Raw genomic sequence first — 144179 nt, forward strand, 5'->3', positions numbered from 1 at the left:
CTTTGTTGAAAGTGGTAGTTGAACTGAGTTGAACAGGCTGTCAAGAATTGAAATTATTTATGTCTGAATAGTGAGTTTAAGGGGAAGGTGCAGAATAGACTTATAGTATTATGCAGAAGTCGTTATTATCACTTGAACAGCACACAATGTAATGCATCTTATTAAATTAACATTAATAATTTATAAACTTAGACTTTCAAGTTTGTGCATTGCTCTGCTAGACTAAGACGTACGTAGTATTGTGGCAAATGGTAAACATTTGTATGTGTCTAATGTTTGCATTGCTAGAGTGAGTGTTTCTGTATTAGGAATTCGAAAGTTTCTCAGACCAAGTCACAAGCAATTATTTGGCAGTTTAATAGGAGACGAAGATGGTTTAGAAGGTTTGCTTTTACTCTACATCTTTTAACTTATACACATACGGATAAGAGAAATGAGATGTGTCGTTATGCCCCTCCATAATGGGCAAGTGGGGTCTTTGCCCCCATCTGGGCGCCCACCAACCCGGCAGGTGAGCCCAGCTGGGTACATGTTTCCGTGTAGTCCATACGGCGATCAATGACTAGCCAATTCGATATAGATTGCAGGCATTACGGTGACCGCGTACTCGATACAGCACGCCTAGTGGATATCAACGACCACCAGGAAAGCACTGGACGTCATCGTCAACAGACCGTTCGCCAGACCACAGAAACTCCCCAACGACTGAAACGAGTCATAGTCTCATGGATAAAGCTAGAGAAACATGAGAAAGAAAGACAGACAAGTTTCACAATTTACTGTCGTCACTGGGGTTTGAACCCTCAAACCATGGAGTGGTAGCCATTGTCGCTAACCACTAAGCCTATTATTATTATTATTATTATTATTATTATTATAATTATTGTAATCATTTAACACGTGTATGTCATTTCTTTTCAAACTGCACGAAGAATGTTGTCAGTGCGGACGTCTCTCATATTTATATTTTCTGTTGTATCTTTGCTTAAGAGAAGTTTTTTTTATTAATAAATGAAATCATTTGTTCATGACGGTATGTTTAATTAACGTCTCTTTTCTGCTATTACTAGCCAAGCTTTCGGCTGACGATATCTGCTCGCGTGCTCCTGTTGCTGGTGCATCCGCTGCTGTTACTGAAGTCATTGACACAGAAACTGGCGAACATAACATGAATGGTGATGGGCGAGGGACCATAGCAGCAAGAGATGGTGAAGTCGAGATGTGTAAATCGACAGATTCAGCAGAGCCTGTTTGTAGCCTGTCTCCTGTGATATCTGTCGGTTCCAGCCATTGCAGTGTTGCTCCTGCAATTCCTGCACGCATGCAAACACAGAGAGGTATGTCTGCCACGTTACATTTTACATCTAAAATGTCTGTGCTTCTCCCAGTATATGAGATTAGTCGTATGTTATGTGTCTCAGCCCGTTGCAGACAGACTAGTAGTACCGGCCGGTGTATAAATATTCTAGTCTGAGCAAACTAGACTGCCAACTAACTCATTCAGCGCACTTAATTAAGTTAAGAAAGATGTGCATGATAGTAGTATATAGAGTACCGGTTTTGGACCACTTTGATCTCTCCAATACAAATTTCTATTTTTCGTGGTCTAGTATTTCACTAGTATCTCTCCAATACAAATTCCTATTTTTCGTGTTCTAGTATTTCACTAGTATCTCTCCAATACAAATAACTTTTCCTACCCCATCTCTTTCACTCCTCCACCGACTGTCTCCCGTCCGTGAGTCTAAGGTATGGATTACATTGGTATCTAGTTTCTTCCCTCGTCGGGGGGGAGGCGCACCCCCACTCGGCGCTCGAGACGCAAACTCCTATTAGACATAATATTGTGTGCTCGATGGTATATACACACTGGTGTATCTATGGAAGTCATTTGTCTAATAGGGCGATCATCTGCTATACCAGCTATATCTATGGAAGTCATTTGTCTAATAGGGCGCACGTATGCTATAACATGATATACACCGGAAATTACACCTGAAGTCAAAGCTTTGTTACCAGACGTAAACAGGAAGTTTACCGGGAATATACCAAAGTATACCAAAATCTTAGGACGTCATAGTAATCCAGTCAAAACCTGTTAAGTTCTGTCAAAAGCGGTTAGATCCGGTCAAAATCGGTCATGGGGAAATCCCGGAGAACCTGGGGAAAACTGAGGGAATTCTGGAGGAATATGGGCAAAACTGGAGGAATCTGGGGAAAACTGCGGGAAATTCCACGTGCTCATTACGTGCAAGGTTCAACTATAAAAGCATTGCACCACGTAGATAGCGTCATTCTATCCTAGGTGATAGAAGTGTGAGCTCTAAGCACGTTTGTGTGATATTCTCTGTCAGGACCGCTAACAAATTGTACTCTATTAGACAACTAGTATAACCTATATATAAGCACGTTCGTGTGGCAGTCTCTTGAAGTGTCAAGAAATTCCGCCCCGTTAGAGAAATGAGTTCTACAGTATACAAGGATGGAAGCGTTGATGAAACGATTGAACTCTTTTCTAGCTCTTGAGTTGTATAGTGAGAGTATTAATGTCATTTGAGTTATTTATGACACAACGATCTGAGGGTCAAGCTGGTTTACCAACTCCACTTGCTACTCCACGTGTGAAGCTCACCCCAGATCAACCAGTGGTTGTAACCACTCCACGTGTGAAGCCAGCTCCATATCCACGTGTGAAACCCAGCTCCATATCCACGGGTGAAGCCAACTTCAGCTGCACGTGTGAAACCCACTCACTCTCTCTCCACGTGTGTAGCCCATTCCAGCTCTACGTGTGAAACCCACCCCGCTCCACGTAGGAAGCCCATTTCAGCTCCACGTGTGAAACCCACTCTGACTCCTGCTCCACGTGTGAGACTTACTCCGCGTGTGAATCACACACCAACTGTGTGGAAACGCTTGCCTCACGTTGTAGGTAATTTCCTCCGAGGTTGTCCGATGAATGTGCCAGAAGATCAACACGATCCGCAAGCCTTTCTGGCAAATGCGCGTTCACAAATTCATCACAATCTCGTCGAAGAGAACCCTATCACTGAACGGTGTGAAATTCCGACTGCTTCTTGAAGTTCGCCTTTACAGACAGACAACCGAAGGACTCGACAAATGGAATGAACTCACACTTAGAAGTAAAATGGAACCTCTTCTTACAACCGACGAGATCTCAAAATCGTTGGACAGAAGATTGCAACGCATGGAAACACTGGAACGGTTCACCAGCGAAGGAAGTGGATGGCATCACACGATTTCAACGCCACGTTGCACGATACTAACCGATCCACGGCGGCTCCTATCCCCCACTTCCAAAAGAAGTGCAAAACGAAAGGCCGTCGTCAACGTTAAAAATAAAGACGACAGCTGTTTACGATGGGCTCTGCGTTCGGCATTCTTTCCCGCACGCGACCGCACCGATCCACCCAGCAAATAGATGATGGACTGTGTTGGAATGGTATTCAAGAACCGACTCCCATCAAACAGATCGATCTCATGGAGAAGCAAACCCCAAACTCGCTGTGAACGTTTTCGGATAGGACAAAGGTGGCTATCCACTCAGGTTATCAAAGTCTTAATCACCCATCAGGATCAACCTTCTTATTGGCAAAGGACTCAAACAACACTACACCTGGATCAAAAACTTCAACCGCTTACTCAACGATTAAAGCAAAGATACTCGCCGTATGTTCTATTGCGAACGCTGTCTACACCGATACACGCGACAAGACCTCGTACAACACAAACCCGACTGCCAAGGTATTGGACGACGAGCTATCCGAGTGGAGATGCCTGAAAAAGGTAAAATCATACTCACATTTTAGAACTACCAAAACCAACTCAAAGTCCTTTACGTCAATAACTGGTTACTGTAACTACAATAACTAGTTACTGTACTTGTCACAGCAAGACGGCAACTTCTGCTAGATTCGTGTCTTGACGCACTAGATCCGAGAGGATGTAACGGGTGCTTTATGCCTCAACGCGCTTTGTAGCTAGCATGTACTCACGGCTAAAGCTGCACATGTAAGCAAGATTAGAGAGGATATGTACTGTAGAACTTAGCAGAATTATCGACCACGTTAGTCAAACACACGCTGATAAAGTACGTGTTACGTGTACAGTACTAAAATTAGATAGTTGTAGATTCTCCAGCTCGATCGCTAGGCGATTGTGAATTTGTTTCAGATTCTGAGAATCGGATAACGACGCGAAGCCGAGAGCGTCGGTGGTGCAGTGGTCTTTTGGTCTCGAGTCAATGAGGTCGATGCGAAAGAAAGACGGCAGAGCTGTTCGGTTGTGGCGCTGCAGCTGGATCACATTCACGTGTGTAATAGCTTGTCCTAGCGTTTCCCACGATGCTATCAATCTGGATCAGAGAGAATTTTGACTGTGACCCAAAGCACTGAACAACTTCCCAGCGACGCAAGATGAGAGTCTCATTTGCGAGTACAGTTGAGATCGGATAATTGGTTGCCTCAATCGGATAATTGATTGGCTGAGTCGGATAATTGGTTGCCCCGACCGGATAATTGGTTGACTTAGTCGGATGAGTGGTTGCTCCAACCGGATAATTGCGCGGGAAATACTGTAGATACTGTAACTACAATTGTTACTGTCACTACATTTTATGTAACCCTATAGTATAGTATGGCATTTGCGCAAGTAAAGAGCATGCACGATCGTAAAGCGTTGATCGAGAAATTTCTCAAGAAAGGGAGATTCTCAAGAAGCGCATCAACAACCAAAAAATCGGCAAACAGCGTTTTCAGGAAGATGTGGTTCAACCTTTACAACGACCCGTCAAAGCAGAGTCGGACAGACAGCAAGGTAGATTGGTAGCAAAATTACAAGAGGGGCAAAAGGCTCTGGCAACACAAGCCGGCATCGTCCATATATTCGCAATTATACCACCTCTCGCAACAATTCCGGGAGCTCCAGTGTTACCAGAGATCTTGCCAGAAGCATTACCACGGAGGCAGCCGCTATACAGCGATCGATAACTTTCGACTACTCCTTGCGAATTTCTGCTGCCCGCAACCCAACAATTAACTGATCCCTCACCTGTCCATTGACAACAGTATCTACTTTATTAGAACCGAACTCACAAAGCTCTACCTTAGATCGTAGACGGCCTATAAAGGCGGTGATAGACTCGTATTCCAATTGTCTGAGCTGTCGGAACTTGTACCTTTCAGACATCGTGTTGACTATCGGCCGAAAATGAGCGAGCACTGCATCTGTCAAACCCAATACGAATCGCCGGGATTGCCATCTTCCCGGTTTTGCGGTGCCGGATTTGCGGTGCCGGAACGACCAACCCTTCCTCCATCCGTCTCAGGTCAACCCAGCTAGATTCATGAATAGCCTCTTCTTCTCCTCCTGGTCGGTCACTTCACAGATAGCTAGATAGTAATTGACGTCTTCTAGTCACAGTTCAAATTCTTTGGCATGTTTTTCCACTTGTTTTGTTGCCATCGTCTTGCCTTTTTGTATCCTGCCGACTACGCCAATGTAGTGTCTCGTCAGACAGTTCTATTTCAGTGCCACACTACGCTAGTCTCTCGCGCATGCCCGTCTAAAAAACCCGTATCGTCATTTATGCTACCACACCAAGGACCTTCCAAACTTTTTGAACGTTGTGAATTTTTCCGACAGTAAGAGCCCTAATTTGTCATTAATTTGAAAATGCTACTCCAGACGACTTGCACGAGCAGCAGAATATGGCAAGCACTCCGACTCACCCCTGATATATAGGCCTGATTACTCTAGTAGTTGGTATTCTCAACGTTGCTGTCCGCTCTGATTACTTCTGCTGTGGGCATTAACCTTTTTATAATGCAATGGAAATTCTCAAAGCGGCGCTGTTTGTATAGGAGTTTTGCAAACGACTTTTCATGGCGCAGAATCTCGGACATCTGTGCATGTTCTCATATCATGTAATTGTTTCAAGCAAGGTTGTGGGAGAGGGGATGAAGAATAAGCTGTCTATACGTACATATCGAAGCCTGTGTAAAAATGATAAATTTATTTGACACTTAGCTACCTGCTGAAACTAGAATCGTTTGCGTACAGTATTACTATGTCATGCAGTAGTAATGCTTACCTTATGTATTTTTGCTTAATTATAAAGAACTATGTATACAACTATATAATCTCCATTTTTATGACCTTTTTCAATATGCATGCATGTTCTATTGATAAGGTAATTACACAATAATTGTGCTGGCAAGTTGTCGCAATCTCGTTTTGGCCGTCAGAGTCAGTGATCGCAGTTTTGTTGCATGATAGATCTAATTTGTTGTGTGCTTGTCATTGGTCACTGTTTTTTTTATTGAATTGTGAATTGTTTGACATATTTTTAGGCCGGTTTTGCATGATTTGTAATGGAAAATTACGTTCACCTTTTGAAAGTCCTTGTGGACATCTTTGCTGCTTTGTTTGTTGGAAAAGTTCACTGAAAGTACTTTAACTGTATTTGCATTCGTGGCCGTGATTGTTAATTAACATGCAGTTGTTGTTTGCAGGTTGCAAAGAAATGCCCAGTTTGTAAGGCACCAGTACGATCTAGGCAACTCAAGAAGAAATCTTTTTTTTAGCTGTCGTTTAATGTAGTTTCAGGACTATATACTGTGTTCTCCCGCCTTATTGAAGTAATTGATATAAAGACCGAGATTTAGACTTATTAATACGCTAACGAGTGCGCCTGTTGTAATACTGCCTCAAACTAAATAGAAGTGACTTACAGAAAAATTAGGTTAGAACGCTATTGTTATGGATGGGTATGCAGTAAGTACACACGGTCACGACCATACACGGATGAGCTGGCAGTGTTGTAGTTTCCTGAGTTGCATTCATTGTTCCATCTGCATGTAGTGAGTTCTGCATTAGTCAGTAATGCGTTGATAGCGAATATGTCGTAGTGCAGTAAAATTTAATTGCAAAAACATAACCGCATGCAGCACTGCATGCATGGTCTAATGCATGGGAAAGACTTCGAGTGAACAGTACTAGTCATAGGAATATCTTCCTTGATGACCTTTAGTACTACTAACTTCTGGATATACTCCTAACTCCCGGATATTGGGCTAAACGACTCAAAGTTCGGGATAGATTTTCGATATGTGTACGATTTCGACATTCCCGTTAGACGTCGCGTCGTCACTTCAAAGACGTTGCTGTCGTTGCACGGAACACGTGTGGCGAACGTGGTAGCTAGTGGACACATATACACACAGACAAAGAAAGTTTACGTAGCCGTATTCCAGGGACATACATGCTACCGTTATTGCAATAGTTGTAAAAAATCTGCCAAAATGCAAGGAGATCTTTTACTGACCTGAAACTTGGTCTGTAGTCTATTCAGTCGATCATTGCCATGATGAATGTTCAAACTTCATTTTTCTGCAACCACCACGTCTCCTTGGCAACGAAAACGAAGAAATTCAAAATAAAAATGACCATTCTGCGTTGACAACTAGAATTTGGGAAATTTGTAGAAACGCAAAAGACTGATGAATAGTCAGTCGGATATCTTTCCAGAGTACACACCAACGCTAGAAATGTAAAAAAAATATAGCGAAAACGCCCAAATCGTAGAAAAGGAGTCTACGGGATGCTGCTTCGATGGTTGAATTCAACTACCGGAAATAAGCGCAAATGCCGATTTTTTTGCTTGTGTTGCGTTCCATCGTCACGAATTTGAGTTTAGAAGAAGCGACGTTGACGACAACGGCCATATTGAGAACAAGGGAAGTGAAAGTTTTCCTACGGAGGCAGAGTTCTCTTGTTGCTGAGAGAAAGGAAATCGTAATTTTTTCGTGCATGGAAACCATCAGAGAAACGTGTAAGAACGTCTTCGACGGTTGACGGCAACTTTTATAATACATACTGATAACTTGACGGCGATAGTGAAGGTAAGTTGGTTCTCATCCAGAGTCATTACCCGAGGCCTGGATTTCCGGGCTCGAGTATAGTAGTCGTTCGATGACCGAACGACTGACAGTATATATAGTTGGTTAGCACAGATGCAAATAAGCTATTCCGACCAATAGACGAGAAGTGGTGTCATTACCGACGTACGTGATGTCATCATGAAGCTCCACCTCTCTTTCTTTGGTAGCTGCTAACGAGAATTCGGCCATCGGGCGTCCGTCCTGTACGTGGTGTTTATTCCTTCGCTTTAAGGGTTTAGCACATAGAAACAACGCCTATAGCTTACATTTGTACGTGTATGTTTCCCCAACAACAACCAGGAGCGAGGGTGTTGTAGCTGTACCTTACTTGTAACATTTTGCTTGTTCCACAGTGTTTCTGCAGTCTGCCAGCTTGAATTTTCGGTGTGCGTGGCTGAGCGGCCGTGGAGTTGTTGCAAAGATCACTAGTGTCGTCTTCAACAGAAATTTGGCGCTTGACGGGAATTTGCGAAGGGGAACGTGCATTGTCCATGACAGCGTCTGTTTGTCGGACGAAGCGGCTCGACTGACCTGTAAGTACGCTAGTGCGTCTCTATTCATTTCTTTTACGGTATCCAAAGTCAGAGCGAACAGACGCCTAGTAATCTACATGTGCCCGTGCATGTTTTCCCACACATTGATGTTTTGTTTTGGCTCTGGGGTCACCTCATTACTACAACCAAAATTGCGGTTAGACGGATAGCTGTGTAAATACGGTACAGTGCACAGTAGACGACGTCTAGCTAGAGAAGCGGCACAGACAACAAGACGCCTAGAGAAGCTGCACAAAGAACGAGACTTTTACATTCTTGTGAGCTGGAAAATCGGTGGTGATCTGCTTGTTTTGCTCTACATTTGTAACCTAGGTTTTCCACCAACAAACAGAACAATGATCACGCCCGTTACTTCATCACGTAAGGCGAAGATTGTCAGCCGGCCTAGCGTCGAGGCTCTTCGACTTGTAACATTTGGCTTGTTCCAGCACTTCGAAACAACTCCATTTGTAACATGCATGTTTTCCCCCATTATGACAACTACCAGACGTCTAGAGAAGCTGCAGAAACAACCAGACGTCTACATTCGTGTGAGCTGGAAAATCGGTGGTGATCTGCTTGTTTTGCTCTACATTTGTAACTTGCCCACCAACAAACAGAACAATGATCACGCGCGTTAATTTATCACGTAAGGCGCTACTCGACTTGTAACATTTGGCTTGTTCCAGTGAGTACTTCGAACAACCTGATCTACTATTGAAACGTGCATGTTTTCCCATATTACGACAACAACCAGATGTCTAGAGAAGCTTCACAAAGGTCTAGAGAAGCTATACAAACAACCAGACGTTTAGATTATTGTGAGCTGGAAAATCGGTGGCGAGCTGTTTCTTTTGTTGTACGTGAGAGTTTAGCACTTAGAAACAACGCCTAATCTAGCTACTTTTGTAACGGTCATGCTTTCCCACATCTAATTTTGTTTTGGCTTTGGTGTTACCCATGCCACGACTAAAACCGCCCATAGTGGCTCATTACGACTTCAAAAGCTGCACAAACAATCAGACGCCTAGAGCAGTTGCAGAAAGAACTAGACGTCTAAAGAGCAAAAGGGTTGTAACATTATGCTTGTTCCATCAATAGTGTCATGTTCTGAAAGCTCAAAACATTGTAGGTGCTTGAAACCGTGTTTTGTTGACCGAAAATCAGTGCTGCTTCTTTTGTACCTATCTAACTGAAAGCTGATTTTTGTATTTGCTCTAGACATTCGCTATGCGTCGCGGTTAATTGGTATTGTCTAAACCATTCTGTCATAGCGCGACTAATTAACTTCAAGGTGCGTACCGGCCGGGGGTTTGCACTTTTAGTGCTTTCCATTTTGACTGTTTTACTCGTTGTAATGTAGCTGACTGTTGAAGACGACACGTGCCCTGCTGCATAAGTCACGCCGAAAACAATAAACTATAAATCTGGGCTTAGAAAGGAAGGGCCCCATCAGAGGGACCGACCTTTCCGTGAACCTTCATTAGCGTTGGAATCGTGAGAGATTGTAGACTGTTGCGTGTACAAACAAATTATGTGTACAAGTTATGTGTACAATACAATACTAATGTGCATTCTGTTAGCCGAAATCGTTCAAGAGAATAAAATGGCAAACTCTGGATTCCAGATTTGGTGCAGTTTTTTTACGTTTCAATTTTTGAAACTTGGCATGCTTCAAGTTCAAAGACTTTGACTATTTTTTGTAGTAAAAAGAATTTTCAAAAATTTGACCATCACAGCCCTATAGTAGTGTGTAGGTCTCCTTTCATTAAGGACCCGGGTATAGCATTTAGCGAAAAATCACCTTGATTTTATCGACGTCGTTGGTAATAAGCGACTCTCTCCGTGTGTACCGTCGAGGTCAGAAATGAGCATTTTAGATTTAGTGAACATTCAATGGACCGTTCTAGAGAAATGTGAGCGTGAGAGCTAGGAGCTAAGCGGGTTCAATCAGCAAGAAATCGCCTCGTTTCCAATAATACTCTGGAGGATAACCACGTCTTCATTATCTATTGCTATTGGATCAAGAAGATTTGGTGGAGCTTCATGCGACTTGCCGTTTGGAGATATTCTTTACACATATGCACATGCAGACACACTACACACACACACACACACACACACACACACACACACACACACACACACACACACACACACACACACACACACACAACACCCATCCATGTTCTGCCTTAAGTGGTACAGGCCACATTGCTAGATCACTCACTTCTCATGACTTTATTGTCCCCAACGTAACCTCTGGACTCTGTTCGGATTTTGATTGCAGAACTTGGTATGATTTCTATGACGTTGGCTGTGTTTAAAGTTTTGGTAGCAATGACCACAAAAGAGGATCGATCTCTCGAGCAGCTGCTCCATGTTTCTGTCGTTCGTGATTGACAAGACCTGCCTTGTTTTGCGCAGTGAAAGGGCAACCATGTTGAGTACACTGTAGGTCGGTCTGATCTACCTGATACTTGCTTCCCCTCAAATGCTTTCCTCCCTCTTATCTTTTCCCCTCTTCTCCATTTCTTCAGCTTACTCATTCAACTCTAACTACATCGTCTACTATGGATCTCCACTTAGCACGATGTTGGGTAATGTGCATCCATTCTTTGTTGATCTTACATTTCTTCAAATCTCTCATCATAACATCGACCCATATCTCAGCTTCTGGCCGCTTACAGAACACTTGATCACTATTGAAAGATCTCAAACATCTAGGATTGAATCAAAAATCAAAGACAAACTCAACCTTGAAAGCAACGAATAGTTAATTAGACTAGGTTTGTTAAGACACAGAATAAGCTGGAAAGGTGGCGTCAAAATGTCGAATCAGTGTTGAACGTAAAATCAGTAATGTCTGTATGATGTCATTTCAGGCGATGTAAAAGACAGTGTAGAGGTTGATGATAGTATTGAAAGTGGTTGTGACAGAGAGGATGGTGCGATATTTATTGCCGAGCGTAGCGAGGCTTCTAATCCGGGTCGCACAATAGAAATAGGCGTGGTCCTATATGGGTCTCCATCGAGCTTTTGGTGTGTGTGTGTGTGTGTGTGTACACACAAATCTCAAATTTCTCCTCTCCACGACCACGTTTTATGATAGGACCTACCTTAAAAATCGTCTGTGTCCGACTACAGATGAGTCTAAGAATGATTCGTTTAAGTGACCAAACGACGGAGAAAATGCTCCATGATGTTGCGTCGCCCCATCCTTTTGTATTGTACCTAGGGACTATGTGTACTTGACAACCAAGAAACACCTTCAGGAGTTGAATGCCATCTGCAGTCAACTATTCACACGTCCCATACAATCAATCCATTACTACACTGTGCTGTATCTAACACTGTATTTTATGGGTTGTGTGTAATTGACAACCAAGAAACACTTTATTAGCCGAATGCCACCTACAGTCAACTATTCACACGTCTCATACTACAATCAATCCTTTACTACACCATGCTGCATCTAACACTGTTGATAGTCAATGTTTGCTGATATCAATTTCTATGTCAGTAACTACCATACCACTGTCGTTACAACGGAACTGAGTGCATACCTAGACTGTACATTTCAATTGTCTTGATCACGATCGCAAAACGACGACTACCTATACCAGGACTATATACGTAATCTAAACTACTAGAAAGTTTGCATGTTTACTTCCATGACAGCCAGGGTTTCAAAAAATACGTATTGTATAGCTAGGACTCGGCGTTTCAGTGGTCTGAATACTCCGTTGGACGTGTTACTCACGAACGAGAGGCGCCTACGGATACCGTACAACTAGTTTAGCCCTCCTACGGGGGAGGAAATTGCGGAAGCTTTCAGCCAGCTCAAGTCAAGTTGACGAGGGACACAAATGGAGCCAAAAACGATTGTGATAGGGAAACGCTACAAGTTGTACAAAAGTAACCAGAAAGAGGGAAAGACGATTAATTGCGTCGAATGTTGTAGAGCTTCGATCGCCGCCTAGCGCGGAAATGTGAGTTTAAGGATTACCTCAACACGGCCAACTCGTTTGTGGACTGTACCATTCGGCAATCCAACAAAAGATTTTAGCCGAAGCGGATTTGTCTTTAGATCTCATAATTCAAATGGCACAAGCGTATGAATCGGCTACGCAAGAAATACAAACACTCGGAGGTCAGACGCGCTAGAGCGTTAGAGGCGGGATCCTGGAGTGTCCAACTCTGTTTCCTTCATTTTTATCGCCATTAATTTGTAGAGCTCACGTTCACTTCCTCACACCATATATCGCTTAGATATTACACTACGAGGTGGAGCCATAAGATAATATCACATTCGTCTAGTGGTCCGTATGATGACACCACGTCTCGTCTAATTGTCAAAATAGCTTCATTTGCATCTGCGCCAATCGAGTATAAATACAGTACAATCGTACGTTCGTCCTGTCGTCGGCCAGAGGACTATTATCTTATACAAGCTCCAATGCCGGCTTCGCCCGGGGGACAACACATGCCAGGTGCTTCTCCTTTCCACTTCATAGCGCCGCAGTTGACACACACTTTTGTCGTAGAGCCAATACAACACGGAAGTAGAGGAGAGACAGGTCGCATTTATAAGTAGAGATTATAGCAGAAAGTATCTAAAAATGCGTTTGATGGTATCATAGGTGATGTTGGCTATGAATGATTGCAGTGAATAAAATGTCGCGTATACACTTGCAATAGTATAGCACTCCCGGATATTGCGCTGTCGGAAATGAAGTCACGTGCAGTTAGACAATCCCAGTACTCACCCGGATAATCCGTTCCTCGTATCTAACGAAGTCACGACTCGTACCGACTCTCGTCATTTCGACAGTCCCGCTGAACGTCGTCTCTTTGAAGACGTTGCTGGCGTTTCGGGGAACAGGTGCACTAGACACGGCAGCTCCGTATCTAACGAAGTTACGACTCGTACCGACTCTCGCCATTTCGACGTTTCCGCTGAACGTCGTCTCTTCGAAGACGTTGCTGGCGTTTCGGGGAACAGGTGCATCAAACACGGCAGCTCTTCGACGGTCGTAGACTGGCAAACGACTGTGGGCGTATTTTTAAGACCCGGATACCAGCAAAAATATCTTCCGTTTCCCAGCGTCGCTCGCAATGAACGACACGCTCAGCGCGTACCGTCCGACGTAGGGAACGGGCAGTCTGAATTCGGTGGAGATACGATGCGCCGTTCCGGAGATATTCGCGCGCGAGCGGAAGCGAGTGCGATCGGCGGGAAATGGCGTCGTTGTGGGAAAAGTCAGGAAGACGACTCCAGTCTCACTTTCGACCCGAATGAATTTGACTTTCGCGAGCCAAATTTGGCCGAGATCGGACTCGCCGTTTTTGAGAAACGCTCCAACAGACGGACACACAGACAGACAGACAGACAGATTGTTTTATTCTCTCCCAAACTGTAAATGTAACAGTTAATCGCAGAAGTAAAGTATCCTAAGCATTAGCAAAAACTACTGAAATGTCTGAAGTCATAGCTACAGTATTATCCTAATGAACATAATGTTGAATGCCTATATCAAAGAAAAAATCATCTATCTTACCTATGTGCACTCTACTTATCTTCTTTAATATAACTCTAGCATTACATCTCTGGATAATTATAGAAAAATGTCTACGCCATCTCGTCCTGAAGTCGGCTTCAGTACTCCTGCCTTCCGAATTCCTTGATTTCTTTGAGGGTGAGTTCAGGAAGTTATCAGTCTCCTGTCCCCAGAACCCAAAGTGCTCAAAGACCAGAGGAACTAAGTTAGGTGTTGTGCCGTCCTGAACAGACAGAGCTTCGTATTTGCTTTTCTTTCTCATCGCACGCCTCTCAGCTGCATAGCCTGCCTCTTTAGATGCCCTATTTAGAATGTCTTTGCTCCAAGGGTGAGCCATGCTCACGTCCAACTCTGTACTTGTTTCATTGTACATTAAAATATCGGGGCGATTCTCAGATTCTGTATATTGATCTCTTGGCTCCTTGCGATGGTGCAGTTGGAGCTCGTTCAAACAACTGCACCATCCTGACACTACAGAATCGTGTTGCCAGACTGGTCCTCCCCCAAACTTGCAGGTGAGAAGATGATACCCAGTTCCATCCAATTCTACTCCACATTCACATTTGTTTATGCATGACTTAAAAGGCAGTGGTAGACCGAGCCTCAGATAGAACGCTAGATGGAAATCCTTTGCGATAAGTGCGTACTTATCTGAGGATGGTAAGGCCTCTAATCAAGCCCCAGACCCCCTACCTTGAGCAGAACGTAATCTTGCAGCATCCCTTCTATGAGGTGCAGAAGACAGACAATGAGCTGCACTCAAGAGGCCAATTTCTGAGCTTAGATTGTGCTGAAGCTTACCCTTTGTAGCTGAAAGAGTTGACAATGATTGAGGCCTCGGTGTTTCATCGTCTCCTAATCTAATTGGAGGCAAGGACTTGACAGCTGAATGAATGTCGAAGCCAAGTGAAGAGGATGTGGAATCGTTTTCCACCAGATCTTGAATACGTTGTGAAAGTGAGGAAAAGCGATTAGGCAAATCTCTGACAGATTGAGCCCATGAAGAGACGTATGCCGAGCATTTACTCTTGTTTACTTCAGACAAGCCAAACCCACTCAATTTGATGTTTAATGAGGCTTGATTCCAGGTGAAATCATCAATAGAGTCTAAGCCCAATATCTGGACAAAGGTAGACCGGGTCATGGCATCATGTAGTTTTGCAGCATATTTAAAAGAATAAGGAGACACGCATCTAGCTAACTGGTTCATCCGAGTCACGTGGCAAATCTTAGCAAGAGAGTTGCACTCTGAGGACACCTCAACTTTACGAGCTCTGAGCAAAGAGCGTGACCTGAATTAGCAATCTCGGAGCATCTAGTTTGCACAAACTGGTGGCAGCCGATGGGAATCCCTAGAATCTCTGTGCCATGTGAGACCACAGGAACAGAACCAAAAGATTGTACAGAATCTGACGTATTGAAAAACTCTCTCTTTTTCTCGTTGACTAGTAAACCGACATCTTTGAGTGATGACTGAAGGTCAGATATGAATGGTTGCATACGAGCAAACTTACCAACTACAAAGAGATCATCTAGGTGGGCGAGGACGGTCAGGTTGTTATGATTCTCCTGTAGAGACTCCAAAATGGGTTGCAAAGCAGCAGAGAAGAGGAAAGGGCCGAGAGGATCTCCCTGGTGTACTTCTTCTTCTGACCTAACAGTGATGACATCACCGCCCTTGACATATATGAGAGAGCTAGCATTACTGTACATCTGGCACGTGTGACGGTAAATCTGAGGAAATTTTTCTGCTACCTCGTCGAGAAGATGTTGCCTAGAGATGCAATTGAAAGCATTGGATATATCTGTCTTCAACAAAGATAGATCCGAATTTCCATCTAATAACAAATGACATGATGTGCTAACAGCTCCCCTCCACAAGGAGTAGCTACTCCATGTTGAATTGGCTCAAAATAGGTGGAAAATGACGATCGCAGCTGGAAGGAAATGGCTTTGGCAGTCAATCTCCTTAGAGTCTCCCCAATAGCAATAGGTCTTACGTCACCATTCGATTTAGGCAATGCAATTAGGCAAGAGCATGACAACAGGGGTACGGCAGAGGGTGGTACCTTGCCTTCAGCTATAAGTGAACATAACGAAAATAGAAGGTCGCTGGTTGAGGCATTGTCTTAAAGTACTCTAAGATGTTCAAACCTCCATCCAGAAGGACCGGCTCCCGATCCTTGTGGACTCTTCCTCAATGATTCAAGAAATACAGACTTCTTCAGTTGAATAGAAGAAACTTTGTCAACACCAGAAAGATTCAAACTCATCTTCCGAGCAGGGTGTTTAGCCCTCAATCGTTGGATTGATTGCTCTGAAGGAGGCCAAGCCATGACTAGTCAAAATTCTTGCTGCTCTTGAAAGCTCATCATATTTTACGTCGCGGAGGACGGCTTTTCTCCTCTGATCTTCTCCTTTCTTGTTAGACTGTTGTGCATGGCTGTGATCACGCAACTCTATCAGCTCTTGCCAGTGAAAACCCAAGAATCGATGATAAATGGCTTTGATTTCCTTAATTCCTGATCTCCCTCCTCTAGGATGAGGTCTCATGATCATTCTAGGGAGAAGTATAAGTAACTTCCAACCTGCATCGTAACCCGGATCCTCGCTAATTTTTGACAAGAGAACAGAACAGCACTCCTGGAACAAAATTCTGAGACAATATAGCACGTGTTGAACTGTCCTCGGTGGCAAAGAACGTAGCATCTCGTCACCAGACAGTGAATCGATCGTCTCCCACGCCCGTCGTTGAACATTCAGAGACGTAATTCCATCGTCATCAGCTCGCTTTCTAAAGATTGTGGGCGTGGACAATCAGCTTCGTTTGAGGACGAAAGCAGATGAGTACACGTAGCGGAGTGTTGACGCAGACAAATGAACCACATCAAGCATTTCGGACATTGTACCAACCTGTTCTCCCTCACGAATCAGTCGGACAATCGACGGAACGGTGAGACAGCCGAAGATGCGCAAGTAATCGAACCAGATACGGGACAGGAGATGTTTGACATCAAGAACGTAGAAACAAAGAAGAACGTGGAGACCAAACCAACGGAGACAACTGCCGAGCTCAAACGCGGAGCACCCCGACGGATGATAGCGACGGCGCGGAGGCTAGCGGCCGAAGCCGAAAACGCTATCGCAGGAAAGGTTCTCCTCCTCACTATGCCTGAAGATAAACTAGCTTCTTCAAAAGTTTAGTAACTGCCAAGCTACAGACAAACAGACACCTCTCCTTTATATATAGATGCCCTTAGCCCGGATATCTGGGCCTTGGGTAACTTAGAGAACGCTGGGAGAGGGGTTAATAACATGTCCGTATTCCGGGGAATTAAGGCAAATTAATCATGTCTACATTAACATTCTACACCTTGAAGAAACTGTGTAGAGGCAGCCAGCGTAGTCGTGTGTTTTAGAATAGATCGGGCGTAACCAGCACGTGAGGGGATTTTCAATGGTGTCAAATTCATGACCGTTCGTGCATTCCTCCTGATCCTAGCTGCCTTACATACTGTACACATGTCTTAGCATGTGGTGTGCAAGTGACATTGGATCTTATGAAAATGGAATGACTGATTCAGTTTAACCACGTGACAAGATATGATTACATACACCGGCCGGAGCCGGAGGGTTTGGCACTGCAGTGCTTCTCTATTCATTTTGGTTTGCACAAATGACGGGTAAAGTGATGATGAAATACTGTACATGAAAGCTGAGTTGCTAAGAAACTTGTTAGTTCTATGATGAACAAATCCCATTTTTGTACACAAACCAGATCATAAACATTTAATCACGTCAAGTGTGTCCTTCTGTTTTCAAGTATCTAATAAACCTTTGCAGATTATTTCGAGCTATATCTACTACTGCAACTCTACTACCAAGATGCTTCTTCTCAGCACGCATCTAGAAGTGATATCAGTCCACAATATACAGACTTTCAGTGTAATCTATAGACAACACCTTACCCTCTTCTTCAATGTAGATGCTATTTGTTGCAGTATCTTCAGTAAGTTGATTTTTTCTGCTGCAATCATAGCTTCATCTCCGTCTCCAAACACGTCAAAGATGGCATCAAGAGCCTCAGCTACTACCCACAAGTCATGATCACAACTGGCTGCTGACACAAGCGCTGTGCCAATCGCCTACGATGACATGATTACTTCAATACTTATAATACAAAACACTTATATGAGTCACTAACCACTAGTCTTTCCATTCTTGAATGACATTGTGCTATCATTGTTCCAATAATGCCAAGCATCCCTACAATATTCGCTCGAACAGACGAAAATTTTGATGAATGGCAGACAGAACACAGCAATGCAATCTGTTGGGAACTGACACACTAAAACATGACAGAACTCATTGCAAACACAAAATTTTGTTGGAGCACTAAACAATTATACCTGGACTTTAGTATCTTTAAGCCTTTGAAGAACAGACCTCAAGGCTCCGGTAACGGCTTCAAGAAATTCTTCATCATCTCTCAAAGTTGCACCTGATCACAACAAGAGAATGATGTGTTTCAGGTTTCTATGTGAAGATCACATACCAGTAACTGCATCCTTTCTACAATCAGTCAGACACTACTAGTATGGACATGCACAGCTAAGCTTAAATCGTCTACAATTGGATAGAATAGATTGTAGTTCCTAGACATGTTTGAACAAAAGCTTACTCTTCACCAAGCAATGATCAGAGTTTAAGACAAACTGTACGACAACTAAGGTTGCACTAATAATTAAGGCAATCTTACCTATTTTCTGACAACCAATAATCTAGACCTATATAGGCCAATACGGACAGCCAAGCTGATATTTCATTAACATTTGTTATGTTGAAAACTTAATTAACATTCAGTCATATCTGTGTTATTGCAGATATTTGTGTGCCACCACAAGAAAGAGACTAGTCAAACATTGCAGACAGCAAATTGCGTGTCCCCTCTCAAGTGAAGGTGTTCCCAGATAGATATCTTCTTCAGCTCTGAACTCATTGCCATGTGCACCTCACATGCCAATCATACAGAAATTCTACACGTGGTCATGATTTTATCTGTATTATTTGCTGCAACAAACCAATTCCAATACATTCCAATACTGGCTTTATCAGCCGATGTCAAGGTATCCAATCCCATTATTACTGCACCCTTAAATACAATACAGTAAACTATGAAATGAGTATACATCAGAAACAATACATAAAGTACTTTCTACAAGAGAAATAACCAACCTCAACCATGCCCCTTTTCTCCAAAATTGCAACACCTATTCCTAAACTAAAGTCTGACCATTTCAGTGAAACAAAGGGTGGTAACAATCACTATATACCTTTACATGATGTTCTTGCATACATACATCAAGCTTATCCAGATGTCATGCAAATGCTCAGTTAACACTAACATCTCCTGAAATACTGGGCCAAGTATACAGTTATTGAGTAAATGTAACATTTACGAGAATAAATATTGCATGTACATTCTAGCAAAAGTCTACCAAATCATCAATGTTCATTCCAGTGAATATGTGATAGACTGAACTGATTGTGTTGACCATGTACTAGTGGTAACCTCTTGGTACAAAAGGAATGAAAAGATGCACAGCCAAATGCAACCAACTGGTCTTGCAGAATATCCTTAGCAAATGGGAATAACACCTTAAAGTAGCATGTGATCCCTCCTAGTGCCAAGTGCTAAAAGTCAATCCTGACAGCTACAAAATACCAAGTTGACACTACTCAAGATATAAGTTTGATACATTCTCAGTTTCACTAAATGCCAACACTTTTCCTGCTCGTAACCTCTATCCCACAAGACCCAGATTGTCCTGGAGTCTCATAACTACCACATCCCTTTGTTCCTTTGAACAACACAACTAAAAAAAGGAAAAACGATTTTTGATTAAACTGTTAATACTCATCACAACACCAAAACAATTTCCTTAACAGCTAAAAGTCTCTCTAGTGCCTTCCTATCTTGTTGTGATCTTTGGACTGAAGGTTGTTTTGTCTGTTGAGTTACCTCGTGTTGATAAGAGGCCCACAACATCTTTGAAGTTTGGTGTGATCATAATGTTTGTCATCTTGTCCTCTTTACACTATCTGGCTTTCAAGTGATATCATAATGTTGTTTCACAACGCAGCTGTCATGTAGTCGTCCCAAGTAAACAACACTGGTTTGTGTTGTTCCAGTACATGAGCTGGAGTTCAATAAAAGTGCAGACATATACCTTGTTCCCTAATGAATGACTGGCCTTGAGCCATGCTGTCATGGTGCTGTTTTTGCCTGGTTTGTTTCTCCAGTACTCTAGTTGCTATGTTGGGTTTCACCAGATCTAGCAGTCTTTGGCTTCCATTTCAAAAGTATCTCAGCTGGTGTTATCCCAGTTGTGACGTGTAGCACAATTTACTAAAGGGTCGTTCAAAATTCGTGACAATTTCATGAGCGCACAAAGTGCACACTTTTCTGAAGCCCCCTTCCCTAGCAAAAATAGGCAATATCGTTGATGCACAGTTCAACAACTTGACAGTGGTTCCATTGTTGATGTGTGGTCTTCAATGCTCCTGCATTGACACAGCTCTTCTTCCATTCCCGTTGACCTGCGTAAATCATGTCAGCTCAAGGCTTCCGGTCATTCCAGTGGACAGAGGCGAAAACATTTGAGAAAGTTGTGGTACAGACAGCTGGGCTCTTTATGGATGATGGCTGATGTTGATGTACGATAAAACTGGAGTAGGCCGCTCTGTGGTCATGCATGTTTGTAAATCCCATACATACGGGTGACTAGGACACAGAAACATGCATTGTTCAAACAATGCATGATCCAATTCCGGTTATGGAAAAACAGAGAAATTAGCACAACCCATTTGCTACCAATCAACATTTTATAAAGTGTACAGAGGCCACAACCCCTCCCCTAGCGTGCGGTTTGTACGCCCCTGCAATTATCCATAATTTTGAATGACTCCTAAGCCATTAGAACTGTCTGTAATCTGCCTAAAATATCCCATCCCTTCTTCAATCCACGCTTCAGGGTTTGGACCACCGTTTCCACTAATATTCCATTAGATGCGAGATGGTAGGAGGTGGACTTGAAGGGGGTAATACCAGTAGATCTGCAAAAAGACTCAATGTCTTTGCAGTGTGAAGCAAGAGCCTCTGTTCGAGAGTTCAAGACCATCATGTCTGGTGTCATGTGTTGCTATTGATGCTTGAATGCTCTCAATCATTGCTCAAAACATTGCAGAAGGGACACCGAATATGCACCCAGCTATCTGGAAAAGCATCTATGATTACCATAAACATTTTGAACATGAATGGTCCAACATAGTCTAATAAGTGTTGTGTTACCAAGGTAGGCCCTTCATACGGCTGCAATAAGGCAACAGCTGGTCTCTTTTGTCCTCCTGACAGCTAGTCCAAGACTTCACTACTCAAACCAAATTCCAAATCTACATCAATCTTTGGCCACCAGACTTAACCTCTAGCTAGAGGTTGAGAAAAGTTTCGACATTTCCATAAGCGTACAAAGCCCAAGCTTTTCAATACCCTCTCTCCTGCCTAAAGTGTATGTAATATTGCTGACACACCCTGCATTAAAGAAACATGACAATATTTATCAAAACTATACTATCATGACAGCTGTTTTACATAGAAGGTTGACATTAATAGGTACATTGCATAAACTCAATGAAATACTCACTTATACCACTGACGTTTTGGGCAGTCTCACTGAAAGACAATGCCTTCTGCAGTTGTAGAAAACCGAGATAATGTCCTGAATCTTCACTATCAAAGATAATCAGCCTTTCCATTCCAGTTGACACTCTTCAGCTAATGATATCAACTGGAAGTTTCTTGTCATGAACATTGATGAAGAGAAAAATGTTGAGAAAGTTGTCGTAGAAGTAACAGGGCATTTTAAGAATCGCTGATGTCATTCCGGAACAAATTTGTATACGATGTGAGGGGCATTACGTTGCAAGCCTCGTATGCACGAGTAGCACATGAACACTACTTGATGTGTTCCAGTGATGTAACAGAAAACTTAGATGGTGAAGACATTCTTCAGCCATTTGCGACTGATCAACATTCTATAAAGTGTGCAGACGCCATTAACCCCTTCCCCTAGTGTGCGCTTTGTATGTACACTTGGTCATATCCCTAAAGTTCCAAACACCAAACAATGTCAACACTCTTTTCTGCAAGTGTTTCAGCCCACGACATATAGAGAAAACAAAAGTAAGCTGTAAGTGTCTTCCTCATCTCTAGAAAGGCATTACTAAGTGTGCATTCAAATTTGCATACTCCCAAATTCCAAATAAAAAGAATAGTCATTCTAAACCAATCAGTTGCTCAACCCCTAAATTTGGAATACAAAGTGGGTATTGTTCTATCCTTGTGCAGTAATAACTGCACATTGCAAATAGCACAAGGGACCTAAATCTCTTTGCATTTCTTTCCTTGTCTCTATACCTATTAGAGGGCATCTTGTCAGTTTTATGTCATCTAAAATGTAGCACCAAATGTAACATACAGTGCATGCTGCTGTCTTTATGCTAGTAATTGCTTGCTGCACAAAACGGCAACAAACACAAGATGATTTTACAGGACCCCATCCACATACTGCCAACACTAATTCTTACTCCTCTCAAGTTGAACTATGAAAGAAATTCTTTTTCTTTATAGTAATGTAGCAGTATATGATAGCTTTACTAGCTACAACACTGTACCTTCAGAAGTATCTCCTGATGCAAGATGAAACAAGAGATTCCACAAATTACATAATGCTTCTCCACTGTACAGTGCTTCTGTACATAAAGATGACAACAAATTGTGTAGAGCCACCAAGGCCCGAGACTGGACTGTATTCAACCTACAGATAAGTTCATTATACTACAATTACTTTCAAGACCAACAAGGAACACCTATAAATCTCACTTGGCTATCAGATGTTGACCAGCACTATGCCCACCCAAAACTTGGTACACAGCAGGGTCAGCAAACTTGCACTTACTCAGTGCCTGCATTAAACAAAATGAATATACAACCCAACACTCATTCCTGCACTTACTTGTTTCATTCACTGTAGAATATGCATGTTGCTATATATGAAACTTTTAATTGTACTGGTGTGCCAGTATAAATCATGCCCCAGCTTTTATCCCCTCCCCCCGGATAAAATATCTTTGGATTTTTTTTATCACCGTGGCACTGATTGTGCAATTATGAGGCTTGTGTGAAACTGAGAGTAGTCAAGGCTTAAGCAAGATCTTTAGACACTTCACTTAACGCCGTGAAGCACATCAAATCGCATTCAATCCGCTTTGCAGCAGATGTCATTGCACATTCTATGCGCATTGACCCATTTCACACTAGGCAAATGCAATGTAAACATCATAAACACGCCTACTCGTGTAAAGTGCATTAGAACCTGCAGTCATCATGGCTGCCAGTGTCTTCACAAACATAGTTTTCTACCTTTTGTTACAGTACATCCATCTATGCCATAAGCACAGGATAGAGACTAAACTTAGATCACTGTTCTGTGCCTACCGACATGAACAGCTACCTACGTGAGTAGGCGTGATGCCACGTGCAGCCGCCAATGGGCATTGAATCTACTTCCATATGTGGTTTGACGGAATCAGCATTATGTGTGAAAACAGCAATATGCATTAATGCACTTGGAATGTAGGCCTTAAAAACAACCTGACGTCACTGAAGAGTCCTCTTATATCACACAGCAATGTATATGTGTATTAGGGCAATCAAATGCTGAATTCAAGTCTTTACTCTTAAATAAAGCTTAGTTGCAAAATTAAGCAGATTAAACATCTCCTTACACGATTTGAAGGCTGCCTATGTTGTAAAACTAGAGCTTTAGCAGCCAAGGAAGTCAGACTGCATGTATGGAACAGAAAATGACAGGCAAACACACAATACTACTGTAAATCAATAAAATTTCATAAGCTATTTGATTTTGTAAATTTCATGAATTGCAAGAAATTTACTAACTTAGATCCCTTACTAACTTTTGTAGCACCAAATATCCATGCGGATGCACATACATAACAACAATAGTCTGAAAGATCGTTTTCATTGTTTAGGTTGGGCAGAAACGGCTTTCTCGGCTCAGGGTAGTGTCCTGTTAACGAATTGGCTTTGCAAGCCAATAAATCAGAGACATAATATTGATAATGAAGTAGGTAGGTACGTCGGCAGACCTACCCGGATCTTGACTGAGCCTTGTCACTTCCACACACATGTTCAAGACGTACGAGGAAAGTTCAAGAACATTTTTTCTTACGAAATAGAGTTTGTGACAGTTTAAAAACACTTGCAGTTACGAACATGTATTGGTTTACAGTATAACCCTCATACTGCATGCATGCCAAGAGCAGAATGTCTTGCCAGTAACTATTAGAGACATCTGTATGAAGGCCTAAAAATCTGTGAACTTGTTATTTTGCAAGAAGAAATAGTCACCAGAACACATACAGTTAGTAAACTTCTACTCATACCAAAATTGTCAACGGCTCTTACCTTCTCAGGCAAACATTGTGTTACAACAGCAGCAGCTTTATCGGCTGAGACAAGAGGAGGGATCTGAGACATAGAATTTTGTAACAACAGTGTACATATGAAACAACAATGATAATGCATTGTGTGTACCTCATGGATAACTCCATTAGACTCAGTGACTAGCTCATCATCATTGTTTGCTTCATCATCCGTGTCTTCCCACTCTCCATCATCACTGCTGTCTACAAATATTCCAAATTTTGATTGTGAGCATTAAACATATCAGTGTGGCAAAAGTGACCTCCATCTGCGCAGCAAAAGTTGGCAAGAACCTCCAATGCCAACTGTTGGGTTGTCAACATAGTCTTTACCTCCATTACCTTTAATCAAATTTACATACATGTAGAATGTTGTGCATTGAATTGACTCAATAAGAAGATTCCATGTATAGACTGGTCACCTGCTCTGGTTCTTTATCATCTTGAATTTCCTAATATAACAACTCATATATATCAAACAAGCACTAGTGGCAGTAGTGCACATAAATGCATACCGGTTTGCACTCTGTCAAAGCTGGAACAACTGCTTTCATCTCTGCTTGTATATCCACATCCAATGCTATTGACAGCACTTGAGTTATCGCATGCATGCTGTCGACCTTAGTGGCAATAGGAAGATGACGACTGATATTGAAAAGAACACCTAATCGCCATGCTCATACTCAAAACATCAACATACTGATAAAGAATTAGAAATTGTACCTGCTGTTATAACACGTAGCAATAAATGATTTGCTGTACTACCAGAACACTGAAGAGATTCCTTTAAAACACACAATGCTTCAGCAGACTCAGCAAGCTGTCCAGAAACATGAGTGTTATCCTCACTGACTGAGTATAAACACTGAGCTAAAAATATAAACCATATGTCAAATCTGTGTGCGTGTCCATATCATATTACCATATTACTGCACACAAAAGTGCATGTGCCTATATATGAGTGTTACAAACTAGTGAGCCTATACCTCAAGGTAGTAGCGCATGCATTTGTTAATGAGGTTTATTGGCCAGCTATCTCCAAGCAGCAAAGCGGAACCAGGGTAGATGAGTGTTGTAAGCAATAGACAGAGATGCTATAGCAAAATTCTGTTATGTGTAGTATTGATGATTGCGATCAACAACAGGATACTTCTCTATTATACTCTTGATTATGTCAGATTCTAGAAGAAAAGGGTTTGGTATGTAAAGAAGATTTCAGGTCCGACGACAACAATGACAACGACAATGACAGCAACGACAAAATGTTACTAACAAAGACATGACCAATTAGCAATTACGACATTACTGTAGACAAATAGCAATCTAGAGTAGTACATTTGACATTCCGAATGCAATTCTGGTCAATACAACACTCAATGAGACAAATGTCAGTTGTTCAATTAGAGGCGTATGCACTTGTATCTCTATGACTTGTCCTATCTTTGAAAGAATCTGATTTCACATATAAGCACATGTGCTTCTATGTGCGGTAACAGTATGGAAATGTGTGCGCACGTCAACAAATGAACTCAATGACTGACAAATACAACTGAAATGCATGACATTACTTCAGTGACCTACCTGCCGGCACTACAAGAGACAGAGGATAACCTGATGGCTGCAAACAATGAAGAACCAAAGACATCAAATTTTGCTGATTAAAGATAGATACTGCCACTGGACTACCTTCCCTAATAACAATCAATACTAGAAGGTTGACAACTACAAATATCACCATATCAACATACGTCAAATTCCATAGCAAATGAAGAGCCTGCTCAACCATGCCATATGTTTGACACTTCACAGATTGCCTTGCACTGGGAGATAAATTCTGCATCTGACCAATCGACTTAACAGTCACAATACAACATAATTATCCGACAAATTACAAAAATAAGAGTCAACCTACCTGTCGAAAAAAAACCACTAATGAAGACATAACATCATCTTCAATAATGCTAGCACAAGTTTCATGACCTTCCAATGTCAAATTTCTAGAACGAGACAAAGAAAGAAATTAATAAATTCAAATATAACCCAATACACACGCACACACACAAACACACATGGACGCATGCACACATGCACACACACACACACACACACACACACACACACAGGAGCACACACGCACACATGCACGTGCACACACACAAACACACAGACACACACACAGACACAGACACACACACAGACACACACACAACACAGACACACAGACACACACACACACACACACACACACACACAGACACACACACACACACACACACACACACACACAGACACAGACAGACACAGACACAGACACAGACACAGACACAGACACACACACACACACACACACACACACACACACACACACACACACACACACAAAACCAAAACTGCTTCAATAGCTTTTGAGTGCACTACTCGTTCAGTCACATGACTTTACAAGTCCCATTTCTGATGGCACATACCTGAAACTAGTATGCATATAATTACACAGACTGTCAACTCTCTCTTACATCCTTGCTGTATCACAGGGTACGGTAGTACCCTTTATCTAGGAATTGCCCAGGTTTGGAGTGTGGATAGGTGTTTATGTAAACCGCTACAAAGGACCTAAAACAAAGGTAAATATTTCCTAAAATTGCATAATGAATAGGGTAAGGGCACATTTCTTTTGCCTCTACTGCTCTTCTGGAATAGAGGTGTCAGAAGAGATCGATCCTGCACAGTTGATCAGAAGAGCCAAACCAAAGAAACAGTCAAAAGAGGATTCAGAAGAGTTGAGCAAGCGCATTACTAGTTTGCGGTGTCTTTTAGATGTCAAATTAATTGTTTAGATAAGGCTTTAACTAGAAGAAATCAAATTTCTACTTGAAGAGGTGATCTCTGCAAGTTACCCACAGGTGTAGGAAGAGGGGGGACAAAGCCCTCAGTGTAGGAATTGAAATTTCCTGTGCCAGTGACCTTTGCAAATCTGTTTACGGTCTGGCAAGCAAAGTAGTTTTTTGCTTACTGATGATGACATCCACGGTACAACCCCTTCCCCGCTCGTGAACTTGTTCCGACGCCACACTGTTATCTTTGTTTCTGATGCCTCAAAGGGGTCCTTGGTGAACACGCGTTAGAAGCAGCCGTAGATGTAAAAATTCGATATTGTTAGTGGTATAAGACCACTTGGTACCCAAAGCAAAGGAAGCAAAATGGCTCGTCGCCTTCTAACGTTACACGGGTTTCCAATGCGCATGTCTCACAAGTCACGAGACCTCTTCTCTTCTGCCTCTTCCTTCTTCGGCCAGAAAAGCCAGAAGAGGTCTCATCACTCTTCTAGCACTTCAGAAAAAGGATGGAAGTACAAAAGAAACAACCAGAAGAGGTCGCGTGACTCTTCTGGCCTCTTCCAGAAAAGCAGAAGAAGCAAAAGAAATGTGACCTAAGACTTGATGTATTTAGTAGTACTTTCGATGTTTACAAAGCCAATCTACAAAATGAGAAAAGCATTCGGCAATATATGAGGGCATGGTTAATTTTTGTTTTCTTTCCAGTAAGGATTACCCTAGATCGACAACACATCTGACCTTGAAGTTTGGGGATAATGTGTACAATAACCTGACTTAGTTTCCTTTAACAAAAGGAAGGAGAAATATCCAAGACAAAGTAGTTCTGCCATCGTACTTAATATATGAGCCACAGACTCCATGATGTATTCATTCAGTACTTTCTTGCAATAACACGCTGTAAGATCATCTTGCTCTGCTCTCTACAAAGCACGTTTTGAGGGGTCTGTGCTTTGCAATTAATAGTTATCAAGCCAGTTAGCAGGTGCAAGCTTCGTCAATTAAAGCCGGGATCTTCTATCATGTATATTAGTAGTAGATATCCTACGTTCCATAGATGAGACAAAATGTAATAGACATAAACTACAATTTAGAAAGAAGTGCGGTTAGCTAACTAACAAAATGTCAGAAGACTGTATGTAAAGTCTTGAAGTTACTGCATGATTGGTAGACTATTCAATATAATTGCCACTCAGATCTTGTTGAAAAGCTCATTGAACATAACCTTGTTAAACATAACACAGACAGACAGACAGATAATATAGCCGATTATTACAATGACAAGTTGACTTTAGAAAACAGGAATATTATGAGCTGACCTGAAAGAGCAAGGGTGTGAAAAGCATGAGAATGAAGATAAATAGAGCACCTGCTGCAACTACAGTCTCATTAGCACTTCTTTGTGTAAACCCTATAGAAAATCTATAACCGATTGATTAATGTGCCTAATTAGCGACACACAGCATCGACACCAATTACTAAACATAATAATGCGATCGTGAGATTTGCATGCGAGTCTCTTGCAAATGTCGTTTACGCATGCGAATTGGCAAATTTTGCACGTGGAGACTAGCTTGCAATGCTTTACGCACAAGTTTTGCATGCAAAGGTGACGTGTTCGCATGAATTCCGCAACACCCTAGAAGGTTTCGCATGCGGAGGCTCTAGGTCGCAATGCATAATCATGAGTTCCGTATGTAGAGAGGCGATCCGCTGGCATGAGTTCTGCAAGTGTTGCAACACTTCCTAGACCTACGTACACCGCTTCGGATAGACTTCTAGTACGAAGACCTACGAAGTAACATCGTTACTAGACGGTCGCAGCTCAGACTGGGTTCAGATTTCTTAACTATTCGTAGTGTACTGGAGGTATGTACAAACGGATACGTTGAAGTTCAACGAAAACATGGCAGAACCGCAGGCTCCACCAAGGGCGTATTTATCGACTGTAGACTAGCAATTAGCACATTTAGAGACTAATCAACTACCACACAGAGGCTCACAAGATGTGACCGGTCTGCAACATCCGCAACTGGATTGAGGAGGATCAAAATAAACCAATCAGCGTCAAGCTCGGAAAGCAAAGCTGAACGGGAACCTTCGCTGTAGCCAATCACCATCACGCACTGTTCACCTATGCGGGCACTCAAAGACTCAACCGGCAGTTCAACGGTCTAGCTGTTTTGGCAGTGTAGCGTTGCCGGGTGCAGAAGGACTATAGCTTCACAGTCCAGCGACAGTCAAAGACGTGTCCCTACAGAAAAGGTAGTTTGTCACTCCAGCTCCAGTAGCTGTTACTATACTGCATGGTCACCTAACCCACCTCAAAACAGAAAATTCGATAGATTCTTCACGCTAGAAATAGAATGGAACTGGAACTGAGGCTTTTGGAGAAGATTCAAAAAAACTACTACGGGTACCCAGACAAGAGTCTTGTCTTTCTTGTCTGTGTTACTGCAACTGCTTTATCAGAAAACGATAAAATCTCCGCAAATATAGGCCTACTGTTAAGGTCGCTCATGATAGTGATTCATAACTTAGGCAAGAGAATCATCAGAACCCAAGTGAAAATGCAGACTAACAACCACAGCGTAAAAAGAAAGCAAGTTCTTGTGGAAAACATTTCTAGACTATGTTTTTGCTAAGGTAGAGTGCGAATGTCAAATATCAGCTCATAATTGGTTAGAAATATAATCAGAAATCAAAGAAATCACAGTCAAATGGTTCTCAATCACGTCTCTAGGCGCATGCTCCTGACCGAACCCCGTGCATGTGATTCTTGTGCATTCCGCATGCGGATATCCGTACGTTCCGCATGCAAACATCCGTGTGTTTCGCTTGCGAATATCCATACGTTCCGCATCCGAATGAGGTCCAAAGTATGTAAATGAGCTACGCATGTGTGAGTCAACCCTCATCACATGCATTTCGTATGCGAGTCGCACAAATTTTTTTATAAAGAAAGGTCAACAGGAATTCACCTCAACTAAACACCAACAAGGAGACCATGCACTTTCTAAAATTACCAGATGACATGAAAATATGTATTGTTCTGTAGCAACTTTGTGACCATCAAGATCACTAACGTCTTTAGCTAGGTCCGTGATCCCACACTATAAGTATGCTAAGGCTTTCCAATTTGGTTCTCAACCGTCAATAATTGCTGTTTTTCCCTCCCCAAACATCCCTTCCTTGTCCCAACCGTCAAAATGACGGCACTGACGGGAAAGGCGAAAACACTGCATACATCCTAATCATCTCAATCCAGACCTCCCAACTCTCATGATTTCATAATCTCACAATTTACGCCCAATTCTCACAATTGCCAGTCCTTTCTCTCGACAACCCTACTGTGAAACACTCTGACCGTCGCTTCGAGTAGCCCCATCTTTCTGGACATAGCGGATTCTTGAACTAGACTCTCATAAACGGCTCTGCTTGCTTGTATCTGAGTTATCCGAGAGGGGTATGAAGTAAAAAAGTAACATTTGGAAATTGAGGTGCACAGAAACATAAAGCATGTTGGCCAGAGCTGTATATAGAGACAGCTCTAAAGTAGGCAGTTAACCACGCCCACTTTGGACACATTCAATGGACGAGGTCTTTTACTAGAGACAGTCTCATGATTTGGTGTGAAGAAAACTTGAGAGGTCTGTCAATCTCCTACCTAACATTAATTGCTGTACCTGAGGCATCCAGCTGCTCCCAATCGTACCCTTTCACTCTCATCAACTAGCAATGATCCAAGTCGTTTTACAACACCAAGCTTTAACATTTGAGGAATCGCTCGAGAGTCTGATACCAAGTTCGCCAAACAGGCACAAGCACATTCTCTGGTGTCAGCTGATGGACTAGACAGCTAACCAGAAAAATGTAATCAAAAAGCTCAAACATTAAAACAGTGACGTCATCACTACAGATCTTAGCTGTGGCACGTGACTTACTTCTTCCAGGTGAGGCAACATGTGATCAGTAACTTCTATATCCAACTGCTCTTTCAACGCTTCAGAAGTACTCTGCAATCCTGTTGGCTTTACTCGATGCTTGCCTCGCTTCTTTGTCTTCAGTTTTCCCATTTTGTAGTTTCAAGAATGTGTTCAGCTGATGTTTATCACATTTGCGTAAAAAATAATGCAAGAATCTAAAATCAGTAAAAGAAACGACTTTAGTAATTCCTAAACCCACGTGGCAGTAACATCATCATCTCATTGATATTGTTGGTACCCACGTGACAAAACATGGCGACTGATCTGAGTAAGCTGTCAAAGGAAGAGAAAGAAAAACTTTGCAGGACATGTATGGGAGTTGTGTTGAAGTTGATACGATATCGTTATTTGTTAGGACGTTTCTGTATGTTTTGTTTGTCCGTATTAGACTTTCTAGCTGGTTTGGTTTTTCTGCCTTTCATGTGGCTTGCCAATGTTTTATGGTTCTTCAAATTGGCATTCTGTGGAAGTGAAATAAACAAGAACATCAGGAGAAGTAAGCAACAGTAATATGATATTTCTTATGTCAATTATGGAAAGTAGATGCTCTAGTGATTTATGGGTAGAGAGTGTGTCATTATAAAGAATACAATGTGATTGAATGACGAGGTTGTGAAGTTAGAACCTACTTTTGTAGACGTACTTGGTTAATAGCTCAATGGCAAGGTGTTGTCAGATGAATTGCTGGTTTTGCATAATTAGTCTAGTAATTTGCTATTGCAAGGATGAAAATGGCTACACTATTAGTAACTACCACCATCACTGTTACCGCTTATTTCAGCTATGAGCCGTAAGAAATGGGACTTCGTAAAAGTCATGAAACTTGGAGAGTAGCTCCCCAAACGAATAGGGGTGAACTGACTTCCGGTCTGTTGGCTATGTGACTACGTCTTGTCAAGCTACAGGAATGTGCCACATCTCCTGTGTGTGGCCCAATCACAGAGCAGTGTCTTCTATACGATGTTGTACACAGCAACCAACAATGGACAAACTGCCAATCAGATGAGAGAAATGTTCATGAAAAGTTTCGTAGCGGAGCAGTCTAATTCATGTTTGCAATTGCCATGTCTTGTTGGGAATAAATAAGTGATTGATTTTGCATTAGCAGATGCAAACAGGTAAGTTCTCTGGTTTAACAACCTAACGACAGAACTTACCTGTTTGCAGCTGCTAACACAAATTCAATTGCTTTCTTGGTTTATGACATTATATGGAAACCTAACGTGACGTAACAATGAGCGATATGTATGTCCCGTATGTGATACTTCTATTGCTGTACTTCAACGACTACAGACTGTTTCTTATTTATTGAACAAAAGAAAAAGTTTGTAATTCTTTGCAAGATTTCTGTTGTGGTTTTTTTGAAGGCTCATTGTTTCAATTACTAGTATAATAAGACTTTGGCTATGGGAACCTAACAGAAAATAGCTACTATACCTTACTGGTATTCATCTGTAATTGTCTTCCAATAATCTGAGGAAGAATGGGTTGTTGAATTGCTTGTCAATTTTCTTTGTAATACTTTAGCATGAAGTTTTTCTAATGCTACTAGTAGCGGATACAGGGGACCTGCGACCCTCTGCATGATGCTGAACTTGTCTCTATGCTAAGCGTACTGACTCAGCGCACACTGATATTTCAAGGAGATGCATGATGCAGACTTGTCATGCCAATATTTAAGAGCAATTCAGAAGATTATTGGAGAGTTGTTTTTAGTGAATACTTGTGCCATGTTGAAATGGAGCTTGGAATAGATTTTGTGCACTTGCATGACAAGCTTGTCAGAATCTTCAGCTGTTGCCACAGACAAATATCAATATGGATGTGGAAACGGTTGCCAAAACCCTTGTGAACAGTTTTAAAGTAGATTCAGCGAACATAGCTGGTTTTCAAAGTAACTAAAACTCAACAAATCCATCCTTTCTACTACAATTTCAGAGACACGACTGTGTTGTAGTCGCTGCGTACTCCAATATTGCTGCTGGTGCTGCCAGTAACCACAGCGACAGTCGAACATCCTAAGTCTTCTGTGAAATTTATCAAAACTAGCCTTCGTAGTACAATGACTAAAACTCGTTTGAACTCTCTTTTGTTATTGTTTATTCACCGTGACAGACCACTGAATTATGATGCCATCATTGATGCCTGTGACAAGGTCTATCCACATCGAATGCAGCTTAGCCGACTTCTTGAAGTTGAGACAAATTATGATGACGGCGAAGATGAAGAAAACATTCTGTAAAGATTGTGTTCTTCATTGCCAACCTATTAATCTTAAAGTTAAGACATGTGAAGTCCTCTTTCTACATGTTGTTTTAGCTATACTAATTTGTAGTAGATTAAACATTTACACTTTTAATTGCTAGGTTTGGTCTGACAGTGTGGCATTATATAGAGCACACACCATACATTCAATGATTGGCTAGACTAACACATTACTCAGGATATTTTGTTGGGAACATCTGGTAGTGACTTATCAGTTTTACCATTGATTTAATCTTTCAGTGGAAGGCTCTTCCAGACTCTGGATTATTCTGTGCGTCCCCCATCTAAGATTATCTCTATCCTCCACTGACTACTGTGATTGCTCTGGGTGGTAGTTATCTTGTTTCTGTTGCTAAAATTGAAATTTTCTGTCACAATGCACATGCCATGTAGTTGACTGTTACACTTGAGTCTGGAGGAGATGTTGCTATAGGTGTTTTTTGGCACCTTTATTCGTTTAGCTTATGTGTGAGCTCATTGTTGCTATCTTGAACACTGATCAAATGTAAGATGGATGAAGTTGTTTGTTGGAATAACTCCATGAAACATGTTTGTAAAGCCACATTCTTGTAATTGAAAGTTTCAAGGCAAACGTTTTCATAGAATGTTTTAGTCATAAGATGTTGAATGTTATGGCAGAGGGGAATATAATGCCCAGACACACCAGACAATGCGATCAAAACAAGTCAATGTTCGGCCTTGTATTGTGTTGACCGGGCATTGGTTACTTAAACAGTCACACTCAAATGGCATAATCCGGACGCTGATGAGTCAAACTATGTGCACTATCAGAGACTATGTTTTCTTGGGGTACATCTACTATCTCCTAAGAAGTGAGTAATGAGGTTAGAGCATGTTACACCAATTATCTTAAATGGTTCCAGTTGATGATCCCTTGCTCTCACAGGATAATTGGATAATAACCATTTCTACTTAGCTATATGTCCTTGATATGCAATAGTGTTATCTTTTGGTTTCCTTTGTAGGAAGGGCTTAATTAAATAATTTAATAAACAGATGCTAGACATCTGTTTCTGACATCTTTCCTGAATTGGTACAAACAGCGTCCCCAAGACAGGAATCAAACATCCTGATTTGTGAATGTTTCTTTTTGAGTACATGTGTCAAGATGTACGCTGTGAGGGGCGGGAAATTGTGTCAATAGTTCTGACACAGGGACTGTAGGGAGAGTGTGGGAACCTGCAAACGCGCGTGCTGCATACTAAAATTTAAGAATAGTTGTCATTGTCAAACTTGTTGAAGCCATAGCAGTGACTGCTGTTTCTTTGAAAATTCCAGTCGTTCTCAATCTGAAAAGATCCTAAACGGTTTCTTTCAACTATTCTGTCAGCTCACTAAGTAACTGTGCAGAAAAGGTGAATACGGATTTAGTATGCCTTGATAATAAATTGAAGGAGCAACTACATTGGTGTGACACCAAACTTCTTTGTCATATAATTGCCTTTCTTGACACCCAAACATGGCAAAGAAAACTTAGTGTTCAAACTTCTGAGCAAGATAGTGAAGACGAAAACGTTGATGATAATGCAGAGGTTAGAGAAGCTGTAGAAGCTCTTACTGTTCATTTTGCCAAACCACTAGAAAGCAAAGGGGTTAATTAATATTCTTGCTCTTCGTGTTGAGGAGGTAGTCCATTATACTAGAAAATATCTGTACATCAGCAAGGTGTGCTATGAGTCTGTGTGGTACATACGTCACACCTTTCCAGACTTAGTATTAGTCTTCCCATCACTACCACACATGTTGAAAAGATGTTTTTGGTGCTGAAACTGATCAAGACAGACTGGTGCACCAGCATGAGCAACACCACCTTGTCTGGCCTTATGGAAGTATACCACGAGGGACCAACACTTGAAAACTTTCACACTGACGCCGCTATTCAGCTGTGGTGGGAAGGATGCAAGACCAACCGCCGTCCTAATCAAGGTATCAGAAAGCAATACAGAGCAAGGAAACCTGGAGAGTTGGCCCAAGACGATAGCACTAGCAGCTTTAGTTTAGATGACTGGGACGTGTGGCAGAATCCTCTAAGACCTTGTCTACAAATAGTTTTCCAGAAGGGTCTGACTGAATACAATTTTGCACATCATTGTGCTAGGTTTCCCTGTTAATGTTCTGCTATTGTCTCACATAATTGTAGAGCACTTTCAAATTTGTCTTTTGAGGTTCCATAATTTTTTCCTAGACGTTATTGTAACGCAATAAATGATTGCCTTGCAGGTATGTTGTCTCAAGGTGTTTTGGTTATTGTCATGCTTTGTATAGATGTCAAATAATAAAACAAAGTGTTGTTTGCAGGGCTCAAAATTGGATAGAATGGGTGTAGTCTAAAATGGGCGGGGCTTTGGCAAAGCTGTTTGTTCAGACAAAAAAAATTCCTTATATTCTGCTCTGTATGGCAATAACAAAATTTCTTTATATACTGTTAAACCAGAGTAGCTTAATGACACTTTCATTTTGGTGTATTTGGTGGTGATGATAAATAGAATACTACTGATAGTTGTATGTACTGAAAACTTATATACCAGTAATGTAATAGTTTAATTAATGTGTGAACAGGCACATGTACCACAGAGTGGAATGTAAGGCAAAATTTTGGTTGGACATCGTGCTTTAGCAAAAGAGATTGACTGACATTTTAAACTTTGGGCATTCATTCTTATTTGATTTCGCAATCCTTCCTTGTAGTTATCGACATCAGCATTTGTTTAATTTCTTTATTTGTTGCCTCATATTCACTGCTGTATATATTTGATAACAAATATATAAACTGTTGCAGTATTACAGTATTGTCATTTATGCATGGGGATCATCAACTCTACAATTAGATTTTGCCTGCTGCTCCCATCAGTTTGTAGACGTTTGGGTCGCTCATTGATTCCCTGCCATCCATGCAGTAGCTATTATGCCTTGACCAATCATGAAGGTATGTCCGATCAAAGCAAAATTGTGGTCAGTCATGAACACCAGTTGGTCAGTCAATGACCAATGATTGACCGTTATATTCCATTCTGTACCAGTAGTCAGTAATTGCAATGTTTATTATAATAGTTCAATGGCCAATTACGAGAAATGTGAAGTTTCATTGCCCCCCCCCCCCCCCCGCAAGGAAGGTTTTTGTAGCAAATGCTAGATGAAGTACTCATTGACTAATTTCTATTTGTTGCCACTTTCAAAAGCTTCCGTTGTTGATAAATTACGACGATCTAATCGCCTTGAGTGTCCAGTGCGTGCATACGGGTCTTAACATTGCTTTTCTCTCTCCCACAGACGATAGGGACGTCTGTGGCATTTTGCAGTTGTATATTGACTAGAAGTATATATTATAAGCAGAATGGAATAGATTAGTGTCACTAAACTAGAGCTAATGGTGTCTTCCAGTCGGCGTCTAGGGTCAACATATGGGCAACTGTGAACCAGACGTGGGTTGCAGTTACATTGACGTAGGGTTTCTATCGATCTTAAATTTTAACGATTTGGCTCAAGAATGACAAATTTTGAATACTACCTTTCTAAATTTTAACAAATTCTGACAACCAACCAACGTTCCTTAATTGAACTACTTAGTACATTCTAGTACTCTTCCAGTATTATGTACTGGAACTGTAGGTAGTACACTAGTACTAGTAACCAATGGTCACTACAGATAAGTCAGTTACTGCATAACATATGTAATAGTATTGTATTGCAGCTGCTAGGACTATTCAGGAGTTAACAGATGATCCATAGAGACGAATGCCTTGAATGAACTTCTTTTGTCAGTTCATCAATTTTGGCCAGAAGCATTACGTCATCCAATGTTGTTCCACCAATCACCCACTTTAGAGTCTCGCACTTGATGATCTGTATGGTAACTTCAGAGAGAGAAAAAATTAGACACTTAGAGAGAGAGTGTCAACTGCAGCTCATTTGTTCCATGAATAGCAGCAAACTTTCTCATCTCAGCTGTAGTTGCTTCGTCAAAATGGCATCACTCTGTAGACCTTCGTTTTTGTCCCTGTTTCTTCATCTCAGTGCCTTTCTTCTCCACAGCAGCTACAACAGCTGCTGCAGCAGCATTGGAACTGTCTTGAACCAGAGAGTGAGCAGCATTTTCATATGCACTACAGCACGTACCCTCGCTGTTCAAATGGCTTATGCAGACGTCATCAATGTGTATGCTGAAAGTACACCATTTAACGAATTCTATTTTGCGACAGAGAATCACTCGTTATATTCATTAACGTTAAATGATCGTTATATATTCTGAATTTACAGTATTTCTATTTCTTACAAGACTAGAAAAGCTTAGCTAATAACTTAGTAGGTATCCCGTAGATTGTAAATTGTAGAACTTGCAAACAATTATGACAATGTACTGGGTGTATGGGGAACTATAAGGTGCCAGAGCATAAGCATATCGTAAAAGAACTTATTTTGTGGGAAGAATTATTTTGGTGATTTCGTGGTGTTCTCCAACTGCACAATTAAATTAAACACAATAGTAAGTGGTTGAGGATGAAGCAGTCTGGCATAAGTGAACAAACAAATTCCCCTCAGGTGGTTTTAATAGTTTCCCCAAGAGCTACACAATTTTAGACCCGCACAATAAGCACATTTACGGTAATTTGACATACACTGATATGGAAGTCATTGTTATCTAATGTATGTTTTTGTGGTAGATGTTGCTATGTCATTTTTTGGGTTGTGTGTGTGGATTATTGGATGGACAACTTGGATTGTGATATACCAGAATAATCGAGCCAGTTGGGGAGCTGTAGGAGACACCATATCCATCTCGACTCCAAAGGGTGAACTATAGATAATGCAAGATATTGCTTAATCAACGACAAATGATAGTATAGATGCTGTAACAAATTGCTGTTGTCATTGCATGATGTGTGTGGTAGCATTTTCCTTTGTAGAACGTTTAGTAGTTGATGTAGATGATATTGTTTGATGCTGTCACTACAGGAGCTGACAAGTTTCTTGGATGCTAGTCAAATTGATATTTATATTGTGTAATATGTATTATTGATGCCTTGTCCTGTGGTGAATTTTTCCGCGATCAGTAATGTACCAGAAATTTATACCCAGGCCAAGTTGATATAAATTACAAACATTATTGTAGACCTTAACGTAATTCCACCGACCGTAGACAGGATAGAAGTGAACCTTGGCATCTTCTTGATAGCTGTGATGTTGATTCCATGAGGATGTTCTGGAAATTAGCCTTTTTGTCAGTACTAAATAGATATGCACCTGTGAGAAAAAGAAACGACGCTTGAACTCTTTACCTTGGACAACATCTAGTATACGTCAAGAGACGTTTTTACGCAATCATCTTCATAAGCAGGCTTTGCGAGAAAACTCTACCAGCACTTGGCAAAATTACAAGACAAAACGGAATCTGGCCATCCACCAAATTCATGTTGCCAAATCTAACTACTTCAAAAACCTTCTAAATAATCCTCTATCTGCCAGGCAGTACTGGAGGGCTATGGATTGTGTGACAAAACGTAAGTCTCGGTCCTGCCCACGGTTGGCCATCAGCATTGAAGAGCTCAGAGATCATTTTGCCTCTATTGTTACATTGCAAAGTTCTGATCACTCATTAAAAAGTTCCAGTGGAGCAGAAGCATGTCTGCAGTCTACTTCGGTTTCTCACGAGTTCATTGTTCAACCTCTAGTTCGATTTGCTAATTGTTTGGAAGGGAATTGCTCAGATTGGACAGCTACAAAGCTAGTGGTCCTGATATAACCTTACCTCCAGATTCTTGAAAATTGTTGCAGACATTAGTGCGATTCCATTGTCCACTATATTTAATTAACAAGTCTATATTGAAATTGCTGCCGTCCCAAGTGATTGGAAATTCGGTAATGTTACTCCTTTATAAGGTCGGTTCAATGAAATCGGCTAATAATTACTATCCCATTGCTTTGCTTTCTATGGTATTCAAAGTGATGGAGCGTCTTGTGAAACGACAACAGTAATCCTATCTCGTTGAAAACGACCTTCTCTCGTGCTATCAAAGTGCTTTCGCCCATCTCAAAGCACCAAGGATGTTTTGGCTCATTCCATCAATGAGTGGTTATCTAACCTTGATCTAAACAAGCTATCGATAGTGGTATTTCTTGAGGTAAAGAAAGCTTTTGATTCTATGACCATACTATTCTGCTAAAGAAAATCTTGTTACTAGGAGTGGAGTCCTCTTCATCGTATATTAATGACCTACCTGATGTTCGTATTTCTTCATGCAATCTATTTGCTGACAACACGTCTATCTACGCAAGAGCTCTCTGTATAGAGGATGCAGTCCGCCAGATTAACGAGTACCTGAGTAGAGTTGACCAGTCGCGTTCATGCATAACAAACTACATCTCAATCTTACCAAGACTAAATTTCTTGCTATCAGCAAGAAGTTATCAGTCAAACCCTTTACTCAAGTCCCGTATATTACAACTTCTGCTCTCATTGCTTCCTAGCTATGCTGAGATGCAAGGTTTTATTTAATATGTAAGGACTAAATTTTTACAGTAACATATAACACCGAGTAGAGTTAGTTCAAGTAGTGTACAATGAAGAAGCTGCCATTTTCTCTAACGTCTAACAAGCGCTATTTGACGGAATTCAACAGTGACATTAATTAAAGAAAACAGTCTGAGGGCATGGTACCCATGTTAAAAAGTCTACACTAATGAAGTGATCGAGGAAATTATTCTACATTGTTCTTTTAACACCAGACTAAATTTAACAGGATACTATATTTATCATATGCTATGAAGAATTCAGTCGGTGTTATAAAACGTATTTTGTTAAAGACTTAATGCGTTAAAGAGTCTATTCAACAAATTTTTGTGTTAAAAAGACTCACTTTTAACACAGGTGACTGAATTCTTCACAACATGCTATGAGGAATTCAGTTGGTGTTAGAGTGTTTTTATATAACAGCTACTTTTAACACATGCACGTTTGGAAGGCTACTGCAGGCCTTGCGTATCTCTATGACTTGGGCGGAGCCACATTTCCATGGTATAATGTCCATGACTATAATATTTGAAGTTGAACACAACAACACAGTGATTTTGATGTTACATTCCAAGACAAAGCAGCACAACTTCATTGCTTGCAATACATGATCATAATACATAACAACTTGTGGACATTCAATTGTCCTATTGACAACAATAAGCATTACCTATCTATACATATCTATGCTGCTGCCCAGTTCTCCAATGCCGCCAGTTCCTCATCTTCGTGTGTCTTTGCCTTCACTGCTACAAACACACAACACCACGTCATCATATTCATCTCACAGGTTAACCAAAGATACCCTATACAAAGACGTGGCATAGACAAGCACGTCATTGATGTTACCCATTAATTTTGAAATTACAGAAAGGACTAGCTACTCCTAGAGCAACTATGAGTGATAGCAAATTACACATTCATAAAAATGATTAATGACAAGATGTCATTCCATAATCTATTCTCCACAATAATACACACACACACACACACACACACACACACACACACACGTGCACACACTCGCGCACACACACACACACACACACACACACACACACACACACACACACACACACACGTGCACACACTCGTGCGCACACACACACACACACACACACACACACACACACACACACACGTGAGACAACCATGTTAACTGACATGCAGCACTGCTGATGCCTCCATGCTGACATAATCGTTAAATGGGTTACATGCATTTGTGTACTGAAATTTATTCTCAGTGCCAATTCACATCAAAGTCTGGTATACATCAATTCATGAAACCAGGAGCACTACTACTGTACTCACACAGATAATCGGCCAACCATGCTAAACTAGCTTAGCATAAAAGCTAAACCAGTTCAAGAATGACTTCTCCACTATCAACATGTGCAAGTGTATCCAAGGTGTACAAGGTATCTGAACAAACCCGCGTTGCAATGGTGCAGTATCCCTAAGACTGGCTGTAATACACTGGGCTGCTCTGTTGTCAAATCAGAACCACAAGTGGTTGCCAGAGACTCCAAATTTAGTATCTACTGTAGGCGATGTTGTAATTGTTGATTTCTCTCCTTTACTTGATGACACTTTCATCTTTCGAAGCAATCCCACACCAACAAAGTAATAGTAGTACTGTCAAAACAACATCAAAGGCCACCCTTAAGCACACATGCTAGACAGTTAACCTTACTAAACACTTGCTAACCCTACTACAACAAAACAGGTTTAAGAAAAGCGGTTATTTAAAGAGGAATTCTCACCAAATACTAAAACTTGCTGAAAGAAAGATACAAGGCCTAGCACCGTATTTCTGCGCAATTAGCTGCATGTCGGTATAACCAGAAACTTGCTTGTCGGACTCTGGTAACGATACCAGCATGCCGGTATAGCACAAGGGAGCAACTACACATGCATGGTAATTCTCCTGCACACACACCGTAATTCGATTCGTTGACATAGAGAATGCAGCTTCCCCTGAAGTCCAGCTAGAAAGAGAAAGTCGAACAGCCAGAAGGTATCAAGAATGGATCTTCGCAGTGTGGCAGAAGATCATACACAATCGAAAAAGCTAGCGGTACTACAAACATACGACGAGCTCAGTGGAAACAAATCGAAAGTCACCAGGGAATGTAGAGTGTCTCGTCAGTGCTTACAGCATTAGGTTTAAACAAGCAGAAGAACACACAGGGCTAACAGATAAGGAAGAGAGGAAGACGATGAAGAGGAGGATGAAGACAGAGACAATCAAACATAGGATTGATTATATACTACATGTAGATGAAAGAGTATAAGTCTTAGTGTCTATTTATGCAAGTTCAATCAATATCTAAGAACGGATGCAGCATAGATCTATGGGTCCAGTCTATAGAGAGATTGGTCAAATCACCTCTCTTTCTCCAGCATGCCGGTACCCCGAGGTATACCGGCACCCTGGTAATGCAGCTAAATGCACGGAAATACAGTATCTTCCTGCAGAAAGCTTACGTTCCAGCCAGCTACAGAAGCAGAGAATGGGCCACGAGTTGTTCAAACGATTCCCCTTATAAGGTAACTCTCTGTCACATTTGGAAGTAAATGCTTTAGGTATAACCATACCAAGGCCGTGTTTCCACTAGCTGCACCTTGACCTAGTTTAGCTTAAACGAGTTTAAAAACTAAAACCAGTTCAAGAAAGCGACTGTTTCCACTAGGAACTTGCACATCCGGGATGTGCAAAACAAACCGTCTAGGAAGATCTTATTGTGAAAGTATTGGACTGCTCTGTCACCAAGTCAGAGCAACCGTTGGTCTTCACTGATTCAGCATCTGCTAGTAGGAATTTGTATGAAAATGACCAAGAACACTGTCTCCCCTCTCTCCATAGCTGTTGATTTCTTTCTTCTAGTTAACGACCCTTACATCTTCTAAGGCAATCCTATTGCTGCAAATAGTCAATATCATTAAAACGGCGTTATCAGAAGCCATCTAAACAAGCGTGTTACTGTCATGTGACAGTTAAACCTAACCGCTTTGCTAAACCTACTTTATTAAACCTACTTAAGTAGGTTTAAGAAAGCAATTTAGGTTTAAAATATAACTGGTTTAGTGCAGGTGGAAACAGGTCATTTCTTAAACCAATTTAGCTTAAAACCACTTGTTAAACCGGTTTAGGCGCTAGTGGAAACGCACCCCAAGTGCTCCTAACGTACCCAAAATGCGTCTAGACATGATCTATCAACTAATCTAAGAAGGGTCTCCTTTTGAGGCTCCACGGTTGTATTGACACAGTCAATACTTGCGTGATGAGTTTGAGGTCCCAGTTTGTGTTAGTCAATAAATCACAACTTGACACCATATGCCTCACAATCCTTACCTAAAAAAGTGCACAGGTATCAGTCTTCCTTGCTAAGCAACCAGTGTTACTCATACGGGTACTAAACACGCCCACAGGTAGCTTTAATACTTTATATTTCTCAGTTACGGTAAATGACTGCAGTAAACAGTTGCAAAGAGTTGTGTAAAGAAGTGACAGCTTTCATTTTGAGAGGTTGTTGATTTTGGCAAGAATCCTCCTTTAAATTTAGAAAATAAAAAGGTTAGTGCAAGTGGAAGCAAGTCAATCATTAAACCAGTTATAGATGAAGCGCTAATGGAAATACGACCTAACATTTGATCAAGTCTGACTGGTAGGGGTGAGCTTCATCAAACATTTGTAACAAGAGCTGCACACAACCAATGAACCATAGTTATATTAAGGTTTGCCCCGAGTTTTCCCTAAATTTCCAAATTCATAAATCAATTCATACAGGGCCTTAAAGGAAACGTGGCGTAAACCCCACCGAACAGTGGAGATGTCACACTATCACGGCAGACAGTGGTAGCTAGTAACAGAACTGCAGCATGTTTGAAAGATAACCAAACCCCAAACCTTAAAGACCATGTTACGCCCCTGATTCATGTGGTCAACATGTTCAAGTGCAGTACATGCCACAGCTTAGGGTTCGTTCAAAATTATCAACAATTTCACAAGCGTACAAAGCACACTTTCTGGATGCCCCTCCCCCAAACATACAATGCTTCTGCATTGATACAGTTCTTCTTCCATTTCAGTTGACTCGCTCAAATTAAGTCAGCTTGAGGTTTCCGGTCATCCAAGTGGACAAAGACGAAAACATTGAGAAAGTCATGGTACAGATAGCTGGGCTCTTTTATGAATAACTGATGCTGCTCTAGAAAAAAACCGGAACAGGCTGACACGGCCGTACATGTTTGCAAATCACGTACATACAGGTGACTAGCAACGGGAACCATGCATGATGCAATTCCAGCCATGGAAAACAGAGAAATTAGCACAACCCATTTGCTACCAATCAACATTTTATAAAGCGTACAAAGGCCAAAACCCCTAGCGTGCGCTTTGTATGCTTGTGAAATTGTCAATAATTTTGAATGATCCCTTATCTAAATGTAGTGAGCACTGTGTCAAAGTATCTTTAAGTAAAGGAACACTTCACCGATTTTGACGCATGTGCAGTAGATGTTAACGTACGTTAAGACCTTGGGCTGCAGACCGAACGCTTGCTGTGTTGCGCAGCATGTTGTTTGGGTCTTGCTTTCCGAGGCTAACTACGAGAGCACACAAGAGACAGGTCTAGATGCTTCAGACGACTCTAACAGCGAAAGAGAACAAGTTACAGTTCATAAGCAACTCAGTCGTTCGTACGTTGTTGACTCCACATGATCATCTTGAGCGAGTTGCAATCGCTCGGTCTTTCCCACTTTTCTCCATGTTTCTTTCTACGAATGGAGGCCATACTACAGTTCAAAAGGGCTTGAGTGATGTGAAAAACACACGGAAAAGTGCGTCACCGCAAATAATCAAGTGACACCAAATACCTTCGTTCTACAGCCAAACCATCGCTGTATGTGTGCTTTTCGCCGTAGATTGAAGGTGAGTCAGTAATGCGAAAGCACATTTTACTTTCGCCTAAGCAAATATCAAAGTCTACATGAAGAGGTAAAACAAAACCTACACCTATTGAACGTTATTTGCAAAAACTGCCATGTACTATTTTGTTATTAGCCTTATCACAATGCTCAGCTATTCTCAACTTGAAGACTTCTAGAAACGATTAGTGGCCGAAGGCGAAGTCAGACCAGTGAAGTGCTCCTTTAATTAATGTCATTAGACTAATATTACAAAAATACGTGCATATAATACTAAAGTATCATACGTTTTGATTTGGCAGCTGCAGCTGGAGGTGCACTTTCAGGTACTTCTGGCAATTCCAACTCAGATCTTTCTACATCTAGCAACTTCTCATCCAGATCACGCTGTTCCATCTCTTCCAGTTCAGCAAGCAAATCATCCTACATACGAGTTCATCCGTTACAATATTAATAATACAATATCGATTCTCTTTTTTTGTCTACAAAAACCTCACATCATCAAAGTCTGACTGGGCACCGATTCCTTGGGTAAGAGCCTGAGTAATCTCATCAGCTAACTCATTTTGTTCCTGAATGTCGTCCATTAGATCATGTACATCGTCAACATCACTGAAAGACACATCTTTGCACATGAAGATCACTACAAGTGACAAGTGGCTTACAGCTGTTTGTGGGCTGCCTTCAGAGCCTTGGCAGCCACGCCCATATTCTTTAGAACCTCCGCGTTTGTGTTCGCATTCTCCAATGCTTCTCTCTGAAATTCTATCGTTGATAGTGTACCGTCAATCTGAGCTAGTTGTTTTTCGTAACGCTTCTTTCGTTTCAACGCCATTAGCGCAGCTAGAAACAATTAATTGCAACTTGTGTACTATAAGGGGCCCCTATCCTCAAGACCTCGTTTGTTCTTCGTTCCGTGTTTCTTGGCATTAACAAGCTCTGCTTGGATCTTCTTCTCTAAGTAGTCCGTCTTCTTTTCTAACATCTCTTCCGTTTGCCGAAGTCTCTGGATAGCCTCTTGTGGTGTTGGAGGAGCATCACCTTGTTTCTTGCTCCCTCCGAAAAGCCGTTTCAAAGAGGCCATACTGATTCTTAGAACGAGACGACGCTGACTCAGCCGCAGCCTCCAATACGCGTGCGCAGTCAATCGTGACATCGTCATCCGGTAACATCGTCGTCTTTTGATCACTTGCACGAATCATTCCTTGACGGAAACAATTTTTTGAAGTAGGTCTTAGAATGAAACGGTGAGGTTCGTGTGTACACACACCTTGAACCTTGAAAGCAATCGGCCGTCCTAGCATGGCGATACCGTCTCATCATACTGACGAGATTAGAAGCGTTTAATTAATTAAGCTCTCCTGGAACTGTACACACGTGCGCGCACACACAGTGACACGCACGCACGCCCTACCACGCCCATGACCACGACCACACACGCACACACACACACACACACACACACACACACACACAGTCACACACACACACACACACACACACACACACACACACACACACACACACTAGAGCTTCCATAGGACCACGCCCCTTCTGTTTTGCGACCCGGATTAGGAAGCCTCGCTACGCTCGGCAATAAATCGGTGAACGTACATGTACTGCACTGTATACTGCCGCGAAAGTTGGTAGACTTATGTCGTATCCAGGTGAATCAGTTAGCCATGACATGAATGCATTTCGTGACATCCTCAAGCGTTCCAGCAACATCGTTGTCCTTTCTGGTGCTGGGATCAGTGCAGAAAGCGGCGTACCAACATTTCGTGGCGCAGGGGGCCTATGGAGGCGTTGGCAGGCACAGGAACTTGCCACTCCCGAATCGTTCAGCAAGAATCCATCACTTGTTTGGGAATTCTACAACTACAGACGAGATGTAATGCGGACGAAACATCCGAACAAAGCACATGAAGCGATTTCTCAGTTGGAGAGAGACTTTGAAAAGGAAGGAAAGGGAAGAAAAGTCACCATCATCACTCAGAATATTGATAGGCTTCACCATAGAGCAAATTCTAAATGCGTTCTGGAGCTCCATGGTAAGATTGATTTCTGTGCATTCCAATGGTCATGCATGTGTGTACAGGGACTATTTGGTCGCGTGGACTATTTGGTTTCGCATTTATTGCGCCTCGAATCGGCACTCTCCAACTCTTGCAGCTGTACGAGACGGACGCGAACGACGTGACGATGGCCATGATAATTTTCACGCGTCTCCCAGACGTCTCGATGAGCCGAAATCGAGTGCGACCTGCTTCTTCTTCGTTTGTATTTGGCTTCATATGAATACCGAAGTCATCACGACATTGTCGATCGCAATTTTGCGTGTCTGACGTTTCGTTTTTAGGCAAATCTCGGCTTGTCTGGTAGTGGGCGTGTCGAAAGTAGGCGGAGTAAGAATGTATTGTGGGTTACAAACATGATTTGATCACGCAGCGCGCGTGTAGAGATGTGCCTAAAATTTTAGAAATGTTTTACTGCGTAGAATGCTGCGGCTAGCTGCAGATTTATGCATCGATCCTGCATGGCATTGATCCTGCATGGCATTGATCCTGCATGGCATTGATCCTGCATGGCATGGATCGATACTTAGGTGCACAGCGACATGTGCGTACTGTCTACGCAAGGAAGACGATCTACGTCTCTGAAATTGGTTGCGCACGACCAAAGATCGGTGATGACGTTCAGAACAGAAGAGAAAATAAGTGAATATATGTAGTTCGGGAAACAATTAATTAAACGTATCTGATATAAAATCACTTATTTGCACTTGGTCTCTCAGATGAGTATTGATGGTTGTTTGTTTGCGTTGTCCACTATCAAACAATACGTTTTGTAGGTTAGTGGAGCCTAGTGAAAATCTTGTTTTCTTGTATACATGCATCTTCTGTCTCTTTCTGCCATTTAGTCTGTCCGTTTATCTATCTTTTCTTTGAATGGTGACACAGCAAAATGTGCTGCAGTAGAACCAGGATATGCAGGCAAGAAAATGAAGACAAGAACTATACTAATCAGCATGCAGCTATGCGCATGCAAGCAGATATGAGTGTGTATACAGAGATGCAATGCAAGAGTGATCAGTGGAAAGTGTCTAAGTTAAATTGACTCATCAACAATGTAAAGTAGAGGACTTCTTATACGACTGAAACATTAATTAAGCTTATTACGCTAATTGATTTAGAAATTCTAGCTTTGTTACCGTCTTGCGACTAGATCATGTAATAGTTTGTATTGAAGAATAAATAATCTGTCTGCCTATCTGTCTGTCTGTCTGTCTGTCTGTCAAATACATATATTTTTTAAATCCAAAGAAATTTCTATCAAGAGCTTAAAAGCTAGTCTCTAAGTAAAGTTCCTCTAAATCAACAACAAACACTTTGTCTGTCTGTCTGTCTGTCTGTCTGTCTGTCTGTCTGTCGTCTGCTTGTTTTTGTGTAATGTGCTATTGTTGTCCAATATTATTTCTGAACCAATGCTTAAGTTTTGGCTGCTCCTCGGTCTCTTTGTCTATCTCTGTTGTTTGGTTGTTCTTTGTGTGCCTTGGTAGTGTATTCAAGATTGTTTCTTGTAGCACCCTAGCTTCATCTGCGCCAATCAGTGTCCAGTATTCGCTTACAATAATGACATATCCCACTTCCGCTACATGTTGACTGGTCAATAAATCGGGCCGTATAACTGCCTGGGGCTACTGGTTTAGCAAGATGTGAATTGTTTGTGAACATAACAATTAGGCTACTGAAACATATCTGTCAGCCAGAACAGACAATACGTGGGTCTACCGATGTGTACGGAAATCATAATGAGTTCTTTCATGCTTGTAGCAAGTGCAGACCTGAGCAAACTAAACTGAGAGTCGTCCTTCTGGAAAAAATTAACCGTGGTTAGGCGTCCAGCTATAGAAAGATACTCGCGTGCACAGAACGCTGTAAACCAGCTGCATGGTAGAAGGTGGATACAGCTTTCCATCTTGCCTCCGAACTTCATGCACAAACCTTGCAAGCCAGTAGTTCATTTCTCTGTTGTTCGTAACATGCAGATCATGCACGTACATGTACCGCCCGAGCACTCCCTCTTCAGTTGGCTGCTTGTTTCTCCATTTCTTCCATGCGTTGAGCACTCTAACTGCGCACATGCAGTAGCTTTTGTGGGGTTAGGGGGAACACGCAAATCAAGAAACTTCTGAAAACTACTGGATGAAATTGGAAACGAGATTCAGAAGACTGCTGATCAGAAACAACATCAACGTCTAGCAGTTTACTAGCTTCCAAAAAATCAATAACTGGCAATTCTGCTGTTTCAAAGCCCAAGTCGATTTCAGAACATTTTGCTACGCAACTGATTTGAACTTCCACGCCTAGAGGATATCAACGTCTCAGCTGGGTGCTACAAGCCGGTTATAGACCTTCTGGCAAGTGTATAAACGAATACTCCCCGCTCCGTCAACTCGTGGGCGGAGCGGGGTGTATTTCGTTTATGCACTCGCCAGCGGTCTATAACCTATACTTATTTGTAATAATTAGGGTTTTGCTTTGAATTCTAGATAGATCGGTGTTAGTATTTCATTGAAAGTTTTGTACCACTTCTCATGTTTCTCACTAGTATCCTGGGAGAAGCGTTCCTGAAAGTATACGCATCCAACCAAACTTGGCGTTGCAGAGTATAATGTAGTTTTCTAGAGTGCGAGGGAATAGTCTAACTAACTGAAGTTCCGAGGCTATACGAATATTGTACTTTAGCGAATTTAGTGTAATATACAAACGTTGTAGTCCGCTGTCAAGCGACTTTCCACTTTGCAAAAGTTGTGTTATATTTACAACTGTAGTCGTCCTCGCTAGTGCAACAACACACAGATGTTTGTTTACCTTGTAACCCACAAGACATTCTTACTTCGCCTGCTCTCGACACGCCCACTACCAGACGAGCCGAGATTTGCCTCAAAATGAAACGTCAGACATGCGAAATTGCGATCGACAATGTCGTGATGACTTCGGTATTCATATGAAGCCAAATACAAATGAAGAAGAATCAGGTCGCACTCGATTTCGGCTCATCGAGACGTCTGGGAGACGCGTGAAAATTATCATGGCTATCGTCACGTCGTTCGCGTCCGTCTCGTACAGCTACAAGAGTTGGAGAGTGCTGATTCGAGGCGCAATAAATGCGAAATCAAATAGTCCACGTGACCAAATAGTTCCTGCAGGTGCCCAAAACCAAATAAGCCCTAGTTAAACGGTTTCGAGAACCAAATAGGAACGAGATAATTGCCCGCGACCAAATAGTCCCTGTACAATGTGTCCTACACTTCTAAATTGAAATGCCATTGAAACTAGTCGTTTTGAGTGCCATAAAGCTAATAACAATTAATTTCTGTAGTTTTCTTGCTTTCACAGACTCTTTGAGTAAATGTGTGATTTCCTTGTGTTTTGGCATTGATTGAGTTTCAGTTCACACTTCATTTACTTGAACTGTGAAAGGCAAGGTCATTGCTTTGTCCCTCCTGTCAATTAAAGTCTACCACAAAGTGCTGTGCCATGTCATGCCATCCAAATTGGGACACCCTGAATGGTTTGAAGTGAGACAACCTTGTATTTGGTGAGGATTCTAAAGGCTGGCCAAAATTGTTTATTGTTTAGGGATTGACCAACTTCGTTGCAGTATGGACTACTCATCTAGAGTATTTCCAATATTAATGTCTGTCTTGGTTCTCTGGAACAGTTGCAAGACAGCTCTTGTCTCAGAGATAACTTCGTCACCATCATTAGTGTATAGACAGTTTGTACTCTATGTTCTGGTTAATATTCAAGAGCACTTGTTGAAGTCTTGGCTCCTAGTGAAAGCAAACGTAGGTGGGACCACAGCAAGAGAATTTATATTTCTCCAGGTTCTTTCATAGGTTTGAATAGCTTTTCCATTACAACTAGGTATCCATGAGGTGTGGACTTTGGTTATTCATGGAAAGAAGTAGCAATTGCTGCAGCAACATAATTAAGTGATCTGACTGTCCACACAAGATATAAATGCAGCCAGAAAAGTAATTCCACACAGAATCTGAGATGAATGCAGAGAGCTATGAGATTCTCTAGTAATTAATACACCAGGTAAATTGAGACATTTTGGTTAATTAGTTAACTTAACTAGTAATTGAAGCTGTGTTTACACCGTCGCTTCTACAGCTATGAGCCTTCAAAGTCCTGAACACCACGTACGCTAGGAGAAGTAATTGTCGCGAAGAATTACGAATATACACGCTATTTTCTTTCTAGACGTACTACCTGTAAATTTATTTAAAATCTTACATAGCGACTGTCGTTTCGCGTGACCGCAAAGTTCGTGAATAGTCTGTAGTCGTAAGTAGAGTCATCATATACGGGACATAAATCTCTCGTGGTTACGTAATGTTAGATTTCCATATAGATATTGTAAACCAAAAAAGCGATCGATTTCAGGTCAGCAGTTGAGTTCTGTTGTTTATTTCCGACAGGTCCTAGCAATCGCAAACGTGAATTACACTGTTCTGGTAAGAAAACTCTCTCAAGGAAGTTTCGCGCCTATGGTTGGCTGTTCGTTCATTGTCTTTGGTTGCCACGTATGACATAAAGGAATTAATGTGGGCCACACAAGGGAGGTGTGACACATTCCTGCAGTGTGCAGCCAGCCACATAGTTTCCAGACCGGAAGTCGGTTCAGCCCGTTTAGAGTATGGTACTCGCCAAGTCTCGTGACTTTTACAAAGTCCCTTTTTGGTAGAGGCTCATACGAAGCTGTGCTTACACCGTCGCTTAGCTAGGAGCCTTCAAAGTCCTGCAGCATCACGTATATAGGCTAGGGTTAATCATTTGTGGCGAAGAATTACGAATATACACGCTATTTTCTCTCTGAACGTGAAATGTATCGACCACAAAGTCCGTAAATAGCCAATCATGGTATACGGGACATAAAATCTCTCCGGTTACGTACTGTTAGATTCCCGTATAAATGTCGTAAAACCAAGAAAGCGATCGATTTCGGGTCAGCAGTTGTAGACAGGTGAGTTCTGTTGTTTATTTCCGACAAGTCCTAACAAACATGAATTACACTGTTCTGGTAATAAAACTCTCAAGAAAGTTTCGCACCTAGGCTGTTCGTCCATTGTCTTTGGTTGCCCCGTACGACATAAAGGAATTAAGGTTTCGTGATTGGGCCACACAAAGGAGGCATGGCACATTCCTGCAGCGTGACAAACATAGCCAGCCAGCCAGCCAGCCAGCCAGCCACATAGTCCTCAGACCGGAAGTTGGTTCAGCCCTATACGCTACACAAAGGAGGCGTGGCACATTCCTGCAGCGTGACAAACTAGCCAGCCAGCCAGCCAGCCAGCCAGCCAGCCACATAGTCCCCAGACCGGAAGTCGGTTCAGCCCTATACGTTTAGAGTACAGTACACTCGCCAAGTCTCGTGACTTTTACAAAGTCCCTTTTCTTATAGGCTCATAGCTGAATTAAATCACACTTGGAATCCTTATGCTATCTGTGAAGTGTGCTGTTTGTGTTCAGACCCATACGCGAAAAAACAATACGGGAATTCGCATACTGTATTACCCCGCGTGAATGGCAGGGGCACTTTGTACAGTGTGGTTAGGGAATAGGGTAGCCATATTTCTGATTCTGATTGGTTGCTTCCTCCACAAACAAATTTTCAGTGACAACTGCTTTGTGTATCAGTCAGAAATGCTGCAAATTTTTTCTCATCAGAACTGTAACTATCACTGATCTTTCCTTAGTCTGTGATCCTCCAGGAAATTCCATGGCTTCTACCCTATTCCCTAACCACACCGTACAAAGGCACATAGTACCAATCTAATAAGAGCCCCTGTTCTAGGCGGGTAATACGGTATGGGTTAACCGTTCGTGAACGGTGTGACACTGTGTGGCATCAAACTTGACTGTAGTTCCAATGTCAGATGAAGACTTACATTATGACTGTTTCCCGGGTTTTTCTTGCAAGCTGCTGCAGAAAAATCTAGCACCCAGCTGATTTCTAAAAAGGCAGCAAGAATTATTCAAGTCTTGAGATCTCCAGAGAAGCCCGCAAGGAAACTAAGGATTCAGTATTACGTACGAGAAAGAGCCTACCGATTAGTCAATCTGCCTGTTTTGGGACTAAAGGACTGTCATAGCGTGTTGTCCTAGACCCGGATACTCCTGGACTTTGGGTTTTGGCACGAGCTGGTAACGTGTTGTAGTCTGGGTAGTTACCGAGTAGAAGACCAAATATACTACGCTGGCGACGAGGAAGGCGGCGAACGACACGTTCGGGTTGTTCGGAAGAATGGGTAGCTACAAACCGTCGTCGTCATCTTGGGAAACGTACGAGGAACGCCTGGAGCAGTTTCTAGTGGCAAAAGGTAACAGCGAATACGAGGCGTGGAAGAAGGCAGTCTTCCTGACGGTTATTGGAGAACTCGCACACAGGGTATTACTTGCGATGTTTCAAAGGATGATGGAAAGCTTATTACAAGGACTACCGGCAGTCACAGTCTACCTAGATGATATTTTAATCACAGGGAGAGACAAAAAGGAACATTATGATAACTTCAGGAAGTGCTTAAGAGGCTGAAAGAAGCAGGCGTACGACTAAAAAGAGAAAAGTGCACGGTAGCGGCACCATCGGTTGTCTCCTTAGGCCACAGAATCGATGCCCATGGACTATACCCAACGGGTGACAAACTGCAAGCATTGAGACGAGCGCCTACACCAACCAATGCGATGGAGGTGAAGAGTTTCTTGGGCCTTCTCAATAGGCCTTATGCACATTGGTAAGATTTAAATCAATACCTAATATAAGAAGCTGCGGTGGGACCAAAAATGCGTTTAGCGTCTCATTTCAGCGTGTCACATTGCGTGTACAAGCAAACATGGGAACGGGATGCAAACTCGCAATAGTTGAACTTGCAAGACAATGCAGCTATCTACTTGCTGGAACAATGGTCACCAAACATGGATATAGCCTAGATTTGTGATCAACAGCGAATGCAGTCGTGGGGAGCGCATGACCTTCATGACTGTGAAGAGGACCCAGTACAAAGCAGCTTGTAAGCCATGATTTCGCGTGTTTTATTGACTGTTGGCAGTGAAGACATTGTCAATTACATCCGGATCTCTATAAAACACTTGTCAAAACAAACTCGTGTGATTTCACCAACGGATGCTAGTCAACACTGGAAATGACAGCATATTCTGAACTAGCTAGATGCAAGTTAAACATCGAAACACATCTCTCAAGTCACGCAATACACCACAAAGCGAGCAATCTACCAAACAACTGACTGGAAGATCAGTTTACATGGTTCTTTACGTGTTCACTAGATGATACGCAATGTGACACTCGAAAATGAGACGCTAAACGCATTTTTGGTCCCATCGCAGCCTTATATAGTTGTTGATTTAAATCTTAGGAATGTCCATAAAGTCTATTACTATGGCAAGTTTGTTCCACGGCTAGTCAGCATGCTAGCACCTCTTTATGAGCTGTTAAAAACACCAACCTTGGAGGTGGACGGAGCGACAGGACGGAGCATTCAAACGAGCAAAAAGGGCGCTTTCAACGTCAAGGGTCTTAGTACACTTTGACTCAAGGAAGCCGACTATCTGTGATGCATCGCCGTATGGAGTGGGTGCGGTATTAGCCTGCAGAATGCCAAGTGGAGAGGAAAGACCGATTGCGCTCGTCTCTGGTACACTAACCGAAGCGGAGAAGAACTATGCACAGATAGATAAGGAAGGTTTGGTGTTGATCTTCGCGGTAAGAAAGCTTCATAACTATGTTTTTGGTCGATCGTTCACAGTAGTGACCATAAACCATTACTAAGGTTGTTTGATGAAAACAGATCGGTACCTGCTTTGGCATCTAGCAGGATTCAACGATAGGCTTTGACATTGGCAGCTTATCAATATACAATCAAATGTAGACACGGGAAAGATAATTTCTGTGCAGATGCCTTGAGTAGACTCCCAATGGAAGCCACGAACAACGATCAGATGGAGTAAGAGAAAATTCTAACAATAGATTACTTGACTACGACCCCGGTGACAGCCAAAGACATAAGGCTCAAGACAAGAAGAGACCCATGGATGAGCAGAGTGCTACGCTATATCCTGGAAGGGTGGCCGAGAGCAGTGGATAATGAATTACTACCATACTGGAGAAGACTCGATGAACTTTCTGTCAGAGGGTTGTGTGTTGTGGTGCCATCGTGATCATTCCTATATCTGAGCGTCCAGCAATCATTGCCGAAGTGCACACGAGGCACCCTGGCATGACCAAGATGAAGGCTGTTGCTAGAAGGTATCTGTGGTGGCCGGGAATGGACATTGATATGGAAGAAACTGTGCAAGCATGTGAAAGATGTCATTGACAACAACACGTAAAGCACCACCCCGGCTTCCGCTACACCCATGGTTGTGGCCGGAACGACCATGGTCGCGCATTCACGTAGATTATGAGGGACGGTTCATGGGGAGAATGTTCCTTGTCATTGCTGATGCATTTTCGAAGTGGTAGGACGTATATGCAACCCAGTGGGCTACCACAGAAGTCACGCTTGAGGAACTGAAGACTTCGTTTGCAATTCATGGGATTCCCGAAACGTTGGTATCGGACAATGGCATGTGCTTCATGAGTAGCAAATTTCGTACGTTTTGTGAGAGTCAAGGAATAATCCATACAAAGTCAGCACCTTATCATCCGTCGTCTAACAGACTAGCCGAACGGGCGGTACGAACCCTCAAGGATGGACTAAGGAAGCTGGAAACAGGAAGCTTGAATGAAGAGCTGCAAACGTTTTTGTTGGCATACGCCGCTCGCCACCACATGCTCAACGCCAGCAGAGCTACTTTTGGAAAGAAGACCGCGCATCAGACTCGACCTCATCAGACCGGATGATAGTAGAACAGTTCGAAGGAAACAGGAGGTTCAAAAAGAAAATTACGATACTAGATGCCAAAGCCGGGAAATGCAACGGGCAAGGGTTTTTGTCGGGAACTTTGAAACGGGACATCTCAGGATTCCACCCTGGGTGATGAAAAGACGGGACCAGTATCATACCAGTGCGAACTCGAAGATGGTCGTATCATATGAAGGCATATAGATCATCTCAAACGAGAATACGAAGAGCTTGCCAATAGTTCGGACAATTTCAAACATGGCCACTCAGAAGTACACTCGGAGATAATGAATGGTTTACATGTATGGTTGGCACGTGGAGTGCGATTCCATTGATGGCTTCTAGTTTATTATGTAGCAGCACCTCTTTGGTTTTTATAGTTGTTAAATGGATGTGGAGTGGGTTTATCTGTACTGCACATTAATTAATTCTAACATGCATAAGGCTGGTAACACCCTTGGAACGTAACAAATTGAGGGTATCCAAGAATGCTCAGTCTTTTAATAGTTTTCATAGCCATCAATGATCATTCACCTTTGGGCATCCAGGTTGAGGCCAAGGGATCCTTGACTTGCCAAAGGAAACGTATGAAACCCACAAGAGACACATAATTTTTGAATATGCTTGGTCAAAACTGTCTAGCTGTGCTCCATTGGAACATGCTGCCACATCCCATTACTCTTGTGTGGAGAAGTAAGATTGGCTTCCAAGATATCCAGTATACCAGTCATGCAAATCCACACCACATGTGCTCTATATGTGGATCTTGCAGTAGCTTTTGCCTGGGCATTTGATAAGGTAGAAAATAAGCAGAGCTTTGGTAGATATATCCATTCTGCATAGCTTTCTTTGCAATTAGAGCAAAGAGAACCATACATAGGACGCTGAAAGTGTAGCATCCTTATATGTACTGCTTTGATTATATAGAGATATATATATCTCAATTTGGCACAGAGATATCAGCAATTGGGTGCTGAAAGTTGGCATGCTTCTGTCTTATCTCGAAAGGCAAATATCTAGAATACCTTAGATCTGCCGAAATAGAATAGATGCACCTTCGAACTGAAATCTCTTTGTACTGATTCAGCAGCAGTGCAACTATATCACCAGCTACATCTCAATAGATGTGCTCAGAAATATGGTGCTGAAAGTCGACTCATACATTTTCTGTTACGAACAGGTTCATTGTTTCACACAAGATGTACAGTTTGTCACCATGTTGAGGAAAACTACAAAGCTCCTATTTGTCCTGCTCTGGAAGGAAGAGGGTGTGTTTCCTCACACTAGCTACATACAGCACATGTATTTGCATTCGGTTGATGTTGCATAGTGCTCCTGACCCCAACACACCTGAGGCTTGTATTCCAGCAGCAGATCTTCCCAGGTGTGAGCAACCTGGTTGTGGAGGCTTGCTTCGACCTCATGTTGTCTGGTTCGGTGAGCCTCTGTTTCATGATGTCCTTCAACAAGTTAATCAAACACTTGATGAATGTGACCTGTGCTTACTGGTAAGATTTGCAGAGCACTCAGTTTTCTTAACAAAAGAAGTTAGGTGCTGTTGCGGCAGGTTGGCACCTCATCTGTGGTGTACCCTGCTGCTGCGTTTGCTCCGAAGTTGGCTCTTAGGGGAGTCCCAGTGGCAGAATTCAACTTAGAAGACACACCAGTCACTGGAATGTTCCAGTACGGTTACACAAATGTCATTCTACTTTAATGTTCTTTAATGTTGACATGTGTGCCTGTTGTTCTTTCAGATACCATTTTCAAGGCAAGGCAGGTGATCTTCTGCCCATAGCACTAGCCATGAATGATCCACCTGCCGATGTACTGGAGATGGTATGAAAGCAAGCTGCAAGCTAACTTGAAGACAACTCTGATCAGTAGCTGATGGTTCTCTACCCTGTGCAAGTAATGCTATTGTAATTATGCAAATCTGACTCAAATAATCATGACTTGAAATGTCTTTGCTACTGGTTTCATTTAACAGTTCAATTAGTAGCTATCTCTTCTTTGATACTTTCACCTTTCGTGCTGACTTCTTTCTCTGATCAGGCTACACACAAAACAGTGTACACCATGTGTCTCTACCAAGAGCTCGGTTTTATGACTCTTGGCTGTGAGTTATTAATTTGCTCAAGGTAAACAGCTGTTGAATGGTAACTCACTTTGTCATCCAGATACCCACAGGCTTGAAGTAGGTTTCTAACGCAGTTGTTATAGTGCTTAAAGCGATCTGGTCCTAAACGTATGCCACCATACCTACAGTTGGTAACAGCCACACTGTATGATACTGTAGTGTCTCAAATACATGTATTATTACCATCTAGATGCAATAACGACAACATTTTGGACTTTCAAAATCTAGGATTGCTTGATTAATTAATTCAGTGACAAGCTGATAAGCAACTGATATCAACTTACTTGTAATAGATGAAGTAATCGTCCACCTGCAGGAGATTCACCATCATCATCACAGTGTTGGTACCACCTCTTCCCGACTTCATCATATATTCTAGTCAACAGAATGTATTCCAACATCCATTAACATGTTGATACCATTTACTGTTGCTACTCTACCTGTACGCCATTACATTATGAGTTGCATTTATGATCTTCCTATTCTTCATCAAGCATTGAAGGACTTCACTAACCTGATGCAAGAATATTTTAATTAAATGGCAATTCCTTTCCGTTTTGTACAAATATGCAGTGGTTGCAGTGGTTGACCTACACACACACACACACACACACACACACACACACACACACACACACACACACACACACACACACACACACACAGCATGCACACAAGCACCATAATCACATCACCTTTTACTTCAGCAAGATAAAATGTCTAGAAAAACAATTAGATAAAGAGACTATGTACAGTGCTGAATTACATTGACAGGAGAACCCCCTAATGTTATGTTTGCACCAGACAGTATGACTTCTTTGCTATTAATTAAATTCTCAATTTGATCTCGTTTTGGTACAACTGAATCTATAGAAGAGCAATTAACCCCTATTATGACATCCTTAGGTGTGGCAAGTTTGTCTACACAGTTAAGGCTAATGAACATAGATGCATATGTATGTAAAAGGTACCAGCAGGTTATAGGCTGCAGCTATTTACACAACTCTAACTGCACAATCTGCATATATATGGCACACACCTAAGTGTCAACCTCATTCATATTTTGGGTTGGCAGCTTGACTTAATTCTTTAGAGACAGTGCAAAGTGGACTGGCCATAAATGACTTCTTTGTTTTTTCAGACGTAATGCTGCATGGAGCATGACTGGTTTTAGACAAATTTCTACTAGAAGATCGAGTTCAATACCATGTAGAAGCAATGCTAACAAAAATAAGCCAGTGATATAGATCATTGATCTGTTATGCCATTGCTTCATCAATTGATGTAAAAAGCCTATAGCACTTGTCAATTGTACAGAACACAATTTCTGCTTCTCTCTCTGGTATACTGGTTTATGTTATCTACTTTACAGGTTAGCAGAAAAACTACTGTGGGTGCGAAACTGGATGTCTAATCACATGACGGGCTTTCCTTGGTGCTTGATGAGTCAGTTGTTCTGACCAATGGTTCTGAATGAAATAACCACTTTGTTATCGGATGTCCATCACCATGTGAAAAAGACATTACATCCCTGATTTGGTGACAGATCCTAGCTGCTGCTCAAGAGAAACATTACCAATGGAACCTCCACTTGAGATATTTGTACAAGGTAAAGCACATTCTTGTGCGATTAGCTTGCAAATGGAGGCTAGGCTGTTCAGTTCACCCAGAGATGTCATGACAAGACCAGCCTTCCTTTGTCTCCCTGTGGCTGTTATGTATTGATGGCAAACAAGAAAATGGTAAATAAACAAACAGAATATCATCAGGGTTGAACAAGCTGCATTCACACCATTAGAATTCTAGATTTTAATTAAATGGACACAGACAAAACAAATTTGAGATGAGATTTGAGAAACTCCTAATAGTAGCGTTTTTGATTGTCCAAATGTCCAAAGAACACGACATACGATAAACACTAAATCTACTAATGCATGTAATGTGTGCACTTATGAGAAAGTGTATTGTAAAATATCCCTAGTCTCATATATCCTACTTGTAACCTTATATTCACTATTACAATACATTACCATACTCATCCCTATACATCCCCTTTTCTTTACCAAAGAGACTAGCAACTTTGAGTTATTTCTTATACTGACTACTCTAATCTAATCACTACTTGCACTCATAGTCTTTTAAGTATTTTGGATGTATGACTGGTCTTCCACTTCTTGTTGTCTTTCTTCTTTCAAGATCAATCTTGGGTGTTGTCTTCTTGTCTTCTCAAGTGTTTGCTGTGTTTGAACTTGAGTTGATGTCTCCTTGTTAGTCATTGCTTTCCTTGTAACAGTTGGTTTCCTAGCTGATGGTTTTATGTGTTGTATGAGGCATTGGTAGAATCTCTTTAGTCGGTCTCAGATGTATACGATTTCGCCTATATGTCTGTCTATCTGTTGTCTCTACTGCATTCAATCTTGGTGACAGTTGTCTTTTCATAGTTCCTTGTCTCCATTCTCTAGTGTTATTGAATGGCTGTATTCTCACATGTTGCTCTGCTTGTAATTGCATGTGGTTTGTCTTTGACTGTTCTGTTGTAATACATACTCTGTCTTGACTAGTGGCTGCCAACTTACTAGAGTCATCAATTAGTTTTGGATGCAATAATGGCTTGGCTGTCGGTAAGAGTGTTTTTGTCCTCCTATTCATTATTCGTTGTACAGAGCTGCTGGTCATTCCTTCTGTGGGTGTATTACGATAATCCAGAAGTGCTACATAAGGGTCAGTCATTGATGTAAGTGACTTCCTCATCAGTTGCTTTACAGTCTTCACTGCGTTCTCTGCTTTACTGTTTGATTTGGGGTGGACTGCTTGTTTGATAATCAGAATTCCAATTCTGTGTGAATTTCCTGAGTTGTATGTAACCGAATTGTGGTCCATTGTCTGCGACCAACACATCTGGAATGCCATGCATGCCTGGCAAAGTGCTGTTTCAAAATACGAATCACTGCATCAGATGATGTTGATTGAAGATGATCTATTTCACAGAAATTGCTGTAATAATCCACTGCTGCTATATAGACCCTGCCTGAGAAAGAAAATAGATCTGCTCCAACTTGTTCCCAGGTTCTGGAACAGGATGGGCTTGCATTGTTTCTTTCTGTTGTTTTGGTTGAAATGTTGTGCACACATAGCATTTGCTCACATACATTTGTATATCTGCATTCTCTGGTTCGTCGTATGCATCCTGTTATAGCCAGGTGTGAGCTGTGAATTCTCTCTAGAATTCTCTTCTTCCCTGACTGTGGAATCACAAGTCGATTGCCTTCAACTATTAGGCCATCTTGCACTATCAGCTCATTTCTCATCGAATATTAATGAGTAATGGGTAGAGGTGCTGCATCTTTCCTTTCTGGCCAACTTCTTATAACGATATCTTTGAGCTGTTGAATGGTCTCATCTTGAGCTGTAGCAGCTCGAATTGCAATGAATGTATCCTCTCTGATATCCACATGTTGTATCTGGTGAATCATCTCTATTTCTTTGTCGAATTCTGTCTGTTCTTTTCCACTTTCAATCGGTGCTTATGACAATTTAAAGTATCTACCAAAATCATTTTACTTCCTTTCTTGTACTAGGTACACATCATACGTTTGCAATCTCATCAGCATGCGCTGTAAGCCTCTCAATGCAGAATGTAACGGTTTCTTGGCAACAGTGGTTGATGATCAATCTCAATCTTGACTTGTCTACCATCTGTATAGCAGTGAATTTCTCTAGTCCATAGATAACTGCGAGCATCTCTTTCTCTATCTGAGCATAGTTTTGTTTGACTTAGAGCTCTGCTTGCATAAGATAGAGGTTGTCACCTTCTAAAAGAGCAGCTCCTAACCCCGTTTGTGATGCATCACATTGTATTGTTGTCAGTTGTTTCGGATCAAAGTATCTGAGAACAGGTGTGGTTGTGATCACTTCATTCATCTTGTTGACTGCTAGATCATGTACCTGTGTCAATTGCCATTGCATGTCTTTCTTGCTCAGTTGCTTCAATGGTTCACAAATGTCAGATAGATGACTCAAGAACATTGCCAAGTAGTTCACCATACCTACCAAGCAATGTACTGTCGCAATATCGGTCGGTTTCTGCATCTTCATGATTGCTTCAATCTTTGATGGGTTGGGTTGAAGACCTTCACTGGTTACTTCATCAATTTACACTCGTCTTTGTCGAGTTTGATGTTCTGTTGCCTGCATCTGTCAAGGAGTGTTGCAGTCAGTTTCTGGTCATGATCTTGTCTTGATTCATGCTTCGTTGTTTCATTACCAACAACAAGGATATCATCAGCTATAGTGAATACTCCAGATAATCCTTGTAGTGCTTCGTCAAGCCTCTTCTGAAATATTCTGGTGCTGGCATTAATCCGAACGGCATCCTTTTCCATTTGTATAATCCATACATAGTATTGAATGCTGTTAATCTACTTGTGTCATCGTCCAGTTCAATGTGCCAATAGCCATTCTTGACATCAAGGACACTTGAAAGTTGAAAGTTTTGCCAAAGTACCAAAATGCTTTAGAACACGAGGAACAATCGCAGGAAAAGAGCCATCTGCTAAAGTTTTTACCATATTCAAGGTTTTCCATTTCATGAAATGTTGCAGCATGTCCACAACTCTTCGCATTTCCCTTCATAATGTAAGTAAGACAAGACTATGAAATTATGTTATTACTGGATTGTAACTTCTCTGTTGGAAATACCATTTGGCAAGCATGCAGCAGACATACGAACAAGCACAGCTTGACAAATAGATAGAAAAATATGTAAATAGTTCAATGGATAGATTGACACAGACAGACAGCAAGGTAGGGATGATAATAGTGTTGTCCAATATTTCCTTATGTATCAGCCAGTCCCAAGAATCTTGGCCAAGAGGAATATTAGGCCACACTAAATATAATGCGCTTTGCATTGACAAGCTGTCTAAATTTGGGTAGGTCGGTTGGTTTAATTTTTCACTTGTACTTTTTCCATGTGCACCATAGTAAATACCAGGTATGCTTGATTCAAAAACAACAAATCCAAGGGTATTAACATCAAACTAATCTATGTTCATATCGAGTTCTACATAGTCAGTAGTGACTACTAATAGTCAGCTGGCAATACATGAAAAAAGAGGTGCACTTTTCCAGTCACTTTTCCACTGACAAAAACAAGCGCCTTCCAGTTCATGATCAGACTTCTCAAAGACCTTGGGTCAGACAATTCCATCATAAAGTCTTACAGAGCCAGGTGCGTTGCTGTGTTCTTGCACCTATGGAGCTCCTGAGGCAAGACACGGGTCACACCTGACCAGCACTCCAAGCAAACACTACCATTTGCGCATGACGCACGTATACGGCACATGCGCGTGCTGGGGATGCATACGGTGCATGCCCATACAAGGTGCTGTACTCTTTAGCTTGTTCTGTGTTACAGTAGAATAGGCAAGAATAAAGTATGTTCTCAATAGTGAAATACTCTTGACAAACAAACAAACAGACGAAAAGACAGAAAGACACACAGCAAGGCAGAAACCAGACATAGGATAATTTATTACCTCTAACTTTGATGTCACTGTTGCCAAATGTGCTTGAAATGTACTTTTACGATCCACCACTGGCTCTCCATGAGCAATCTCTGGACAACCTACCTGATCTGCATATTAAAAATACAATATTAAACATGGGCAAACTACTGCTCTTGATTTCTAAACAAATTAAAATTCAAATTCCCATTACTATTTCAGTTAACTAAATTAAACTGCATGCCAAGTCATAATTGCTCCCCTAATATCTACCCGCAACTTACAGGGTTTATCAATTAGCAATGGTTAATTTTGAGCAGAGATTAGGAACCTAGCTTCACAAAGGACATATTCATGTACCAGCAAACACTCAAAGTGGAGACACAGTAATAAGTGTTTATTGCCCTATATTAAAGGGTAGACTTGGAAGTGAGTACTGGCCACACCCAAGAGTGCTCCTAGTTTATATACTACAATTACCTAGTGGTTTACACAAACATCTGTTAGTCTCATGCCCCACCTATTGTACACTGAATTGCAGAGACATGCTTCACTTTTCCTTGTAAGCAAGACTTGGATAACCTAATAGAAGAAAATGCCGAACCATGTGATTTCCAACCATATAATATCTTCTAAAAAGTCCCAAAGACAGCGGAGATATTGAAGTTACTGGGAATAGACAGAAGCGTGTAAATGGATTTTGGTTTAATGTCCATTGTTGGACCACATTCAAACTTCAAGCAGCATACCACGCCCTGCTCAAAATGGCCTGAGGATAGTCCAAATCTAAGACCAAACTAAGATGTTCCGAACTATACTTTCTAATGTTGCAAACTACCAGGTATAGTAGATATCCAATGAACTGGGCAATAAAGCATGAATGCACAAAATACCGATAATATCAGATAGTGCCGGGAAATCACTTCACTTGCAAGATGACCATGCACCTTAATGGAAATTGGCATGCTGTCATTGTTTCACACCTGTGCAGTCAATGAAAAGACCAGATCCAGTAAAAATCAAATGCTATATATCTGTAGACTCACGCAATGCACATATCCAAAATAGCTCCTTCACCTGGACAAACTACTCTCAATAAGCACTATACTGTCTTATGGTGCTGAAGCCAATCCAATGCCCTGTGAACAAAATTACACAAACAGCACCACCCTCAGTCTACACAGTGAGTTCACTGATATGCACTTATATAAAATTATAAATATTATTAAGAAGAGCTCTATGGTTTTATTCATAATTCACATTAACATGCAGATGATGACTCAAACATCCATGCATTACACAGCCATACACATGAAAAACACTTTCTTTAATTTGCAAACAACACTAGATGAATATGTTAGGCCAATAAACATTCTACTTGTGGTGCTAATTACAGTAAGAATTTTCAATAGCACATCATCTGCTCAACACAAGAAAAGGAAAATAGTAAACTCATATCAGGAACAAGCGTACACTTACTGTACTGTACTGCACCTTTCTATTAGAACTGCTCGTACAGCAAAGATTGCCTAACAAACAAGCATCCTACAAACCAAACAACTGCCTTCTTTTGGTATACATTGCTGGTATTGTCGCAATGTGATGTCACACGCACACACACACACACACACACACACACACACACACACACACACACACACACACACACACACACACACACACACACACACACACACCTAAAAATTCTAAATATCAGGAGCTGCCTCTCAGAGGTCACGCCCCAGCTGTTAAGCTGGGCCCTGTGCGCTACTCAGGGAACTCTGGGCCTGCGCTAACAAACTCCTGGAGCCGGACCAGGCACTCGCAGGAGCACCGACTTGTGAAGCCAACTGTGGTGTGAGCACCCGAAGTCTCACCAGGACCCCAGTGGCTGATGTCACGTCACAGCCGATGGCCGCTTAGGACCCCAGTCAATGACCAGGTACTCATTTATACTCCTGAGTCGAGAGAAGCAAATGTGTGTTAGTTTCTTGCTTAAGGAAATTATGCCACAGCTCGCCATCACTGTGACTTGAACTTGTGACCCTTTAAGGTCCTGGATGTAAACACTCCATAAGATGACTCTCTAACCAACTGAGCTATCGCGTGTGTGCGCGCGCGCGTGCACACACACACACATACACAACACACGTGTCCTGTCCTGTCCTGTTAAAAGCTACAGTAACACGGTCATGCTTGCCTCCACGAGGCAACAAGTCCGATGGTAGAATATTGCGATTGCTAGGATTCAAACAATAAACATCTGTGAACCATCAATTAACCCTCCTTTACTCCTGAACCATCTGAAACAGTGCGAACACCGGCTTACACCCTGCTGTTCCCTTATAGGTTTCTTTCTCTCTTCTACACATCTGTGTCTCACCTTATCACTCTGTCTTCTAAAGTTCCTGGAGCACACCTCACACATCACATCCCTGACTGCCTCCGAAGCATGTACCTCCTCTCTCTCTCTCTCTCTCTCTCTCTCTCACACACACACACACACACACACACACACGCACACACACACACACAACACTTCTATACTTATGTATTGCTTCCAGCAGCTCTTTCCTGTAAAGGCTAGGCTGGTTCACAACATTGATGCTGATGGCGACATTGTCTGACACTGACATCAATGTCAATATCGTGATCATGCCAGTGTCCACAAGCCACAAGCATGTGACCATTTTCAACCAATCAAAAGCACACCCCAGGACTGAAAAGAGACATATTAAGAATCAGCAATGGACAAAGCGCTTGTGGAATCTGTGAGATACTACTCGTGTCTTTGGAAAATCTGGTCGAATGCTTACAAAGACTAAAGACTGTTTGAACTCTCTTGTGTCTACGACGCAGTAGAAGCAACGGGAGAGTGCCATGTTAAGCATACTGGACTCAACCTTTAGACCATCTAACATCAAGGTGCATTATGCAAATATTGTAAACAAGTCAAAGACAAAGGTCAACATTGTGAGACTGACGTCAATGCTAACATCAATATTGTGAACCAGCCTTGAAACAGTTGCAATATACAAAACGTGTGCAGGGGTCTTTCTAAAGCATTTCTACATAATAATCCTTAGCTATCAAATTAACCCTTGCTATCAGATTCTCTCTCCATGCATTCAGGTGCATTTCAAATTGATTTTTGTATTTTATAAATCCGGATTCGAGATGAATTGCTGTTGACCCACCCACCGTGAATTCCATCCCTAAAATAATATGACTTGACATATTCCTGTTTGACGACGACAAGCAAGTCATTTTATACTAAATATATTGAATAATCTCTACTACAATTTTTCAACTACATCTATATTTAATAATAAATATCAAGTTCACTGAAACAGACATTAGGTTTCTCAATGACTACAGAACACAACCTTGGCCACTAGGAAAAACTCTATGAAAGTTCAGACATATACTGTACGTAGTTCAGTCTCTCAAGCTTGTCGTTTTCTCTTTCTTCCTCTGGAACATTATGTGCAGTCTCATTCTTATGCCTTGTCAACTTGTAGTGTGTTGCACAAGCAATGCCACAGCGAGGGTAGTTGCAGATATGTGTGGGAGGTCCATCAGACTGATCAGCTCTCTGCCTTTTGCCACGCTTATCATTGCTTAGCCACATTTATAAGCCTTCATAAACTGAGCTACTGTGGTATACTTGGCTTGCTCTTATAGTTAGGTAAGGACAGGTTGTAAGTGGTTTCAATTGGTATTGTAATAACAGCAGTTGTCTCATTATTTACTTCCCTGGCCAGGTCAACGCGAGCAGAGAGGAGTCTGAAGGCAACAAGGACATGATGACGTCATTGAATTTTGTATTTTCAAGAATTCGGATTTAGGGTTTACCCACCCACCCCCTTTCGTCCCGAATCCGGATTCATAAAAATATGACAATTAAGGATGGCCCCTAAAGCAAATTCACAACTCTCATTTAAAAATAAAACTTTGCCATTGCTTGCTCATTGACTGCATTGCTAGTTAAAACAATGAAAACCATTATCACATTAATTTCTATTTCACTAAAATTTGTGATTCTGTCTATAGCAAAGAGCCGTTGACACGATCAACTTTTGCATTTCTTTTTAAAATGTGAGTCTTTCTGTATAGCTGATGCCTACTGCAAGCAAAGTGTCTGTAGTTGCAATGCAAATTCAACTTTGTATTGCGATATCTCTTCCTCCATGGCCATCTACCGTATGTGAGTTTGGAAACCATATGTAATCAGAATCTTTCAAAACTAACCTAATCACCAATTCCATAAATGTTTGTTGAATATTCTTCTTGCTGAGAAACATCTGACAGCATAATCAATGTAATGTGTCCAAGCACCAGCATTAGATAAATCATAAAGTGATATCAAATTTTCATCCCAATATTTAACACGACTCAACATAGTTTGATGCAACAGCAAGAAATTACATGGAACCCTTTAATGTGCAATAGCTAGTGACTAAACCAACACAGCATAGCAGTAAAACAACAAACGAAATGATAACGCTGTCATGGGACAACAGTGAAAGTAATGCCTACTGCAAAGTCTTTTCATAGCCAACAACCAGCTGTTCACATGTTTTCCAGTTCTTGCAAGATATTTCAGGGCAAACATGGTTGTCAAATTAACATGTGACTACTACACCTTCTTCAATAACTAGCAGATACAAAAATAAACAATTTGAAACAATATCTATTCTGTACCTCCACATTCAACTGTCTGCTCAGGAATAAACTGACACAAAGAGGCACTATCAAGAAGCTCTGTAGATGCTCTCAAAGCTACTTTGAAGCCATCCTATACATGTCCAAAGAGCAACGCCTAAGCTTAGTCACTTCATGGAAACACATAGTTAAACTAGAATTTCAATGTGTACATCAGGAGACAAACAGTGCTCCAGTGCTGCTTCTGCCACTGTTTCACACTTTCCATCATGTAAGAGACTATTTAGGTGTTCTCGAACACACTCAATCCACTGGTAAATAACTACCTCTCCATGACTATCCCTGCAAAACAACAGCACAGAACATACATCAAACTACATTTCTGTCCTCTATTACATCCAACTGTTATAAACAAGCCATACTATAACTATAGCAACATGAAGAGCATCCACCAGTTCTACTTGCAGATACATAAACATCTACCTTGTCTCTATAGTACAGCTTCCAATGAACAAGATATCCTTACCTTGCCATGTTTATGAGATGCATAATTCACATTAGTGAAAGAGAGCAAAAGCAGAAATTTAAAAGCTCTGCAATTTTGTGAAGTTAAGAGCTAGCTGGCTACCTGCTTCTTAATCATAACTATGCTTGTTTATTTCCTTTTGTCTATTTGTTATTCAAGGTACTTCAGCTACTTCGACAAACAGTTAAACAACTATTTTCTGCCTTGACATGAATGAAAAGCATAACCAAAACCAAGACTGTCTGATGACAGATTATAAGTGCGTTCGATTAGCAGTTCTAGAACTGTAAATGAGGGTGTGTCGCAAGTATAGGAACTGACAGAACCAGAACTAAATACCAGAACTAAAATAGAAAGAAAAATCGGCTTTGTGAACGGGACCCGCTAACCAAAACAATGTCAATGCCTACTAGGGCTTCATCAGCTACAAATCCATCGCCTACTAGAGCGACTTCAACTAACAGTGGCTCTTGTTGACCTTGCGATAGATGCCAATCTTCCTCAAATGGAGCGATAGAGCACACGAAACTATCAGTATTGCTGTGAGTGTCAGTAAACAGTGTGCCATCACATTTTTTGCAGAAAATAGGCATGTCAGTTCCATCAGTTCCAGCTCCTTGTACGGAACTGTCAGAATCAGTTCGAACACTTTCAAAACTACATCGAACGCAAGTTCCAGCAGTTCCAGCAGATTTAGCAACTGCAAATCAAACGCGCCCTATGCTTCTTTGTGCTACCATGGTTTAATACAGAGATGGCCAGAATCTTGGAAGAAGATTTAGATCATTTGGTTAATTAGACAACTATAAGCGACACACACATAACTTGGACTATCAGACTTCTTGTATTGACATCAGATAAGACTTCAGTTGATGCTATAACAGTAACTGCATGTTGTATGTAAGCTTACTGAGCTTCAACTGCATGACTCCACAGCATGATTGACAAGTGCTCGCACTTTTGACTGCCTAGCAATGACCCTGCTTTAATTAAACAATATGGCACAACTCAGCCTGCCTTATCATGGCCGTAGAAAGCAGTGCGACTGGTACGGCCTTTTAAAAATGTACTTTCACCAATCATCCATTACCGTATAATTTTGGTTTAGAGGTAGGTGATGATTAAATAAATAATATATGTTATACTACACAATGCTGCACATACCAACAATCGAGGTCATCAAGTTGCTCGATATTCAGAGGTTTCCGTTTTAGAGTCATAGGTGAAAGTGAGGAGCAACTAACACTATTTGGCAAGGTTTTAGTGTTCTAATTCGTATGTGCATGGCCATGTCCAATGAATGCACCCTATTACTACTTCACATTTGCTTCTGATGCCCTTCTTATGATAAGCATACGTTTTCATTACATAGTGCTCACACCTGGCAATCAATTCAAACTGTGATGCAAGTCTTGCAACATCATCTTCTGACATCCATGGAGCTCTGCTAGTTTCCAAACTGTAGTTTGATGCATGTATACTCTCACTGCAATAACACTTACATCAGTTCATACATAGGAGGAGAAGAACCCGGGTAATCAAAAGGAAGCACGACCTACAGCATACAACTGGTTAGTGTGTGTGTGTGTGTGTGTGTGTGTGTGTGTGTTTGTGTGTGTGTGTGTGTGTGTGTGTGTGTGTGTGTGTGTGTGTGTGTGTGTGTGTGTGTGTGTGTGTGTGTGTGTGTGTGTGTGTGTGTGTGTGTGTGTGTGTGTGTGTGTGTGTGTGTACATATGGTGTGTCAAAAGAATACAGAAAAGCCTCAATCGTACTTGAAGAGTAACGATGTTGCGTTTATCCGTTCGTTGATTAGTTTCCTCAGCAATGTCTATCTTAAAGATCTGATTATCAATATCTACTGTTTTCCAATCTTCACCGTAAATAGACGACAACACTTCCAGTTCATCTGCCTGTTTCTGCTGCACACATCAGAGTTGACATTTAAGTGCGAACGGCTTACCCATTTGCTTGCTTACCTTAGTGCTCGACATGCACAAAGTGGAAAAACCTACATCGTCTCCCGGATAGTAATATCGTTCTTATCCGGGAGCTTAAGCAGTGAGCCCTACGCTTCTTTTCATCTTACCCTCATTTCACACTCACGAGGCCTTCTGGTACAACGAAGTCCTTTTATTCTGGCCTTGCATGAGGCCTTCTCGCGCTATTGCGCCCGGTTCGCGATTGCTATGTTCTACGGGAATGATCATAGACCCCATATCCGGGAGGTTCGTAGATCAGCGAATGGCTCATCTTGACCCTGAGGAGTTACTAGAATGCCCTTTCGACCCTCTTCATCAAATAAGAGCTAAAAGATTTCAGTACCATTTGGTTAAGTGCTCGAAAGTAAGAATTTATCTGCGAACATGTAGCATTCTGCTAGGTCGATCGACATTCTTACAGCAACACGGGCGTCCCTTCTACCAGTGTCCTAACAATGCGCGGCATGTGAAGACGTCGAAAGAAGACTTTGACGCTCACAAATTAGTGTGTGAAGATAGGGTAAGACACAGAGACCGTGACCGGTTTTATTATTGCCATTGTCTCGTCTGGTTTCTTTATGATCGGTGGAGACAGAAACAAGTGGAAGCAGAGATTCGACACGGTGAGAGTCTGTTCCAAGTACATTTGCAAATCGCATGTCATAATGTAAAACGGCTAGTATATTGGAGCCAATTAATACCGAGGAACCTAGAACTACCGTAGGGTAACTTAGAGACTTGTTGAAGGCATTACAGTGTTGCAGTATTCTTGCCGGGCGACTCAGTCAGAAGGCTATATCTAATATTTTTTGTACGGATTTTATTTTAGGTATACGGGCCAAATTTACGAAATTGAAATCCTTACTAAAATTGTAGTTGGTAGTGTTGCGGAGTACTTCAGTTTACAGATTGCTATAGTAACAGTAGTACTGTACTTCCATACCATACACCGCTGTGCTAGTACTGTTTACTCTCCAGTCAAACATGGGTCTACCTGCTGTTTTTTGTGAGGGTGTATAGTACAATGTGCAGTGTAGACTAGGCGCCTGCCATATGAGAAACCTTGGTACTACTAATTAAAAAGGTGTCAAGGCTTGTACTGTAGCCTCATTTACAATATGACCCTGATGCTCAGTTGAGCATTAAAATTGTCAAAATTCAAAGAGACAGGCTCAAGGGAGGGGCATCCTCTACTGTTGATGCTGGAGTAGGATTTATCAATGTCAGTGTCAGCAACAGTGATTGTTGAAGAGGTACTGTACTGCATTCAGATTTAGCATTTTTGATATATCCACAGTTGTCATATAGTCAGTTTTAAGAACCTTTAAGGACGCTTCTTGGGGGAAGAACTGAATGAGTATTTTGCGATTTAGGTTGACATTAATGAAATATCAATATACGATTCAATACATTTCTGGATCTCAGATCTACACAGCAGATACGCTATCTCGATCACCAACAGATTATTCTACACGTGAAGATCATGTCATTGAAGAAATGGCAGAGATACTTGTAGATCAAGTAGTTGAACATCTTATACCCACACAGCTCCCTTTTCTGCCTTGGGAAATGGTCGGTATGGATCTATTTGAGTTTAAACGCCGTCATTATTTGCTCGTTATTGATTATTTCTCTCGTTATATTGAAGTGGCTTGTCTGGAGTCAACAACTTCAAGAGATGTTATTACTGAGATAAAGAAAATTTTTCCCATCATAGGATACCAAACATAATCATTTTGGATAATGGTCCTCAATTTAGCTCAAATAGCTTTGTCACATTCGTTAATAGCTACAGGTTTTGACATGTAACTTCAAGCCCCAATTATTCACAAGAAAATGGGGAAGCAGAGAAAGCGGTACGGACGAAAATGGTTTGTTTACGAAAGCGACAGATCCCTATATGGCTTTATTGACATACTGATCGACTCCAATCAGTAACGGATATATAGTCCAGCAGAACTTCTTATGTGTAGGAAGGTACGAACAACACTTCCTATAATGCCGGAACAAAGAAAACTGTTGATATCGGATTAACAGCATGACGGAAAAAAGAAAGTACTTGAAAAGAGAAACGAAAGAAAAATTTTGATGAACGCCATAGGGTACGGAGAATTGGTGACATTGAAGACAGGAGATAGAGTGTGGATCACAGACAAGGAGGAGAGTGGGACAGTTGTTAGGCAAACATCACCAAGGTCTTACCTAGTGGCTACTCCTCTTGGAACTCTCAGACGAAACAGACGACAGTTAGCTAGTGAAGCAGTCAAAAAGGAAGAAGATGAAGTGGACACAGTCTTCCGCTGAGCAATCGCAGTCTTCCGTCGACTCACGAGAAAGTCAATTGTCTTCAGACCAACTCGATGAATTTTCAAACCCTGTGCAGTCTACTGAAAAACAGTCTACTGAACAATAGTACTGTAAATCCAGAAATTTTTGTACTCATGAAATTTTAGTCATTTTCGTACAGAGACCTGGTTGTACTAAAATAACATGAATACTAAAATTTATGGATAGATGCACTTGAATTTGGCTGCAGTACATGTACCAATGTTCTGTACTAGAATAGCATGTGTATGAACTACTACATGGGCAGAAGTACGAAAATTTATGAGTACTAAAATTTCTGGGTTTACAGTATGTGACAAGATCAGAGAGAGCCGTCTGATGGCCAGAGAGATTGAACTTGTAACATATTCAATTTCACTAACTAATCATTACACAATTGTAGTTACTTAGCGCTAACATTATCTTTTCATTTGAAAGAAAAGAAGATGTATTATATGCATGCATTGCTATGCATTGTTTATATGAGACTTTGAGATCCCATTCAGTCATTTTTAGAAGCCTAGCTAGAGTGACAACAGTACAGTCAGTGTCATCGATGCTCAAGTTGATTCAAGCTCAACTCCAGCGTCCGAACCGGAAGTGCTCCAGCGCTTACTGGAAGCACATGCCATTTATCGACAAATCAGCTATCAAATCTGGGAGTGAAATGTATGCAGGAGAAACTTGTCAAAAGATGAAAGTGTCTGTAAAGGTAAGGCTGCTTGTGGCAGTTCAAGTCATGGGAGCACACTGATGCGAGGCACAAGGAAAACGCTTTAAAACCAAATCACAGACTTTGTATTCATGGTATACGATAGTGATGAGCATCCGGGTAGTGGCTTGTCGCTGACGCTTATCAAATGGTATTGTAAATGGTGCAGCGTCAGCGTCTGCATTTTGACGTTTACTCGGCGTTTTTGCCAGCATTCTCACTAACCTCCTCACAAGCAATGTAACGTCATATTGTAAACCAGCTCTAATTTTCTAGGAGGTGGCAATGGGCCTTACACAACATAAAGCACTGCTCGTTCTTTGTAATGAAATTGAAGATATTAATAAGAGAGTAACTATTACTGCACCAGTTGATTTGTCTTTGTGAGATCTACTTAATACAAGTTAATTAAGTTCAATTTTGTTGAAGTTCTCCTTTAATTAAGTATGAACCTTCATGAGTTGCTACTTGTACACTTGTAAATGGCTTTGCTCGTGTTTATGAATTTGTCAATTTGTTTAGCTATGGGACAAACAACAACACCTTTCAAAGGCAATACAACTTTACCTGAGTATGAGTGGCGCAGGCCTGATCCTGATGAAGATTGGGAAACAGGTATGTGGATGATCTGCACTTATGTGCTAGAGTAAGTTATATTGTAGTATTTATTTGGTGATAGAATTTGGTTTATGACTGTATGAAGTAGTTTTATTGAATTATAATTTCTAAACAGCCAGTCTAGTCAGGGATGCCACCTGTATGTTTAAGTATTGCCAGATATCTGGCACCAAAAACCATACGATGCCAACAGATGTTGATGTCAAATGGCTATTCATTAGCAGCCTTAGCCCGAGGCTACAGCAGCCTAGCAGGGTTCTCACTAGCCTTGAACTTCTAGACCAGAGACCGTGGGAACTCTAGTCTGGACCAAGTTGATACTAAAATGATTTGGGAAATAGCCTTCTAAGTCAATTAGCTCCTTACAACAGGAATGTCGGTTGTAAATTCTGATTGGTTTAGCAATAATTGGTTATGCTAAGTGTGCTAACGCTGATTGGGCATGTGTGAAATCCTCGTGGGCGGCTAAGTGCACGCCAGAACAGTGATTAGACTCTGGTAAGTTACTTACACGCACACATCTTAGCTTTAGTTTCAGCTTCAGTTCTTCGATATTTCAAGCTTGCGGTGACAAGACATGCGTCGCTAGACCATCACCTTTGACAACTGGTCGAGCGGTACAGTATTGCCAGTCGAGTGGTTAGACTAGCTAGCGGTCCGCTGAAGTATCGAAGAGTTGTCGTTTCATGCCGTTCACCAAGATATCACTGCAAACATGGCAGACGTCTTTGTTCGTGAGATCTCATGACATTTACAAATGATATGTTGATCTAGGTAAAATGATCCTACGCTGTTAGACTACCATTTATCATCGCTTTTGATAAGTACTTCCGAAATCATTTTAATATCGACTTGGTCCAGACTAGAGTTTGAGCACTTCGCGCGCTCTCTGGTCTGGAAATTTGAGGCTAGGTTCTCGCGAGAGATTTTTGGGAGCGTGGCGGGATGGGCGGGTCCACAGCATGCGGTCTGCTCTTTACAGTCGGACAGTACACCAGAGCCTTCCCCGCCTTCCAGATGTTGAAAAGGAGGAAGGGCTACACGAGATTACTGGACATGTGCACTGGAGCCGATCCCAAGTGAGGTAGACTTTGCGTTGTAGCTATTTCGTGTAACATAATTTCAAGTCCTGGCAAGGAAATCAGCTTCGATCACCAGTAAGCTCTTCTTGGCGATGTTCATAGATTGCGCATGCGCAAGTTTTGTCCACAGAAAGTCTGTCTAGTCAGGTGTTAATTAACGTGGACCACTGTGGTTGCTTTACAAGAAGCCATAACTAGTCTAGAGTATTCCAGGTGCTACTTCCCGGACAAAAGGTGAGGCAACGCATCCGGGACTGCAATCTACGTTTGGACAGGGCTATCATCTCGTATTATTATGTAAGAGGCTAGATAGGTAGGGCATTAATTTGTAAGAGGCTAGATGTGGCTATTATCACCTTTACTAAGCAATATATTATTGTACATGTATCAGTAGTATGGAATTCTCAAACAAAGCTGTAAGACTTTGGACTCCTATTTACCGTTTCTGAGCGTGGCACACTCCTACTGGAGCATGGCGCTGCCACTCTGTAGCGAGAACCCTGGCCTAGTATATATATATATATATATATATATATATATATATATATATGTGTGTGTGTGTGTGTGTGTGTGTGTGTGTGTGTGTGTGTGTGTGTGTGTCTGTGTGTATCTGTGTGTGAATCAGGATAAAAACAAGGGCAACTCCGATCTCCAACGAATTTGGCTCGCGCACATTGATTCCCTAGTAGTCGAAAGTGAAGCTGTCGTCGTCTTTCGCATGCGAATATCTCCATAACGGTGTATCAGATCTGTACCGAATTTAAACTGCCTGTTCCCGACGTCGGACAGTACGCGCGGAGTGTGTCGTTTATTGCAGGCGACGTTGGGAAAGGGAAGATATTTTGCTCATATTCGGGTCTTGAAAACCGGCCACAGTTGTTCGCTTGTCTATGCCTGTCCCCAAAACCCCAGCAACGTCTTCGAAATGACGACATTCAGCGGGACTTTCATAATGGCAAAAGTTGGCACGAGTCTTGACTTGGCTATATACGGGAAGGAATTGTCCGGGTGAGTACGTAGCTGCACGTGATGGATTTGCGTCAAATAGATGCCACGTTTGATACACCTGTTCCTCGCAACGGCAGCAACATCTTTTGAAGTAATGCGACATCCAACGGGAGTGTCGAAATAGCTTCAACTGAATACTACCAATCAATAATCCAACCAGCGGGATTTTTGGAAACGGGACACTCTGTTACGTTTTCTTTGTCTTTAATGGGATACTAGCTGTATACCAATCATTAGTCGGGAAATGACTGAATGAGATTCTTCATGAGAATTCTGTCTGGCTGATAATTTTTCAGAGATACACTTCATAATAAATTAGAACAGGATACTCAATGCAACAACATCTAGATTTGCTTACATTGGGATACTCGATTCTTGAACGGGATATAATTGAACGGTATATAACTCTGAATGAGAATTCTGTCTGGCTGCTAATTTTCAGAATGGAGTAAAAATGCATGTGAACTCATGCAACAACAGAAATTTACATACAACATTAAATTAATTAACTTTATGAGAATTCTGTGAGGGACTGCTTTCTGATATACTTCCTGAATGCATACAACAATAAATTAATTAACTAACAACTAACCATTAGTAATATTAAATAGCTATCTAGAGAGCAATAACGTATTAATTTGTGTAGGGCATGTTACGTATTTCATAGGGGCTAATAAGTGTTGTTTTCAATACTTAGGATATGTAAAAATACGCAACTCTAGCTGCACTTGTCTAATGTTACCCGTGCAACGCCGGGTCGAGAAGCTAGTAATATTAATATAACCTTGTGAAAGGAAACGTAGTAAGGGAGCTGTCACGACTCATTATTGCCATAAGGGCATTTACAGTTTCTCCCTTAAGCCTATTCCTGCCACAGTAGAACCTTGCTAATCTGTACAGCTCCTTGCCAAGCCCCGTTTGGATTAGTGAATTGTTCGGATTATCAAGAATGCCAAAACGCGTAACCTTGGAGGTCCAGACTTTGCTTCAGACATCCAGACCACTAGCACATTTACGTATCTCTACACATATGTCATGTTTGTGGTAAAGGACACTCCTGCAATGACTACATGTACTTCTAAATAACGTGACAGTCAGGATTTAAAATAGTTAGATATACGCTTATTTGCAGAAAACTAGATAACTGCAACCTGGATTAGGCTGCCCAATAGGATCTGGGTACGCAAGGCAGAGCATCAAAGGTAATTCGGATTAGCGAGGTTCGGATTAGCGAGGCTCTACTGTACTTGTTTCACAGAGTTCATTAGAGGTGCAGGGTCACGTTGGACCTGCGCACCAGAGTCGATCTCAGGTGATGTAGCTTTTGCGTCATGGCTATTGTACATAAGATATGTTTGAATGTCCTGGCAAGAAAATCAATTTCCATTGCCAGTAAGCCCTTCAAATGCTGTTAATATGTTGCACATGTGCAAAGGTCAATAGATGAAACTACTGCAAAACTGGCTATTTAAGTGTCGATTGACGGGCATGGCAGCCGTGTAAGCTTTAAACAATACAAATTTTTGGTGCTCACTGTCAACTGAGTGTGGTTGGTTACTCCGAGAGAAAGACGTGAAACAGCTGGCGGATGTACAGAACGACATCGATTGCATCAGTAAACAACTTCCACGCATCTTTTACTCGAAGCATACACGCTCACGGAGACAGCACCTCATTGAACAGAGTCGTACATTTCAACGTTCAACTACACGCAACTGTAAGCACACCGTGGAAGTGGCAGCTAAGGTCCCAAACCGTAGTTTCCACCAGCTAATAATAGGTATATAGTTACTACACATGTGACCGGAACAACATGGCATTGTGGAAGCTCTACGTAGAATTGCGTAGCAGCAGTTGACTGATCCTGGGTGGACTTTGCACAGTTCTAGCTGTTGGGACAGTGCAATTTTTTGAACAAGAGCGAATCATTTGGTATGCAAAGTATCCTGGGCAAAATCATATATTTTTTCGTTTTGCGATCAGTTCGAAAATACAGTTATCACGATTTTGAGTGAGTGGTGCAGCCTTCACCATTTTGGAAATGGTGCTGCGTATGGTCCAGTATTTGGCACTAGCAGGGGCATCTGCTGGCACTCACATGCGCATCTGTTGTTCTCAGCAATCCCAAGAACGTTTATGATGAGACGTGCGAGGTGTTGTCTACAGATTATGCGATGAGACAACGAAGTAAGCACGACTTCTTTTTGCTATGCGGTAGATCTATAAAATGTGTTACAACTGGGCCAGGGCTCTAAACATAAAAAAACGAATGCAACTGACGAAAGCGCACTGCATGTGCTCTCAAAAGATATACCGATAGTTGGACTTTCTTATGGTAACTGCTAAAGGTGCCTGCTCACAGACACACCCACGCAAACTTGAAATGGCACGATCTCAAGTTGCTTCCTAACGAAGCAGAACAAGGGAACATTTTAAGGTGCACCTAGTCTCTTGTAGCCAGCCCCTTTCCTTTCCTATTTTTCCATCTACCAAAATTAGAAAGGGGAGGAGCTGGCTATGCAAGGCTAGGTAGGGTGCACCACGTTCTATGACATAGTCTTTATTCCAGTACTTAGTGAAATAGCTTGCTGTTGAATGTGACAAAGCACTTCTCGACGGTTTTTCTTGTTGTACGTGCCAGAGCATTATCGCACTATCGTTTTACCATTGAAACTCGGAGTGTCAAAGTAGCCATGGAGAGGTGCCGGATGGCACCGGCAATGCTGATTACACATGTATGATAGGTACTAGCCTATCAAACTTCCAGACCCATTTTTGGGTCACGTGCAACAAGGAAAGATGAAGATATCACTTTGTTGTTCAACAGCAAGCGATCTCAAACTGGTAAATGATAAATGTGTGGATAAAAACATGATTTCAAGTTTGTGTGGGTGTGTCTGCACATGCACGTGTCTGCGAGTGCACGTGAATTTGTGAGCAGGCATCATCTAACGGCCTAGGTAATTAGATTTATCCGCATACCAGAGTGCCCCCTATGAGTATCAAGTGCACCTTACACATTGACCGCTTTCACACTAGATTCTGGTTAGCCTAGATAGACAAACCATTGGTCATTATAAGTGTGAGAAGCTGATAATTACCTAGGTTACAAAATATCATGTTCAGACTTGCAGAAATAGATATCAAATTTCAGTTCCCAGATGTGGTAGTATAATATTGTTACAAACTACAAACGATTTAGCAATTTCAATTCTGGATGATCGATGGAAGCGATTCGTAGAACAGGCCATTCTGCTACAGCTGAGGGATGTGCACAGAGCATTATGAAATACAGGGGCAGAGTGATAAACTTAAAAGTATGCAAAGGGGAGGAGTGACCGAGATCTAACCTAGCTAGCAAGTGGGTTATCGTTGACCTAGTTCACTTGACTAATTGCGTAACATAGGTTAGCTGTTCACACTGGCACACGTGTAACCCAGGTTAACCAAGATCTACCTAGGTTAGAGCCCAGTGTGAACGCGGCCATTGGGAAGTGTAACATCTATCACACTGCTTTCACTCAGCTAATGATGAAAATACCCATTCTTTGTAGTTTGAGTTCATTATTATGCATCTAGTATACAGTTCATGCAAAAAGTGAACAGAAGAAGAGCAACTGACAGTCTGTTTTCTGAGTTTCCGCATTTTGTTTGACAGAAATTATTGCTACCTAAAGATGCAGCCATTGTTACATGAATAAGACAGAACACCATCGTTTGCCTAACACAATGCTAACCGAGCATTTACTAGTAACTTCTAATGTGCACGGTGTTGGAAGATCTGTGGTTCCAGAATTGGACTTTACAGTTACTCTTCGGTTTGTAAGCCATGAGCTTTATATTGATAGGAAAACCTGTCAGTGTCATTGTTTTTGAAGATGGACGAATGCCAACCATGTCACGGTGTGTGTGTGTGTGTGTGTGTGTGTGTGCACGCGTGCGAGCTCTTGTGCTAGCTAGTGAGAGAACTGTTATGGAATATCAACGAATGAGTGGCAACTTTGGTTTGACAGTTAGTATCCTTAAAACTAAACATTTTATAGCGGGAACAGAGACTAAAGATGAAGATAAGACACCAATCACAGTCGAGGGTGGAGGACATTGAAGGAGTTGAAGAGTTCCCTTATCTTGGATCAACGATTGCTTCCTTTCAAGCAGTCGATCCTGATATGAATAGAAGAGTGACACATGCAGCCCATGCATTTGGTGCTCTTAGAAAAGCTGTCTTCCTTGACAAAGATCTATCTTTAGCAACAAAGAGGAAAGTCTGCTACGGTCCTATTGTATGGTGCTGAGTGCTCGCCATTTCTTAAGGTCACACTAGAAAGCTAAACTCCTTTGATCACAGATGCATTAGAATAATCTTAGGCATCTCTAACCATGAGCAATGGACCAAGCATATAACTATGCAGGAGATTAGGAGGAAATGGGGAGATGATGAAATCAAAATAGCTAAGAGGAGACTTTAATGGCTTGGACATTTAGCCAGATCATTGTTTACCAAGATTGCCCTGTTCAGTTGGCTCAGTGAACCAAGACCAAGGTTTGGCCCTAACAAGAAGTGGAGAGCTGCTGTACATAGAGATATATGAGTCACAGAAGGGAATAGGATAAGTGGTATAATGAGGCTGTAACATCAAGAGAGAGTTGGAGAGCACTGTGTCGAGATGGCCTGGAAAGAAGTAACAGAACCAGTGGTAGAGAGTTGCGTGTGAGAGATGCCAGAGAACCTTTTAGTAGAGACAGCAACAACAAAGGCACAAATGTATAGATGAAAGAGCTAAGCCTGTGCACGAACAAAGACAAATTGTTTCACAAATTGTTTCACAGCAAAGGATGACTCTCACTCACTACACTAAGAGATACAACATAGAACTTCGTTTGAGTTTGGTCCCCTACTTTGGGGTAGTGAACCCATTTTTATGGCAGTGATTAAACAGGACAGGACGTGTGTGTGTGTGTGTGTGTGTGTGTGTGTGTGTGTGTGTGTGTGTGTGTGTGTGTGTGTGCGTGTGTGTGTTTGTGTGTGCGCGCGCGCGTGTGTGTGTGTGTGTGTGTGTGTGTGTGTGTGTGTGTGTGTGTGTGTGTGTGTGTGTGTGTGTGTGTGTGTGTGTGTGTGTGTGGCCATGTAGATACTCTACAGTGCGAAAATAGGTAATGACAGGAGGTCAACCTGCAGTACTGCAAGGCTGTAAGGTAAAGATACTGAAGGGGCAATTTCAAAAAGCAGGAAAGTACCATTGCAGCATCCATATCTGTGACATCTGTGGTTGTGTATGTGGATCACGTATTGAGCTATTTGGCACAGACAGTGTCATAATGAGATTTGCCGAAATTGGTAACTCAGTCCATTAATTTATACATGTATACGTAATTGTGTAGGTAGGAAATGTACCATATGCACGTGATTGTACAATAAGGATGCAATAAAGATGCAGCATTTGTATGACGTGCTTTCATGTATGTCATGACAAGTCCGATGCCGAATCAATGATTTTGGACTATGTAGTGAATTGGTTGTTGCTACTGTGCAATGTTGACTTTGTTCAACCACAGGGTCATTTAGAAAGCAAAAATGATTGAGGAGAGTCTGCCTTTGATCATATAGTGGATCTGGAAATCTAACTAGATTTTGTGTAGTCGCATGCTTTGTGCAAGTTGTCAAAGCATTTCAAATTGACGTATGTATATTACCGACTTGGAATGCCATTTCATCACGGAACTATTGATTGCTGCATTTCAATAGACACAGAGATTTAGATTAAGACAGCATGTATCATACAGATTATTTATGCTGTCTTAAGGCACTGTTCGTATTTATCGACATTTTACAAAAAATGAAAACTTTTCGTTTTTACCCAGACTCCCTCCCCACCCCGAAAATGAAACTGTAGATGTCCACACATTTTAATCTGTATGATCTCACCTCTAGAAAATCTTGTTAATTAAAGACGATATGCATCTAACGATGTTCGTCTCTAACACGTGTGCATCATCTGGAGGTCTGTCATCTGCTGCAATGCTTCCGCCATCTTCTCATAGTCAGTCGTGGGTCTTTCGTATACGGTAGGCCAAGCGACAGCACCTTCTCTGCTGAAGAGACAGTTGCCGCTTTACCGTCATCTTGCAAATAAGACCTGTACATGTCAAAGACTTGTCTGTGGTCAATTATCAAACGTTTCTTCAACCAGCCATTGACTACCGTACTAGAAGACTTGAGCCAGTCTCTCCCCGCCCTTGTCATGCCCCAGATAGTCAATTGACAATTCTCAGCGAGGATTGACAATCCGGGAATGACGAAGGTGGGGAGAGACTGGCTTGAGTCTAGTCATTGACTGTACACTCTGGTTTCTTCAGAATTACTTGCAAAGCACTTGTCAATTTGTCCATAACGCCATTTTTACTTTCGATCTAGAGAACAAAATGGCCATTTACCCTACCCGCAAATGAAAAGTTTTCGTTTTTTGTAAAATGTCTTTAGATACGGACTATACTATACTAAGAGCACATTATGGCACAATTTTCTTATAGATTAACCTTGATTTAAAAATACATAATTAATTTTTCAGGTATGTACATGTTAGAGCTATTATATAGAAATTTAAAATAATTTTTTGATTTTTGCGGATCAGTGGCCCTCCTGCAGTGCAAAAATCATAATTTATTTATCAAGTAAATTGAAAGACCTGCCAGTGCTGACACCGGGAAGAATAGAATTAGATTTTTCGAACGCACTGTAAGAGAATAAGAGTCTTTGCAAGTTACTTCCATTCTCCAATTTCATGTAATGAGGCCTGTCCCCATGTTAAGTCATTGAAAGGACTCTGTACGTATATACGTGAGTGCATGTCAATCTGCACGGCGTCTGATTCTCCAGGTGAAGTGTAATGTCCTGGTTTGATGAGCAATAGTACTTACAATGCTTCTGTGGAACCTTACTGTTCAAATTTGTCAAGTCTGACCTAGAGCTCGAACCGTAAACATGGAAATCCAAAGCCCAAAAATTGAGAGCCCTAAACGTGGAAATCGCACATTGGGCAGCCTTATAGGTCATTCCTACAAGTGAGTCATTTGATGCAACACACAAATTCTAGCCTAGAAGAAAGCTATGCTTACCTTTTGATCGCAAGTACTTTCCGTTTGGCCTGATGTCAATTAATAGTTTTGTCTTTCGTGGACTCTAGCTAGCTAGATGAACTGTTGCTGTAAATTTATTACAGTATACGGATTAACAATAATGTGCGATCATTCTGAGAGTTTCTTGGATGACAACTGATGAGGCACTATATATATATATATATATATATATATATATATATATATATATATATATATTGTCATCTCGTCCGTGTTCAATGCATTCCATGACTTCCTGATCTGCATGGTTTCTTGTAATCTGCAGACAATGCATCTTCTAACATCTAGAAGCCAATCTGAGACGTCTCAGTTCAGCACACTGATGCCTGTGCAAATAGCATGCTTACCCAATCACTCGCTTGTTTCTTGAAAGTGAGTATCTTCTTCTTTTTGGGTGTGGCTGAGTTGTGGAGATTAGCACGGGTGGGCACAGCATCTGACTTCAATTTGGTTTACTTGCTGTCAAGTCTAGAGCTTTCAAACAGGTCTGAATCTATCTCAAGGCAGTCTTTCTCAAAGTGAAGGCTGCGTACGCCAGTGTACTCTGTTGTGCTTTCCCAGGTGTCTCTGGTAAGGCAGATTTGGGTTATTGATCTCTTGCGCAAGTTATGGATTTTGGGGAATCAAAACGCGATGACTCCAGATGTATTCATACTGCTGCAATCTACTGCGACACACTGACACCCCATATCTCACTTGAAAGAAGGCGTCCTTCCTATTCTCTCGTAGTGTTTTTGAAATATCAATTTTATTTTGGTGCCAGCATTGGCAGATCTTTTAATTCAGTTGATAAAATAAATTATGATTTTTGCACCGCAGTAGCGCTTTAAAGTCATTGTTTCAAAGATCAGTGTGTGCGGCTGTATTTATCAGTATGGGTGTTTCAGCAATTTAGTCTTTAGAGATTTTTAGCTCATGCAGTTGTTGTTTTACTCTCTTTCCATTGACTAACATGACACTTGTTGCTGTGTTTGTTGAGCTATTTTGTGACAGCTACAACATCATATTGCTAATAGGGTCAGATTCAGATTATGATTCACCAAATGAGTTGTCTGCCTCGGTGCCTGTTGTTTCGGACAAAGCAGTAAATACAACTGTATCAACTGGTGGTAATAAATGGACAATAAATTTGCTTGAGTTGTGTTGTTTATGCTTGTGCTTTAATGGTAGTACAGAAGCTTGAAGTGTCAAGGCATAGTGGCAGAGGGACAGGTCGTGGACTGGTGAATTATAAAACCGCTAGCATTTTTTGATTTTTTAAGTTCTCTCTGTTTATATTCAGGGAAGAGGTGTTGTGGTGGAATCTCTTCGGGCTCCTGGAGTAGGTCGTGGTGGAGTGAATCCAGTTGATGCTAGTGTTGTTTCTGCAGTTCCTGACGCTTATGGCAAGCAGCAACTGAAGCAGTCACCAAAAATTGTACATAGGCAACAGACAATTGTAACTCATACAAAGTCATTGACACCACCACCAACCAATTTAGCAACTGGTGGCATGACTAGTAAGCCTGTTATGCTTGGACGTGGTCTTCCTGTGCCTTCTGTGTCTCGGGCTCCACCACCGGGTTTTGGACATGTCGCACAAAATTCTGCTTCTGCTGCTGGTCAGGAATTCTCAACTAGGACTAGTTCTGTGTTGCAACAGGAGCCACAAGAGTATCGTTATAGTGTTATAAGTGTGCCACCTTCAAATATGCCTTTTCATCAGCCATGGTCTCAAGAACCAATTTTTAGAGCACAGCAGCTACATGGAAATTTTAATTTTACAGACATGTCTGCCAATGTTTCAGTTACTGGATCTGTTGTTGGCTTTGGACGAGGTGGAGGGCCTGTACCTTCTTGGAACTCATTACAGCGTAGGAATTGTGAGCCGGTTTGCCAATTTACTATTAGAATACGGTATTTTGTTGCAGTTGGTGGTCAGCAGAAGCATTCTGTCCAGTCTCCTCACGTAACCATACTTGCTGAAGAGCCAGAAGACAAACAAATATGGCTTCATGAATGTGTGGAACGTGAAAACAGGTATGACATTGTTGCTTAGAATTGTTACTGTATTTTGATGTATTTGTACGTCTAAATTGTTGTTGTAGTGAAGCACTTGCTACTAAAGATGAAAATAAGAGGAAAATAAGAAAGCTTCAGAAGCTTTTGAATCAGGTAGTGAAGGCAGTTTACAATTCCAGCAATGTAGATGTATCGGTGAATCATTTGCTGCGCAGATTTCTGTTCTTGAAGAGAAAAAACATAAAGGCGATCAACTTGACACAGACCAGGTGAGGATTTCTAAGTTGCGTTGTAGTTGATTGCCTTTGAGCTATGAGTTTATGCAGCGGACAAAACTAGCTAGAAAACGCCAACTGGAGGAGGAATTGCAAGCATTGGAGAGATAGCCTGCGTCAGTTGACGGCTGCTTGTCACCTAAAATTTCTAGTGAATATTGCCTTTTGTTTGCAAATGATGACTATATTATTATAGTTAATCATAGTTATATGTTCAATTCTAACGTTGTCCGCACTAACTTAAAGAAATGCTTCTTTTTGAGCAGCTGGAAAGTTTGATTTTAGAAAGAAAATGTATAACAAATGCCACGGTGGTAATGAATAGCAGTATGCATAATTTAGTTTTATTAATGTTTCTGCTTGTTACACTTGTATTTTTCTTCAGTTGAGCGTAACTTATCAACTTTAGACATTGTTTACTTTAGTAGTTGCTTTGTTTAGACACTTACCCACACTGGAATAAAGAGTTTGTCATACTCCTTTGACCCCTCTCACCAACTTGTATTTATAGTCTATCTTATATAACTTTGTTTGCCTGCTGGCATAGTCATCTTTTCCGTTGTAACGCTTTGATCAGAAGTTCATGGAGGTCTTTTATGTAGGAATAGGAGAGGCAGAAAGTTGAACTGTACACACGTCCATAATGTGTTGCACATTGATTGAATTGAATATATATCATTGAGTGTCTACCTCTTTTTGCGCCTTTGGTTATTTCTCAAGTGTCTAAAGAACCCATTATAATTAACGTTCAACATCAGATAGTGTATTTCTATTAGGTTGATTGGTAACTAAGCATCCATGGTATATAATAACAATATTTTATACCAAGAGGTGTGACACTTTAGTATTGGCACTATGAAACAGTGTCGTAGATTTTTGTACTTTTATTGCAAATTAACGTATAGAAATGAAGTTGTTTCTTAAATTTGATTTTATGGTTTTTGGAATTTAATTGAAGCTAACTACTGAAATAAACCCGACAGTGGGGATTATCGTAGGCAACTGGGGGCTTTCATTGTCGTTGCCTCAGCATCACTTGTGTTGTCCTGTTCAGTATCTGGTACAGTATTAGGAACAGTTTCAGGTATGTTATCACGCTGCCTCTGACCACAGTATTTGTACAAACTTGCAAAAGCGTGTTCAAGTTCTTGTAGTCTCTTTGTATATCTAGATTTCAATGATGCTTTTGGAAACACCGTTTTATTATTCTCGTCAAAGGTCGTTCATGTAGCTCGTTCTGTAGCAACATGAGTCGAACAGTACTTTGCGTGCCTTTTCATCTCTGTTGAGGAACACAACTGGATGATTGAATTTGTGAAGTGGCATCCCAAGGGCACAGTACACATCTTCCCGAGCACTGACTTTCCTATTTGTCAGGCGCTAAGTGCACGCAAGAGTCGTGGAGACTCTGGTGCACGCACGCGTCTTAGTTTTAGTTTCAGCTCCAGTTCTTCGATCTTTTCAAGCTCGGCACTATTATATATGTAGAGATAGTTTTGGTTGGTAGAAGGGGTCTTTGGAAAATGCAGACACCACATGCATATTCTGAGTACTGTGGATTGCAAACATGCACTTCAAAGGGAAGGGCCGATTCTACCAGCTGTCACAGCTCTGAGTCATCATCAGAAAATGCACATGCCTCACATGAGATATACTTGCCATCTAGAGTCAATGATCACATTATCAGAAACTGAACCAAGCTTGAGTGAATTTTTTATTCAAAAGAAGGAGTGGGCGCATGTGAGCTCATTGGCTGTAGGTAAAATGCCGGTTCTAGCGCATCCTGCTCTTTGCTCTAGAATCCATGTGTTAGTCACACTCTACAGATCGCTCTGATCTTGACCCTCATTCCCCCTATACATCCTGCCGGTTCCATCAGGGAAACAGAAATGCTCTACGGTACCGGTGTAGCTGCAGAGACTATCTACGTAAATTGATAAGAAACTTTGCTAGGAGCTCGATCGGAATTAATATTCTAATCTTGCGTAGCGAGACCCTTTTCCGCCGTGTCATCAACTAGTTGATAGCTAACTTTCATGGTTTACCTGGAAGTATGACGCGGCGGGAAAAGTCGAGACTAGGTCGGAAATGGTTGAAAAACCATGTATATTTTCGGTTCTTTTATTAGTAGATTTCTGTGTGTGACACAGCAATAATAATATTACCTAGTACTTTGACAATTCTATCGTAGTTTTTTCAGAAAGCTCATGGCTGTGGCGAGGGTGTAAACACAGCTCCAGTTACTAGTTTTGTCGGATGGCAGTATATACGTAGTGAGTACTAGACTGTACTCAGCCAGTGTTTACCAATCGGTGTACAGTCACCAGTCAGTGTACATGTTGTACGGGGACTATTTGGTCGCGGGCAATTATCTCGCTCTTATTCGGTTCCCGAAACCGTTTAGCTGGGGCTTATTTGGTTTCGGCCACCTGCGGGGACTATTTGGTCGCGGGGACTATTTGGTTTCGCGCCTCGAATCGGCACTCTCCAACTCTTACAGCTGTACGAGACGGATGCGAACGACGTGACGATGGCCATGATAATTTCACGCGTCTCCCAGACGTCTCGATAAGCCGAAATCGAGTGCAATCTGCTTCTTCTTTTTTCGTATTTGGCTTCATATGAATACCGAAGTCATCACGACATTGTCTATCGCAATTTCGCGTGTCTGACGTTTCGTTTTGAGGCAAATCTCGGCTCGTCTGGTAGCGGACGTGTCGAAAGTAGGCGGAGCAAGAATCTCTTGTGGGTTACAAGTAAACAAACATGATTTGATAATTGAAGATCACGCAGCGCACGCGTATCTAGAGATGTGCCTAAAATGTTTTAGTGCTTAGAATACTGCGGCTAGCTGCAGATTTATGCATCGATCCTGCAGGGCATCGATCGATACCTAGGTGCAAGAAAGACGATCTACGCCTCTAGAATTGGTTGTGCACGACCTAAGTTCGTCAGAACAGAAGAGAAAATAAGTACATATATGTAGTTCGAGAAACAATTGATTAATGTATTTGACGTAAAATGACTTAATTTGCACTTGGTCTCCTCAGATGGGTATTGATGGTTGTTTGTTTGCGTTGTTGTACACATACGCTTTGCAGATTAGCTAGGTGAGCTTAGTGAAAATCTTGTTTTCCTGTATACATGCTGCATCTTCTGTCTCTTTCTGCCATTTAGTCTGTCCGTCCGTCTGTCCATCTATTCTTTGAATGGTGACACAGCAATCAGGATATGCAGGCAAGAAAATGAAGACAAGAACTATACTAACTAAACTGCATGCAGCTATACGCATACATGCAGGTATGAGTGTGTATACAGAGATGCAATGCAAGAGTGATCAGTGGAAAAGTGTCTAAGTAAATTGACTCATCAACAAATGTAAAGTGGAGGACTTCTTATATGACTGAAACATTAAGCTTATTATGTTAGAAATAGAAATTCTAGAATTGTACCGTCTTACGACTAGATCATGTAATAGTTTGTATAGAAGAGTAAATAATCTGTCTGTCTGTCCGTCTGTCTGTCTGTCGTTTGCTTGCTTTTTGTGTGTACCGTGCTATTGTTGTCCAATATTACTTCTGCACCAATGCTTAATTTTGGCTGTTCCTCTGTCTCTTTGTCTATCTGTGTGTTCTTTGTGTGCCTTGGTAGTGTATTCAAGATTGTTTCTTATTTTTAATAATTACGTTATTGCTTTGAATTGTACAGATTTAGTGTAATATACAAACCTTGTAGTCCTCTGTCAGCGACTTTTCACTTTGCAAACGTTGTGTTATATCTACAACTATAGTCGTCCTCGCTAGTGCAACAACACACAGATGTTTGTTTACCTTGTAACCCACAAAAGATTCTTACTCCGCCTACTTTCGACACGCCGCTACCAGACGAGCCGAGACTTGCCTCAAAACGAAATGTCAGACACACGAAATTGCGATAGACAATGTTGTGACGACTTCGGTATTCATATGAAGCCAAATACAAACGAAGAAGAAACAGGTCGCACTCGATTTCGTCTTATCGCGACGCGTGAAAATTATCATTGCCATTGCCACGTCGTTTGCGTCCGTCTCGTACAGCTGTAAGAGTTGGAGAGTGCCAATTCGAGGCGCAATAAATGCGAAACCAAATAGTCCCCGCGACCAAATAGTCCCCGTAGGTGGGAGATAATTGCCAGCGACCACAACCAGTAGTGGTCCCCGTACACATGTAGAGTCATATATCAATTATCGGACACTTCCCAATATCGGACACTGGCGTACGGAAACCAGACGAAGATTTCTTGTATCTAAGGCATGAATGTAGAGAGTAGTCACACGGTAACACGACGTGCTAGATTCAGCTTGATCACTTGGAGTATTGCTGTTCACGGTAACAAAATAGAACTTCTGCTGCTTTTCCCGTACTATATCGGACACGCCCATTAAATATCGGACAGCCACCGGTTTTTGCTTTCGACGGTACCACAGTTCACTGTCTGCACCTTGAAATAATAGGTACATGTCTCTTTGACTCGCAGTGATAACAACAGATCTGCAGCTTTCGATCTTCAGGAAGCTCAAGAAGAGGGGCGGGACTAGTTCTCTAGTCTAGCGGACACCCGATGTGCTTGATGCGAGTGCAATATAAGTGAAAACCGTGAAGAATTGTGTTAGTGTTGACTGCAGACGTCTACTAAATGCCCACCGAGCACGGAAAGTCTTTGACTCGTCTCCGTATCAAACAAAAGAAGTATTTGGAGAGAAATCTAGATCTTGAAATGACTCCTATGATGCATGTATGGTTAATATAAACGCGTAATAGACAACTACGATCGCAAAAAGCAGTGTTCTAGATGTCAAAGCGACGTGTGTTATGACGCGACGAAAATGTCTGGCTACGCGAGGCTATCTACTGCCGCCGTTTCTAGATCAGGGCCGGATCCAGAAGGGGGTTTCAGGGGGTTTCAATCCCCTCTTTTCAGAAAGACGTGGTTTAATAATTTCATATAATTTTATTAGAAAAGAGAAAATTAGTAATGCTATAAATAACTGCTAACCGTGAACCCCCTCTTTCAAAAATTCCTGAATCCGGCGCTGCAGATTGATTTGTTCGCGAACGATGGCGATGTTCAGGACGTGCTAGATGAGGGAGGGCTATAATGTTCTCAGTTTAGCACTTGCAGATTCATTCATTTGTTTGTGGACGGCCATAGGCCATCTATCTAGCTACAAGGATGTAGTATGTACATCCGGGAACTTGTATTGTGTTAGTTTATTGACCGGCATTTAGGACTAGCCACTCATTCTTGAAATAGATCGTCTTGAATTAACAGTAAGACCGGCTGAGCGCGTGCTAAGGACGCAGTTACTTGTGACATCTGGCGACGAGGATGGCGGTAGTATTCGGACAAATAGCGGAGTTTGACGAATCAAAGGAGAAATGGCCACTTTACGCAGAAAGGTTAGAACAATACTTCGCAGCGAATGGTGTAGACGACGCGGATAGACAAAGAGCTATTCTATTAGGCGTGATTGGAGCTCGCACGTATCGAACTCTACGAAGTTTAGTGGCTCCGGTAAGCCTAGAGAGAAGTCAGTCGACGAAATACTACAGACGTTGACAGAACATTTCGACCCGAAGCCATCAGTAATAGTACAACGATTTAGATTTAACAGTCGATCGCGTCAGGAAGGTGAGTCGGTCGGTAAATTTACGGCAGAACTGCAATGACTCGGTGGACATTGGGAATTCGGGGCGGTGCTTAGTGATATGCTACGAGACAGACTAGTCGTTGGAATAATGAATGACCGTATACAGCGACGGCTGTTGGCAGAAAAAGAGCTGACATTCAAGAGGGCGTATGAATTAGCGATTGCACACGAAACAGCCGAAAAGAATACTACAGAGTTAAAGCAGAAAGAATTAAGCAATGAGTACGCCTGGCAACCCAGAAGGAGAGTCTGTACACTCGTTACAAAAGCAACCTGTACACCAGTTACAGAAGCAACGAGTACCGAAAGCAGGTAACAGACCGACTGACAAGATGTCCGGGTGTTGTTATCGCTGTGGTAAACAGGGACACACAGTTCGAGTGCTGGTTCAAGGATGTCAAATGTTTTGGTTTCAGCAAAATTGGGCATGCGAAGGCTGTTTGTCGTACAGTGAGAAAAATGGCTCAGAAAGAGGACAGTGGTAGAGGTACATACAAAATCGGCCATGAGGAGGCGCAGTCAGATACAAATGAGGATGAGGAGGTTGAGTGGATTAGTGGCAATATTCACGCGTTGCACAAAGGAAAGGAGAAGCCTATGAAGACTACGTTGACTATAGAAGGACAGCCACTTGAGATGGAAATAGACACGGGAGCGAGTGTCAGTATCGTGAGCAAAACAACATGGAAGTTAGCCTGGAAGAAAGGTGAAGCACCGTTGAAGGTTACAAAGAAGACGCTGAAGACATACTGGGGAGCCGGTACCTGTATGTGGAAAGTTAGAAGTGTGAGTAGACACTTCGGATGGACGCCGATTGTCTCTTCCGCTTGTGGTAGTGGCAGGCTCTGGGCCGAGTTTATTAGGAAGAGACTGGATTCGACAAGTACAAATTGATTGGGGAAGAGTTCCCCTTTTGGAGGCAAACCCTCGCCAAGGGAAAGTGGAGGGATTATTGTTATTACACAGTGAAGTGTGAAGTGAGAAGTTAGGCAGATTGCAAGGTGTGAAAGTGAAATTGCCAGTGACAGAAACGACGAGTCCCAAGTTTTACCGACCAAGACAAGTACCATATGCTTTGGGAGAGAAGGTAGAGGGAGAATTGTTCGACCTCACAAAGCCGGAATTATTGAGCCAATTCACGATTCGGAGTGGGCGGCTCCCATAGTTGAAAAACAATAGAAAGGTCAGAATCTGTAGAGACTATCGGTTGACAGTGAATCAAGTGTCAAAATGCGATACTTATCTGATTCCACGCATTGAAGACTTGTTTGCTCGAATAGCAGGAGGACAGAAGTTTACAACCCTGGATTTGGATAGAGCATATCAACAGCTTGTACTTGATGAGGAATTACGTAAGTATGTAGTCATCAATACTCGCCAAGGGTTATTTCAGTAGAATAGACTACCGTTTGGTGTTTCATCAGCTCCCGGTGTCTTTCAAAGGACGATGAAAACTCTGTTGCAAGCAATTCCAGGAGTAGTGGTCTACTTAGATGACATATTAATAACAGGAAGAAACGAACAAGAGCATTTGTCTAACTTAGGTAAGGTGTTGACGAAATTGCAAGAGGCTGGACTAAGGCTGAATAAAGACAAATGCCGGTTCATGCAATCTGAAGTAGTGTATTTGGGACATGTCATTGACAGGACAGGGTTACATCCGGACAAGGGACGAATTCAGGCAATTACGGAAGCACCTAGACCACAAAACGTTACAGAATTAAAAGCGTACCTAGGATTGCTATCGTATTATAACAAATTTTTTACAGAATTTGTCAACAGTTCTAGCTCCACTACATAGATTGTTACAAAAAAGTAAAGTGGTGCTGGTCAAGTGAACAAGAACGAGCTTATCGCCAATCAAAACAACTGTTAGTGTCAGCCAAGTGTTAGCACATTTCGATCCACAGCAAGAGTCCGTCGTAACTTGTGATGCTTCGTCGTACGGTTTAGGTGCTGTTATTGGCTCAGAGAGGGAAGGATGGGAAAGAACATCCAGTAGCATTTGCATCGAGAACATTGACGAAAGCGGAGAGGAATTATGCACAGGTGGAAAGAGAAGCATTGGCAGTAATTTTTAAATTGGTCTACAAAGATTTCATCAATATCTGTTTGGTAGAGAGTTTGTGCTTGTCTCAGACCATAAACCACTGGTAGAATTGCTTGGGGGAAATACACGCACCTCTTTCGCCAATGGCATCTGCGAAAATTCATCGATGGGCCATGATCCTATCAGGTTACAGTTAGAAGTTGCGATACAAACCAGGCCGGGACATCGGTAATGCAGATGCCTGCAGTCGATTACCCTTACAACTACCGTCGACAACTGAGGAAGAACAACCAGAGACAATTCAATTTTTACGGCAACTGGAATCGTCACCAGTATTGGCGAGAGATGTTAGAAGATGGACAGAACAAGACTCTATACTGTCTAGGGTACAATATTATGTTCATCATGGTTAGCCCAATAAACCACTAATCAAAGCGCTGACTCCTTACTGGCGAAGAGCAAGTGAATTATCTATAGAAGAGGGATGCGTATTATGGGGGTACAGGGTGATTGTACCACCACAAGGGCAACAACGAGTTTTGGAAGAGTTACATGCCGGTAATCTAGGTGTGGCACGGATGAAAGGCTTAACCAGAACAATAGTCTGGTGGCCAGGACTGGATGGAGACATCGAACGCAAAGTCCAAGGTGGTTCTAGTTGTCAAGAAACAAGGAATGCACGACCCAAAGCTTTATTGCATCCCTGGTCTTGGCCTCATCAGCCGTGGATGAGGGTGCACGTGGATTATATATACGCTGGACCCTTGCTAGGAAAAATTTTTTCTTGTACTCATTGACGCACATTTGAAGTGGATTGAAGTAGAACCTGTAGAATCAGCGACGACGAAAACTACGGTGAAAAAGTTAAGGAAAATTTTCTCAACTCATGGAATTCCTGAAAACTGGTATCAGACAATGGGTCAGTATTCACCAGTCAAGAGTTTACCGATTTTGTAAAATCGAATGGAATAGACCACATTAAACAGCACGGTATCATCCGTCAAGTAATAAGCTGGCGGAAAGAGCAGTACAAGTATTGAAAAAAGACTGTTCTAGCAAAACAAGGAACCTTGACATATCGCTTGACACAAGTGTTGTTCACCTACCGGATTACACCGCATTCCAAGACAGGAATACCACCTGCGGAATTAGTATTAATGGGGCGCAAATTACGGTCACGTTTAGATTTGTTACACCCCAACTTGGAGCAAACGGTACACAAAGCAATGGCAACAGAAACATTTCTACAAAGGTAACCGGAATAGTATGATAGACCTTTACAACGGGGTGAGAGTCTGCGTGCGCAATTGCAACAGAGGTCGTCCTTGGGTAGCTGGTGTAGTTAAGTCCCAAACAGGCCCCCTCGTACACTATCAACATTTGGATCAGATTCGGAAAACCTTACAATCGGAAAGACATGCAAGAGGTGAACCAGAAGACCTACTGGTGAAACCAATACATCCGTCGCCGGGAGAACCCGAGTGGAGTGTCGCACCAGATTTAGAGTCCCGTATCTAGTTTCGGATAACGGCTAGATTCGGACGCGAAATCTTGGTCCAACGCAATTGCCTAAGGATGAAATATACGACAACGTAGAGACGTTAGGTAACTATTCGTGATTCGTGACAATCAATGGATTTGGCCTGTCCTAACGAGAACGAGACTCGATTAAACGTTGACCACGCCCTACCTCTATACCTCTAGTTTCGGATGGCCTCTCGTGTAGAGCTACAAAAGCACAGACACAAACCGAATCTATTTGTTGCAGTAGCTTAACATCTCATCTTCCAAACAATCGTATGGACAGTGTCGTCGTGTTTCGTGCGTACAGTGGTAGCTGTGCTAGTGGTTAAGATTGAGTGAAGTCACGCCCTCTAGTTTCCGATGCCCGAAACACGCTAGATCGTCATTTTACGAGCAAATTTAGACACTCTGTAAAGATTTTGAGCATAGAATCTCGACGTATAGTGCTAAAATCAACTTTTAAGACATGTTTAGACATGTTTCTACGTATTTCTAGCCAATTTCTCATCACTCTCTGCAGCGTAGAGATCGTACGGTGCCGTTTGAACATCCAGGGAACAAAATTTTCCTATGTAGCAGTTATCTTACTGGCTTGTTACGCAATCTAGAGTAAAAAAGGTTCGACTTGCACAATCAAAAGTAGGGTATTCCCCTCTGGACAATGGATATCTAGTTTCCGTTTCTCGTGAGATGGTAGGACTAATTTGTTCCACTTTTCATACTTCATTGCCTTTAGACAAGCGTTCCTGACCTCTCTTTTGCTTTAGTAACAAACAGGAGTAACATGCGGCTGATTTTGTAATTGGCGCTACATTGGTCTGGAAATCCGAGGCTAGGGCGCGCAAAAGGGCCTGGGTACGAGGCTAAGGTTGTCTACAGAGCCACACACACACACACACACACACACACACACACACACACACACACACACACACACACACACACACACACACACACACACACACACACACATATATATATATATATATATATATATATATCAGCTCCAATGCCCGGCTTCGCCCGGAGGACAACACATGCCAGGTGCTTCTCCTTTGCACTTCATAGTTGACAAACACGTTTGTCATAGAGCCAAAATTAACAAGGAAGTGGAGGAGAGACAGGTCGCCTGTATAGGTAGAGATTATAGCAGAAAGTATCTAAAAATGCGTTTGATGGTATCATAGGTGATGTTGGCCATGAATGATTGCAGTGAATAAAAATGTTGCGTATACACTTGCAATCGTATAGCACTCCCGGATATTGCGCTGTCCCGTTGAATGAAATAAAGTCACGTGCAGTTAGACGAATCGTATAGCACTTCCAGATATTGCGCTGTCCGAAATGAAGTCACATGCAGTTAGACGAATCCATCAGAGCAGAAATGGAAGTCACATGCAGTACTCACCCGGATAATCCGTTCCCCGTATCTAACGAAGTCACGACTCGTACCGACTCTCGTCATTTCGACAGTTCCGTTGAACGTCATAATTTTTAAAATTTTTTTACCCAAACCTTCCCCTGTGCGTTCCGAGTGTACGTGCGGATTTCGGTTGCAAACGGACAAAATATGTGGCCGCCAAACGCGAACACACACACACACACACACACACACACACACACACACACACACACACACACACACACACACACGCACACACAGTTTGAGCTCTATACATGACCCATCCTTCGTACGGGCAGAGTACTGTAGTGTTATGACGGAAGACTCAGTTTGAGCGTGTGTAGACACGTCATGTGCAATTTTTTTGGTAGAAATCGACACACTCCCTGTGTGGATTCAGTTCAAATGACTGGTGTGGGTGTGTGTTCGAATAAACTGGAATGTGCTAAGTAGTCAATTAATATCCGCTGAAGACAAATGAAAAGCTAACCGAGTGTCCCATTCGGAGAAATTTGCAGCGACTTTTCTGTTCAGAGATATATATCTGAGCAATAGAAACTTGAAAGTCACGTGCAGTTTCTTACTCCGCCATAGGATACATGCAGTAGCTTGACATGCAGACATGCATGATTTACCCATGCCGAGTTACTCCTGTACTCCAAATTTTAGCCTCGTGGATGATCCGGTCTAGCCGGCTATTAAACTTATATATATATATATATATATATATATATATATATATATATATATATATATATATATATATATACTAGTATACATGGCCCGTCCTTCGTACGGGCAAGATACTGTAGTGTAAAGATAGGTCTGTGGACACGTCACGTGCAATCTTTATTGCGAGGTCCCGGATATGCTGAATGAATTCGAATCTTGCTGTTCGCGCTTGTTTCGATAGAAATCGACACACTCGCCGTGTAGCGCTTGCTGCAGAAAACGCGTAGGTTGGATTCGGTGCAAATGCAATCAGAATTTGGAGAGAAACGAAAGCGATAGAAGAGTAAGTTTCGTCGGCAAGAGATATTCGATCGCTCGAAGTATTGCGAAGGACGACGATGCATACGGTCTACACAGGACTGGTGTGGGAGTGTGTTTGAATAAACCGGAATGTGTAGCGTTTGCGTCATCGAGAAATTTTACGCGGGGGTCGACCCCTCGAAAGGGGACCCGGTGCCTAATTTTTTTCATTTTTTACACAAACGATCGCCTGTGCGTGCCGAGTGTGCTTGCCGATTTCGGTTGCAAACGGACAAAAGACGTGGCCTCCAAACGCGAACACACACACACACACAGACAATTTGAGCTTTATATATTAGATATATACTAGATAAATGACCCGTCCTTCGTACGGGCAGAGTACTGTAGCGTTATGATGGAAGACTCAGTTTGAGCGTGTTTAGACACGTCATGCGCATTTTTTTGGTAGAAATCGACACACTCCCTCTGTGGATTCAGTTCAAATGACTGGTGTGGGCGTCTGTTCGAATAAACTGGAATGTGCTAATTAGTTAATATCCCGTTGAAGACAAATGAAAACTGAACCGAGTGTCCCATTCCGAGAAATTTGCAGCGACTTTTTCGTTTAATTAAAGATACATATATGGGCAACAGAAACTTGAAAGTCACATGCAGTTTCTTACTCACCCATAGAATACATGCAGTAGCTTGACATGCAGGCATGCATGATTTAGCGCATTGTTTGCTCTCCGTTTTCGATGTTTTCACAATCCCAGTGTAGCTCTCGGTGCAGGAAACGTGTGTGTTGGATTCAGTGCAAATGCAGTCACACGTCTCTTCAGTGAGTCTTCTCGGAGCCATTTCAACAGTCTCATTGGATGTTATCACTTCGAAGACGTTGCTGCCGTTGCAGGAAACAGGCGTATCGAATGTGGCAGGTATTCGGCGAGCGTACTCGGAAAGACCGAAGGTACGCGTATTTCTACATACCCAGATATCCTAAACAAAAACATCTTGTCGTTTTTGACGTCGCCGGTAATAAACGACACGCTCCGTGCATACCGTCGAAGGTCAGCTTAATTTTGGTGGAGGTCCGATGAGCCGTTGCAGAGTAATTCGCTTGCGAGTGGATGCGAGTCCTCCTGCATGGAACACTTTAAATATACTCAGCACGTTTCCAATCTATACGCACTGACCATTACTAAAGTGGACCTCTACGTCTTTGCTCTGAACGTAGTTTGATGTTATCCAATGCGCGCGAGTAGAGGCGGGTCCTCCTTGGATATTAAATAATATACTCAGCACGTTTCCAACGTACCTACGCATTGAACAATATTTTTTTCGAAACTCTTATCTTTTTGCTCTGGATGTAGTTCTACAGCTTAACGCAGTCTGATGGGACTGCTGGATAGCTATAGCATTGTGACGTAACAATGGTATGTGAACAAACAACGGATATTGAAAGTGAGTATTGTGCTCCTAGTTACGAGAAAACAAAACTACCTTGAGAGATTGAGTTCAAGTAACGGAATTTCCTTCAAATTGAGTCTATCAGGGGCATTCAGTTTCCTTCTTGAACGATGAACAGCATTATGTCATTGTACGATGCACCCCCAAAAGGGGACCCGACTGAAAAAGCTGGAAGACGACGCCACCCTGCCCATGTTCTTACCCATGTCGAGTTACACCCGTACCCCAAATTTTAGCCTCGTGGGTAATCCGGTCTAGCCGGGTATCGAACTTATACATATATACAAACACCGTCAATTTTATATAGTAGTATAGATACACACACACACACACACACACACACACACACACACACACACACACACACACACACACACACACACACACACACACACACACACACACAAACACACACAAACACCGTCAATTTTATATAGTAGTATATATATATATATATATATATATGGCTCTGGTTGTCTAGAGTACCAGTCGCATGTTACTCCTGTTTCTCCTGTTTGTTACTGAAGCAAAAGAGAGGTCAGAAACGCTTGTCTAAAGGCAATGAAGTATGAAAAGTGAAACAAATTAGTCCTACCATCTGACGAGAAAAGGAAACTAAATATCTACTAGCAGAAGTGAATACCCTACTTTTGATTGTGCAAGTCAAACCTTTTTTACTCTAGATTGCGTAACAAGCCAGTAAGATAACTGCTACATAGGAAAATTTTGTTCCCCGGATGTTCAAACGGCACCGTACGATCTCTACGCTGCAGAGAGTGATGAGAAATTGGCTAGAAATACGTAGAAACATGTCTAAACATGTCTTAAAAGTTGATTTTAGCACTATACGTCGAGATTCTCTCCTCAAAATCTCTACTGAGTGTCTAAATTTGCTCGTAAAATGACTATCTAGCGTGTTTCGGGCATCGGAAACTAGAGGGCGTGACTTCACTCAACTCTAACCACTAGCACAGCTACCACTGTACGCACGAAGCACGACGACACTGTCCATACGATTGTTTGGAAGATGAGATGTTAGGCTACTGCAACAAATAGATTCGGTTTGTGTCTGTGCTTTGGTAGCGCTACACGAGGTATTTGTCCGGGTCTAGAGGTAGGGCGTGGTCAACGTTTAGTCGAGTCTCGTTCTCGCTAGAACGAGCCAAATCCATTGATTGTCACGAATCAAGAATAGTTACCTAACGTCTCTACGTTGTCGTATATTTCGTCCTTAGCCAATTGCGTTGGACCAAGATCTCGTGTCCGAATCTATAGCTGTTAGCCGAAACTAGATACGGGACTCTATATGACTCTACAACTGCTGTGTCGCGAAAGGTGTATGGGTTTACGAGGATACGTGGTCGTTATTTGCAGTGTTATGTGGGAAGGGTCGGTATCACGTACATTTTAGCAGGGTGGTGAGGTTTTTTCTTAGTTAATTCTAAGGTCGCCTCGGAATGGATGAGCAAGAGGGTGAGGCATTCTAAAATGGAGCGTGCCGGTGCAATCAAACTATATTGAATTGGCTCCACTTTGTGCTTTCTTTGGTGTAGGTCGAACTCTTGTGCTTGCTGAGCTCAAAAACGCCTACCCTCGGTCAGTGCCTTTTAGACACCTGCTGCAACAGCTACGGTTTGAATCGAAAGCAGCTCTTAACCGTCTGTTGTATAAGATGCTTGAACAGAAGGACATAAGAAGAGCCCGTGTAAGCCCTCCGATGTGGACTCTGTTCAGCACACCGGCAGGTGAGAGTTACAAATTAAAGTGCAGAGGAAGCCTAGACCTTGCAAGAAATGCTATGTACGTAATTTAGCAATCTTTTTAATTATACTTTCTGATTATTCTGTTTCTAAGACTGGTTTATTATGGGCTAGTGTGATCGAAATGTGTAATACATGTAAGATGGTCAGTTTTATGCGGAATATCATTTGCTTCTACTTTCTATTAGGAAATGTGCCTCCGACTTTCACACATAATTATCTAGGGCGCATTTCTTTTACCTCCATCAGCTCAACCGGTTGAAGGGTAGAGGTGTACTCTAGTTGAGCGGAAGTAATCTCTGTGGAAGACAGTAAACGAAACACATGAGTGGAGACGAGCATGTGCACTCACCTGTTGGTTGTAATAGATTATGCCCACGAAGAACGTGATCTACTATTGTTTGGAGTCAGTCTTGCTGTTGCTATGGCTGAAGAAATGGAAGTTTTGATGCTCAAATCGTACTTTTGTCTGTTTTCCACCATTTCTCTCTATTTGGGCATGCACAATAGCCTACCTCCACCGAACTCTACCAGCTCAACCGACATTTTGCTGGTGGGGCTGGTGGAGCCGGTAGACCTCTACCACCTAATCCTGTGAAGATAAAAGAAACGTGCCAGAACTCTACTGCTTCAACCGGTTGAGTTGGTGGAGGTGAAAGAAACACACCCCTAAGAGCAGAAAAGATTATAAGGAAATGCGCCCTTACACGAAGTTCACGTACAAGGTTGTAATATGCTCTGTATGCTGACACAATATTGAGCTTATCTAGAAATGTTTGCTGGTACATAAGTTTGGGTAAAATTTAGCACTATTAGCAAAGTGCAGTCCCATTTAGGGGAAATTCCATATAATAAGAGTAGCCATTGTGCTGCTTTTCCAAAGTTTCTCTTCTTTACAGTGATATACGAATATCTGGTGAAGTAAAATCTTAAAGTATTTGTGTGTGTGGCTATTTTGGAGGTTGATTTTAATATACTGGATATATAGGAAATTGATATTAATGTTTAGATACACAACAACGTACACCAACGTGTTACCACTCTGCTACTATCAAATAGCAATTCCCCTATAATATTACGTAGTACCAGGAGTGGAGTATTATGGCCCTCACCCACCTTATGGACGGTAGGAATTGTGCTAGCATCTAGATAGTAGCATGCACACACACGCATGCACACACACAACACACACACACACACACACACACACACACACACACACACACACACACACACACACACACACACACACCATGCAGCTGGCTTACTCGGACTGCAGCGGGCGCATGGCTGGTGAAGAATAGTGTACAGTGGCTGGTGAAGAATAGGGTAGTTGCCACTACCTACGCTACTTGTCATGCAGTGAAGAAGCCGCACCTTCCGTGGCACATAGACGGACGCACGCACGCAATAGCGGCCCGGTGAGCTTTTTTAATTATAGCGGGCACATCTTGCATTCTATTATAGACCAGTTGGGAATTAGAGGATTGATGGCCAACTAAAGAAGCACATTTGCGAAATCTTTCTGCTGTTCTTGAAAGAATTCAGCAAGCCGGTCTTTGCCTTAGGAAACAAATGTGTTTCTTTCAGGACTCAATTACGTGTCTTGGTCACGTTATTGATCATTGCGGTGCATGTCTTCATCACGTTATGGAAGACGGTAAAGAAAGACCTATAGCATATGCATCTAAATGTGTACTCCCAAATTGAGAGGGAATGTCTCTCAATAGTGTTTTGAGCACAAATTCTGGCATTACCTTCTGGGTCGTAGATTTCAACTTTGTACTGATCACAGACCTCTTGTTTCTCTCTTTGATGTTACAAGGTTACAACACCGACACGCTCAAGCTTTCGTTCAGTGCATTGGGCCTTACAATTTGTCTCAGTTCGATTATGAGATTGTTTATCAAACTTCAGCTTCTCATGGAAACGCTGATTGCCTATCTCGTCTTCCTGTGAGCTCTGATGACGAGTTTGATGAATTCAGCAGGTCAGAGGAAAACACTGAGCGCGACGTTGTTGATGAATTAGAATGCCAGTTGATTCAAAATGGTCCGATTCAATATCAGGAGCTGCAAAATATGTTAAATAAAGCAGATCCCATTCTTCAACGCCTAATTCACTATATGCATAACGGTTGGCCATCACGTCTGAGAGACAAGCTTTTGCGTCTTGTCAACAACAGTTGTATGTTAAGAGATGGATGTGTTCTGAAACATGCAGAGGCAACATGTATTGTTGTCCTAAGTGCCATCAGACTGCAGCTTTTAAAACAGTTGCACTGTGCTCACGTTGGTGCAGACCGAATAAGGGCCATGGTCTGGCAATACTTTTGGTGGCCAGGACTAGACAAGGACATCAAAGAAATGGTGCAGCATTGTCAACCTTGTGCCTTACACCAGCGTTCTTCACTAACTGTGGCCCTCCATCCATGGGAATTCCCAGACCATCCATGGATCAGACTACATGTAGACTTTGCAGGACCATTTCAAAACAAAATGTGGCTTCTTGCAGTTGACGCTCATTCTAATTGGCCTGAGTTACATCAAGTGTCAGTTGGATCTACATCAGCTTGTCGGACTATCTCATGTCTCAGAGAGCTTTTTGCTCGCTTTGGTGTTCCCAAACAAGTGGTGACAGACAATGGCCTGCAATTTGTGTTTGCAGAATTTAAACAGTTTTGCAAACAGCAAAGTATATTACACACGTTGTTTCTGCCGTATCACCCGAAGAGCAATGGCCAAGTCGAACGGTTTGTACAAATCATTTAAGCAGGCAGTTTGAAAAGGAATGGTCGCTTCGAGAGCTGCTCTTGGTGAAGTTGTTACAGATTTTTGGTGGTTTATTGGAACACTATCACAACGACAAGGAATTTACCAACATGGCTGTTATTAAATAGAGGTCTCAAATGTCAATTCAACTTGTTGCTTCTTTCCACCCCAAGAATATTAGATGGCAAATTACAGGACAGGGTGCGGGAGTCTTAAGAGAAGCAAGACTGCCCATGGCCTAACGGCTTGAGACAGAGATGAATTTCAGGAAGGCGATTAGGTCTTATTTCGCCATGGAGTCCAATCCAAAGAGTGGAAGATTGGTTGAATTAGTAGGGTCTTGGGGAGAAGATACTATATAGTGGGGATTGGTTGAAACAGTAGAAAGGTCCATATCAATCAGTTGCAGTCATATTGCACGGGTATTCAGGAGAAAGAGGAGAGAGCTACTGCTGTTACTACAGCTGCACTTCCAGTTCAGACTAGATCTAGGGTTTGAGATGTCTGCAAGAAATGACACTACATCACTTACCTCTTCTGACAGTGAGTCAGATTCAGAACCATCAGAACCCATAGGGTGCGCAGGAGCAGCCGTGTCAACAAGGGTCCGCCACCTGACAGATACAGTAGCTGGACATTGTAATCTATTTAGTTGAGGAGGATAGTGTAGTGGGTTAGCTAAGGATTCCGTACGTACGGGATAGCTTTTGGGGTTCGTTCTAGAATTTTCTAGACGTTGCATTGTGTGCTAAGCTGCAAGCCTTAGCATTGGGTTGTATTGAGTACACTGGTTGCGGTTGTAACCGAAATACATTACATGACCCTTTCCAGAAGTCTATACCAAAGGCATATCAGTATGTGTTAACTATGCAAGATATGTTTAGTAGGTTTGTCTCCTTGCTCCTACAAAAGATTGTATGGCAGAGGCAGCAAGCAGTTCAAGTAGTGATGGATCGTTGGGTGTGTCAATTTAGAGCACCCCTGGCTATGCAGTCCGGTCAAGGTCCACACTTTACAGCGGAGGTACTTGAAGAAATGTGCAGGCAGCTTGGGGTGGCACACAGACTTAGTTCACCAAATTACCCGCGTTCTCAGGCCAAGTAGAGAGGCAAAATCAGTTGCTAGACCGTGTACGATGTGTAATAGAGGACAATTCAATTTCGTGGCCTAGGGCAGTGACAGCCATACAACTAGCTCACATTACAGCGGTCAGTGGAACAACTGGATACTCACCCCATCAACTCCTGTATAACCAAGAGCCAAGAAGACCAGAATTTTTCTAGTGAAAGATTGGCAGAGTCCGGACAACCAGCAGGTGAGATGTGGGGAACGCTGGAGGAGAACGTTTGACAAATGGCAAGGCATCAAGTAGAAAAGACTTTACAGCTGGTGAATGGGATTTACAGAAAAGTAACGAAACACATTGAACATCATCAGGAAAAGCAGAAACAGAGAGTGACAGAACCAAGGAAGCCGTTTGGTATGCAGAAAATTACAACATTTAGAGAGATGGAAATTAGGCAACATGGCTCCCTATGAAAGTCCACAGTATCGGGTAATTGATAGAAAAGGATGCACCTATTGGTGTCAACAACTGCAGACAGCTAATCCCAGGATTTATTGACGACATTATGACGAATTGGAAGCCGCACCAGAGGCAGCCCTGTCGTGGGAGCAGCATTCAGAACAGGAGGTTGTTTTGTCAAGTACAAGTGTAGAAGATCAAGATTCAGATGAAAGCACGGGAATGGTGACAGGCAATTTGGGGGAGGAAGCAAGAGATCAGGTGGATAGGGAGGTGAGAGCCTCAAGGAGGATGAGGAGACAACCAAGACAGCAGAGCCCTGATTCTCAGCAGAAACGATATCAGGAAGTGGAGTATGAAAGTCAAGACATGGACGATGATTTATAAGTTGTATAGGTAGTTAGGACACTGATGGTTGTATAGTAGAACACTAATTGGTAGAAGGGGAGTGTGATAAGGGATGCGCATGCGTAGGATTACCTATATGTAAGTGTGCACTTGTAAATAGAGTTCAGTCTTGTGTTTGGCATTGTGTGTCTTGGTCATCACACTGACGTCACGTGACAGTGATCCCAAAAAGAACTGCATAGCGTGGTCTGAGCTGATGAAAGCAACAACTAGGTAGAAAACGATAGAACCTCATGTTGACGATTATGAAGTCTGGCAGAGAATTATGTTGACACTGCAAGAGGGGTTCATGAGTATCATTGGTGTACTCCAGGTTGCCCTCCTTCTACCCGTGCACTCAGTAGAGTACAAAAGAGGATTCTCTCTTGTCAAGAGGGTGCCTATCTGCTGAAACTGTAACTGACCTAATGACATTAAGTTAAGTGGAGTACAGGCAGACCCCTCATCAAATTGTCTCAGTCCTATTGATCTCTGTCTGCTTGGTGACTGACAAGTGGAGGATTTGGACGATGATCTGAGCAAAGGCATGTGGACATAAGAGTGGAAGAACCAAAGAAAAAAAACAACCACCTCAAGTAGTGACTCTCATTCTGACACAGATTACAATTTGCCAAAGTGACATTGTTGCAGATCAACTATTTATATCACTAAACCTAGCAGCTGCTTAGCTTTGGTGTAAATTGTATCCATGTTTAATTTAATTCATTTTAATATAATGTCCTAATCATTCTAGCCTTCATGTTCAAAAATACAAGAACACCTTGGACAGACGAAGGCAGTTAAGGACAGGGAGGCAATTCTTTACTTGTCCCTTTGACAGGCAAAATGAGACTCTGAAATTTGAACCCTGCACTACCTACTTTCTGTATGTAGCTTTATCATTATGGCCTGAGATTATCTGTAGGGATGCTCTAGCTGCCAAGGACTTGAGAAGTAAGTGGAAACAGATTATGTATTATAACTGTTGACACAGTGCTTGATGTTGCAACCTCTCTATTCACGAGACTAGCAGCAGTACGACAGCAACTGAGGGAAATGATTGTACCAAGTAGTCACTAACAAGGGCAGAGTACTAAGGCGAAATTGCCATCAGTTGCAATATTGACCTTCCATTGAAGATTTCATTGAATGGTTTCAAGAGAACACCAAATGTAAGCAGATGCTCCTAATGTGCAGCCGCTCAAGAGACATCTTGGAGAAGAGGAGGAGAGAAGGCAGAAAAATGAATTAGATTGGAGGGACTAATTAAATTCCCTGTTTGGAAGAATGATTATGTTTAGGCTTGCAGTATCGTTTGATAGCTTTTTGTCAAGAAGGGATATGTATACGAGATATTAAGTAGTAGAAGAGTAGTAACACATTGGTGTATGTTGTGTATATAGTGTACATTGTGTATATAGTGTACGTTGTGTATCTAAATACTGCAGTGATGACATTAGGGTTGTACCTATGGGCATATATGTCAGTGCGCACGTAGCTCTCCTTATAGGATGGTGCCCTCTATTACATATGGTTGTGATAATAAAGACAAGGGTATTTTTATTTCATGTGCTATCACTTGCCAATTGGGAACAAACTGTTATTAAAACTGTGGTTGTCTAGGCTTAGATTGTGTGTGTATCAATCGCTTTCACTCTTTTGGATGGTGCAAGTTCTGCAAGCTGACTCTTCGGTAACAAGGCATGAGTTTATATGAAAGCGATTGCCTTTCTAGCGCGTTTCTTTAATGTAATATGAAACCAGATCTATGAACAAGCAGGAGACTCTGCTTTTCACTTTGTACTGTTCTGCAGGCTATCAGGCTTTTGCCACTGGATGTCTCACATTACTACTCTGTCTTTCTCTGTTATTGTTAGTAGAATCACTCTCTCCATTTCAGGAAGGTTTCCTTAACCACAAATTGAATGAGACGAGTGGAGTAGTGCTGCTGATAAGACACTGTTACACGTTATTCTCTGAGATGTCAGCACTCTCGTGCAGTACTGTTAGGACTAAGATTTACTTCTTCATTCGTATATGTCACTAGGGAGGACAACTTCGAAGAGGGCCAGCACAATGACTTCTTTCATGGCGCATCACTTGTATCCCCATGAGAAATTCTCCTTTATTTAAGTTTATTAAGATAATGACAGCAAGGGTGAGGTAGAGAAGAAAGGTGCTAGATAATATCTGTATTTTTGTATCTGACAAATTTGAGAACTGCACAGTTGTTGGTTGCATATTCCATGTCGTGCCATGGTAGCTCATCTTGTGGTTGTCCTTCCTCATTTCATTGCTAGTGAAGAATTGGTATTTGGTTTTGTCTGACTAACGACAACTTGTTATACAGGTTTATGTTTGTCTTTGGAAGAAATGCTGCTAATGGTAGAGTATTGCTTAGTCAATGTCTTGTATGCATATTTAGGATAGGGTTTAATGCTCTGTCTTTTGCATTCTATAAGTGCCGTGGCTGTAAAAGTGGTTATATTGTAGTACATGTCTAGTTGAGTGATAGTGTTGAGTGACAAATATCATCTTGTCAATGCTACTCTTAACAAGGACTGCACTACATGTACTTGGACTAGATGTTGTGTTTTCGAGATTAGAGACATTTTGATTTGATTAGTAAAGCATTATGCATTTCTATTGCAGATGGTATGGCTAAGGAGCCTTTAAGTTGTGCTACAGAAGATCAAGAACTAGAAGGTGTCTTGTCTGGTTAGTTCATCTTAAAGCATAATTGTGTCAGGGTAACTTCAGCTATAAGCCATGTTGTGAGCGCAACGTAGGTAAACAGCAAGGGTATGGCAGACTTAGCACAAGCTTAAGCGTGTGCTGACAACATTTTTGGGCCACTGACAACTTACACAATATAGCTCACGGTGAAAATCTCAGTTCTACACCCAAGACAACAAATGACTAAATCCAGCTAATCTCCCATACTGCATAAAGTCCTTCTAGTTACACTAGCTGAACAAGTGAAGAGTAAGAGTTCTAGCTCCTACTTTATATGGAATTAACCACCAGTTAGTCCACGCTATAATCTCTCCCTCACATTTTTAATTCAGCAAATATGGTCAAATTACATAAGAAATCTGGCTTCCTCCGGTGCCGTCAATTAACTGTGCAATCTCAGAATTTGACTCATATCCTGATCATGCATTCTCTTCTTATGGTTGACTTGTGACAAGCCATAAGAAACAGGACTTTGTAAAAGTCAAATGGCTTAGTGAAGAGCGTGCTTAAAATTTATAAGGTTTGACTAGCGTCTGGTTTGTAACTATGTATGTGGCTGGCTGGCTGACTATGTCTGTCATGCCCATGAATGTGCCACACCATTAGCGCAATTCAATTCTGAGCAGTATCTGTGATTTGTTGTACATGGCAACTAGAAACAATGGACAAACCACAAATCAGATCTGCAAAATGTTCATGAAAGAGTTGTTTACCAGAACAGTGTAATTCATTTTTTGCGGTGCCAGGTCTAGTCGGAAATAACAACAAAACTTGCCGGTCTGTGATTGCTAACACGAAATCAATCGCTTTTGTACCTTACGATATTTTTGTCGCAACCTAACATTGCATAACCAAGAGTGACACTTACCATATAACCATTTTTCACACGACTTTTTATTGCCGGCTCTTTATAAGCACCATTTGCAGTCACATTCGACAGGAATAAGCACCATCTTTTTACCACCACACTTGCCAGTCTCTGATTACACAAGAACAAAGTATTGGCTGTGCAACTTTACCCACCAGGCTATTGTCTGACTTTGATTCCTGATTTCCATTTTTTATTTTGCATTGACATACAGGTAAAAGCTGTCACTGGTGTTTTTCCACCTCTTTATGCTGGAATTTAATGTGCAAGGTAGAAGTCATGTTTTTGATAGATTTGGCCGAAAAGAGTGTCCAATCAATTTGCACACAGAATCATTGCTTGATATATGGCAATTTATAATATCAGAATGGTTTTAGGGTGTAACCGACAGCAAAATGATGAATTAGAGTTTATTCATAGCAATGTACAGGTTGGCAGTGGGCTAGCGGTCTTTTGGGACCTTCTGTTTTCTTACTAACATCACTATGACAGGATGACTGGCAGTGAATGGGATGAACTACTGTACATATGGGAGAGTTATGCAAGACATTGCATGAAGATTCTTGAGCTGACGTAGTAGCAGTGGTGATAGATTCCCTTGGTGAACTGCCTATGTGCTAACCATCAGTGCCCTTAGTCACGTGTTCTCAGAATTTTAAAGACTGCAGTACAAAATTAAAATAGTTTTATTGCATGCTTTGTTAGTTAGCATCTGTATGCCCCCCAAAAAATATAATTTTATTTTTGAAGTTACATTTGTGAAATATTGAGGTGAAAAGTTGCTTCCAGTTGTTTATGTTTGGTATAGTAGGCATACACACCGTGAGGTATTTGAGGAGCGAAAGTGGTTATAGCGCATGCAAGGCAATACAAATGTCTTGGGGTTCGGCAGCTGAATGCGGTAAGCACGTGTTTTTGGAGTCCAGCTGTCACCAGTACTTCGGTATACTCAACCCGTCTCATGAACTGTTTGTAACACCAGCTGCGGAAGCTACCGCTCCTACATATTTGTCTCAACTCCTGTTGGCAACGCCGGCAGGGGTGGTGAACAGCATACCGCCAGCACCCCACCAGTCACTTCTCTCTCCCTCACCGTAGAGCCTTCATTTAAACCAATCAACACAGTATAGAAATGCAAAACCGGGTTGGGGATACTGGAGTCGTGCCGATAGTTTGGCATGCATCATTGACATGTGACTGCTGGACCCCTAGCCACTTCAAACGCCTTACTACAAGAGGTAAACCTCTGGTTGCCTGCTGGCTGCAGTAATGTGCTCAGAAAGAAAGTGTGGCTTTGATTCGCTTGTCCGATAATGCCAAAATGGGAAAGAAATGAGAAATCGGTGGGATGGGCGAACCGCACATTCAGACCTGTCTAGTACGTACGTACTCTCAGCTAGAATGTTTCGAAACAGAAGAAACATTACTATGAGGCTTTGAGCTTTTACCCAACGTAAACGGAGACTGAAGCCTGCCTGATGGATTGAGCTGCGTGGGCGATTTGTGTAATAGGAAACCATTGGGAGAATTGTAACGTGACATGTACGTGGAAGTCAACAAATACAGAAGAAGAGAAATGTCGAAATTAAGCATGATAAATGAAAGGTTAAGTCCTGTAGAATTCTAAGGATAGAGTTGCTGAATATACCCACTAGACGGGTCTGAATGTGTGGTTGGCCTATCCCACTGATGTCTCGCTTATTTCACTCGCACTGCCCATTTTTTCACATCTTGCCATTATTGGAGAAGCGAATAAAAGCCACACTTTCTTTCTGAGCACTTTACTGCAGCCTGCAGGCAACCAGAGGTTTACTTCTTGCAAGACATTTGTATTGCCTTGCATACGCTATAGCCACCTTCGCTCTTCCAAATACATCACAGGGTGTATGCCTACTATACCGAATATAAACAACCGTAAGCAACTTTGTGCATCAATATCTTCACAACTGTAACTTTAAAATAGGAATTTTATTTTTGGGGGGCATTAGCTTAAGGAAATCTCTGGAGAACTGCGCAGATTTAGTGCGCAGCCGAAATAGCGAGGTCCGGTGATCGAGTGAAGTGTTCCTGCATATGGATGAGTGCTTTGTAAACTGTTAGAACACGATCGACGACAGTGTCTGTTGCCGTTACGCCAAAGGATCTCACAAAATGCCAATTCTCTTGAATGTTGCCAAAAGGAAAAAATTTGCAAGAAAAGAAGGTCAGTCTGCAGACAGTCTGAAAGTAGCACGAGGGTTTCCACCGTTCTTGGAGCGACAGAAACAACAGAGAGAAACCATTTTCGGGAACGTGATTGCGTCAGTAAGCTTCACGTGATCTGATGGCGCGCAAAAACGCTTTACTTGAGGGACGAAATTCTTGAAACACCCCTGTTAGTTTGTAAGTTTTAAATTTTCTTAATGTACATCTGTCGGGTTTGCTCTGAGATAGCGCTCAGATAACCAACTTGGTTAGTTTGGATTTCCCATTAGCAAGCGAAGGCAAAGCCAGCAACTACAGCATATCTCCGGGATGCTTCTTAAGAACTAACAAAATGCAATAACCCTTTAAAGCCACGCCCATGTAGCATTTTTCTGCCAACTAGGGATTTTGGGAACTTGAACACTGCTCATATGAACAAATGTTAGTGTCTGCACACAATTCAGGTTATGGTTAGTCTTTGACTGACATCATAAAATGCAAAACATTGAGATTTATGCACCTTTTTGTGTACAGAATCTAAATCTTTTCATAAAAACACAAAGGGTGTGTTTTACACCACTCAGTTTTCATTAGTTTGCTTTTGTGGTAGTGTTTACACTAATGATTGTTAATTGAAGTAATTCTAAAGTTTGAGAGACTGGCCTTGGATTTTTTACTTAGTCTGCATGTGACCTGCTGTGTGAACTGGAACCCATGCGTTGGAGCACAAAAATGAATGCTACCTTTGTGACAGCATGTTTTGTTGTCTTATGAGACAAATAATGGTACGTCACAAAGGAGGAATGATTCTTTGAAACAATACGAGGGAGATTAAACAAATTCCATACCAGCATTATGGGGAATTCATACAATTTTTGTGTTTCACCTTAATTAAAAATATTTGCATACACTACTCAAATATTTCACATTAATCTTCTGAGTTATGAAAGCAGCCATCGCAATTGGAATGCACATGCTTAACTGACAGAATATTTTCAAAGACCACTAACAAGTAAGAGATGTTAATGACATTCTAAAGGATTTTAGACAGCATAAATGCAATCTTACTAGAGCATAAATGCAATCTTACTAGAGTACGTTTTGGTGACACCTTTAGTACATAGTTACCATAACACGTCCTAATATATTAATGTAATACTAATATTACTTTTTGATAACTGGATGCCAATAAACTAAGTAGCGATTAGTCATTAGAGTAGCAGTTACAATTAGTCTGAGAGCAAAAGGATGTAAACGTTGTGTTTAATGTGCAGGTCTTCCAGTTGTTGAACAGCAGTTGGTTTGTGAATTATATGACATGGCTCCCAAATTGTGTCGTGCAGTTGATCTTGTGAAATCTTTGGGTTTGTCAAACAAAGAGGAAGCTAACAAGCATTTGTATGCTCTCAAGGAACGTGGCTTGGTGCAGGTAGTTAATGAAGAACAGGGAGGGAATCCATTGTGGAAGTGTAATTCTGTGAAAATGCAAGGTGCAAGTGCAGTGTACAATCATAATTGTAAGCACTTAGCTGTAGTCTTGTGCTTTTATGTCTTCAGGAATTGGAACCAGAACTTTTACTTCTGAAGGTCAAGACAAGGAGCAGACAAATTCTGGACGTAGCTCACAGAATGTAGATAGATTGCATATGAAGTCAGAGGTAAGGAGGCAGAAGAAAGATGAATTTCAACCATATAACCATCGAGGAGATCCATATTTGCATCAGAACATACATCAGAGTAGACGGAAAAGTAATGGACAAGGTTTTAAACAGATACCTGCTGGTAGACAACAGCTACATCAACGACGACAGCAGCAGCAACAACAGCAGTATAGCGAACGTTGTAGACAGCGAAAACATAAAACTTTTGATGAGCAGCAAGTCTGTTACTGGAAGGATGAGAAGCAAATTGAAAATGAAGATGGTGAAGACTTATTTGTGAATAGCGGAAGTGACACTAGGAATGTGCAGTTAGATGGAGACTCGCTGAAAATTTCTGTGTCGTTCAAAGAATCTGATAGCAACAATTATGAGACTTCATCCTACTTTCCATTGAACGCAAGTTGTCAGGAAGATGAGTCAGAACAGCAGCGTGAGAAATTGAAATCTAACTGTGTGGATGTCAACAGGAAAGTAGCCATTGCACAATCTTTTTCTGAAACGTCGGCTGTAAGACACACTGTTGATAGAACTGGAAGTGATGATGTAAGCAGTTCCTTACACAGGACCTTTAGCCCACCATCAGATAAAACTGTACATACTCCACTGTCGTTATCTTCTCACACAATCAGTCCAAGAAGCAATGTTGATAGAACTGGAAGTGATGATGTAAGCAGTTCCTTACGCAGGACCTTTAGCCCACCATCTGATAAAGCTGTACATACTCCACTGTCGTTATCTTCTCTCACAATCAGTCCAAGAAGCAATGCAACCCCATCACCCCACTTGTCTTTACAACAACCTATCTTACCAGGAAACGAGTCTACATTTGCAAAATTAAGTGTTGGCTTGCCACCTCAATCTAGTGTACATCTAACCTCATTTTCACCATCAAATTCTGCCAATGGATTTTCTCATAGGGAATCATTACATCCACAACGACCTTCTTTAGCTCAAATGAAAGCTCTGGTTGGACCTGGTAATGTACGCTCTCCTTCTTCCTTACCAGGATTGCTGAACCGACCACCAACACAGTTTGGAGTGCCCACCCAGCCTAGCTTGAGAATGCTGGTTACTGATCCGAAACTAGTGGCAAATCAAACAGCAGCTTCTTCCGCAATGGGGCAATTTCTACCTCTTTCAACCACTACTATTTGTCCAAGAAGCCACTCTGTGCCAGCACTGCATGTCCAACAGCAGCAGTTAGCTGAGATATGTTTGGAACATAAAGTAGAACCACGATATGATGTTGCACAGGATAGTTTGGGAAAGTGGACAGCAGTGGTGCAGTGTGGGAAGGAGGTATATACAGTATCTGGCTGTAATTCTGATACTGATGCTAAGGAGAGAGTTGCCACCGTTGCAGTTTCTCAACTACAGAAAAGAACCGAATCGCAAGCAGATGAAGCCATCTCACCTGATCAGACTCAGGTGAAACCAAACCTTGTAAATGATGTTGACTACAAGTGGCTTTTGAAGGTACAATGTGAAGATCAGTACAAAGTCACACCTGAATACAGTGTAAAGAGACTGGGAGGTCGATATTCTGGAGTTGTATGTATTGGAACAAAACAAACATATGCTACCTGTAAACCATATCCAACTAGAAAGCAGGCAGAGATAGAGGCTGCCAAATTGGCTCTTGCTTCAATGCAGTCTCAAGGTTGTGGCCTGTGTGTGTGTGTGTGTGTGTGTGTGTGTGTGTGTGTGTGTGTGTGTGTGTGTGTGTGTGTGTGTGTGTGTGTGTGTGTGTGTGTGTGTGTGTGTGTGTGTGTGTGTGTGGTGTGTGCACGTGTGTGTGTGTGTGTGTGTGTGTGTGTGTGTGTGTGTGTGTGTGTGTGTGTGTGTGTGTGTGTGTGTACATGCACGCGTGCATGCACACATGCATGTCCGTATGCATGTGTGTGTGTGTGCATGTGTTCGCACACGCACATAATTATGTATGTGAGTCCACAACAGTTGACTTTGATAGAATGGTTCTTGCATTTGGTTTTGTTTTTACTCTTTACTTCTATGTCAGTGTTTCCTACAAGTAGTGGTGCAGCCTTGAATGATTTATATCCCCCCACTAAAATTAACTAGTACTATACTTCTTGTTTATTTTGGTAAGAAGTCTGTATGGCCTTGGAGGTACAGTATTTACAGCAGACAATTGTCCTTGACTCCCAAATGATGTTAGTGTATCTCTTCCAGCTTCTTTCTCTGTCTGTCCTGATTGCTGAATGTGTGCATGAAATCACGGCCATGTACTTGTTCCACACCCATTGCAAGTTTTCGATATGTGACAGTCAATTTCCATTTCGTCATTCTTTACCTTTGCTGTTTGCTACTACTGTGTCCTTTACAACTTGAGCTCTTCTTGTGAAGCCCATAAGAATTTTGTATCACTTTGCATCACTGTGATAGCTAATCCATCATTTCAACCCTTAATGGTTGTTAAGCAAATTCCCTGCAATAGATCTTGAAATCTCCTGCAACTGTATTCAAGATCGTTCGTCTCCAGTGACATATTCGTTTGAGTTGGGTGTGTATTGTCTGTTTGTATGTAGTCACCTGTACTGATAATAACAGTAATTTAGAATTGTTTTCACAGGGGATGATGGGAAGCCTGAAGCTGGCATCTCATTCAAGAATTCATTGCAACAATACTGTCAGAAACTAAACTACCCATACCCAGTCTATGAGACAAAGCAGATTGATCAACACTCATTTGAGAGTACAGTACGATTTTATAAAGCAGGGCAAAGTCTACAGTCTGCACCAAGTGAAGAGCATAGCAAAGGTGGATTTTTGACAAAGAAGGCTGCTGAGCAAAGTGCAGCAGAAGAAGCTCTTAAACTCACATGGAAACGCAACTGAATAGATACTGATTTAAACAGTTATCATTAGTATGCGCATAATGCCACATGTTACACACCCCGTGTGTAGAAAACAGCCGTAGCAGCATGCAAGACTAATAGCCAGATCCTGTTGTTTGTAGAGAATGTATGATCATTCCATTAAGTTCAGTCAACTGTTCATCAACTTGGTTCTTCACTGGCTGGTAGTCACTCTCCGTTGTTTTATCAGCAATATCTATAGAATTAGAATGCAGCAGTCAGTACAAAGATATCTCAGCAATGATAACTACTATTACATTCCCTCATCATGAAATTGTTCTGTTCATGATGCTGCCATTTCCTCTCGAGGTTGAGAAGCTGCAAAAGAAACGTGTATATCATTGTCACTTAATTAATTCTATTTAGTAGCACAACCTGTGAATGTGTTTCATTATCTTCCAATTGAACTCTCGCTGTGTCTGCTTGTGATGATAATCTTAATAAATCTACAGCCACCATTGGTATTATGAATATTCAATGCTACCAAAACGAAACACTCAACTTACGCTTCTTGAATGTTTCTCGTCTTCTTAAAAGATGCTGTTTTTCTTCAGTCAACTTCTATGGGCAGTCACAAAACCATCATTACATATAGCAACAAGAATGCTAAATTAACAATACTCAGCTAATGCATTTGTAAGGGAATGAGTGGATATGTATGTCAAATAACCAACAAAATGTGTTAAGCTTTACGCACACGGAAAATGTAAAGCTACTATTCACAAGTTTCATATGGATTTATTTATGAGCACTTTGACTTTGCTGGGGCATGTGGAAATCAGCATGTGGCACAATACCACATTTAGTACATCACATACCAATTTCTTTTCATCTGCTTGGTCTCTAAGAGCTGCTAGATCAGAGAACACTTCAATATCCTGGACAAGGAACTCTTAAGTAACCTCTTTAAAGTTTCACACAGTCTACTATATACCGCTTTCATTTTCTCGATCTTCTCCTTGAGTTCAACTAACTCTGATGAGATCTTTCCTTCTAGCTGTGGAGAGAAAACACAAATGCAGTCCAATATCGTACAACAAAACTACATCACAACAGTAAATCATTATGGATGACCAAAACGTCGCTACTGCTGGAAAATTCAAACTATGAGAATGCTTAATTATCAAACCCACTGTGCCAAAAAAGAATTGAAGTTACAATTTTAATGTACATTTGTAATGGCCGTAGAAACTCTCAGCAAAAAAAGGAGAAGAGCTCATTGCAATACACTTGATACACATTCAGCATATCACTCCCTAAGTAGGGATAGCACAGATAGTTAATATCAATTCTGATTTCACTTTGGAACAGCATAGCTCTGAAATGCTTCCATAAAATACCACAATTTTTGTATCATCTTGCGTGGCTACGCAGGGCCATGGTCTTTGACTATCCCTTTGCCGAGCACGTTCAGACGACGTTTTTACTGTGAAAATTGCCACGCCTTTCTCTGCGTGTGACATAGAGTCGCATGCATGTGCCGACTGCCAGTTTCGTGGGATCTTCGCCGTTCTCAAAGCCGCTCACAGGATCTGCGCTTCTCCATTCATTCTGCACAACTTGAAACACTCGACAATTTAGCCGACTCACAAAACGTGTCGATCAACTTGCCAGTTTGGATCTTCATTTCGCTCACAGGATTTTCGTGTCATTCACAGGATCTTCTTTCCCATTGTTTGCCTGTTACTTGAAACGCTCGTCGATTTACTGCCGAGATCTGAGTGCCAATCAACTTGTCAACAGTTTTGTTGGACTTTTCCCATTCTCTGCGTGAGCCTGCAAACAAGATCTCCACGTCCCTCACAAGATTTTTGCAGAAAACGTGCACCTGCGTATGATAGAGACCGTTTTTTCTAACTGGTAGAAGAGAAAGTACGAGTCCTGCTTCTGTGGGACTGGAACGCACACAGCAACTACTGTACCATATCATAATCAAGTCAAAAAGGGGAAGGGCTGGCTGCGCAAAACTATTACATTGCCTGGTACTATAAAGAAACTTTTCTTCTGTATAAATCTAGAGTAGAAGCATTAACGTAGCAGTCCAAGCACTTCTCAAGTATACTATCAGTTGTAACAGTGATTAAATTGTGTAATTAATGTTCTAGCATTGCCTGGTACTAATGAAACTTTACATTTGTACATATATAGTATTAGAGTAGTAGCATTAACGTAGCAGTCTTAAGAAATTAATTCTCAAATATACTGGGTTGTAACAATGCCTTTGTTTCTATAAATAAACAAAAAAAGAACAGGAACAAGAATACGAAAATATTTATGTAATAAATAATAAGCAAAGTAGGGATGGCTGCGTACTTTACGCTAGTGCTTGAAGAAATAGGGGTCAAAACTTTAGCAGACAAGTATTCATATTTTACAGCTGAAACCAATCTCCCACAATTAAATCCCTACTTTACTCTGTTTGCTTTCAAGGTGGCTGCTTGGATAGGAGTAAAGTAGGGATTTAATTGTGGGATATCAGTTTCAGATGTAAAGTATGAGTACTTGTCTGTAAAAGTTTCGACCCCCATTGTTTCAAGCGCTAGCTTAAAGTATGCAGCCATCCCTACTTTGTTTTTTATTTATTACATAAATATTTTTGTATTCTTGTATGTATAGTATATAAACCTACGACAATATGATACCGAAGGATGTAGTCCATATAACAAGTGGGCTGGGTTGATTACACATTATTATGCAGTACCAGTAAATGCCAATATAGTGTCTCCATTCTGTAAATGCGAATAGTAACAAGAAAACATAGCAGTAGTGCAGCAGGCAGTATTGCAGCATCTATCTGGATCAATTCATGTATGCAAAGTACAACGGTCACCCTCTTTTCTACGTAGAAAGACAAAAGTATTAAAATGATGTCATACTCTACAAATTGTCAATGTGCTGTGACACAAATAGCATTGCTCACTTACTAGTAGTATGCAAGGTGACTACGCTCCTAATGCTAAAGCAAACACTGTTAATCTGTGTGCAAAGAATTGCAACACTATGCTAGTGAAGCAATCCCAATGATTAATGCCCTATAGGCAGAAAAGATAGAGAATAATCTATATAATAAAAATACACTTGTAGAATCCCATATCATGCTAGAATATGCCTTATACTGTGTTAAAACACTGAAAACTTCCATTTACTAGAACTGCTACAATACAACATTCACTTGTGATATTGCTGAGCGAAAAGACAATTTATTACCCTGCCTATTTAAGTAGACATTTTTGTTAATCTTTAGTTGTTAGTTGTTGTTGTTGTTGTTGTTGTTTTTGTTAATTCTTACATAGCTCACATTACTGCCATTTGCTGTAAGTCACTAGTTTGAGGTATTATGTTTCACTTTAAAAAATAATAATTTGTTACACAGAAGCTACATAGGGTAGAAATGATAGTCCAATACTGACCAAAACCCCCTAAATTTCTGGTTTACAGAAACACCAGGATTTCACCCATGCCAAAGCAAAATGTGATATTTATCATCACCAAACTTACATTTTATTGCGATTTACAGCACATACCCAACTGTTGACTATTACTAACTGAAGCTGTGTTTCCACCCTTCCTTCCACAGGTATGAACCCCCTGAAAAACGACTTGCTGCAAAGTATTATAAATTCACAAGCCGTTCTATTCCCAACGGCACTACTTGAAAATCTATCTAAACTCGTACAAAGCAACTGTTGTTGCAAGTGACTACAAATTCCCTATCCCCACCCAAATTTTCAGTAATTGTCAATGTAACAAGACTATTACATACAGGACACAGATGTTGCCCCCAGTTAGCCATTGTTAACTTCTGGCAAGTTAGAAAAGTCATGGCTTTTTATTATCGTGTTGGTCCAGGCTAGAGTTGTGCGCTTCGTGCGTTTTCTGGTCAGGAAGTTCAAGACTAGCTTGACACATGCCTAAATCGTCTGAACCGCACAGCTAAACAGCAGTGATCCACCAAGAAGTGTTCATACCAAGCTGCCTTCAAACTCAATGTAGTACAGTACACACGGCGCTTCGGGAACAGGCAAGCAGGATGAGATTACAGGATAAGTAGACGAACGCTGAGTTGTGAAAAAAGACAATTAGCCTCAAAGACGATGTTGGTACACAAAAAAATGACAAAGGGAGGAGGAAAAAAGATTAGGCTTAGGTCATGCAGATGAGCATATTGTACATGTGGTACTGTACATAAAAAGGACATTGCAAGACCACCGCCCTTAAATGAACAATGCCCCTAAAAGAATGCCACAGGGTCCAACCTTGTGAAATGAATAAATGCTGCAACGTTATTTTGAGAAAATACGGTAGTCATGAAGACCAGACATGTGCAAGCAAATTTAAAGGGGAACTCTCACCAAAATCAGCTATCTCTCAGATGAAAGCTGTCACTTCATGACACAACCCTTTGCAACTGTTTACTGCAGAAGTTTACCGTAACGAAGAAATAAAGCATTGAAATTACCTGCGTGGGCGTGTTTAGTACCCGTATGTGGCATGAGCGTAACTCTGTTTGTTGGTTAGCAAGGACAACCGATACCTGTGCACATTTCAAGGTAAGGATTGTGAGACATATGATGTCAAGTTGTGATTTGTTGACTAAAGCAAACTGGGATCCAAAGTTATCATGTAAGTATCGACTGTGTCAATACAACCATGGAGCCTCAGAAGGAGACCCTTCTTATATTAGTTCATAGATCATGTCTCGCTGAATTTTGGGTACGTTAGGAGCACTTGGTATGGTTAAACCTAAAGTAGTTACTTCAACAGAGTAAGACTTTGTGCACATACGAGGAATCATCTGAACAACTCGTTGCCAATTCTCTGTGTCTGTGGCTATCTGGACCGTAGGTTTCCTGCAGGAAGATACCAGGCCTTGTATCTTTCTTTCAACAAGTTTTAGTATTCGGTGAGAGTTCTCCTTTAAGTACACTTCTCACTCAGCCACACAACTTTTACGAAGTCCCATTTCCCATGTTTCATAACTGAAATTTACATCAAGCAAATGCTTGCAAGATGCCAAGTCTAAAAAAGCTAAAGAGTTGTCCATTGTCTCCATTTTCATGAGCATACAAAGAGTACAATTTTCTTCTAACCCTCTTCCTATCCAACTGTGTACACAGAAAATATACGTCAACTGGCTGATTGGTCTAGAATTTGGACCAGAAATTACTGCATTCCCTCATCGCTGCTGCTTGGTTAGCCCAGTACACTCGAGCCAGTCTTCCTCTCAGTCCCTACCGTTCCCTGCTATCTTATTGCTATGTGGAAGAGATGTCAGAGGCAGAGAGAACAGGCTGGCTCTAGTCTTGTGTAACCTTCTCGCCAGTCCAATGTTGCTTCAGCTTCATGCAGGCCTTGCTTGTCAATTGCTGCAATTTTGTTGCCCTATCTGAGAGGGAAATCGTCTTCCACTTCTTCTGAGCCTTAAGCGCTGCCAGACTTCTCACTCCACATTAAAAACGTTCACAAACTCTTGATAAGAGGTATTAGGAGCCTGATGGCTGGCCTTCCTAAGTGCACATGTTCTTTCTGTACGTCCACCTCCATGTGAGCCTTTTAATGTCCTGCGCATGCACATAATTATATATTCTCACAGTATATGCAAGCCTTTACCCCCTTCCCCAATGTCCCAGTTTGTACGCTTGTAAATTTGGAGACAGTTATGAATGACCCTTAAAGGTGCAGGGTCACAGTCTGACATGCGCACTTGAGCCAATCTCAAGTGAGGTAGCTTTTGCGTCGTAGCTATTGTACGTAACATATGTTCAAGTGTCCTGGCAAGAAAATCAGTTTCAATTGTCAGTAAGCCCTTCAAATGCTGTTTGTATGTTGTGCATGGGCAAAAACTACTGCAAAACTGGCTATTTTAGCCTCGCCCTAGACACAGTGTGGATTGCAGCCCCGAATGCGCCGTCATCACCACTACATCTGGTTCAGTACCGCCCCTTGTGGTCAGCGCTAATCATGTCCCTAGGAACATGATAAGTGTTAGTTACAAGTGTACTTTGTTGGCATAGTAGATTACAGGAAATGACTGTAGCGTGGGATTACGCTGACAGCAGTCCAATGCATTGCAGTAGAAGCATATGACGCATTGCAGCTCAAACTGGAAACCTGTGTATGCATTCAAAGGCGTAAGATGCACTGCAAGTGCCATTTCTGATCTGCCATTTCACAGCCACGCTCCCTAGTGTAGCTGCAATCTCTTAACAACGCTTGACAGCGGCCTAAAATCGCAATGTCGACAAGTACAGAGACTAGAACAACTCCAAAGTCCAATCGAACGCTCAGTTCCTAGCTATTATCAATTTAGTAATGACACGCACTGAAGAATTTGATTACATACTTACTCCCGCCCAGAAAGGCGGTACCAAACCAGATGTAGTGGTGATGGCTGCGCATCCAAGGCTGTAATTCACACTGCGTCTGGGGCGAGGCTAGGCTATTAGGTGTCAATTGACATGCACGGTAGCAGTGTAAGCTTTACACAATACAAATTTTTGGTGCTCACTATCAACTGAGTGCACTTGGTTACTCTGAGAGAAGGAAGTGACTACAGCAGATGCCACATACGAGAATGTGATGTGTGCGTTCTGGTCACGTGCAGAGCATAAGGAACTCCGATCTGGCTCGAAGTACAAGGGTGCTTGTCGAATTTTACTGAAACTGCAGTGTAGCAACCTCAGTTTGAGGTTTTAGAAGAACAATTCCGAGAACTACATCTAAAAAGCCTAGAATTTAGGTACCAGAGGCACGGTCTAACGCAACCTCATACTTCAACGTCTTGATCGCTCCAATTCAGGCTATAGAGAGACTTCAGTCAGCTTTGCCTTCAGTGTAAATTAGAGCGTCTAAGTCCTCGCGGTTACTGAGTGTTTTCAAAGGGATGCAGTGCACATGTCTGAGCGTGACCCCTGCACCTTTAAGTGTAAAAATATGTTTACAAACAACTTTTGAGCTAAATTGGTATGGCATATGTGTACAATAGTCTCAAGGTCATATGCAAGTGCATCAAAATGCAAAATACCTCCTGCACATTCATCAAATCTTTTGTTAATTGACCAAAATCTAAATCAATGAAGTAATGTGAGCAATAAAGATCGACTTGTGTTATGCCCATGTCAACATACTCACCTTGATTTAGAGACTCAGCTGTTGCCTTTGATTTCACTCTTTCACGTTCCTTGAAGCTCAAATGTTCCTGCATAGCACGAAACTCAGCAACACTAGGCATCTGCTTTGATTCCACCATGTCCTAAGTATCAACACCCTTTCCAATAACACTGCTAAACAACCTTCCATGTGTCCTACCTGGCTCATTTGTTCCAACATCTCAACAATACTCCTTTCAAGACTCTCTCGTTTTGACTACAGAAGTTTTCATACACATTGAACACAAACTTAATTTGAAGGATCTAACACAAGTGCTGCAGACATAAAAAGCTATTTGTTGCTCAGCTGACTGGCTCGCATTTAAAGTCACATTGTTGAAAGGTTTAATAGTGCAGACGTTACTCCATAAGGAGCGATCGCTGGCTATCTTAATCCAGCTATTTTCATGACATCCAGTTCCTGCACACACACACAAAACACACACACACACAAAACACACACACACACACACACACACACACACACACACACACACACACACACACACACATACACACAAGGTGTGCTCACACTATGGTTTGCAAAGCTGGTTTGAGGTTGCTATCATAATTGAGTTAGAGTTTAACATTGCATCTGCCTCACAGGATGCTGGTTTGTGGTGGGTTTGCAAACTGCAGTGGCGAAGATCGGTTTGCAGTTACTTGAGTCTGGTTTGGAACTATCAAACATTCCTAGCTGTTTAGTGCTTAGTAACAAAAGTAGCAGTCTGCCTAGCACATAGTGACGAGAGTAGCAGTATAGCTAACAAAAAAATCGTCGTCTTGCTGTGGTGGGTACTGCAAGAAACAGGGTGTCAACAGCACAAATCTCACGCGTGCAAGATGACTGACGTCGTCTGTCTATCACAGTGTTATCACAGTGTAGTGAACTGTTGCGTCATCCGTCATGCGGAGTATGCTAACTCTGTTGTCAGACACCATGTGTAGAGATTCCCGCTAAAACAATGAATCACAATAGCATGCTGGTAGACAAATCAGGTAACCCAGGCACATAATGGTGGTTCGAGGGTGAGACGAACCAACCCACTTCAATGGGGATCCGCTCGTACCTCTGTATACGTTCAACCTGTACGCAATATTTCAACTGGATGTAAACGCTGCAACTGCTGAAGTGCAGGCCTGGATTCCACATTCCAGGTATAGCTAGATCGGTGTAAGCAGATTTAGATTCCAAGACTCATTGGCGTGTAATATGCAGTGTATATCAGTATTATATTTTATATATATGCATATTTACCAATGTCTTCTACTATAGACCGGGTAATTAAAAATAACAATAATAAAATAATAATATATGTCCCGGATATTGATAAAAGATGGACGTCTAGCTGTATCGCTCATCTCAGAGCTAGCTGAGGAGTGCGTTCCTTGTCGGGAAACCAGGACAGGGCTCAAAAAGTCGGCTTCTGGAATCACTGGAGCTGTTAGGAAGACCAGGAATAGTTCTGGGCGTAGGGTGACCGGTTGAACCATCTCTCGTGCGGCGTCTGATTTGAATTTGGCTTCAAATCCCACTGTCAAGACTACTGTGATGCCCAACGTTCTTAGCAAATCTTGTGCTTCAGCTAACAGGAACGGCAATGCAACAAGACGACAAAAATAGATGTGAAAAATGAATAGGGAAGTGATGTTTTGTTATTACCGTGCTGTTCTCATGCAAGTTCTCTGCGTTCAGAAAACCCATGCATCAGCTGTGGTGTGAGCAAAATCCTTCTCTGACTGACGTCTCTGAGCAGCGTTTGGCAGACCAGAAACGATATCTCCTAACTTCTGGAAGTCTGAATGAATCAGAGTTGGAGGAGATTAAACACGAGGCCGTGCAGGATGGAAAGCCCGTCTCAGGTTTGTTATCTGTTACGACTGATGTTTGTACTGGTGTGCAGGTGTCAGCGTTGAATGTGGTTTCTGCTCTATCAGTTGATAGTTCAGTTATCACGCCTTTGCTTGACAATGTGTCACCTTGCATGGCTTCAGTCAGGACGGCGCCTGCTGCACGTGGTGGGAAACCTGGCGTGTCAATGATGTGAGAGGATCATGAGTCTGCTAATCACTTGGAAGATGGCTCCCTTGTTCAGTCAGTCACTGTTCTCTCTAAGGACTGCTCATCTGCAAGAGATAGTGGTGATATCCTATCCGTAAATGACACTTTGGATTCAGTTCAGTGCAGTGCTATCAGGGAATCACCATCCTCTCGTGACTCTGTGAGCTCTGATCTGATGACTACACATCCTAGTATAGCTTCTCGGCTCAAAAAGATGGAAACTTCTACATCTCAACTCAGTCCAGACTGCTGCCAAACGGAGGATGGTCTTTCGCTTGATAGTGACGCTGCTGTGGACCCTGTACTTCGTCGAGAGTTTCTTGAGGAGTTGCAGAACGTCAGGCAAATTCCTATCTGTGAGAGACAACGCCTTCCAAGAATCTTTGTGAACAGTGGAACCCTGAAACTTATTGGTGATCTTAACATGATCATTAGTTCATTGAAGGATGAACCAGATACGAGTGAAATCAGTTACCTGGTATACTCTGCTGCTTCACTAGTGTCCAAAAGGCGGGGCCTAAAGACGACGAAGTCAACCAATTCGCAAACACCGACATGGAGACAAAGGCTGGATATGGAGATTCTCACACTTCAACATGCAATCTCACTGTTGCTGGAGGTTAGAAAGGGTTCATCGGGCATTCGTATGTTACATGAACTCTGACTTCTCCGACATCGGTTGGGCATTTCCTGTTCGGAAAGTTGTGAGGTCACCAGCAATCGGTTGAAAATGGAACTTAAGTCAAAGGTCAAGCGGACCAGGAGGCTGGAGAAGAATCGTAAGAGACTTTGCCAGAACGGTTTGTTTCAACAACATGCTAGATGGTTTTACAGAGAGTTGGGTAAGCAGATTATCCAGGTCACTTCCCCGCCATCCGAGTCTGAGATCGAGCAGTATTGGGGTGGTATCCTAGAAACTGAGGTACATCACAATGAGTCTGCCTTCTGGCTGAGACGTCAAACCGATGGCGAGACGCACCGGAGAGATGAGCACATCGTGATGTCAGTGCTACTTGCCGATGTGCAGTGTAGGCCTGGAAACAGTCGAACACATTGTGGCAGGCTGTCGTGCTTTAGCACCGATGGACTACACTGTTCGACACAATCAGGTAGCCTCCATCATTCACTGGGATGTTTGTCGCCATTTGAGGTTCCAGTAGAGAGCAGATGGTACCACCAGCATCCTGAAAGGCTTGTGGAGACGGATGACATTACTATGATGTGGGATACCACCATCCCACTGCCAAGAAGATCAAAGCCAATCGTCCAGACATCTGTCTCAGAAATAAAAAGACAAACTCTTGTCTTCTTATTGACATCAGCTGCCCTGCTGATGGCAACATTGGTAAGAAACATGCTGAGAAGTTGGCAAGTACAGCTACTTGCGAGTGAAGATAAGCCACATGTGGCATTGTCGAACACTGGTGGTTCCAGTGGTCTTGAGAGCTTTGGGCGCAGTGCACACAGGTATTGCACGGTAGCTGGACATTATTCCAGGTCATCACAACCTGCAGCACTTACAGAAAACAGTGCTTTTGGGATCTAATCGGATCCTTCGTAAAGTCATGTCTTATTTCTAGACAGCCGTAATGGTCTAAGTACTTGTGAAGAAGGGTTTGCTCTGGTACTTGTAATAGACTCTACAAACCAGACTGAGCCGGTTGAGCACGACAATAGTATCTATTAGATGTCTTAGAGGTTGCAGAAACCGAAAGCGTAACATCAAAAACACCAGTGGTCCGCTCTTGGCTGCTGCCGAGAGCTGCCTGTCTGGTCACTAGTAAAGAGGTGACTTGATCTATTTGCATGAAACAAAATAGAGTACATCTACAGTACTTGCATTTTACTTTACGTCTTCTTTCCTTGAAATTGTTCTATAGTGTATTTTTGTTGGTTTAATTGAAATACACCATGTCTGATAATATATTCATTAGAATAGAGCATGTTGAACTAACTGGGAGGTCCACTAGAGCAGTGAAAAAACCAACCATTAAATGTGCCAGGTATGTCTCTGTAATCAAACCCAGTCCAGTGTGAACACAGGGTTTTACTGCTAATTTATCTACTCGTATTATGCATCAAAACATATCACAACATGATGTTTGCAAACCATAGTGTGAACACACCTGCACAGGCGAGCACACACACACACACACACACACACACACACACACACACACACACACACACACACACACACACAATGATATGCAAACACACAGCCACATATATGGCACGTGTGCACACGCACGCACACACACACACACACACACACGTGCACACACACACACACACGTGCACACACACACACACACACACACAGACACAGACACAGACACACAGACACACAGACACACACACACACACACACACACACACACACACACACACACACACACACACACACTACAAACAGTTCACGCACAGAATCACACTGACAATGTGTGAGTGTGACAGTGTGTGTGAACTGTTGTGTGTGTGTGTGTGCATGTGCTACAATGCTTGTCATGACTCTGACTATGTTACCTTAATTAATTAAGTGAATCTGATCTAATTAATTAATTACTTTACTAATGAATGCAGACTTTTACTCACCAACTCCTCCTGTTTTGTGTCATCATAGCTATCAAAGAATGCTACAAAATTCCTTCTTACAACACTATATGCAACAGAACTGCACACAGTCATACCATTAACTATCTCCTCTTTCTTCTTCAGTTCTTGGTATTTACCTCCTTTCTCTCCTTCATATTCCTCCAACTCTCTCTCCAGATGCACCACCTCTTCCCTACATCCTTGTATTTTTTCCTGTAGTTCAGTAACTCTAAAAAACACACTGAAATACAAAACAACCTTCTTGATCAAATTTTAACCAACCTCCTCTCCATTGTTGCTGCCTCTTGACTGTCATCCTTCACCTACAATTTATCTTAAATTTTAATATGTACAGTGTAGGTATATATAATTTATATATGTTACTTGTCTTAGAAGACGTTCTCTCTCTTCTTGTGGAGTTTCACGTGTCTCTCTTTCTACATCTCCCCTAAGAGACTCTCTTTTCCTCTTCACAGCATTTAACTTCTCATATAACACAGCTAAATCATCAACACCCATCAATAAAATGTTACAAACTGGTTAGCTATAAACACCAGTGTTCTCCCCAGAATCTTTTTGGCAGAGCGGCCTGATTTGCCTTAGTCTAAGCAATTACGTTTTGTGTTTTGGAAAGTTGTTTAGATCATCCAGAAACCAAGACATGGCAATGCCCACAGTATGATAGCGGGTGACATCTAATTAGCAAACATTTTTCACACTCACCCATGCAGCCACCTAACAGGCTTTCACACCTGGTGTTCACATTGCAAATACTGTACATGCATGTCAGCTAAGTGCACGTGAATCATGTAGGCATAGCAGAGAACTATCCAGTCTTTCTTTGTAGGCAAGGTTGTCGAAGATAAGAACACCTGAGGAAACGTGGCAAACATAAAATCAACAGTGGGCGTGGCAGTAAGAAAACGCCCACTTAAAGGAGTATCTGGCTCCTTTTATGATTTCTGAGAAAACACTGAAACACTATACTCTTGTAATGTTACTCAACCCCAGGAGCAAAAATTTCAAAAGTAAAATCAACACAGTGTAGTACACTGAAACATTTCATTCAGGCAACATAATACAACTGCTAAAGTAACTACTATAACCCCTGCAGTTCATGCGCATCAAGGATTAATAATACAATAATTATTACTGCTATATTATACACATAAAGTTGTCATTATTAGTATTGCTGCTACTGCTGTTGCTGTTACCTCTGCCTAGAACGTTACATTTTAATTGGTGTTTGTTTGTTTGTTTGTTTACTCCTTAGTTTAAATAGCATGATTACCTAAAACCATGTAAATAAATATTGATGAAATTTGGCAGGACAATAGAACTTGAAAAGAAACACTTGGTTAGCTTAAAGATAAATTCAAATCCTGGTCCTCTCTCAAGGACTTAGCTCTACTTGAAACTTTTTAACATCTCAGAAAGTAAGATGACCCCAGATTTTGCTCCTGCAACACTCTTTACCATATCTATGCAAACTGAACAAATTGTCTTTAGTTGAGAAATTTCTTGGATATAATAGCACGCTTGGCAACAATGCACTTACACCAAGGCCAATAACGAGTATCTATAGTACTAATGGCATTATGGGAAAGCTGAGTTGCCTTGGAGAAAGTTTGCATTCTCCGACTGCTGTGTAGTTGTTTGTCCCTATTGTTATGCATCGGTGTGCATGCACAATAAAAGCATACCATGGTATGGTATTTTGTCTGCTTCATGTGTATGTCATACTGAGCATTGAATGCCCTGTTGATTGTGCAGTGAGGATCAGCACCCAGGTGCTTTCATTCTTATATTCAAAAATTTCAATTACAATCAAGTGCGATCTGTATATGCATGGATTTCAGCCCCTGAATCAGAGCGTTTTGAGAAAGGTCAACCTCCTACCAAAAGTTGACCATACCCTTGGCCTGTTTTGCTGGAGCTACAGGTTTTAGAGAACTGGACGAGAACTATAGGCAGGGTTTAAAATTCCCGATCGCCTCCTCACCATTGGCGACTACCACCTGTGATTTGGCGAGTGAACATGGACAATTTGGTCGCCTAAGATTCAACGCGGCATTGCACATGATTGTCTTTAGTCTGGCCGACTGTGTAAAACCGCAGAACCTCCCATTTGTACTAATAACAACAGAAAAGATACCAGGGCAGCTAGAGTTCTGATGTTTGCACAACGTAACAGGATTTTAGCGGTGTCTCTAGGAAACAGACCGATTGCAAACGGGAATTTGCAATGTGCATGATGGCGCGTCGATTCGTCACACCAAGCGACACATCTGTTTTACTGTACAGGCTGTAAGACTACCAGTTCCTGTTTACTCTCTCAGAACATCTGGAAGCAATTGGAAACCTTAGCTGAGTCAGTGGGTTGGGCTAATTACATCACTATGCCAAACGTTAGAGTATTACGTGACGAGGATATGATTACATGCAAAAGCCTCATAGAATTTTATGGCCAGGTCATTGTAAACAGAGATTGAGTAGCCTCGGCCTCCCAGACCCGTGTAGCGCCGATTCAAAATCGTCCACATCGACGCTACACAGGTCTGGGAGGCCAAGGCTAGAGATTGAAAGGGTTTTTAGGTAGCTGCTTTGTTACATCAATCTAAAGCACATTTAATTCTTCAAATGCCAGTAAGGACAAGAGAAAAACCGCACCTACAAATCCAGGATGTCTACTTTTAGAAATGTAATGTCCACACACAGAAATAGAAAAGTAGGCGTTGTTGTAAAAAAGTAGGCGTGGTTGTAAATAAAGTAGGCGTGTCTTTACATTCAATTGCTCTGGCAACCACCAATTTGGGAGAATTTCAAACCCTGTGTGGGTTGGCAGATCCCACTAGCTGAGGAATCCAGACAGCTCACTACATTTATTATGCCCTTCGAGCGATTCGCCTTCAACAAGCTCCTCTTTCGGTATATCTAGTGTGCCAGAGTTGTTTCAGTGCCTTATAAATGGTATTTTATCCGACCAAGAAGGAGATAATTATAATTATTAGCCACGACATGGATGATGTCCTGTTTTTGAATGCACACAAGAGGAACACAATTCCCTGCTCCCGAGGCACTGTCCTGCAAAAGCTGAAGTCCGGATTGACTCTAAACCGCACAAAGTGCGAGTTCAACAAACAATGCCTAATGTTCTTGAGACACATAATCGATGCACAGGGCATGATCCAAGATCAGCACAAAACAGTGAAAACACCTCTGCTTATGGGCTAGGGGATGTACTTCTGCAGCAACATCAACTGAGAGAGTTGCAACCCGTTGCTTATGCTTCCCGGTCCATGACCGAGACAGAACCGCGATATTCGCAAATTGAAAAAGAGGCTATGACCCTCGTATGGGCGTGCGAGAAGTTTCAGGTAAATATTATTGGAAAGTCAATTTAGCTAGAGACCAACCATAAGCTGTTGGTCCCGCTACTTAGTGCAACAAGCCTTGATCAACTCCCACCGAGAATCATGCAATTTCGACTACGCCTAACACGGTTCGACTATACAATATTCCATCTGCCAGGAAAGCTTCTATACAGTGGCTGCCCTTTCACGCAAACCTGTGATCCCTGCAGGAGAGACGAACAAAAAAGAAAAACATATAACGAAGAAGTTTGCTGACCCTGTGATCTCGTACCTTCCAACACACAAAGACCGTCTGAGAGCATACTGGAAGGCTCAACAGGACAATCCACTGTGCTTTCAAGTAAAGAGATACGTCATGCAAGGATGGCTCACTAGGGACAAAATTGAGGGAGAGATCGCTCTATACTGAGCAGAATATGGAGAGCTCAGCATCCACAACGACTTACTACTGCATGGCAGCCGCATTGTGGTTCCAAAGAGAATGCAGAAAGAGACATTGCAGAAAATCCATCAAAGTCATCAAGGCATCCAAAAGTGCCGTCAAAGAGTCTTCTCTTCAGTATGGTGGTCAGGGGTATCGCGACAAGTTGAAGACTTCGTCAAGGCATGCCCTGACTGTCTCCAGTGCACTCCTGCTACCACCGAGCCTCTTCTGCCGACCTCTCTGTAACCACCCTTGGGAACAAATTGCAGCTGACCTGTTAAAGGTAAAAGGAGTTTCCTCCCTTCTACTAGTAGTCTATTACTCAAGATATGTGGAAGTCCCGAAATTAGTGACTACTACTTCAGAAAATATTGTAACAATCCTGAAGCCATCTTATCCCAAGCATGTTGTGAGCAACAACGAACCACAATTTGACTCAAAGGAGATGAAGCACTTTTCTGCAGCCTATGGCTTTGACCATGTAACCAGCAGCCTACATTATCTGCGGGCCAATGGAGAAACAGACAGAGGCGTGAGAACAGTCAAAAGTCTGTTGGAGCATGCTCCCGATCCACACATGGCTCTAATGAGCTACCTGGCTACCCCAATGCTCTGGTGCAGCCTTAGGCCCCCCAAAAATCCTGATTGGACGGCATCTACGGACGGACGTGCCTCAGGTAAAAAAGCTGCTCATGCCTGATTGGCCGCATGTAAAAGATTTTAAAATGCTAAACAACAAAAACAAAGAAGAGCAGAAACGTTACTACTACAAACGTCACCGAGCCAGACCACTAGTGGAGCTAGAGGTCCACATGGCAACTAACCTTCTTAGGCTACTCTATCTTCTTTTATCACCTGACAAAAAAGTCCCCGTTTTTGGCATTTACTTTTTTTGCACGCTGTTAAGGGTAGTGGTGCATATGCGCAATCCTGCATGTACTCGAAGCACACAATTTTCAATCATAACTAGAGACATTTTTCCTACATCATGTAATTGTTATTTAAATTTGTGAGCGTATTAGCTATAGTTGCATCATCTAATGCAGCAACATTTCAATGGGCACCCCTTATACGAAGTGACACCCATCCTTCCCCGAGATGAATCCTGCGAACAGGCCTGCATTATGACAATGAACTCTAGGCCACATCCCACTATATCATCACCATATGGGTCAAGCAGATGACTACACACACATCTGACACTATTGGAAGGAAATGGAGAAAAGAGTATTCCCAACCAGTATCTAATGGCTATGACAAACTGTGAAACCGACACTACAGTATTGATTACTTAGACCGGCCTCTATCGGCTCCCAGGAGCCAACTGTTGACAGAGTATCTGTTAAAGAAGTAGCCAAATGGTAGCCTAACCTTGATCATATCATAATGGGTGACATAACGAGGCAGTCTGGAACCAGTCTCGCCGCACTGAGGATTGAATGTGCAATGACAAAGGTGCAATGAGGCTGGTAATGAGTCTAATAGGATCACTGTACCTATGAAACAAGTTCAAGCAACTCCTCTTGTAGTCATTTCATAAAGGCGTTGCAATGGCATTCATTGAATGCATTTTTCATGTCCAGCTTTGAAAATACACAGATCTTCTCGATGAGCATTGTTCAACATACAACCTTATGGCATTGACACACGCATCCAATCCTCCTTTGACACCAACACCAACTTGATTGTAATGTAGAACTGCAGGAAGTCTGATGTTACTGCAGAACAGCATAAATGACTTGCTAACTAGCGTACAACATCATCTACAGAAATAGGGCAACTACACCAGATCTTTTCCATAGAGCTGTTAATGGTGTACCACAAAGCCAACGAGAGATATCTAATCAAGATGACCAACAAGTAATCAAAATGACCAGAAAGTAATAGACACATCAACCTGATCAAGTTCTCCAAACAAGACAGTGCCTCTGAAACATTACAGCCTCTGCGGAAACACAGGACTTGAACATCTGGGAAATGCTTCTAATGTAGTGATAACATCTTGAGAGACCACAACCAGAAAATCACTTAGTAATTCTGAACAGGTAGGTAGGTAGGGTGAAGGTTGTCTAAAACATCTAGACTATTGTGTGATGCACATCCATTGAAACAAAGTGCTTGTAAGGCACACTAAATTGACCTTCTGATGCCAACTGTATGATCTTTGAGCATTTGCAAGAGGCTTATTTGATTTTTGCTCATTGCTATTATAATACAAATTGACATTAGCTCTCACCTCTTGCCATCTATATAATAATATGCTTGTGTATGCATGCATGCACGTCCATCCGTCCGTGTGTCACGGAAGTTGTGTCATTCTCCCAAGCATCACGAAGACAGCATCCCAGAACATGCATGAGTCCTGCCATTAGCTATGCTCACCTCTCAGGACTACACAGTAAAGCACCGTACAAGATGAAACATTGGGGGGAATTTATTTTGGCAGTTTGCTAAGAAATTGACAGAAAAAGAATATTGGTGGATTCTATTTTGATGGCTGGACATCACTGTTTGATAATTGACGTAAGTACGATAGTTCTCCACCCACTAGTTCAGTGACCGCATCGTGGAGAAGTTTGCGATTGACAGCTACATTTATGGCCGTCATATTTCCCTGACTTACTAATTTCCAACTACTGCAGTGATAAAGAACTGCTGTGTTAGTGCAAAGAACAGGACCCGCATTACTCCTCCAGCTTCATCGATAGCTTCGGCCTCATTCCCATGTTTAACCTCCCTGCAGAGCAAGATATAAGCACAAGAGACAGCAAGTAGGGGTTACCATCTTGTGGCCTCATCCACATGACGTACCACCACATCTCCATTAGATATCTGATCCATGTGGGTGATGACGTCAACATATCCCGGTGGCCAAATCAATGGCAGATTTTATATTGGTGCTCACTGAAAAATCAGCCAAACCAGCAAAATAAATCAATTCTGCTTGCTGAATGAGCAACCAGCGACCGTATGTAAAGACACAGACACAGAGAGAGAGACAGCATTGAAGAAGAGCCAGACTAGGTAACGCAACCAGTGTCCGTCCTTCACAAAATTTGCATCATTCTCCATTTAACATGCATATTCTAGAACAACACTATAATATATGTACAGCTGTATATTATGCAGAGCAACCGTGGAAGTTTCCATGCATCTCAGCTAGTATGTGTATATTTGTTATGCGCAAGATGTAGATATGGACAAACCGTAGATATCTAGTTTTTCCGGGTAATTTGAGAGTTACGGTTAGGATTAGGGTTAGGGTTAGGTATGCATGGTTTGTATAGCCAATCCATGGTTTGTACAGGCAATCCATGAATTACACCGGGCAATCCCTGGATTGTCCAAATCTGCACTTTGTGCACAACATATGTAAACCATATTTCTATACCAATAAAAGACTGATCTGTCTGTCTGTCTATCTGTGTGTAACTGTCTGTCTGCCTGTAACATCAATCGCACCAAAACTGCTGGGCGAATCTCCACAAAAATATGCATGAAGACCGAATTCCACACCACAATGCAAATGGGGCTTTTCTGATTCTGGTGAGAGCGTCTGGCAACACTCGTCCGGTTTTTCAATGACGCCATGTCTACATTCTGACATCCGGGAATAAAAAGATTGTGTAAAGCTGCATCTAATATTTCCGAGGCAACACTGGGTCCCTCCAATAGTGTATTGTATATTTTCATACCCAACCACCTACAGCTAAAGACAATTAAGGAAACGGCACCGTATAAACTTAAAACATCTGCTACTTTAAATCGCATGGTAGACGAAATCATTCTTGAATTGTAAACTCAAAGTTTCACCAATAACTGTTGCATTAAATTCTGAAATACCCACCAGAAAGGTATAGCTAATACTGCACAAATTTAAGTCTTGAAGCTGCCTAGTGACCACAATCCTAGAGCCTGAATTGCCAAGGGGTAGAAGTCACCACCTGCTGATTCCACATTTTTTACAAAGTGACAATTGTCTTCCTGGAAATGTTTACGAAAGGACTGTCCAGATTATGCGCATACTCGAAGACATGCCTTTTAGTGTACTAGATCGACAGGAACAAGAGGCTTTGAGTCAAGAAATAGAGAGCCGGGTGTTCCGCTAAGCAAATTGTACCACTACTCTAGATAGTGTTAGATCACGTAGTTTACGTTTACGATTGTTGCCTAGGTGCGATGGACGTGTGAAGATTGAACCACAGTCAATGTGGAACCATTCTTTTACAGCTTCTGCGTAGAAACTTTGTCATGGCCCTTGCAGTTCTGCTTCCACTTGTGCGCCATTGCGGAATACGATATTTCCACCGTTCTGTCCTGAATGCACTCTCAAGTGCACAAACAAACACTGTTGTGAACACTTACTTTCTGGACAGCATTTCCACACGTTTCCATGTGCAAAATCTTTTAAATAAGCTATCTACCATGATCGCTACCATGATCGCTGTTTGGGCCCGACCCAAACTTACATGTTTTTCGAGTCCAAAAATTCTGTGCGGTAAGAATGTACAGTTTGTGGTAGCGTATCACATCCTTCCAGTGTTGTCGTGCTCAGTTTCTCTGATTTCGAGAGTTTGATTTTGTGTATACATTTTTCAATCCGGTATCCAAAGCACCAGTTCGCAAAGCATCTGGATAGTGTTCCTTAAGACTGCAAATATAGCAGTGCTTGTTGCTTGCTATCTAGCACTCCTGGACAAGTGCTGTTACTAATTAAAACATTTGGAAAACAAAACAATTCTGATTTCAAGTAAAGAACAATGTCAAGAGTTGCAAAAAGCTTGTTTAGAAATCAACCTGACCAGTGAAACGTTAGAACAAAGAAAATCACAGACTTAAAGTAACTATTAGAGTGTTATTAAATCCAACATTCACATGCAGTACTGTATAGATCTAAAATTTCTTGACAACAGCAATGTTGATGTAGTGTGTGATGTGAAGTCATTCAATAAGTAAGCTCTTACCATATCTCAATAAATGTACAGTTTAGAGATAATCTAAAGTCAGTAACACTTGCCTGCTTCTTGTTTCACTTGTGACATGGATAGTTCTTCGTCCATAGCTCTTGTACGAGCAATCAAATCATCAAGTTCATGTTGTCGGGCTTCCAGTTCCTTTCATTAAATTAACATAACATAAAAATTCATCTATTATTGTGAGCTCCACATACTGTTCTCTACCTGATTCAATTTGTCATTAATATCTTTCAATTCAGAATAGTGTTGTTGATCTTCAGGATCCTAAACAACGACAAGAGTTTACATCTACCCATGTTTACACCACAAAGAAAAAACATATTATGTGTATGTGTATGCTGATGCAAGGCTACTGTACACAACCAGTTTAAAATAAAGCATAGTACACTGTAGTTCACTAAATGATCTTGGCTATAATGACTTTGATCCCCAAATTAGCACTTCAGAAACTGATGGATATTTTCAAGCAAAACAACCATAAATTTCTAATTGAAAGTAGTGCTATAGTATCCATCCCCTATGCTCGGTACAAAAGAAGCATAGTCACAAGCAAAACCATGAACAAATCATAACCTCTTAGGTAAAATTTAATCAGAATGGCACTACAACCAATATACTCATTCTAGGATAACAATGTTTGAAGATCGACAACCTGTGCAAACAACTGGCAGAACAATTAACTCTAACTAAATTGCACAGTTTGTGTCATTTAGATTGTCTTTTTTAAATCACCCTTGATAGATAATGTAATAGTACAAAGCCAAGAAGACTTCCACACATTTCCAGCAAGAACAATAAAGGCAGATATTCACATAACTATTCCATCACGTTAATTAACCAAACAGAGTATACCACTATAAATTTACAATAACTGTGATGCCAATTAAGTCTACAGCAACTCCCTATAATAATTCTATTATAGCTATGCCTGTTATAACAGTGTTACACTTACCATTTCATTGACTAAATTGTCAGCAGCAGCTCTCTCTTTTTCTATGTCTGACTCCAGTTTCTGTAACTGACGTTCTTTTCTACATATCATTGAGACCAATGAGATATAAATACAGCTCACGCAGTACTAAAACAGTTCGTGCAGTACTATAATCTGCTCCATATTTAGTTTAAAATCACCAAAGAGGTAGCGTTGATATGTATATAGGGTTGAGTTTGTGTTCAGTCTTCTGTAAGAGCGGGTATCGGTATCAACCGTTTCTGCTACAAAGCTGATTTCTATACCAAACCGCTGCGCTTGTAATGGAGCAAGTCCACGACTACTAAACTTGTCATTGCAGTGTGTGCAAGGGCCCCTTTCAAGGGACCAACCCTGTGCAAAATTTCTCAATAATGCAAACACTACACCTTCCAGTTCAATCAAACACATGCCCACACCGGTCATGTGTAGACTGTATGTGTCATCGCCTTCCACAACGCTTCCAGCGGTCAAAGACTTTATGCTGATTGAAATCGCTCTTCTACTGTACTGCTAATGTTTCTCTCTAAATTTCTGATTGCATTTGCACTAAATCCAACCTACACATTTCCTGTTCCAAGCGCTACATGGGGAGTGTGTCACTGTCTAGCCTCACTGTCCACCTCACCAATTACTGTATATGCTCGCGTATACCGTTACCGCTGTGCATATCTATGATCATGCAGAAAAAGGATGCAAACAAGTATAAAAAGATTTTGAAAAACCAGAAAGATGTAGGGTTGCCTTACGAAAAAGAATAGAAACAAGACCATGTAAGAATGTACTGTGACATCTTTTGTATAAGACTGACTGAGCAATACATCATCCATACATTACACCATTTTCTAAGTAGGGACACTATAATGTGTTTTATACCTTACTAATTAGAAAATGGTGCAATGTAAGGATGATATATTGCTCTGTCAGACTGTATACGAAAGATGTCACAGCACACCCTTACATGGTCTTGTTTCTATTTTTTCGTACGGCAACCCTACATCTTTCTCATTTTCAAAATGTTTTATAATATTAAGAATGAGAGTCAACCCGTCAAAGAGAACCCAATGCCCAGTATTGTGATCAACTTCAAATTGAATCACTTCTACTGTAGGTTGGGCCAAGAGCTATCTCTGGTAAAATTCTCATAAACATCTGTCAATAGTGTTTGGAGTTATAGTGTTAACAAACAAAGAAAGAACCAACTGAAGGCAAAACATAACCTCTGTACCAAAAGTATTGAGCAAGTCTGTGCCATGAATCCAAAACTTGACTACACTACTTACTATAACTAAAAAATGCAAGAGGAAAGCAATAGCATAATGTATATCAGCCATTACCGCAGAGACCCAAACCTGAAAGTGCAGTGCCAAGTCAACCGCACCAATGAATGATGTGTGCTTCTTCCTCTACAACAATTATTTGCTGTGTACACTATCAATGAATGAGTAGCTACAACACCATGAAAAACTTAGGTGAGTAGAAAAAATGCAGTCGCATTGTATTGAATAAATTTTTCAAGTTCACATTTCTTATTATTGCTACAAAAAAAGATGTCCTGTAATCACACAACTTTATTCCATGTATGTAGTTCCTTAAAATTGTAGAATTCTATTCAGAACCATATAAGTTATTTCAAGGTAGATCTATCTTCTTCCCCAATTAGTAGGATGTGTGATAAACTACAGTGCAAACTATACACAATGTCCAAAAATGTGTAGATAATCAAACTGCTTGGGCCAACTTACTCTTGCTTTTCAGTGAAAAGGACATCCAAACCTGATTCTTCTCGATCATTTTGATTTTTCACCTGCAAATACACTGTTAAACGCTCATGCAAATAAGTTGTAATACCCTCAAACATACAGTAGAATACTCGGACACAACCTCCATCACATCAGTATCAGTGCTTGTTTTGTCTAACAACTAACAAATAGAGAAAACTCCATGCTATAAATTACACACAGTTGTTTTACTGCTGAGGTACCGTGTTGTAATCAGCCAACTGGCCTTGTAATTCCTTCAACTCACCAGCAAGACCTTCTGCCCTGAAAGAAAATTGTCAATAACACATACAGTAATTAACAGACTAAAGAACAAACAACAATTAGCAATCAAGTGCAGTTCAATTAATGTAACTTTACGACAAATGTTGGATTTACTCGAGCATCTAAACAGCTTGCACTATAATAAATTAGGCGACTAGGGCAATTCACTCAATCCAATACAAATGTGATGATTAAAGTGTACGTAAACATTCACTTCATACAAACTCAAAGATCAACAACTAGGTAACCTCAAAAACCATACCTTTCGAGTGTGGTCTTGTGCCATATCCACAAAACACCAATCTGACCAGTTTAGGTTTAATTGATTTCATACAAAATGACTAGAGTAATTTGAGCAAAGCAACACAGCAATATTGTCTCAGTATTGGCTTTCAACAAACTTAATTAATCAACTAGCAGTGACAGTCGCAATCAAGCAAAATAACAATGCAGCATTTTCATTGATTACTCTTCTTTCCCTTTCAGGTCTGTCTTTAATTTACCTACATAACACATAGCAATAAGCATTAAAGTAGTATTTAGAAAACCTCTAGTTGAATGAGAATTAAGCATTCTGTATAAAAAGTAAATGTTTTGTTTATATTTGGTAAACTAGCAGCTTTCAATGTGTCATTTTAAACACACACATCTAATCAATTATGTCCTAAAAGTAATACCAAGACTATAGTATAATTCTACAGTCCCCAAAACACCTACGTGTATAGGGTTTTAGTCAGACTTTTGGACCAATTGCACTTATACTGTCATCTTCAAAGTCCAATTTACGATCCACTGCTTGGAGACTCGATAAGGGTTCGTGTTATCTCCTGCGCTCTCCTCTAAAGATCTCACGTTCCATGTTGCCACCAACAGACTCTTCCTTACACAGCTTTTTTGTTGCTTGTTTTTGCCTTTCTAGTTATAATCTCGTGCAATAATATCAAATAATTTCGATTTGCAAGATCAAAATTAAGTTCACTGCCGCAACAATCTGGACTACTCCACATGATACGTAGTAGCAGTTGATCAACTTTTAGCCGTAGGTCCAATAAGTAACCTAAGTTACCAAGGTTCACCACTCAGAGGTAGTTGATCACACACGCACACACACACACACACACACACACACACACACACACACACACACACACACACACACACACACATGCACACGCAACTTACTGAGCATTCATTACTAATTTAAAGTATATAAAATATTCAACTAAATCTGTCTGGCTTAATCATATGTTTGAGGTGCACCAACCTCTTCTCAAAAGTGAGGTATGCAGCATTGTCAGTATTAAATTGCTCCATTTCTCGATTCAGTTTCAATATTTCAGAATTCAGTTCTGAGATCTTTGTTCTGCACAACATATGTCTTGTTTGCGATAAGCATGAACGGTTATTCATACACACACCACACACGCGCGCGCACACACACACACACACACACACACACACACACACACACACACACTCACCTGAGCAGCCCCATGTAGTATGTCTTGTCATGTACAACCCTCTCTGGTCCTAGTCCAAACATAAATGTCATAATGCATAAAATTGGCATTTGTTATATCACACAAACCTCTTGATCCAGTTTTTATGCCTGTAAGTCCTTGTTGCGTTACAGGACGATCACTTACTCTTACTTGAGATCCACTACCACCTGACAGACAAACAAGAATTAATTAGCATTTTCAATTTCACCTCTGTAGTGTGCACTATAGTACGTTCCAGAATTAGAGGCATGGGTGTGTCATAGGCATGTTACTACCCAATATTCCCATGATCATTTTACAAAATGATGTATCAACTACTAAAATCTCCATTTTTCTACATTCTGTTTACACTGAGGTCACTCATACTTCATTGAAAGTTAACAGAACGAGGAATCATCTACAGTGACAGTGACAGTGTCAGCTAGCTAACAAGTTTCGCAAAGCTGTATGATTGCTCATGTGGATATTTTCCCACATTAACTTCCTGCATCGGCTCTGGTGCCCATAGTAGTTCATTACAGCAACCACGTCAGCTAAATAATATTATTGCAGGAAGACGTTTATGCTGATAGCTTTGCAAATACCATAGGCAGAACTGCCAGTGGTGGGCTTTCAAATAGTGTCAATTTCGTGAGCCTACGTGCCAATCTAACCTCAACTGCATCTAATTCTGGAACAGATTATAATATTCAAATAAGTGCAGTAATCAACAGTCTCATACCGACTATGCCTCTTGTTCCTGGACGAGCTGCCAACCCTGGAGGCTAAAAAACATGTCAGTTGTGCTTGAAAGTAAGTGAAACCCCTTATGCATTTATACAAAATATCTAACATTTGCATATCAAAACATTAATTTCTCTGTAACTCAAACATTTTCAAAAGATATCCAAAATCTGTCTAGTAAGACACAAGAAAATGTAAATGGCAACAAAATTGAGTCAAAACCAAATATCTTAATTTACATCCAGTGCAGAAATATGTGAACACCACCTAGTATTTGGTATGTCCTTTTTTCGCTGCAATAATGTCAAGTAGTCACTGTCTGTAGAAAGCAATGAGGCTTTGGCATCTTTCCGTGGGAATTTTAGCCTGTTCCTTGACACAATTACTTTTTTGGGATAACAAGAATGAACAACTTTTTCAAATCACCTCACCCCAAAGCATTTCGATGGGATTGAGGTCAGGACTCTGATTTGCCCACTCCAAATCACTAAACACCCTTTCCCTATCCAAGCTCGCATAGATGTACTCGTATAGATGTACTCGTATGTCTTGGATCAGGTCATTATCTTGCTGTAACTTCCAATTGCAACCAAGGCCAAGATTTTAGACTGCCTGAAGAACATTTTTGTCAAGAATGTCCTGATAGATGGCCGGATTCAGTCTCCCATCAACAATAGAGTTTGCCAGTTCCTGAAGCAGCAAAGCATCCCCAAACCATGATGCTGCCTCCGACATGTTTCATAGTGGAAAGCACGTGTTTTTCTTGGAATGTGACCAAATAGTTTGATTTTTGTCTCATCAGTCCATAAAATTTTCTCCCAGGAACTCAAAGGATCATCAAGATGAGTTGTCGCATATTCCAAACACATTTGGCGATGACCTTTCTTCAGCAGGGGTTTTCTTCGTGCCACCTGTCCGTGAAGCCCGCTTTGTTCAATGTTTTTTTAATAGATGTGCGATGAACATTGACACCAGTAGCTTGCAATGATTCCTGCATCTTGTTTGACGTAACACGAGGATTCTTCGTGACTTCACATAGATGTTTACGTCTGTTCCTTGGAGAAATCTTAGGAAGTCACCCACTGCAATGCAAGGTTGCTGTCGTTTTGAACAAACACCACTTGTAAACGACTTGCCTAACCGTTGACAGATAAATTCCATACATTTTAGAGATCTTCCTATACCTAGTTCTTTCCTCTTCACGGATTTTGCTGAGCTTGACATGCCATCTTCGTTGGCTTAATTAATTAATTACTGACAAAATGCAAGTCGTAATTACAAACTAGACAGTCGTCGAAACCGTAAAAGATTGGTCATTATTCTGAATTCAGAGTTGGTCATATTTTGCGTTCACAATGTATTGGAACGATGCATGCAAAATTATGGCCAAATGAAAGTGGTCATATCTTCGAAGTGGTTCTAGTTCTGGGGTGGTCACCAGGCAAGGTTCTACTGCAATATGTTCTCTCAAGTGTGCATTTTCAACTAAAAATGTCTACGTAATACTTAAAATTTCCATTTCCCTGCTAACCACTAACCATCTAGATCGTCTCCCATGACTTTAGTCACACTTACACCTAGTGGTATATACAGGCACATGCACCAGGGACTAAAGAACACTGTACATGTATGATGATTGCATGCTATGTGTAGAATATCAAGTCTACATAGTCTAGGGGCCAAAGCTGAAAAGCCCTCAAAAACGTCACCAAAGTCGAACCCCTCGTCCGACTTTAATTCTTTGCTTTTAAAACGTTGTTTGACTCATATTAAAGAGAAATACAAAAGTTGCCCTTAAAAATTTTTGTCCCAAGTTAGAGATTTTGAAGACTTTTCAATTGCACCCTTGGGATCCGTACTCCGAGGCCATGTTGTGCAGTACTTGCAGTTCTTGTCTGAGTTCATCACGTACTTGACAGTTGTTCGTGTAGCAAAATTTAATATCTAAATAGTAAGTTCAATTAGAAACGTGACACAACATCAGCCTGATGTAGGAAATCACTAAACCGGTAAGATCCACTACACAGACGTAATAAAAGCGTTTAGAGACCACAAGTACGTCGAAGCTATGTAATGAAAGCATTTACAGACTGGAAGTATATGGTAGCATCATGGAAGTGCATGCACTCAGCATTTAATGAAAAATTATGAGAGTTACAGAATGGAAGTACAGAGTACAGCTATAGCGTCAGATGTAATGAAAGTGCACTCAGCATTTTAGGTTATTAAAATGATGTTTACTTGTCTACTATTGACATTAACAACTTGACGAAATACTTGGAGAAGACACAAGAAGATAAAAAAATGGCCATGGAAACAAACTCTGAAAGTGAGAGAGATGTCTTGTTTTTCTCCTAAATTTTGTAGCTCCTTTGAAGAACAGTCTGTTGATACCGCTGTGCGTGAAGTATACAGAGTGGCAGC

General features: G+C 41.6%; 11 protein-coding genes across 19 annotated transcripts in view; 7 read left to right on the forward strand and 4 right to left on the reverse strand.

The window, feature by feature from the left end:
* Nucleotides 1–6813, forward strand: part of LOC134178407 (regulator of telomere elongation helicase 1-like) — a 47379-nt gene extending 40566 nt beyond the window's left edge. Inside the window, exons 31-34 of the mRNA XM_062645286.1 lie at nt 309–383; nt 1071–1337; nt 6372–6469; nt 6534–6813. Of these exons, the coding sequence (XP_062501270.1) occupies nt 309–383; nt 1071–1337; nt 6372–6469; nt 6534–6605 (512 nt within the window). The 3' untranslated portion in view covers nt 6606–6813. The remainder of the gene's footprint in view (nt 1–308; nt 384–1070; nt 1338–6371; nt 6470–6533) is intronic.
* A 10958-nt stretch (nt 6814–17771) lies between these two features.
* On the reverse strand, nt 17772–31639 carry LOC134178677 (HEAT repeat-containing protein 3-like). The gene is made up of 17 exons (XM_062645560.1): nt 31394–31639; nt 31136–31308; nt 26531–26615; nt 26367–26470; nt 26200–26309; nt 25342–25488; nt 25134–25282; nt 25041–25070; nt 24882–24960; nt 24731–24822; nt 24602–24664; nt 22997–23079; nt 22789–22931; nt 18465–18556; nt 18260–18403; nt 18024–18200; nt 17772–17961 (listed from the first exon to the last, which is right to left on the reverse strand). Exons 1-17 carry the CDS (start codon nt 31523–31525, stop codon nt 17854–17856), a joined length of 1911 nt encoding a protein of 636 aa, XP_062501544.1. The 5' UTR covers nt 31526–31639; the 3' UTR covers nt 17772–17853.
* A 31-nt stretch (nt 31640–31670) lies between these two features.
* Nucleotides 31671–38731, forward strand: LOC134178678 (gamma-secretase subunit PEN-2-like). Its single transcript, XM_062645561.1, has 3 exons — nt 31671–31745; nt 31824–31931; nt 38383–38731. Exons 1-3 carry the CDS (start codon nt 31688–31690, stop codon nt 38520–38522), a joined length of 306 nt encoding a protein of 101 aa, XP_062501545.1. The 5' UTR covers nt 31671–31687; the 3' UTR covers nt 38523–38731.
* A 2045-nt stretch (nt 38732–40776) lies between these two features.
* LOC134178835 (charged multivesicular body protein 4b-like) lies at nt 40777–46311 on the reverse strand. Its single transcript, XM_062645741.1, has 5 exons — nt 46056–46311; nt 45824–46001; nt 45656–45770; nt 45446–45581; nt 40777–40978 (listed from the first exon to the last, which is right to left on the reverse strand). Exons 1-5 carry the CDS (start codon nt 46240–46242, stop codon nt 40914–40916), a joined length of 681 nt encoding a protein of 226 aa, XP_062501725.1. The 5' UTR covers nt 46243–46311; the 3' UTR covers nt 40777–40913.
* A 458-nt stretch (nt 46312–46769) lies between these two features.
* On the forward strand, nt 46770–50115 carry LOC134178893 (NAD-dependent protein deacylase sirtuin-5, mitochondrial-like). 4 transcript variants are annotated; one of them, XM_062645809.1, is made up of 2 exons: nt 46770–47209; nt 49770–50115. In XM_062645809.1, exons 1-2 carry the CDS (start codon nt 46813–46815, stop codon nt 49790–49792), a joined length of 420 nt encoding a protein of 139 aa, XP_062501793.1. In that variant the 5' UTR covers nt 46770–46812; the 3' UTR covers nt 49793–50115. The 4 variants fall into 4 exon arrangements, with proteins under 4 accessions (XP_062501793.1, XP_062501794.1, XP_062501792.1 ...); XM_062645810.1 differs by lacking the exon at nt 49770–50115 and adding an exon at nt 47953–49750; XM_062645808.1 differs by lacking the exon at nt 49770–50115 and adding an exon at nt 48079–49750.
* Nucleotides 50116–56086: 5971 nt separating this feature from the next.
* Nucleotides 56087–57995, forward strand: LOC134178557 (NAD-dependent protein deacylase sirtuin-5, mitochondrial-like). Its single transcript, XM_062645430.1, has 6 exons — nt 56087–56223; nt 56288–56363; nt 57136–57359; nt 57422–57599; nt 57659–57774; nt 57846–57995. Exons 1-6 carry the CDS (start codon nt 56087–56089, stop codon nt 57931–57933), a joined length of 819 nt encoding a protein of 272 aa, XP_062501414.1. The 3' UTR covers nt 57934–57995.
* On the reverse strand, nt 57977–70967 carry LOC134179182 (protein IMPACT-A-like). 5 transcript variants are annotated; one of them, XM_062646078.1, is made up of 12 exons: nt 70900–70967; nt 70696–70842; nt 70426–70478; nt 70305–70370; nt 68610–68739; nt 68437–68530; nt 63766–63863; nt 58669–58742; nt 58513–58603; nt 58412–58452; nt 58257–58350; nt 57977–58144 (listed from the first exon to the last, which is right to left on the reverse strand). In XM_062646078.1, exons 1-12 carry the CDS (start codon nt 70912–70914, stop codon nt 58091–58093), a joined length of 957 nt encoding a protein of 318 aa, XP_062502062.1. In that variant the 5' UTR covers nt 70915–70967; the 3' UTR covers nt 57977–58090. The 5 variants fall into 5 exon arrangements, with proteins under 5 accessions (XP_062502062.1, XP_062502063.1, XP_062502064.1 ...); XM_062646079.1 differs by having other exon boundaries at nt 70305–70367; nt 70900–70966; XM_062646080.1 differs by having other exon boundaries at nt 70696–70839; nt 70900–70949.
* Nucleotides 70968–70999: 32 nt separating this feature from the next.
* On the forward strand, nt 71000–74616 carry LOC134179184 (gametocyte-specific factor 1-like). 2 transcript variants are annotated; one of them, XM_062646084.1, is made up of 4 exons: nt 71000–71266; nt 71324–71422; nt 71498–71525; nt 74462–74616. In XM_062646084.1, exons 1-4 carry the CDS (start codon nt 71069–71071, stop codon nt 74587–74589), a joined length of 453 nt encoding a protein of 150 aa, XP_062502068.1. In that variant the 5' UTR covers nt 71000–71068; the 3' UTR covers nt 74590–74616. The 2 variants fall into 2 exon arrangements, with proteins under 2 accessions (XP_062502068.1, XP_062502067.1); XM_062646083.1 differs by having other exon boundaries at nt 71000–71422.
* A 9405-nt stretch (nt 74617–84021) lies between these two features.
* Nucleotides 84022–86367, forward strand: LOC134178641 (uncharacterized). Its single transcript, XM_062645529.1, has 7 exons — nt 84022–84893; nt 84955–85007; nt 85067–85637; nt 85695–85803; nt 85872–85938; nt 86001–86054; nt 86112–86367. The coding sequence occupies exons 1-7, from the start codon at nt 84737–84739 to the stop codon at nt 86169–86171; spliced, it is 1071 nt and encodes a 356-aa protein (XP_062501513.1). The 5' UTR covers nt 84022–84736; the 3' UTR covers nt 86172–86367.
* A 14158-nt stretch (nt 86368–100525) lies between these two features.
* LOC134178328 (uncharacterized) lies at nt 100526–115916 on the forward strand. The gene is made up of 6 exons (XM_062645191.1): nt 100526–100641; nt 100722–100913; nt 108264–108329; nt 112674–112889; nt 112957–114720; nt 115651–115916. Exons 1-6 carry the CDS (start codon nt 100626–100628, stop codon nt 115914–115916), a joined length of 2520 nt encoding a protein of 839 aa, XP_062501175.1. The 5' UTR covers nt 100526–100625.
* LOC134178329 (intraflagellar transport protein 74 homolog) overlaps nt 115914–144179 on the reverse strand; it is a 33860-nt gene continuing 5594 nt past the window's right edge. Inside the window, exons 4-26 of the mRNA XM_062645192.1 lie at nt 141754–141796; nt 141119–141199; nt 141012–141060; nt 140795–140893; nt 139470–139530; nt 139349–139408; nt 139231–139292; nt 137468–137546; nt 136720–136779; nt 136557–136653; nt 128126–128241; nt 128024–128064; nt 127837–127970; nt 127742–127782; nt 123245–123301; nt 123068–123188; nt 122961–123001; nt 116871–116933; nt 116755–116814; nt 116443–116497; nt 116312–116382; nt 116194–116254; nt 115914–116132 (exon numbers count right to left, since the gene is read on the reverse strand). Coding sequence (XP_062501176.1) covers nt 116011–116132; nt 116194–116254; nt 116312–116382; nt 116443–116497; nt 116755–116814; nt 116871–116933; nt 122961–123001; nt 123068–123188; nt 123245–123301; nt 127742–127782; nt 127837–127970; nt 128024–128064; nt 128126–128241; nt 136557–136653; nt 136720–136779; nt 137468–137546; nt 139231–139292; nt 139349–139408; nt 139470–139530; nt 140795–140893; nt 141012–141060; nt 141119–141199; nt 141754–141796 — 1674 coding nt within the window. The 3' untranslated portion in view covers nt 115914–116010. The remainder of the gene's footprint in view (nt 116133–116193; nt 116255–116311; nt 116383–116442; nt 116498–116754; nt 116815–116870; nt 116934–122960; nt 123002–123067; nt 123189–123244; nt 123302–127741; nt 127783–127836; nt 127971–128023; nt 128065–128125; nt 128242–136556; nt 136654–136719; nt 136780–137467; nt 137547–139230; nt 139293–139348; nt 139409–139469; nt 139531–140794; nt 140894–141011; nt 141061–141118; nt 141200–141753; nt 141797–144179) is intronic.

This window comes from Corticium candelabrum, chromosome 4, assembly GCF_963422355.1.
Source record: "Corticium candelabrum chromosome 4, ooCorCand1.1, whole genome shotgun sequence".
Classification (NCBI taxonomy): Eukaryota; Metazoa; Porifera; class Homoscleromorpha; order Homosclerophorida; family Plakinidae; genus Corticium; species Corticium candelabrum.

Bases quoted from the DNA above. Each gene is read 5' to 3' on its own strand.
- LOC134178677 (XM_062645560.1), bottom strand. From the start codon at position 31,525: ATGGGAAAACTGAAGACAAAGAAGCGAGGCAAGCATCGAGTAAAGCCA. The intron at 25,283-25,341 runs GTACAATTTCTA...CATGGCGATTAG, and splicing joins GCTACGTGTTATAACAGCAG to GTGTTCTTTTCAATATCAGT. The intron at 24,961-25,040 runs GTGACCAGTCTA...ATTTGATTAAAG, and splicing joins ATGATAAAGAACCAGAGCAG to GTAATGGAGGTAAAGACTAT.
- LOC134178678 (XM_062645561.1), top strand. From the start codon at position 31,688: ATGGCGACTGATCTGAGTAAGCTGTCAAAGGAAGAGAAAGAAAAACTT. The intron at 31,746-31,823 runs GTATGGGAGTTG...TGTCCGTATTAG, and splicing joins AGAAAAACTTTGCAGGACAT to ACTTTCTAGCTGGTTTGGTT. The intron at 31,932-38,382 runs GTAAGCAACAGT...TTTTTGTGGTAG, and splicing joins AAACAAGAACATCAGGAGAA to ATGTTGCTATGTCATTTTTT.
- LOC134178835 (XM_062645741.1), bottom strand. From the start codon at position 46,242: ATGGCCTCTTTGAAACGGCTTTTCGGAGGGAGCAAGAAACAAGGTGAT. The intron at 46,002-46,055 runs GTCTTGAGGATA...AATTGTTTCTAG, and splicing joins CGGAACGAAGAACAAACGAG to CTGCGCTAATGGCGTTGAAA. The intron at 45,582-45,655 runs GTGAGGTTTTTG...ACTCGTATGTAG, and splicing joins CCCAGTCAGACTTTGATGAT to GATGATTTGCTTGCTGAACT.
- LOC134178893 (XM_062645807.1), top strand. From the start codon at position 46,813: ATGTCGTATCCAGGTGAATCAGTTAGCCATGACATGAATGCATTTCGT. The intron at 47,210-48,118 runs GTAAGATTGATT...ATGGTGACACAG, and splicing joins ATGCGTTCTGGAGCTCCATG to CAAAATGTGCTGCAGTAGAA.
- LOC134178557 (XM_062645430.1), top strand. From the start codon at position 56,087: ATGATAGTAGAACAGTTCGAAGGAAACAGGAGGTTCAAAAAGAAAATT. The intron at 56,224-56,287 runs GTGATGAAAAGA...TATCATATGAAG, and splicing joins ATCTCAGGATTCCACCCTGG to GCATATAGATCATCTCAAAC. The intron at 57,775-57,845 runs GTACGGTTACAC...TTGTTCTTTCAG, and splicing joins CCAGTCACTGGAATGTTCCA to ATACCATTTTCAAGGCAAGG.
- LOC134179182 (XM_062646078.1), bottom strand. The intron at 58,743-63,765 runs GTAATAAATTAT...TTCTTGCATCAG, and splicing joins CAGTGACATCAAAGTTAGAG to GTTAGTGAAGTCCTTCAATG. The intron at 58,604-58,668 runs GTAGAGTAGCAA...TCTGTTGACTAG, and splicing joins CATAATGTAATGGCGTACAG to AATATATGATGAAGTCGGGA.
- LOC134179184 (XM_062646083.1), top strand. From the start codon at position 71,069: ATGAGGCCTTCTCGCGCTATTGCGCCCGGTTCGCGATTGCTATGTTCT. The intron at 71,423-71,497 runs GTAAGACACAGA...CGGTGGAGACAG, and splicing joins AATTAGTGTGTGAAGATAGG to AAACAAGTGGAAGCAGAGAT. The intron at 71,526-74,461 runs GTGAGAGTCTGT...CAATTTGTTTAG, and splicing joins GGAAGCAGAGATTCGACACG to CTATGGGACAAACAACAACA.
- LOC134178641 (XM_062645529.1), top strand. From the start codon at position 84,737: ATGACACTTGTTGCTGTGTTTGTTGAGCTATTTTGTGACAGCTACAAC. The intron at 85,008-85,066 runs GTGAATTATAAA...GTTTATATTCAG, and splicing joins GAGGGACAGGTCGTGGACTG to GGAAGAGGTGTTGTGGTGGA. The intron at 86,055-86,111 runs GTGAGGATTTCT...GAGTTTATGCAG, and splicing joins ATCAACTTGACACAGACCAG to CGGACAAAACTAGCTAGAAA.
- LOC134178328 (XM_062645191.1), top strand. The intron at 100,914-108,263 runs GTGAGAGTTACA...TTTCTATTGCAG, and splicing joins TCTGTTCAGCACACCGGCAG to ATGGTATGGCTAAGGAGCCT. The intron at 114,721-115,650 runs GTTGTGGCCTGT...TTGTTTTCACAG, and splicing joins TGCTTCAATGCAGTCTCAAG to GGGATGATGGGAAGCCTGAA.